At 38.4% G+C, this 144,179-nt stretch overlaps 4 protein-coding genes and 1 long non-coding RNA gene across 25 annotated transcripts in view; 4 read left to right on the top strand and 1 right to left on the bottom strand.

Moving 5' to 3' along the window:
* The first annotated feature begins 10,733 nt into the window (after nt 1-10,733).
* FADD (Fas associated via death domain) lies at nt 10,734-14,039 on the top strand. The gene is made up of 2 exons (XM_035328976.1): nt 10,734-11,377; nt 11,815-14,039. The coding sequence occupies exons 1-2, from the start codon at nt 11,077-11,079 to the stop codon at nt 12,099-12,101; spliced, it is 588 nt and encodes a 195-aa protein (XP_035184867.1). The 5' UTR covers nt 10,734-11,076; the 3' UTR covers nt 12,102-14,039.
* A 7,406-nt stretch (nt 14,040-21,445) lies between these two features.
* Nucleotides 21,446-25,634, top strand: LOC118168509. The gene is made up of 3 exons (XR_004751610.1): nt 21,446-21,501; nt 24,545-24,633; nt 25,041-25,634. It is a non-coding gene; the product is annotated as an uncharacterized LOC118168509 (long non-coding RNA).
* Nucleotides 25,635-32,234: 6,600 nt separating this feature from the next.
* Nucleotides 32,235-91,402, top strand: PPFIA1 (PTPRF interacting protein alpha 1). Of its 12 annotated transcripts, XM_035328953.1 has the most exons (33): nt 32,235-32,892; nt 33,988-34,251; nt 53,174-53,275; nt 53,922-54,086; nt 54,975-55,049; nt 55,471-55,572; nt 55,940-56,161; nt 56,903-57,049; nt 57,763-57,897; nt 58,430-58,504; nt 58,899-58,982; nt 59,467-59,598; nt 62,009-62,071; nt 63,310-63,389; nt 63,635-63,764; nt 64,358-64,364; nt 64,465-64,684; nt 65,056-65,290; nt 67,379-67,408; nt 68,198-68,349; nt 68,943-69,115; nt 72,355-72,448; nt 77,806-77,887; nt 77,996-78,196; nt 78,988-79,050; nt 79,559-79,585; nt 81,261-81,436; nt 81,514-81,611; nt 83,280-83,455; nt 83,837-83,905; nt 86,243-86,408; nt 87,648-87,718; nt 88,742-91,402. In XM_035328953.1, exons 2-32 carry the CDS (start codon nt 33,988-33,990, stop codon nt 87,704-87,706), a joined length of 3,804 nt encoding a protein of 1,267 aa, XP_035184844.1. In that variant the 5' UTR covers nt 32,235-32,892; the 3' UTR covers nt 87,707-87,718; nt 88,742-91,402. The 12 variants fall into 12 exon arrangements, with proteins under 12 accessions (XP_035184844.1, XP_035184849.1, XP_035184845.1 ...); XM_035328958.1 differs by lacking the exon at nt 58,430-58,504; XM_035328954.1 differs by lacking the exon at nt 64,358-64,364 and having other exon boundaries at nt 64,461-64,684.
* A 1,427-nt stretch (nt 91,403-92,829) lies between these two features.
* Nucleotides 92,830-118,839, top strand: CTTN (cortactin). 6 transcript variants are annotated; one of them, XM_035327161.1, is made up of 17 exons: nt 92,830-92,975; nt 95,309-95,392; nt 95,844-95,917; nt 97,305-97,434; nt 100,691-100,801; nt 101,513-101,567; nt 102,136-102,246; nt 103,116-103,226; nt 103,835-103,945; nt 105,192-105,302; nt 107,030-107,085; nt 107,908-107,977; nt 108,251-108,399; nt 115,091-115,180; nt 115,276-115,465; nt 116,377-116,448; nt 117,051-118,839. In XM_035327161.1, exons 2-17 carry the CDS (start codon nt 95,309-95,311, stop codon nt 117,185-117,187), a joined length of 1,662 nt encoding a protein of 553 aa, XP_035183052.1. In that variant the 5' UTR covers nt 92,830-92,975; the 3' UTR covers nt 117,188-118,839. The 6 variants fall into 6 exon arrangements, with proteins under 6 accessions (XP_035183052.1, XP_035183054.1, XP_035183055.1 ...); XM_035327163.1 differs by lacking the exon at nt 100,691-100,801; XM_035327164.1 differs by lacking the exon at nt 103,116-103,226.
* Nucleotides 118,840-130,856: 12,017 nt separating this feature from the next.
* The window catches only part of SHANK2 (SH3 and multiple ankyrin repeat domains 2), a 347,164-nt gene continuing 333,841 nt past the window's right edge, over nt 130,857-144,179 (bottom strand). For all 5 annotated transcript variants that reach the window (XM_035326921.1, XM_035326922.1, XM_035326923.1 and 2 more), the window contains one exon: nt 130,857-135,152. In XM_035326921.1, the coding sequence (XP_035182812.1) occupies nt 134,579-135,152 (574 nt within the window). In that variant the 3' untranslated portion in view covers nt 130,857-134,578. The remainder of the gene's footprint in view (nt 135,153-144,179) is intronic.

Raw genomic sequence — 144,179 nt, 5'->3', positions numbered from 1 at the left:
TTAACTGTTGTTAGAAGGCTAAGAGTGAAGCTTCATGCCAATTTTTCCTTTCTTACCAGAAAATATTAATACCTCTAGCTGTAATTGAATTTAATTTAGAAAGTGGGAATTCTGTTTGGAGATAATGTCTATGTAAATCTATTCCTAGACGACACTAAAGATCTTGCAGCTGTTAAATTGTAGGAGCTGGGTACAACGTATCAGGCAAAATACTTCCTTTGGAGCATGAATAATCTCACTTCAGTCAGTTCATATCATGCTTGGAATTGTTTGATCTCAGACCTCAGTTTTCTACAAAAGATGTGTCATTGAGTTAAGCAATAATCCGTATCAAACATAAAATTCTGTACCAAAATACTTTTTATCATTCTGAGTAACTTTTTATCATTCTGAGTAACTTTTGTAGGAGCAGGTAAATCACTGCCTATTTGGAAACTGGTTTGTTTTTTTTTTTTTTCAGTTCTTAAAGATAAACCTATCGAGTTGAGTTCATGAGATACAAGGCAATATTTTCCATAAAGAGATTTGCACTGCTGTTGTGTTACTTTTCATGAAAGTATTTTTTCATATTTGTGATGCAAGTAGAAACAAGCTTTGTTTTTACCAATAGCATTGTTTTTTACCAATAGCAAATTTGAGTAAGGATTATGCATGGGGGGGCAGACAAGAAAGATAACGCAGAGAAGCAGGGAACGAAAAGTGACCAAAACAGCAGTTTTTATGGTGACTTGCAGCTACTATATGGGACAGGCTTGAAGAATGATAGTGATATTGTATCCATCTTGTCAGCAGAATTTGGTATTGTTGATGACATACCTGTGACTTGTATGCAACCTGTTTTTGACATGCTTCTGCCAAAAAAGTTGTAAGTACAAAACTCCATATCCCAGCTTGCTTGCTTCCTTCATTAAGAAAAAAAAAAAAAAAAAAAAAAAAAAAGTATTAAACATTAAACAGGGAAATAATTATAGTGGTTTACTTAGTTATAGAGTGGAGGTCTTCTTGAGAAGATGCAGATATAGACAACAGTAGGAAATATTACAGTTGGAAGTGACTACATAGAACGTTCTTCTTCAACTATTACTAAAATACAGTGTTTGCTTTTTGCTACCCAAAGTTTGTATAAAAGGCAGAATTTCAGTTGGTACATCTGAGGAGGAAATCACATGCACCCTATTGTGTTGACAGTACAAGTCTGAATCTTCTGAATTTCAATGTCATTGTGTTTCTAAGAGACTGTATTACAAATATTTTGCAGTCTTAAATAGCTTAAGGGTGAATAAGTCTGAAGTCAAGGCACAGATACATTTCTATTTTTAAATCCTCAGTGCTCTCTGGTGCTGAGCTGTTAATGATCTCTTTGGCTGTTCTGATTTCCAATAAGAGATAATGAAACAATTTACTTTTCATCTTGTTACCTCAGGAGTCTGAACTCTCCCAAAGTTTTGTAGATCACTTTAGCACATTTATATTTTCCTATGAAGTTTTCAAGGTAAAGAATTATTTTTCCTTTTGCCACGGAAGAAAACATATCCTAAAATTTATATGGATTCCATTCAAGCTCTGATTCAATTCTTTTCACACACAAGTACAATTTATTCCATGACCAAACACAATATGCCATTTTTAGTACAGCACAGAAAAAATAATGTTCCTTTTTTTTCCCCATCTTTTTTTAGCTGAACAGGCCTTTCTGAAGAAGAAACTATTAAAGTGGCTTTTTAATTTTAAGTTCTTCCTTAATTTTTAATGCCATGCATGCAGCCTTATTCAAGGCCACTTGAAGCCAAGGAAAATGTTTTCTTTGACTCCCTTTGACTTCAGTACGCTCCATGTGAGATTAAGCATGGCTTATTGAATGATTGGTTCCACTTCTAATAAAAATTCTTAGTACTTACTTTATGGTACTATCATAACCCAGAGGGTCAGCTAAAGCCAAATATATTGATGTACATGAGTTGTGGAAGCAGTAGAGTTCTACATACTGTTGTGTTAGTTTCCATGAAGAAAAGGGCTCAGAAAATCTAAGGCATTACATGGTCATGTTAACTTAGCTAGTTACACAAGCATGAAGGTTTTTGAGGCCACAGCCTTCATCTTGCTTAGTACCACATTTATGAGAGAATTTATGCCAAAATGTGAAATGTACCAATCAAGATGCTCATGAGAAGAAAAATCAAAACATAACTCAAAGTATTGTGCAGACAAATTTAAAAGCTTAACAAAACCCATTTTTCAGAGCAAGAGTTAAACTTGTATAGCGAAGCCAACTTTCTTAGAATGGAAGAGAAGGTTATTCCATATTTTTACTTCTAAATGAAAGAAGAATAGCCATCTTTCCTAGTTGAAGTATAGAGGCTAGGGAAAAGTGGCAGATGGAGAAGAGAGGAAGAAAAGACTGTTGACTGATGTTTTTAGATCCAAGCGAGTTGCAGATCAGTCACAGAGGCTGTATTTCTCAAATGAGGATTGCTTCCTCAGGCAAGTCCATCTTGTAGGTAGTTTATCAAGGTATCCTTTGCCAATCTTTTCTGAGCAATGTACAGTCTCATCGTGCCAAGCAGTGCAATACTGTTGATCTTATGTTCAGGTGAAAGTTGGAAAGTGATGAGAAATGGAACACAAACACAGTAAGAACAGGGAGATCTCTCAGGCTTCAGTGAAGTCATGTTGACTGTGTTCTCCAGTGACTGTATTGTATTGCAAGTAATACCGAGAGCCTTGGCAATCAAAAATAAGCAGGTGCAGTGAAACAAGTGCTTTTCACTGAGAGCATGCCAGCCAACTTTTCTGCTCAAAAAAGCATCTCTTTTCAGGAGCCCAGAAAGAGAGACAATCACCCAAATAGCACTATCTTTCATTTTGTTTGCAGAGTAATCCTAGATTTGGCACACCAGTTTTGAGTCTTTAGTGTTAGACCAGAGCAATCTTTGTGTTTCTCATATGTTCCTCTAGGAACACACTTATTTTTAACATTGCTCAGAATGATTTACGAACTCCGATGCCATTTCCAGCACTGAAGTCAGACCCCAGTTACTGCAGCCCCTTCAGCAGGTAAGCCTCTACAGCCTCACGGACAATGTGCAGGTGAGTGGCTTCTGCTTGTGCCGACAGCCTCGAGCCAAGATGGCAGCATTGCATCATTGCTTTGCTGTGCTCACAGGTATGGAACTGCCATCTGTTCTGGTAGGAGTGTGTCATTAGCTGAGCTGCTCACATTTATTAATGAATTAATCTTCCAAACACATCTGTACATAAAGAAATATAATTACTCACAAGTAATTAACCATCAAGTAGAAAAGTAATAAATCTCAGCAGACTAGCCTGCTCCAGGTTTACTGATAAGAAAGGCTTAGTCCAGTGGAGAAATTGAGGTTTCAGGCCTGTCTGAAGCTTAAAGGTTGAGAAAGTTGGTTAGAGGCCAAATTTTCGCTCAAAGTGGAGGGTTCCTAAAGAACAAATTTTATTCTATTTAAAATGGGACACCTGCCTTTTATTGATTAGGTCACATATCAGGGAGTTTGAGACCTGAGGTAGAAAGCCATTTTTACCTTGAAAGAGTTCAAAACCATGTTTCCCTGAAGTGACTTTTACTAAAGTGAAGATCAAATTACAGACTGGTCCTCACCTACTGCTCTCCTTCTGCTGAGTCCCTGTGCCACCAAGAAAGCACAAATCCTCAGGTCATAAAGAGACTATGTGCATAACCAAGTGGCTCTACAAGCCGGTGGGCTCCAGGCTACTCTCCTACAAATGGTCAGGTATTTTACTTTATATAAGCGTTGTTGGGAGAGAGAGGGACTTGTAACAGGGAAAGGAACAATGGAAGTCCTTAGAGTAAACAGATGTGAATTTCAGCTACATCTTCTTCCTGGCTTCAGGGAATAAAAGAAATAAAACTGAGAGCCCCAAAATTTTACTGAATCTCTTCACTTCTGTCTTTTTGAATTCTAGTTTTGAAACCAAATTTCTCCACATCTTTACAATGTATTTCTTTTAGATCTGACCAAAGAGAGTTGGAGAACTGAGCTGGTAGGTATCTCTGGGGCTTCTTGTGGGGCTTAATCGCTTCCAGGATCAGGTACTTGGTAAAGATGTAATAGAGGCTATTTCTGCTTTAAAAAAATCACTCAAACATTGTTTAAAAACAACGAATGTGTATGTGTATATGTGTATTCAAGAGAGAGCGTGAACATGGGTTTGATCTCATGTTGCGGATCACTTTATTATGGTTGTGTCTCTGAACGCGAGCTTCTCAGGAAAATAAGAAAATGTAGTATACATATTTTGAGGGTAGGTAGACAAAGCTGTGGTATGTGCAACTTTTCTTTCTTCTAAGGCATACCGACTGTAGGTGAAGTATATATACATAAGTACACATATCCTACGTATTGTATGATATTAATCCGTTCTCTCAGCATACCATGCTCCTTCATAGACTTTTAATTTCTGGGAACAAACAACAATTTTCCATTGTGTTTGTGTATGAAAATGAATTCCAAATTGTGGCTTAAGCCTAACTTGTATGTGGTTGTGACTACAATGCTAAGGACTACCTCAAATTGAAGAGTTTACTTAGAGAACAGAAAATAATACTTTTTACTCCCCTCTCCTAAGAATCAAGGGAGGGGCATGATGAAACCAGATTTGCTTTCTTACTTGTTATTTCTAAATTCCTGTGAGTAACTAACCTAGTCATATCCTGTGTCACTTAATGGTTGCATAAAAGTATTCACGTTTTAAAAGGAAATGACTGCTCCAGATAATAAATGCACTGTGTTCAAGCAGACAAGGCACTCCCTCTTTAATCGGATTTGAAAAAAATCATGCACCTTCCAACTTCAATGACGGTGAGATAGTGACTCAGACGGAAAACACTGTATTGGCACATTCTTGAAGGGAAGAACCAAAACGCACCAATCTTTCCTTCAATTGGTAGTTCTGTTGCCAGTCACAGTATTTGAGTTAATACTTGTTTTTACGAAGTGTATCCCCCTCTTGGTTTGTTGCAACCTCCAGATCATACCTTAATTTCATTTTCTTCATTCTCAGTCAGTCACAGAGCACACCACTGCGCAATAGAGCAGTCTCCAGTAGGTGCAAGGTAGGTACAAGAGTTGTTGGCTCTGAGTTAGTGTTGGACACACAAATGACTTAAGCAAAGTGGCTTTTCACCACCCTAATGGAGATATTTTGCCTTCAGACCCACACTAATATCTCTGCACTGCACTGCGGAAGACAGGCCTGTGGACAGGCTTTGGCATAGATTAACACAAGCTTTGGCATGTCTGTATCATATTCTACTGTAGGTTCATCTTCATGAGGAAGTTGCTCAAAATACCTACCTTCCATAGCTGTTCTATGCTGCTGAGGTAACCCACCGAGCATGGTCACTTCCAGTGTTGTACAGGTCAGCTTAGTCTTGTTCCCCAAAAGAGATATAATAATAATTCACTACTACTCAGGCAAGTTTTTTTGTTTGTTTGTTTTCCAATTATTATTATTATTTCCTCCCTGGCTTATTTTACAATTACTTTCCTGTGTAGACAACCCTCATTTTCTGTTTTCTCTGTTCTGTTTTTCAAAGTGCTAAATTAATGTTACATAGACTAAATAATAAATACAGTTTAGAGGAAAGAAACATTCTAGTCTAATATATACACATAGTTTTATTGACATGTGAAATGTTTGTCTGAATGATTTCATACTTATACAGTAAGATGAAAAGTCCCTACAAAAATAGGTAAAAAGTCAAGTCAGAGATTTTTAGTTGGAGAAAATAAACAAAAGTCTAGGATTTACCCTTCCCCTAAAGTTAAACTAACGTCTTCTGCCAACAATAACACAAAAGAATTATACCAACAGAATTATATCAACACTTCTTCTATTTCAATATTAAGTTCAAGCATCTGTTAACAACTTATTGCTTGTTGTTGTTGTTACTTGGCCAGATCTTTTATCTGTATACAACCTATTCATGCTGGAGTTCACTTTCTTTTCAATACTTATTTGCTTTTCCCACAGTCTGCTTCTGATTTTCTCTCCTTCAGCCCACAAAAATTTGACATTTCCTATAGTCTCTTTAATCATGGGCAGTTTTCTCCTAGGATCCTAAGTCTCTTCACAAACAGTTTCTGTACTAGAGAGCACTTCCTTCTAAGTGAGTCAGTGTAGCAACAAAGAGGTAATCTCTGACAAGGAAATATGGACAGATCATTCATTCACCATAAATATATATATATATATATATATTTTCTTTCCTGGAAACATGTTTTATGATTTTGCAGACAATAGATGTGAGACATTGAATACTTTGGTTAAAGAAATTTTAGGGAAGTCAGTTTATTTACCACAGAGTAAAAAAAACAAGCAAATATACAAAAGAAAAAAAAAAAAAAAGTAATGTCTAATTAAATTAGTAGGGAGTGCTTTGCATTTTTTTATTACTGATCTTAACCTGAAAACAAGAAAAACTGAGATGCTCTTAAGTCCCTTGACAGAGAATGGAAGTTATAATAAAAGAAGTGTACAAATGACTGAACCTCAAGAGATAGACAATTGCTCAGTACTGAGACAAGATTAAATATATCTAGTCTATGCCAAGAAGTTTGTCCAACCTGTTTTTCTATACTGTCAGGGATGAGAATTTTAAGTTCTTCCTGGGTTGTTACAGAACTGTCTGTTATATTAGGAAAGTTACCAAAGCTGCTTCATTCATAAAAAGGATATCACCTAAGTACTCTGATTTCTATGGATTCAGGCAACTAGGAACTGCATCCCACATTTTTCATTACCTATTCAAAAAAAGCTAGGGTGCTCCCCTCTCTAGAAGCAGGGCTTTTCAAAGCACCATGCAATCCACCTGGAAGGTATCCAGCAGCATATAGATTTATCTTATAATGATGGAATGCTTTGGATTTTGATGCCACTCCCACCATATGGATATTCACCTTTTTGCTTCCATTTGCTAAAAAATGAAACAAATACGCCTTTGGCAATTCTACCTCACCCCTGACAGTCATCCCAGACAATCTAGCAAGTACCTACAAGCAGCTTGTAAAGAAACTACAGTAGAACATCAAGCTCTCCTTGACTTGATTCCAGTTTCCAGTTCTGAAGACACCTGTTGACCAGCTTGTCATCCTGCATATTATTCAAATCAACTACAATATCAGTAACAGTCCTTCACAAGTCTGTAAAGATATAGTCATCATCCATGGAGACTTTCACATCCCTCTGTTCTGAAAAAAACAGATAGGAATTCCTACAGAAGCACATTGTTTGCATCCTATAGGCCCAGGAACTGAGCTTTGCTCTGATGGGACAGGACTGACCTGAGAGCAGTTATATAAAGTCCAAACTTATCAAAGGTAAGCAAAATACATACAAAGCAGCAGGTATGTAGCTCAAAACAAAACAAAAACAAAGGAAAAAAAAAAAAAAAAAAAAAAAAAAAAAAAAACACTGAAACTGTACCTCTCTGTGGAACCCTTGGTATGGGCCTCAAAAAGGAGAGTCATTTCTTTGAACATCTGTGCTACTATCTCTGATTTGACCACACTATTTATTGTGCTGAAATAACTATGTTGCAACCAGCACCCAAAACAGCTGGTTTAAAAGTAGTTCTTCTGTGTCAACAGTACACTACATGCACATCCCTTGTTAGAGAAGAGGGTGAAAAGAGAAGGCAAGCTATTAATATTTACAGAAAGCTATTTGTCATATCAAGAATAAGTTGCTTGACAGTAACAGAGAAAACAGTCATCAAGGCTGGACTCAAACACTCATATACTTGCTAATGAGCACTAATAGCAAATTAGATTACATTGGATCAGATTAGAGCTCCTGAAGAAACTGTCAAACATTTCCACAGCTGTGTAGAAGATTAGACTGATTCTAGAATAAAGAAGGGCAACCAAAAATTTGGCTGGAAAGCACAAAGCATCTTCCAAAAATTCTATGCAAATTGATGTAAATCACCTACAGTCAGGACAGCCACAAACATTTTGTCACAACATTCTTACTCCTCAAGACGTGTAGACTAACATACCGCTTTTTAAAGCAGTTAATAAATCGTGAACACTCACAAGCAACCCTTCAGCTACTCAGCACAACATACCCACTCACTGTGGCTGCGCACAGCCCCTGAGAAAGGCAGCCCCATGCTTTGCTGCTTCACTTCCACATTCCCTAAATGTGTGTTTGTTCCTGTATGTCCTGGTGACCAACACCTTTCTGAAGTATCGGCAGAAATGAATCATTTTGTTCTCGTTGCCCTGCTCTTTCTGTGGAAATCAAGTCAAAAAGCTCAGCACTGAGCACTCCAAAGCCTCGAGCTCCCTCTGCAGCATTTTGGAAGGAATCGTCTTGCCTCAAGGAACCTATAAATTACGTGGTGAGGAACTGGATCGTTCCTAGCACTCAGTTTCTGGGAAAATTGCACTGAAATCTGAGCTGGTCTAGTAAATCATTTGTATTAAATTTTATTCCAATGTGGAACCGTTATGATCTGTTGACCCTGGTAAATATTTTCTTTGCTGACCCTGCTCCAAACCGCTTTCAAGGAAATAACTGGAGGAAAGCACATTCCTTTGGTGTTTTCATCTGTGAATGTGTAGAGTTAACAGGCCAGGTTCAGATATACCAAAAGGGGTTACTAAATCACTATGCCAGACATTAGAAGTGAGTTTTAAAGCATTTAAGTGGTGATTTATATCTTAATTAAATGATGATTTATATCTTTTAGTTCCATGTTTGTTACTAATTTAGACTCCCTGAGAATTACACCAATATATAGAATTGCTTTCACACATACAGCAGTGCTGAATGTGGCCACTAAGTTCATGCAAGCCTCAGCCGATGATGGTTTCAATTGCTTGCCAAGTGACGGAGAAAAAGGCATAAATTACACAGATTTAGACATCCTTCGTGTAGACTTGTCTCTGAATTTGGCCTGCTAATATCACCAGGCACAAGCTAGGTGACATGTAATTTGGTTCCTCCTTACGCATTGTTTTGAAGTCATTTTTCTTGGCTATATTAAAATGAGATTTAAAAAAAAAAACTGGATTTTATACTTTTTACATTGTTATTAGGACTTATATCTGCTTTCTAAGTTAATTCACACACTGCAACTATATTTCTTCTTGGCATCATACTACGCTTTTTTACTCATGCTCATTCCTTCACATTAAAGAATCTTCAAGACTGCAGAGAGAAAATACAACCCTCAACACAGGCACAGCTCATCCTAGTTTATGTGACCCTGCAACAAGTTAATTCCCTCCAATCTGCAGCAATTAGGGACTCAAAAAAAATCTGCTTTAAACTTGTTTAGTCCACAGACGGTTTTCATGCATGTAGCTAGTCCCACTTACTGGCTTTCTTGATCATGTGCAAGACTGGCTCTGTGTAACAGACTGAAACAGGATGCTGAAAATCTAGCAATTTTATCTAAGGAGGACTTGTGCCTGTGGGAGTTTTAGAGACATTTTGGGAGTAGTTGTTACTCAAGTTGGAATGTGAGACTGGAGAAGAAGATGTGGAAAATGATAACTCCCAAGTCTGTATATCTGAGACGGCAATCTCTTTATGGCATGGACCAGAGTTCTATTTGTGTGTTGCAACAATAATAAATTAAAGGATGCACTGGGAACAACTTAGTAATGGGATAGTTTTGGGAATCATCTATGCTGTGCAGTAAACCTCTATGGTTGCTCTGAACTTTGGAGACCTACAAAACAATGTAATGAACTTGAACTTTCTCTTTCAAGAAAAGTTCACAACCTTTCACCTTCTATAAAAATTGGCTTTAAGATATGGAGACTTAAAATTTGCCCTACTTCTGTTGTAAAGGTCAGAAGTTATTTCATGTCACAATTAACCTTTGTGAGCAACAAGGCCCACACGACAAGTCCTGTGTTTCTAGGTTAAGGCTTGGGTCTCTGGGGGTAGCAGAAGCAGTGCGTGGAGGGCAGAGGCTGCTTTCCTGGGTGGCTGCCAGAGATACCATGGCAATAGCAGTGTCTCTTTGGGAAAGGGTCTCTGATACTGCGTTTCTTGCTCTGTCAAGTCCGTTCATTAATAATTGGTCTCATTTCCTCCAAAAAAGAAAACAAAGAAAAAAGCTCACAAAATAACCCTTGTAGTTTTAGGTGCTAAGTAAAGCATTAAATAAGTGATAAGGCTAATAATTCTGTGTTTAATGTGGGAACCTGCGGATCCCCCAACCTGGGCACAAACACATTACAATTACAGCTTAACCGAAACCAGGACGCGGGGAGCTGGCTCTACATGTGCAGCAGGAGATGGGCAGTGTCAAACCTGGCTCCAAGCACACATTTTTAATTAAGTGCCACTTAACACGTCAGTTAATCTCCGAGGTATTTGGAGCACTGTGCGGCTCCTAATAACAGACCAGGTGGCAGTGAGCACGGCAACCAGCATTTTGGTGCTGTCAGCGCCTCAGGCACTGCCGGGTGGCAGGGAGCTCAGCAGGCTGCTGCCTGCCTCTGACATCTCAGCGGGGCGACTCGGCCTCGGGAGCAGGAACCCAAACACCCCTCACGGAGACTGAGAGGCGGCGAGGGTTATTTCTCCACTGAACTAGCGCAGAGCCAGGCAGCCCCGCTGCTGACACCCCTGGGCTGAGGTGTCCGGGCACCCGCAGGCGATGGGGGCGCTTCCTCGTAATGCTTTATTTTGAAACACGCGGGGCCCTTTTGCTGCCAGACGCCGCCAGCAGGGCCCTCCTGCGGGGAGGAACCGCCCCGCACCAAGTCGGCGCCCGCCATCTTCTAGGGGCGACGGGGAGCCCGGTGCTGCCATCGCGTGGCTGCCGGCGGGCGGGAGCAGGGCCGGGGCAGCAGCGCTCCGCCATCGCGGCGGGGCGGGGACCGGGCTTCGCTTCGCTTCGTTTCGTTTCGCTTCGTTTCTCGTCCCTGCAGTGTCCGGCCTCCCCGCGGAGTCGCTCAGCGGAAACAGGAACAAAACCCGCCCGCGGAGGCGGGACTCCGCTAGCTTTCGCTTGCCGCCCGCGTCTCGCCTGGCGCCGGACCCCCGGTAGGCCTCGGCACCATGGACCCGTTTCTGACCCTGCTGCATTCCTTTTCCTCGAGCCTGTCGGCCGGGGAGCTGCGAGACCTGAAATTCCTCTGCCAGGACAAGATTGGGAAGAGGAAACTTGAGTCTGTCCAAAGCGGTGCGGAGCTCTTCAGCTTCCTTCTCGAGCAGCAGGTGATATCAAGCCACAATGTGGACTTTCTCAAAAAGATGCTTATGGTCATTAAAAGAGAAGATTTGATCACACGGCTAGAGCATTTTGTAGAGGAAGGAGAAGCTGATGTACCTGAAAATCAACCAGATGTGAATGAAAAACGTAGGTGGATTTTTTTTATTGTTTTGACTTCTTTTTTTTTTTTTTTTTTTCCAAAATAATCACAATACGTACACATGCATCCTCAAGACATGGGTCTGCTTGGAGCACGGTTGCCTGCTGTGGCCGAGTCCACTGCCAACAGTGTTTCTGCTACGTAACTGCTGCCCAGGACAGTGTTACATCCTGGAAGAGTTCCATGAGGGCAGCATATGCTGCGAACAGCTTGTTGGAGTGGAATTAGTTCTCTGTTATGCCTAATGGTCACTTGGATGTTTGCTATATACTTGGACCTCCTGGTATATGCAGTGGCTTTTCAGACATGATGTGACATACAGCGCGTGTAATACAGCAAAAGTAGTAGCATTTTTCTTAATAAAAATATTTACATAATGTCACTTCTGGAAATCCATCATTAACATATATTTTTGCTATTTCAGGTCTGCAGAAAGTAGCTATTGAAGTCATATGTGAAAATGTTGGGAGAGAATGGAAAATGCTGATACGGAAACTTGGCTTTTCTGAAGTGAAAATAGACAGAATAATAGCAGCCAATCCCCTTAATTTGAAGGAACAATTGGTTCAATCTCTTCGAGAGTGGCAGAAATGGAAGGGGAAAGATGCAAAGGTGACTGATTTAATAAAAGCTCTTCGAGACTGTAACTTGAACTTGGTGGCAGACCTAGTTGAACAGAAGCTCGTGCAACTGAACATTGAAACCAAGTGAAATCAGTGTAAAAACTCATTCACATCTGTGATGTGAAAGTAAAAAAGCAGAAGTGCCTTCTTGTGTTCAAAACCAAAATCACTGTCATTGGTTCTGTTAATTCTGCAATTCATTCATGTGCCTTAAATTAATAGCTTAATTTACGGTCAGATTAAGACTAACATAAAAACAAATTCCTTTCAGGTAATGCTTTGTAGCTGATGCTTCCCTTTAAATGATTTTACCATTCAGAATAACTACACTCACTTGTGTAAGAATTCTTACACTTCAGTTCAGCCTCTCACCTGAAAATAATATTTGCTTTATTGCAATTACTTTTCAGGTAACTTCTCTGTGAATACATCCATGGGACACTTGTGAGGGAGCTGTAATTTAAAACCTGATAGGGAGGGTTTTTTTTTTTTTTTTTAGTGGCCTGTTTGTAACTAGTGTGAAAGGGGTAAGGAGGTAGAGCTCTTTGCTGTTTAGTGGGTCTTCTTTTTGTTTTAGGTGACATAAGATAATGTCTTCCATAATTTGTTGAGTACCTTGGTTATCAGCAGAAGGATACTAAGAAGACTGTAACGTCAGTCTGTAAGATGGCAGTGCAAAAGGGGCTAATACCTATTGTAGTGGTGCTTTTTTTTTTGGCAGAAAATATGCCCAGTTTGAAAATGAACTTGTTGAAATCAACAGTCTGTATCAAGTGCCTTCATACACAGAATCAGAATGGTAGAAGTTGGAAGGGACCTATAGAGATCACCTTATCCAGCCCTTGTGCTCAAGCAGCAGCACCACCCAGAGCAGGTTGCCCAGGACCTTGGGAATCTCCAAGAAGGGGAACTCCTCAACCTCTCTGGGCAACCTGTGCCAGTGCTCTGTCACCTGCAGCAAATTCATAAAGTACTTCCTGATGTTTAGATGGAAAACATCACCCTGAGGGAAACTTTCTCCTGAAAGTACCAAATAAATTTTAAGCATGTCACAAATGTTTACAGCAGACTTTTTTTTTTTTTCATGCCTTGAATGTTTTAAGATTCTTCACATCAAGTCATCTTGAAGTAGGATTGTTAACTGCAATATCTTTCAAACTACATAGATAGATGCCTGAAGGGAGAGGCTTCATTTTTGCTACTCTACCTGTGTGACTTAACCCCTTTCAAGTTCTTGTTACACAATGCCATTACTATGAAGGCTGCGTGTCAGAATGTAATACATCACTACTCTTTCTGACACAGTTTTCAAATTTTTCTTGAATTTGGTGATTGTAGTGTAGAAGGGAAACTGCTGTAATGTGAACTTAACTTTTTATTAGAGTTTTTTCTTGAAAAATACTTGTGAGAATCATGTTAATCCTAGTGTGCTAAATATCAGTGATGATATACAAGCAAAGGAGCAATGGGTAACACAAAAGTTTCCACCTGTTTTTTTTTGGCATGTACAGTTCTTTAAGTACTCCCTTCAATACTTGGTCAGCATCAGTTGTCAATTCCAAAGTTCTGGTAGGAGATGAAATGCTGCACTTCAACCAAATGACTAGTTCAAAAGTTTTAGTGACTACTAATAGACTTGGTCTTCATTCTGCGGTATTTAAATAAAATTTTCAGATTTTTTTCTTCAAGCATTTAGGCTGTCTTTCTGAGCAGAGTGGAAGAGAAGTTAGCAAAATGAGTTATGTTTGTGATGAAGCAGCTCTGCAACAGTCCCAAGTTCAATCTGTCCAGTGTTTTCCTTACCTACTTGTCCTAAGTTTTCTGGTTCACAAAAGATAAACATAGCAGGAATATTAAAAACCATACTGCCTACTGGATATTAACAGGATATTTTAAGAATCAGTAGGAACAGCTGTTGTAGCCAAGTGCTCATCTGCAAGAACTGTTCTGCCTCAAGATGTGAAACTCAAGGATTTGTACATAGTGGATGTTTGAAAGCAAAGACCTAGACTTCAGCAATCTCTTAGTACTTCAGGACCAATTAAAAACTATTTTTATTAAAGATTGAAAAGATGATTGTGAGAAGAACAAAATCAAGTGGAACAAAAACTTTTTATTGGGAGGGAGGGATAAGTGGAAAGAGTGTAATTCATAAGGAAATGTATTGTCATGTGGTCAGCAATCTTTATTTTCAAAATCAACATTTTGGACTCACTTTTATAGCTAGAATTAAAGTTTTATACTGTATAATTTTGTGCATATTTCATTAAAACTATTTCCTTAAATTAAATGGAACTGTTTCTTTGTTTTATAGAATTGCTGTCTATGATGAGATGAGTGGTGCTAAACAGGCCTTATATTACCATGTCACTCTCGGAACATCAAAAAGGAGAAGGGGAGAAAAAGGAGAAAAAAAATAACTGCAGGAGTAGCTTTTGAATGCTGTCGCCTGGGAAATATTCTCTGCCAGCCCTTAGGAGCCTAAAATTGAGTGTGATATATGCATGGGAGACAGGCCTTCAATGAATAACTGTATTAAAATTGTTTTCCTTATTTTTCTCCACTAGTCATGCTCTGGTAAGGGTGTTGTAGTTGTTTTATAATTAATTAAAATTACAGTTTATGCGTCTTTTCTAAACCTGCAGGGTGCTACAGGATGTGTTCAGAAGTTAAATTGATAGACGCTTTGGTGTTCCCTGAAGTCTGTACTAGCACTAGAGAGTTAGAGTGTACTTAAAACTTTGAATGCATAAGGCAAATGACTTTACCCATTTTATCAAATTCTTCCTTCAATACTCTGCAAGGATGTCTGCCTACATATCTGCTTTTTTTTTTCTTTTTTTTAATTTCTCTTGAGAGTCTTTGTTTCCTTACAGCCTTCAAAAGACAGCCCATAAAAACATATGTTGACAGTGAAAACTACTCTCTCAGGAGACTACTCTCTTATTTTGGTGGATTGTTTTTTCAGGTCCCTTTGCAGTCTCTGAGTACTTGCTTGCCATTTCCCATGATGCTTGAAAATAACACTAATTATATACTGCACATTGTGATGGCGTTTTTCATTTTCAGAAGTCGCTTATTTTCATGACAGAAGTAAAAGAATTTTTCTAGACTTTTAATTAAAAGTACTCTTATACAAATTGGTTGTCATGAATATTTCGAATGCAATGTTTTATATTCCTTCTTCTCCATTCCCAAAACACAGGCAGCTGTATTTCCTCCAGCCTTTGTTTCAGTCCTAAAGTAATCGGCTATTTTATGAAATCTAATTGCTTCGTTTAATTGTCTAGCACAAAAAGCTGAGTAATGCATGCTGTATCTGTATCTCAGAGCTCTCTCTAAGCACTCAGCATGTCCTTAATTCAGACTCTTTGGCTGAGTATTTTTCAATTTGTATTTAATTTCTAATCACTGTCTTTGTCTCTTTCATAATTGCTAAAAGGTGGTTTGTGCTATTCTTCCAGTCCCCTCCATAGATCACCTATGTCCTTAAAATATGTTCCAGCATGGAAAACATGTTTCCAAGTTGTTTTCCCTGTTTGATTTATTACTTCTTTCCTCTGCCAATGTTTTTATCAAAAGTTTTAAGGCTGCATTGGTAGAATTGCAAGAACTAGTTCACTGCCTCAACTGTATACCATAAGAATAGGAATTATGGAGGTCAGATGAGAGATGTGGGGTTTTGATGTCTGCAAGCAATGAAAGTTCAAGGACTTTGGAAGAATCTTTGTTTTTATAACAATTTTCATAGCTGAGGATTACTTAACGTTGAGAGGGTATGTTGCAATGGGTTCTGGGAACTGTAGGTTTAGAAGAAAGGAAGCACAGCTTTGCTCAGCTGCCAGGAAAGTTCAGATTAATGCAGAATGAAAAGACGGGCTCATGGGGGAGGTGGATATCTGTGGAATAAGCTCACGGGCACTCTTAATAAGTGCATAGGCATAAGTTTCTTCCGCAGAACTATTTCTCCCACTGTTTCTTCTCAAGAACTTTACTCATGATTTCTTGAAACAGTCAGGTTAAAAATAACAGACATCTGCTCTTGTAAAATTGTATATAATAGACATTAATATGTTAAGTTGGTATTGCTGGCCGAGTTTAAAGTCAGCAATTCCTGTGATTGGATAAGCATTGGAGTTTGAGAATTTTTTCATTGTTATCCAAATAGGCCGTGTGCACGATCCTAATTGTTGATGGTGACACGGCTTTCCTTTCTTTCAGCTTGGAGTTTATCAAAGAAAAGTGTTTCTCTATTTCTGGCAGCTCACAGTATTGAGGACAGCTTTCAGTCTACAGAATAACCAGCTGTTGTTGAAAAGTTAAGGTCTTGGAAAGCATTCTCCAAGACTCTGAAGAGATCAGTATATAAAAATGTATCTATAAAGCCCTTCCTGAGGACTACATTTCTAATACAGCATAGTAAGTACTTTTGCTAAGGAGAGCAGCTTAATTTCAGCTTTGTATGGCTCAGGTCTCAAGAAGTTCTGAAATGGGCATTTTTACTTCATAGCATTCAAGCCTTCAGGACCAGGCTATTCCTCTGTGTCAAACTATAGGAGGATAAATTTGGAGCATTGTCATGGAGATGTATAAAGTCTTAAACAGGACTTTTCTGTTCTTGGCTACACATTTACAGGTGACCACTTGTACAGAACGTATGCAAAGCAATAACCTTGCAATTAAAAACATTCACAATTTTTATAATGTTTGCATTTCTGCTTCTTAATTCCGTTATTGCTAATGATCTCAGCAGGACTATCAGCTTTAGAAAATAGTTTTCAGAATTTAATAAGTCAGTACTTCTTATTATGATCTAACTTCTAATATGGCTTTAAAAGTTTTTCTGTGAGTGTACACACAACCTGTGGCAAAGACTTTCCCAAAGTGGTATATGGGGACCACATTTCAATACACAAGTGGGTAAGTGATTTTTTTTTGCAAACCTGGTACCAGATTTATATACAGTGAACATATAGACAATAAGGAGTGTTTCGAATAAAAATTAAGCTACAAAATTATTACTGTCATTAACCTTTTGAATTTTTGAGTATTAATGGTTTTTCTTATAGTTCTACTCAAGAAGAACCTTATCTTTTTCCCATTCTTTTTCAGAATTTGTATTTTTTTTTTTTTTAAGAAATAGAATCCCACACCTATATCCATCTGTTAAATAAAAAAGAAGTTAGTATCTGAACAATATAGCTAAATGCTTATCATGCCTTTTTTTTTTTTTTTTCCCTCCCAACCAGTAGTCTCCCTGAGATGCACTTCCTGTAGCTTCTAGGCATGTTGCCAAATTTTGAAAAAAATTACAGAGCAAGTGGGAATGAAAAGGGTGCAGCTCCTGGCAGGTCTGGGCCTATGGTTTCTGGGATCTAACTCCTGTATTCTTTCTTGATGCCCTGTTAATGGGGGCAGAATTTAGTCACGACTTCCCAGCTGTAAAGTCCCTAGTGTGTGAAACCCTGGTTAGCTGGAATTGCCCTCAAAGCCATTATTCCCATGGCAACTGCTCTGCGTTGGAGTGTACTGGGCATGTGGTTGTGGCATGCTACTACCTCCTGGCTATCCCAGCTAGCTGAATAATGTTTGGAAGCTGTTACTAATTGGGAGACTTGCTGCTGTCTCCAGTCATTGACCATCTCAAAAATCCCAGCTCCAAGTGCAGGAACATAAAGCAGAATTCCTGACTTCATTTTCTCCCTTCGCTGCCCCACTGGGACAAGACACATGAGAGAGCACGGGCCTAGAATTAAGGAATTGACTTTTGACATTTCTCTAAACATCAGCATTTCTCTAAACATGAGCATATGGTGCTTCCATTTCTGTATCTAACTTGGGCTGTAAAATTCAGACTTGTGTGTCTAACTGCATGTTTGTGCATGAAGTAACTAATATGTATGCAGATGAATTAAAAATAATGAGAGCTAAAAACAACAAAGCATACGTTTCTAGCTAATGGCTACTTGCAGCTCTGTTATATGCTACCTAAATAAGTGGACTTGATTATATGTATTTTTCTTTATAACATTTTCACAAAAAAAAATGTCACTTTGAATGCTAAAGAATGTCATGTCTCCATATGTGATACGTGTGATTCATTACCTCAAAATGGTAAATGTCACACCTGGGCTGTGAATGTCAAGGGATATTAAATGTTATAGTATGTTATAGATAACTGTTTGTATAAGCCCTTTTGTTCTGTACTGTGTTTTTTTTTTCCCTTTCATTTCCTGGAACTTCATTGTTACCAGCACTCCAGCCCTGACTCACTCCGAGCCTTTACTCACATGACTGAATGAGACCACTGAGGTGAGTCAGAATTTGAACCTGGTAGTTCTGTGTTGGCAGTGTGTTTTGCTAGTCTAACATGAGTACCTGACTGTGAATAGGAGGCACCTGCAAACGGTGGACATGGCTGTAAGAGTGATGCTGTAGACAAGGCCCTCCTTTCCATCCTGGTTTTGCATGGCAGGAAGGTGTCCAGCTGCTTCCATGCCTCCCACCTCCTGTGCTAGCCAAGATCCCAAACAGCCCCTGAGCTCCTCATCCATGTAGGTAACTGATGCCATGCTCCCTGCAGCCTCAGTGGGTAACTAGAAGCAGCTGGAGCATGAGAGCATGGCGTAGTACACTCTGGCCATCATTTTCTCCCTAGGAATGCCTCCTCCTGTTGCTTAAAGTGGGAACAGGTGCAGGGATCTCTGTCAGGGTGGGAGATCCTCAGCCCTGGGGATTCCTGATTCTCGAGTAGTCATTCCTTCTGGATAAGTTACTTAGTGTGAAAAGAGCAGGTCATTCCGGAGACTGAAAGCCTGAGACAGATTTCACCTGTCTCTCCTCTGTCATGTGAATTAAGGCTTGCAGAAGCATCTAGGCCAACAGCCTCAAAGTAGATTCCACTGCAAAAACAGCTGGAATGCTCACCTATTTTTAGTGTCAATCAACACCTTTGAAAGCTCTGACTTCTCTTTCACACATAATGTAACACCATTGCTAATGCATTTCCTAGGTTAGTATTCTTACAGCTTTGTAGAGGATTATTGTTATTAGGGATGTATTTAGGTCAGCCTGCATTTTTAAGGGGGACTGTTCTAGTAACCAGAGACTCCAGCACTGCAGAGCTCTGCCTCCTGTGCAGGACTTGCCTGCGAGGTGAGATGTCTGCTGCTTGGGTTTGAGCTGTGGGGAGCTCAATTTGTTTTATGAGGTCTGAGAACTTCCCATGGGCTAATTCAGATGAATTAGAGAAAGAATTATGGAGAAATTAGATCACAGTTTCTTTTGCTTAAACGGCACCTAAAGTGCCTCATGGGCTTGTTCTATTTTCTCCTTTAAAAGGTTACTTTCATCCCTTATCTCCCTCCCGCAAACTCATACCCCCCCCACATCATTAAATGTTGAATAATTATAACACAGAGGCCTGGGGGAGGACAAACACTGGTTTTCTTGGTGGTTTGAAAAGGACTTTGACGTTGCTTGAATCATCCCTAGTTATTCAGACAGCCTGATCCAGTGGTTTTCAATGTTTTCAAATAGGATTACAACAGACTCAGCTAGGGGAAAATGGACACCAGTGGAATTGCCACGGTACCTGTAAGCAAGTCAGGGAATATCCTGTTTTTTTGAAATGTTATCACATCACATGTTACAGCAGCAGTGGCAGCTTCCTGTTTTTCCATGCAAAGAGAATCAATGGGCTGCTGCTGGCTGAAAAATGCTGCCAGCTTCTTTTGGTCATGTGTTTTGGTATTAGAGGTGACGTTCTTGAAGGCAGGCAAGACAGTTTCTAACCATGCAACCAAACTGAGCCATAGGAGCTGAAAAAAAAACCTTTGTGCACTCATAAACCTTGTGAAGAACTACCTGGTGTCTGTGTATGTAGGCTTTTCTGCTGCATTTTGGCTGCAAACTGATATAGGCAAGAGATGCTGTCTCTCTATGAGCACTTAAAATTGGCAGTCCCTTCCCTGTTGCAGCTACCATGCATCTTGACCTTACTGCAGAAGGTATGATAAAATAACCCAGTCTGGAAAAGTATCACTGCATTTGTTACCTGAAACTTCAAAATGGCACTGTAGATTTTGGTTGGTATGAAATTTGACGGATCTTGTTACAGCACAAATTTGGTATTGAAGAACGTTTTTTGGTTGGATAACTTTTACCGAATATTCCCCTTACTAGCTGATGTATAGCAGGAAGGTGCAGTACCTAACTGCCAACTTTTCATGCAGGGAACATAACTCTTTGTACGTGGTTTAAAGATACATTACAATCAAACTTGTGCTGGGCTATCTTGGTGAAAGAAAACTCTATGATTTATTATGAGACAAAGAAAGGGTAAGACATGAAAATGTTGTGCCTCCCCAATCCTGATATGCTTGTGTATGTGTATATACACATCTCCGTGTATATATGTATATATAGCGTGTGTATGCATATGCATACATGCACACACCCTTAAATAAAGTTATTTGATACAATCTGGAAAACAAGACTTTCCTGACAGGGCTATTTCTCAATACTGTTTCTCAGACTTATGTCTATCACTTGTAAGCTGTATACTACTTCTGCTAGAAACGATTGTGTTGTATTTTTGGTGCCAATGCTAAATAAGAAGTACAAATGCAGGGCAAGCTGCTGCATCTTCAAGATTAGGCAGAGCCAAAGTGATTTTAAAACAGTTTCATTCTCACAGATTTAAATGCAAAAGTTGGCTTAATTCCTAGTACACATTAGAGCAGTGATTGCTTACTGTTCTGTTCAGCATTTTCCCTCAGTGTAATACTTTAGGCCAATGACAAATTTGTGATGCTGACATTAACCCTCTGTTCTTTCCCCCAGTACTCCTGCTCTTGCAGGCAGCAGCTGTAGACACTAGAGAAATTCTTCAGTAAGCACTGCACATGTAGAAGCAGCATACATGACCAAAGTGAACAGAAAAATCCCTCCTTCTCCTTCTGTGCACTTTAAATTGGGTTGTCCATGGCACACGTGCTGTTCACCCCTGAGCTGTAAGCAGCGCAGCTCAGCAGCGGTGCCGCTTCCCAGCCTGTCCGTAAATGATTAAGGCAGAAGATAGGTGAGTCTCGGCCGCTTCAGTCTTTGGCTTCACTGATAAGGAGTACAAAGAACAATTTAGCATCAAGTTCCTTGACGGCTTTTGTGATGAGGGCAGCAGTTCACTGAACTGAAACTGCCAAATTAATCTCACCTTGTCTAGACTTAATATTTTGTGTTTGTGTATGAAGAAATGTTAACAATTCCTGGAAGTTTTAGGCATTATCTTCTAAAATTGTTTAAGGGACAAAAAGGAGTTACGTTTGTTTGGATTTGCAAGAGGATCTGACCTGTGTTTGGAGTGCTGGCTGGCTGACCGAGTGCAACACACAAAAGGAAAGAGACCAACGTACTCTACCTCTTTGCACACAAGCTCAGGTGTGCTGTGGCAGCTTAACTTACAGGCTGAAGCTAGAACCTGTTCATAGGTAAATATTTATGTTGACTCTTTTAAACGTGAATTACAATGCAAACACATGGTATGCTCAAAGTGTCTTTAATATGAACTGTGTTCAGGAGAATGAGGAATTTAGCTCTGAAATAAATCATTTGCCCTGCTTCTTACAGCATAGATGAACTATGTCAGGGCTGCTGTTTTTTCTATTATGAGTTATTCCTAATTATATCTTACCCAGGATGGCTTTCAGCCATTTCCTAAACGTTTTTTATTATTCTCCCTTTGTTTAAGGATTAACTAATTGGTGTGGCGTAGAGACAAGACAATGACATGTTTTTTTCAGCTTTTGTCCAGCTTCCTAAAAATAACAATCTTTTAACCAAGAGCTGAGAGAGGATTACATTTCGTATCTTTTTCTCTTATTTATTTTGCAAGCTACACACCATGTAATTTTTCAGCAGCTAGATTGCAAGTGTCTTTTTACCTAATAACTGCCATTAATTAATTATTTGATAAAAGCTGTGTAAATAGCTCTACACAAAGGAACAGTCAGGCAAACAGAAGGCAAAATGAAAACCGGAGTGACTAAGAGTATTATCTGACAAAACACAGGGGCAAATCTTTTGTTGGTAGCTAAGGTGAGTCAAAAGACTACCCATTAAGACCTTGAAGGCAACTGAGTGCACACCGCATCAGACCTCAGGTGCAGATAAATGCACTCTGGTAAGATGCCTATACTGAAGGGAGTGACCCACAGGGACCAACCAGTCAAGGACCACATTCTGCTTCTATAAACTCTGACTCCAGTTAGAGCAGGCATAATTGTTCATATCAGGGTGTGTGCGGCAGGAGCCCATTTTCACTGTTATCCCAGTATCACCGCTGCCAGCTCCACAGGATGCTGCTCAGTGGGGAGTTTTGGTACACATCACTGATGTGTACACCCCTGTACTGTGCATACTGCTGTATGCATACAGCCTTATCTGGGACATAGCACTTTGTCTTTGGGACAGACAGAAAGCTGTATTATACCAATATCAAACCAGAGGTTATTATAGTTAATTATGGCAAAATTAGCTTCAGTTTCCTATGTACGAGTTGCTCACCAGAACAGAGAATGGACTCATGAAATAAAAAGTTACCTATGAAAACCAAGGAGCATGCTACCAGTGGTCCAAAATGTGCAGGTTCCATACTATCTGAAGCTGCATATACTTTGCTCTGTTCTTAACAGCAGGTTATTATTATTATTAATCTATAAGGGGATGCAGAAATTGCCCTGAAACATGTTTTCAGGAAGGAGTAAACTGAAAACTTCAGTATACCAATTATTTTTCAGAAATATTCTTGGCTAATAATGGAAGCTCAATTTACCACCAGAGCTGCCTTTCAGTCATATAATTGAGAAGTTGCCACCTAAGTCAGAGGAACTAGATATTCTGTCTGGAAGAAATAAGTACTGTACATGAAGGTTAATAATTTTGATGGAGGAGGTGCTACTAAATACACAGCCTTTATAGCTGAAAGGAGAACTACTGGTATTTAGACTGACTGTGTGCACAGATTGCACTGGATCCCTTGAACTTCCAGTGGCAGGGGATGCAGAAAGCATTCCTCAGTTTTAAAAATCCTTCACGTGCTCCCTGACTCTAAGGTTTACAGAGGAGTTGCCTGTGCTGAGGAAATTTGGTCAGGCTAGTAACAGACACACTGCTGACAGCAAGCCAAGAAGGGACACAAAGCCTCATTATATTTTTACTTATTGTTAAAATACTTATTTTTACTTATTGTTAAAAAAGATGGTTTGGCAAGTGCCTAGACAACTTTGGTGCATGCATCTCAACAGAAGGAAATCCCAGCAACACTAAAATGGTAATTTCTGACAGGAACCCTGAAAGTGCCTTTCTTTAAAGGAAACAGATAATTGATGCAGCAATGGAGGTGCAGAGGCACCTGCCATTCCTGTTGCTATCGCAGAGGGCTCTGCTGGCCTGCCTTCTCTGTGAGGCCCTGTGGAGTCTCCTCCCCACTGCACACCTCACCCAGGTCGTGTTGTGCTTACTCTGGGTTTATGTTGCTCAAAATCATGGCATTTCTTCAAAAGAAAAGGATGAGAGCCTCTTGCAACTCTCTTAGCTTATATATTGTTGACAGGCACGTGCCATCTTTCATTTATTTGCTAATTAACTTAAACATCAGACATACAGTTTATGGTGCTGGTACACCACCAGACAGAATAGACAGACCAACACAGAAGCAAGCAGGGAAGGAATTTACGTTAAAAACACAATGAAAAAAATTCAGAAGAGAAACACCATTTACTGTATTTCAATTATTTTTCTCTCTATTTATTTCAAATTGACTTGAGCACTGTTCCCAAAGGTCTTGTTTTGTTCCACTGCCAAAAGTAGAGCTGCTTTTTCTAAAATATTGTCTGTTTTCCCTGAAGGTTCTCTTCTGATTCTGATTCCTTTTAAATGTCATCCTGCTGCTTAAGGCTACTAGTAGGTGGTCTGAGCTGAATGTTTACTATTATATGGCTTATACCTATACTTATTTTCCATGTCAGATTCTGACATAGTAACCTTCTTCCCCAAATGCTAAATTTTAAATGACTTGGCTGCCTAGGCAGAATTGCTATTAATCAGAACAGAAAAATAATGTTGGGAAATGAACTTTCTTCAATAGCAGTTTTATACACAATACCATACATCATAATTCCATTTGAGCCTTGGTGCCGTTGTAAATTTCCATAGTTGTTTGTATTTTTGTCTGTTGCAGTTTTCTTTGTGAATTCATTTTGAGGCTGTGCTTTTTTTTACTCCCCATCTCAGCCAATTCATTTTAGCAAATGAATATTTTTAGTAAACATTTTGAAGACTGCAGGGAATTATAAAATAGTGAAAATAAACATTTAACTCCTGTGTATATAAACTGATGATTCACTGAAAACATTGTTTACATTTCCATTTGCCTATAAGCTGAAGCTGGTTGCACAGATAAGTTTTGTCTGGTTTATACACATATGGTTTGGGAATAATACCTTACCGATTTTATTACCTTCACATACACAGGTGAATGTTTCAATTCAGCGTGCATCTGAATAATGAAGATAGTGATTGCTGCGTGCAGTTTCTTGCAGGCAATATGCACATAATGAAAGGTATGTTGGCAACTTGAAATCTAGTCAGTTAAGGATTAGAAAGAGGCTTAAGTACTATACTAGATTTATTTATTTATTTATTTATTTATTTATTTATTTATTTATTTATTTTAAATGCTTTTATCTACTTTACTACAATATGAAGGGCTAATAATAGAGGATGCTGAGTACATAGAAATCATGGTCCAGTTTGTTTAGTGCCCACTCCAAAGCCACTTGAAACACTAGGAGCCTTTGCATAGCAGACAAACTGAAAAGATTTTTTTTCCCCTTCAGACTCAAACTTACAGGAGCAGAAGTGTTAGTTTACATGCAGATCCTTTTTACTCTAGTCAGACTATTTATAAACTCTTTGCATACAATATTAAAATAATATATTATTTTAAATATTCTGCTTCTCCTAAGAGGTCTCAAAAGATTCTAAAAGCTGAAGCCTCAATTTTGAAATTATCTTCGCAGAAATCAACTCCCATTCTTCCCTGGAGTCTTCAGAAATAAACAGCTGAGATGCCATGTGTATAGAGCTCACCCTGAGATCAGTGCATGGGTATACACAGTATTTTGGAATAAAAAATAGCATTATTCATTTTTTTTGGTAATTGAGTTTTTATATATCCTGAGAGATTGCCATGGCTCTGAATTTTTTATGCCCCAGTCTTGCAAATATTATCAATTAATTCCAAACCAGTTAAAATTAGCAAGTCAGGTAGGCAAGCCTTAGGCTGCTAAATACAAAGCAACAAAGCCAAAAGCAGCACTGCTTATTTCGATGGACATTCACATTAATTTTACTTGCTTTTCTATAAACAAGCTGTGCTATTTGTTGCACGTATCCCAACCCAGATTCATGTCTTGGGCTGCTTCAGACACCTAACTGCAGCTCCCACAGCCAGAGTCCAGCTGCCGTAGGCTCCCTCTGCAGTCAATGAGAAGTGACAAGCATCCTGAGAGGGTGATTCATGGACCACACCAAAGATCTGGATCTCTTGCTCCACTGATTACAGAGGCAAGCAAGGGTAAATGGGTTCAGCGTGTAGGTGGTCAGCCAGGTGGAATGTATCCGGACCTGTTCCAGTGAGTCAGGAGCCACCGTATTACAGCTGTTCCTGAATTCTTGACTCCAGACATTTCTGCTTCAACTATGCCACATGAATTTATTCAAAGGTTTTTTTTTTGTTATTATTATTATTTTTATTTTTTAATAAAGTGTAACTAACTAATGTAGAACCATATTGCCCTGAACTTGTAACTGAAAGCAATATTTGGTAGATGTCTTTCATTATATTAAAAAAGAGATTTGAAGATGTGCTGAAATCAGTATATTCACTTAGTGTAGAATACATTTGCATTAGAGTTTAGGGATATGTTTCACTTAAGATTGAAATAATTGGTATTTTGTCTTTCTGCCTCAGGGGGATTTCTGCCACTGTAAATCCATTCAAAAAAGACAACAGCTTCCACAATTCTGTGCTGCAAAGTGAACAACTGAAGCTGAAGGTAATCTGAAAACCTTTTGGAGTTCAGTGGGTTTGTACTTGAGTGGGAATATGCATTTTTGATTGCAGGAATGGCAGCTGAATTTGGAAAATATTTATAGTATTTATATAGGTATGATTCCCATTAAAATAAATACTACACGTTCATCTACTCTCATAAGACTTTTCTATGCATCTTCAGAGTTTTCTGTGTGTCTTGTGGAGACTGTTCTTTCTGTAAGATGAAGTAAATCCATCTGAAAATCTTCTGAGATTTCACAGAAGCTAACTGATCTGATTTACACCTGCATAAATCAGACATAAATCCATTTAAATCTGCATTATATAAATAAAATGTCAATGTAAAGAAGAACAGTGGCAAGCTGTGGTTTCTAGCAATCTTGGCTTCTGTTGCCAAAGGGTTGATACATTTACTAGTGCACATATCTTTACACATGGGCATAACCATTAATTACCTCTATCCTCTTCACTATAGGCCACCGTGCAGATTCTTCCACTCTTGTTCCTTCTCCCCCAGGCTCTTCTGCTCAGCAACCTCTGGATGCATTTGTTATGGTAAAATAATATTGAAGCATCTAATGACAGAAGAATAATCAGTGCTGTTGGCAAAAATCCTGTCCTTTCAGTATGAAATGAGTAAGATGCATTCAAAATGCATTTTTTGTCAGTCAGGCACCTAAGGAGTAAGCAAGGTGCTGCAGGCTCAGCTCAGAAGGGAAAAACCCATGGGCCCTGATCTCCCGCGGGAGATGTGGGGCGGGAAGGGGCTGCTGCACTGCTCAGTTGGGTTAAACATCAGGACATTGTCTCTTTTTTTTCCCCTTGTCTTTTTTTTTTTTTTTTTTTTCTTTTTTCTTTTTCCCTTCTCATCCTCCCTGTTTTGACCATCTTTTGTTGGAATTTCATCATGTGGTTCTGAGGCATGGGGAGTGGATGGCTATCTAACCCGGGTTTCTGAAGCGATGCCTTTGCTGCCGGCTGATTTAGTGCATGGCTCTTTCTGGACGCGTCTCCAAGAGCAGCACCTCGTTAAATGAGGCAGGCGGGGAGCCAGCCTTCCTTCTGAACTATTAAAGGAGTCACCGTGCTCATTCAGTGAAAATATCTGAGTTGCTCATGCTCTTGATATTGTACGGTATGTCTTGGGGCACGTGCCTAGGCGGAAGGAAAAAGGAAACTGTTTTTCTGGTACTACAAATAAATGGGAACTCCAAGAAATATTTTGGTGTTGTACAGGAAATACCTGGGAGTTCTCCTGACTTTATATCCTGGGTATTTCAAGTGTATTATGTGCAATGCACAGGGTTACAAAAGATCTGATGATTCAGTCACACTTGCGGCATTTGAAGCACTGAAACTACACTCATCCACTCTGGGCTTTGGTGGGCTCCATGAGGGATAGCGATATGGCTTTGGAATAAGCCCTTTCAGAGATTTTTGGGGTGTCTTAGAAATTTCTGCAGTATCTAAGGTCTAGGCTTTGAGTGTAGCATTCACAAAGCAGAGTGCCTGGCAAAGATATTCGCAGTATGGTATGTGGGAGGCACATTCCTACAATAGGATAGTCTGGATTCAAGTTCCCTTCTGGACTAAGCCATCCTTTTGGGCATAAACAAATGCCCAGCTCTTTATGCATGAGGAGACAGTGCTTCCCTTTTGTGTAAGACATTTATATGTCATGTGAACTCTGTTCCCACCTGAGGCTCTGAAACCCATTTCCAAGAAAGTGCCTAACCGCTAACATTTCCATCTCTCCTCTGTAAGTTGTATACAGAGTAATCCAAGACTTGGAGGTGACAGAGATCAAGGAGACAACTCCTTTAGGCTGAGGAGGGTCTACAGGCAACACTCTTGCTTGCTAAATGGGAAGTCTGACCACAGATGAGACGAGCTGGGAAAGCTGAATGTGAGAGTGCCTGTGCCTTTTCAACAGACTGGTTGAAGATTAATATATGGATTTCATTCATATTTATTCTCCTGTTCAGAACTGTGTGCTATGTTCTTTCCTTTGCTTTCATCATGAAGCATGATTATAGTTGGTAGTCGGTAGAATGGTTTAGTTTTCGGTTTAACAACTTAAAGACAAACAAAACTTAGTTTCAAAAGCAAAAACAACCACATTCCAGGTCATTCCAAACTGAGAGAAAATGTAATGACATCTTTTAGGATCTCTGTGAACACAGAGGTTCACTTATGAATTCATTCCCTGTAACCTGGGATTTCCTCGACTTGCAACACTGACCAGGCCGAGCCAGGACAAACACCTTCAGTGCATTTGAACTCTGACTCCCCAAGGATGAGGACAAAATAATGAGCACTGTCCTATCAGCAAAGGTATCCCGTGACTCCATCGCCCTCACCATCCCAGCTGACACACCTGAGGAGCAGGTACATTTTCACAGGGTACAAAAATACAGACCTCTGCATAGGAAGGGGCAAACCACAGCCTATAAGGCTGTGAAACAGGGAAGATCTCAGCGCTGGGCAACAATTGGCTATGCTGGATCTCATATTTGGATCTCTGGCAATAAGATAATCTCCTTAAATACTTGGAAATCTTTTGAAATTTGTAGTTGTTGTACTTCTTCGATCTTTTCCAAAAGCAATTGTAGTCCCAATTGTACAAACCGTTCCTTTCTGTATAGTTAAATCTCTGGATTTGTTGAAGCAACTGCAGTGTGGAAGCTTTGGCTAGGATGAAATGTTCCTTGTTGTCAGTGCAAAAATTATGATTACTAGTAATAAAGAAACCTAAGAAAGACTTGATGGCAATCAGTTGATGGTAGCTTAATTTAGCATACAGTAATTGTTTTGCCTGTACATTTTATTTAAAAATTCCACTGTTCACCATGTGATGTTAGTTCAGGCACAATAGTTCAGCTAGAGAGGTCCATATCTAGCAACATTTGGTGAATGACAGAAAAATGAGATTTTTTTCCATATATCTGTTTTGCCACTAGAGGTGAAAAAATTCCCTGTGGAGCATTATTTGAAGAGTTGGTGTCTAGGTTTTTATTTGTAAACGATTTCACAATGAAATCAGTAATTTTCAATATTGAGGGCTTTCTGCTAAAAATCAAGCAGTGTGTTACTTTTATATTAGACTTATGGTAAAAGTGACAGCAGAATAAAGACAGTAGAGAAAATACCCTTAAGTTTCAAAAACTTACCATAAATATTTTTTAATAATGAGCAAGATTCATTTATTTGATTTCAAAATGCTTTTCAGTTTTTGAAGTCTCACTTTACTAGACTGGTATCAATCAGACTTATTTACATTTTTATATTTCCTTCCTAAATATTGCATTACAGAGGAAGGAAAGAGTCAAGGTCTGAGAGGTAAGGAAATCCCATCTCTCCTCTTCCCACAGTACGTTTTCATTCTGTGTTTGTAACCATGCTTAGAAAACTGGGTTAGATTTTCACTTGCATTTGAATAGCTTAAGTATTCTTACTGGTGCTTTGCTTAACTTTTCAAAAAGCAGGTCAATCTGGCAGGGTATTTTTGTTTTCATTAAAGAATCAAAGTAATTTCCTGTAGTGTATAAGTAATATAATCATTGATAAATTGCATGCAATTTATGGGAGACAGTTTTGTTAATGCAGGTAGACAGTTTGGGGCAATGGAATAGAAGCATTTCTCTGTAGAAATGTGCTTAGAACTAAAAAGTTGATTACTTTCAAGGAAATCTTCAGGACCTAGTTTTAAACATTAAGTTTTTGTTTTACCCCTGAAATGTATTGCTGTGCTTCATAACCATGGTTCAGATTCCGTGGTTAGTTTTACAGTAATGTGAATTACATGAAAGAAACCCCCAGTGTGGGCTGAAACTCTTAGTAACAGGTTGAAAGAGAAGGACAAATGAAGAACACCTTCTTTCCTCCCCATGATTATTTTAAGCAAGTTATGTTAGAATCAAAGCTTACAAGCTTCCACGTTATATATTTGATTTATTAAATATTTAATATATATTCACCTATATATTTTGATACAGATATATCAAAGCTTATAAATAGCTTTTTTTTTTTTTTTTTTTTTTTTTTGGTGATACTGAGACTATTTGACAATACAGGTTATTTCATAACATTTGGCAGCATCTGTGCTAACCAGCATTTGGCAGAACTTGTGATTTGAATGTGCCTTGTAATATTTGGCATTTTCCTTAAACTTCGAACTCCCAGAGTTATGTGAGAACATGAGGAAGTTCAAGAGGAAAAAAAAAAAAAAGCTTAAAAATGTGACCTGAATTCACCCTAAAGACTCAAATACCAAAGGGAAATATGAAGAGCACAATGCAGTAAGTTTGTAGTAGGAACGATTTTTGTACTTCGGGGAAGGAATAGGGACTTATTAATGATTCTTTCTTTTCTGTGCTGGGGGTCAATATGTTGTGTTTACAAATTAGGTGCCACATAATCCAGTCACAAAACTGCACAATCTTCAGTGCGGGAACTGTTACTTTTTGGCATGACGTGCCTCTGCCTGTGTAACAGGCCCTTGATGCTTTTCGGAGGTTTGCACTATAAAAGCAGGAACTGGATCCAAAATGCAAATGCTTTATTCAGAGTAGTAACACAACTCTTTCACAGAGTTCAAACAGAAGAGAGAAAAAGGAGTCCTCCAAGCTTTGCCTACAAATTCCAACATTATTCAGGTGCATGGAAAAAGCTTTAAGAACATGATCGTCCAGGAATAGAATAAAAACTTGAGAACACGAGGGGAAAACATTTAGATGCTGTTTTGGAAACAGCTCACACCGGGGAAAAAAAGTGTTATTTTTGTCAGTGTATTTGGAGCCAATTTCCCGTGGGGAATATGCGGTGCTGGTGAAGTGACCTCTTGCTTGTGCAGCCGAAGCCATGCCAAGGCCTTGGCCGGGTCTGTGCCTTCCTCGTGTCCCTGAGGCCTTTGTAGCCCAGCCCAGGCCAGCACATGCACTGCACGAACTCCTCTCTCTGGAAGAAACCTTGTCACCCTGCTTCAGGTGTTGCTCTGCGCGGGCAGGAGGCCTGGCAAGGTGTTGGCTCCTCGGGCTGCCTTACTCACGCCAGGAGCCGTTAAGTTGCCCAATTTCACTGGTTAAGCCATCACCTCACAGCTCGGCGGGCGTAAGACCTGCACACGCAGCCCCACCCTCCCCCCAATTTATTTTAATGGGCGCTGCAGGTGGAAGGAGGCCCCCCGAGGAAGGGAGACCGGAGTAAGGCTGCTCCGGCCGTCACCACACGCGGTGACGGGGCGACTCCGGCGCCGGCAGCGGTCACGACCGCGGTCCTGCCCTGTTGCTCAGCGAGCACGCCTCCTACACCCCAGGGCTCCGCCGCCGAGACGCGGCAGCCCTCCTTTCGGGCGGGGACCCGTGGGCGGCGAGAGTATCGCTTGTAGGGGCAGGGCGCTGCCGGGGAGCGGGGGAGCGGGATTCGAACCCACGGCGCAGCGGCGGGGGCCGGGTGCGGCGAGGAGGGCGGTCCGCGGCGGCCGACCCCCGCGCGGTGCATTGTGGGCCGCGCTCTGCTTCAGGCAGGAGGCGCAGAGGGCGCCGGGAGAGGCGGGAGGCGGCGGCGGAGAGGCGGCGGCGAAGCTCGGGGCTGGCTCGGCTCGGCGCGGTGGGGCGGGGCGGCCGGCGGCGGCGATCCGGGCTCTCGGAGCGCGCGGGGCCTTCGCCGTTTTCCCTCAGGCCGCGCCGCCGGGCCCAGGCCGCCGCGGGAGGCAGCGGCACCGAGCCCGGCCTCAGCCGCGGTACCTCACCGGCCGCCACGGACGCGGAGGCGGCGGCGGGCGGAGCCGGGCCCGGCCCGGAGGGACGCGGCTCCTCCCGGCGCGGCGGAGCCTGCCCCGCGGCTCCCTAGGACCCGCAGCGGGGCCGCGCTCGGCCCTCGCGGCGCCGGGGCCTTGGCGCTGACGGGCTGCGGAAAATCCGCGCTCCTCGCACGGCAGCTTTGTTCGTCGGGCCCTCCGCGGGGGAGGGAAGCGGCGAGAGCCGGGCTTCGAGCGGCCCCTTGCTCCCCGGGGCCTGCTCCCGCGCCTCGGCCCCGTTGGCGGAGGGTGCCCGCTGCCCGTCTCGGCCGGGTGCCGCCGAGGACTGGCTCGGGAGAGCGTGCCCACGGGTCGGATGGATGGCTGGAGCAGAACAACAGGTCCCCCGTACAGCGCCTTCCACACCGGCGTCGGCTCCTCGCTGCTGGGATTATAAATGTTTGAACTAAGACCCAGGAAACTGAAAGGAGAGCCTCCTGTTGGAATTAATAGGAGAGAAAAGAAAGGAGGCTTTCACAAGTCCTTTACGAGAAAACTCGGGCCGTTTTCCCATGCTGTCTGTATTCCGTTTAATAACGCAGTTGTGACCTGAGTGGAATTTCCTGAGCGATGAACTATTGAAGCTTGTTGCACCAGTGCATCGGGCTACGTTTCTTTTCTCTGCACATGATTCCCCCATCCCAGCTGTTGCAGGACCTACGGGCCAGTAATAGAGAAACGGGAAGCTGAGGCAGTTTATTTTCACATTCTTCTGGGGACTTGGCTAGTTAGCTGGAGCTGCTGCTGCTTTTTATTGGATTTGCTTTTTACTTAGCACGTTTATTTGTTTTCACGTGCACGGGGTGTTTCAACTAAATAGACGTTGGACTAGAGCTGAATGGATGCTTTCCAACCTAAAAGGTTTTGGGGGGTAACAAAAAACTACTAAAAAAAAAAAAAAAGAAGAACTGGTACTACAGGAAACCTGGAGCCTGTTTTCCGAGCCTTTTCATTTTATTGAGCAAGGTAAATAATGTAGTGGTGTTGAAAACGCAGGGCTTATGGTAATCACACATGAAAATGTTACAGAGCACTTCAGGCTGTTCAGAGTCTTTCAGCAGATTCAGAGGTGTAGTCCTATTAAAAAGCTATACATCTGCTTAGTTTTTCTTTAAAATGAGTATGAAGCATAGGGGTGAGAACAAACTCTGGGACTTGAGAGGCTGGGAAAACCAATTTTTTGTTGTTCTGTAGACTTGTGATGTTGAGAGAGGCTGTCTAAAGAACTTTAAGTGGTTCAGTGAAAGTGTGGAAAGTGTAATTGTGTTTTTCTCCATGTCTTTTAAAGCCTCGATGTCTTAAACACTTGTGGTGATCTTTTAGGGTCTCCTAAAAGACCTTCCAGTTTAACAGTAGTAAAGTACTTGCATTTGCATAGTTTGTTGTATTCATACTCAGCCATGAATTATTTTCGCTTACCTTTACTGTTGTTATCCACAGTGACAGCTGCTACCACTTTGTAATGAAATTTTTTCTTTTTATCTTCCTTTACATGTTTATCTCTTGAATTGGACTATTTGGATTTGCCACTAATTTATGTGCATCACATTTACCATAGAGTTTCTGCAAGCCAGCAGCATAAGCTCAAAGTACTGTTTTAGATATTATCTTTCTATGTTTCAAGAGTTGGAAGAAGCATATAATGATTCTCCAAATATGCAGTGTAATCAGTAACTGTTTTAAGTATATAATTTTTGGTGGCTTGCTGCATGCCTTATCTTTGTTTTTTTAAAGATCTCAGCAGCAGTTTGCTCTTAACAAAAATATAAATCCATTAAAATGAGATCATAGTTTGAAATGCAGCTGTAAAAATCTGGTTTTGCGAGATGTCACAGGATTCTCATGATGAAGTGATGCCTTGATTGAATTGATTGTATACCTTTTCACCTGCAATCTTAATGAAATAGTGGCAAACACTAAGGTGTTGGCAGCCTTTGCTGATGCTATCACTGGGAGAGCTAAGCTGGTGTTATGGGTAGTATCCAAAGTCCCTTTGCTTATCCTGTTTAGATTTGTTTGACTTAAATTTATGGTCTTTGTTTTTTCTTGTTTTGTTTCAAGATGATGTGTGAGGTGATGCCAACCATCAGTGAGGCAGAGATTCCCTCTGGGGGAAATGGAGGCCGTGGTTCAGGTTCCCCATTACAGTCAGATGCTGATTCCCATTTTGAACAGTTAATGGTATCCATGTTGGAAGAAAGGGATCGCCTTCTGGAAACACTAAGAGAAACTCAGGAGACGCTAACACTGACCCAGGGCAAACTACATGAAGTTGGTCATGAAAGAGATTCCTTGCAGAGACAGCTCAATACTGCACTTCCACAGGTATGGATGTTTTGAAAGGAAGGTATTTTTTAATATTTTTTCTTTGTGCTTTTTAATTGTCTTTTTGTATATTCAATTTACTGAACAGTCAGGTTATATTAGGGAAAGATCAATCTAACCTGACACTTCCCTGAAGTATCTGTTAGTACTTGCTCAGTCTGAGAAAGATAAAAAAGCAGGGCAAGCAGAGAACATTAGCCTTTTCCCTCCAGTGTACGTTCCCTGTTTCTGGCATTTCTTCAGCTTAGGATAGCCTGAGTGCAAAATTGTCTCCACATCATTGTGTTTAATAGAACTTGATGGGCTTTCTTCTGTCACTAGTATTTTTCTGTGTTGGTTCTAACTGCCTGGTTCATTCATGTGCTGAAGTATTAAATACAGACCATTTTGGGAAAGAAAGCAGACCATTTTGATACTGTTATGGACATGAAAATTCTGGTGCCTGGTGAATATGTGCTGAGTTGTTACAGCAATGTAGAAGTCTGAGTGTGTTGCTTAATTCAGTTCCTTTTGGAGAGATTTTTTTTTGTCTTGCTGGGAGTTGGCAATTACTAACTTCTGGAGGATGCAGCATGCCAACATACAGCCTGTAGTACTGAATGTATTCTATATGGCAGTAGTGTGTAGCTAGGAAAGATCAGGTGTCTACAGAAATTCTGTTTTTATCCATTCATCTTAAATGCAAACAAGCTAAAAACCCCAAACAAACAAAAAAACAGCCAACCAAACAACAAAAAAAAAAATGAACTTTGAACACTCTGGAAGATATTTGATTGTAGGCAAAGCAGAGACCGTTTCCAGTTGTCATTGAACTGTTAATAGCCTTACACTTTGTAGCAAGCTTGGTTGATATCCAAAGTGTGCCATGATGATGTTGAACTTTGCTTTAATTGTTCGAAGAATACATAGAATTTTTACGTGTTTACGTATCCTTAAATATCATTGTTACTGTTTATACAGTTTAAAAAGTTTTTAAAGCCCTCTTATTTCCACCATTCTCATCATAATGCAGTCACTGTATGACTTTTGGTATGGTATGGTAAGTGGTGCTGGAAATAACACATCACTTTTTAGTTTCTGTCCCTGAGTAAATGTAGTCGTATTACAACGTTACGATGGAAATCAGAAGTTTCCAACTTTTACTGCTTCCTGTGTTAAATCATGTGCTGCAGGCAAAAATCATTTGTTTTTCTGTTGCTTTTTATTGTAATAACTGTGCCTTCTCTTCAGCAGCTATTTCAGGTCTGCTGCATTAATGGATGCCATTAACCAATTGTATAATCTGTAAACTGGACTTGAATTTGTAGTTGAGTAGAATCACCAAAGCTCTAAACTGTGCTATTCTTCTTTCATTTTTAATTCTCTATTTTCCTTTTTAAATCTTGTAAGCTACTAATATGTAAACATTTCTTTTTAAATGTTTTTGAAAGATTGATGCAGTTAAACAATGGCCAATTTCATTAATGTTGTATGGTTTCTTGTGAAATCAATAGGAAACCAAGTCTCATAGTTCTGTTGAGAAATAAATTTTACTGCAACTTTATATAAAATACATCAAAGAATGGATTTTTGTAGATCGCCATTGGAAAATAATGTTGTGGTGTGAAATTATACCACTTAGAAAGTGACGATTATGCTTTCAAATGTTAGAGTCATAAAATATTTTATTATTCTTGCTACACATCAGAAACGTCTAATGTATTTGACAAATTTTTGTTGTTACTTACGTAATGAGTGGGTTATTTCAGATGTGTAATTTGCTGATAAAATTCTAATTTCAATTCTAGTAAGTGTTCACTAGGAAAACTTTTTGGTGGCTATGGTATTTGGAACTAGTCAAACTTTTTTTAATTATTTCAAGCTGAGCATTCTTTTGAACTACTGTCTCAAAGGACCTATTGTTCAGCTGTGGATTTCAATTGGGGTAGAAGCAGGATAACGTTAAATTTACTGACAACTGTATTACAGATTTTTCGGAAAAAAAAAAAGTATTTAACAGTCCAATCTTGTTCTTTTTTCTTAATCATAGTAGATGTTTTAAATTTAGTAGAAAAATGTGAAGATCAGTTTGGGTAGTGGAACAAATACTAGTTTAGATGCATTAATTACTAAGTCACTATCTAACAAATGTATTATTTCTACCCTGGCCTAGTGTGTACATGCAAATAGTCTTTGAAATTGATTCCAGAGTACTTTATCCTCAGAAGTATTGAACTGACTTGTTAGGAGGTGCATTGTACCTGGTTTACATATTTAGCCGAATCAACCAGTTCGAGAAGTTCTAATGATTAATGGAAAATTCTTGTAGAGAAGGAGGAATGGCAGATTGATTCCTTCTACATCAAAAGTTCTGTTTTTACTATGAAGACATAATCTCGGATGGCATCCCTGTACTTAATTCCTTACCATTCACCAAGTTTCTGTGTGTAGAAAAGAGGCCTGTACCCCTGTGTATATAGTTTAAAAAAAAAAAAAAAAAGGAAAAAGACAAATCAGTACTTGTTTATATGCACATTTCTGTAAGTTATAAATGTAAATGCAATTTATTCTGCAGCAATGATGCCCATTCTTCAAAATAGAAGAGAAATAGACCCCTCTAGTACATTTGTGGTATGGTGGGCAGCTAATAATTTAAAGGCATCTGTTCTAGCTCACAAAACTGAAACAGCTATTCAGAGCAGGAAGATGTTTTTATGGATCTCTAGTTCACAAAAAGAAGAAGATTCTCATAGGTGTACTTTGTTACGTTTACATTGAGTAAAATTGATAAGCTTTTCTTGTATGAACAGGTAGAAAAGAAATTTATCAACGCTGCTTTCATAAAATAACTGTCATCTTGTTTAATTTAGATGTGATTTTTGGTTTCTGGAAGTTACCATCTCTTACCTTGGTAAAGTTTACTCTGACTTTGGAAAGTGAATTTGGTGAAATCAAATTGCCATGTAAGAATTCAAAATGAAATTGATTCTTCGTAGCATTGTTCACAGAAATAATGAAAATTAGCTTTTTACTTTGAGAACTTAAAGAACTTGTCTTTTTAGTGTAAACATGTTCAGTTATGATTTAACTATGGTTAGATGAATAACTGTCTGTTATTTTCCATGTTCTTTATGTGCCATCTAGAGTGTTTTCTACAAAGTTCAGGATTACTGTGCTTTAAGTTTGTAAATCAGTCTGTGAAACATATAGGACACTAGTGCATTTAAAACGTACGTTTTGAACTTAAGGTTGATGAGTTCCAGGTGACTACTAGTTTTTGCTGTTGAGGTGTTACAGAGTTCAATATGCTGGTAGGATTCCATGTAGAAGTTTCTGTAAATGACAAAATGCTTATTTTGGATAGAGAAGGCAGGCATTTAAATTACACAGATTCTGGTATCTAGCAGAAATAAAAGTACGGTTGATGAATTCACAGCAACTTTTATCAGGTTGATAATCACGTATATTACAGGATTTTACAAGCTGATGAGCAAATATGATGCTTTTGTAATATAGCAATATTCTTAAGATCTACCTGAATCCTATATTTATTTCTAATCTTTTAGTCTGAAATTTATCATATTATTTTCTTTGCAGGGTAAATTAAATGAAATTTAGAAGTTTTTTTCTGTTTGTGATCGGTTTCTTCCAGAACTTCTGTATTCAAGGAGGTGTACATTAGGGACAGATGAGAATTTTCTGTTAGAGGCAGTGTGTGTGTGAAAGTAAGAACGCTTATACTGTGATATGGAGTTAAATATGGAAAAAAGCTGCCTATAATTTTGGTTAGGCCGTACATAGTATCTTAATGTAAAGCAAGTTCTCAGTAGGTCATTTTTAGTTACGTTCTATCTATAGTAAACAATCGCTACTATATGCTTCAGTTAAAAATAGCATCTCTGTTTGTATTTGTGTTCAATTAAATTCAGATCTGTGTCTATATAGCAATTTTCCATAGTTTCAGAAATACAACTTGATATCTTGCATATAGGAAATATCTAAACTTTTGGTCTGAAGACTACCCTGGCATTGTTTCATAGTGACGAATTTATAGATTTAGTTGTCATTTTTAATACTGGTGTGATTTGGATTTCTTCCAGACAGGTTTTAAATAATGCAGGATGTCATAGATGAAGAATCAAGGTCTTGAATTGTACGTAGATATGAAGAACACAGTTACGGAAAGTACATTAAGTAAAGGGCTTGCCAAACTTCGCAGTAGCTGAAATTTCCTTAGCATTTTAAGTGCAGCTCCATTTACAGTATTCATAATTATTCAGCCTTGAGGTGACGTAGCCTATACTGCTTACTCTAGGAAGATGCAGTACTGGCTTCTGAGTAAAAGCCATTAGTCTCAGCAGTGAGCTGTCTGTCCAGAAGTGATAGAGATCTAAAAAGGTTTCATTTGTGTGAATATATGTCAGAGCAGACATATCCTCCATTTCTTTCATCCCATTGTGACAGCAAAGATGAACATGACTCTCAGATGCTCTTTCAGGCAAGTGTAATTTTTTGTCTTGTCTGTGTTCAGCTGTAGTTGCTGAATGTTGTCACTTACAGTTAATAAATTACTGGATTGTCTTTACACTAGCTTAAGTCAGGTGAATGTATGAATTAATGTTCAGGATTCATTGACTATGGCCATAAATCCCAGCTTTCCATGTTTTCTTTACAAGGCAGCTTGTGTCCAAAACCTTCAGAAAAGGAAGGGTTATCTAAAAGTATGCTCTATGACTGGTCAAAAAGTGGAGTAACTGCACTTTTAACAATGTTGTGATCTATAGGAGCGTATTCAGAACCAAGCCACTAGCATTTGTTCCAACTTCTCAGTTTTTCATTTAAGTATGTTTGTGTGAGTTTATTAAAACATCCCGCCCCATCCAGTAGTCATTTACTTGGGTGTTGTTAGCAACTAGCTGTTTACACTGTGCTTTTGATTTAGGTTATCTTGATTATAAATTTACTTTTTAGCTGGATTAAATTTAAAATTAATTTTACATTTTCTTGTATGTGAGGGTAAATTTTAGTGCTATTATGATGTTCCATCAGTCTCTTTAACAACAACAACAAAAAGTGAAAGACAATAGCTTTGGACTTATTTTCATTAGCTGAATTCTGGGAAGGATGTTTTGGTGACTACACAGAAATGCTTTGTGTTTGTTTTAATAGTGATTTGTGGATGTGGCCCTGAAAGATGATCTAGTGATTTTTTTTTTCACACTCAGTGTACTCAGTAACTGTACTCAGTTACTGTGTACAAATGTCTGATAATGGGCTTATTAACTTCAGATGTGCTGTAGTCTAACTTGCAGTCTAACAAATGGGCTGTATGTAAACTTGGGTGAAAAGAGCTCTAACCAAAACAAACAGTTTATAAAATACATAGCATATTCAAAATGAGGCGAAATTTGCGTATATACTAATCTGTGCTAACTAGCCTGTAGCCACTTGTACAACAAGTAGTATTTATACAGCAAATAGTATTTATTTTGGTATCCTGAAAACGGAGAATTCTTTATCTGCCAGCCCTTATATTTTTTTCTCTGCTTTTTAGGAGTATACCTCTACACTACCTTTATGATGTCTGCTAGCAAGACTTAAGAGTTTCATTGTGGCTATTTAGCTGCAATTCCTCCCTAGAGTTTTTTTAAAAAGAAAAAAAATCTATCTTTAAAGATAAATAGTTAAATACATTTTTTTTCTCTTAAATGTTCTTAGTGTCTTAACATCCATTACTCCGTGACTTTGGTTTCTTCCATCTGGTATTTATTTAGGAGAGATGGATATTATCTTTATTAACGCTATAGGATTTGAACTTAAAATTAAGATCATACATTTGTGCTTGTATGATAAGTTAACTGACTGTCAAATTTCCACAAGCTTGGTGCTTTTAGAATATTCAATAAAAGGTTGGAGAAAACATTTCCCATGTGATTTTTACGGAATTGCGATTGGAATGTATGGATGCCACATTTAAAATCAGAAAATAGCTCACAGAATGTAGCATAGAAACATAAGTCAAAAAGTAAAAGGATTAAAAAAATATTAAAAATAGTTTTGGAATATGTAGATCATACATAGTTAACAGTATCATCAGAGGACTTGAATTTTTGGAGAGAACTTGTTGGCTGTCCATTAGTAATTTTGGTTTTTATACTTCCTAACTGCATTCTAGTACTCAATTAATATACTGCATTGTTTCACTTAATTTTGCATTTTTAATTTTCCTGCTTTAAAGGAATATGATAGATGTCATGATGTAAGCTGCTTTTTAGCAGTTAAGACAGTTTAATTCACTACAAGTCAGTAATGCTGAATTGTGTCTGTTGACATGTTTTAGAAAATACTTCTCGTAATTCCTTGTGCATATGCATTTCAATCCACAAATGCTGAGAGGGGATAAATTTGTATTGTGTGTTGGGTAATCTGAGTGTTCATAACTTTCCAAGTGCATTTTTCTTGTAAGCTTGTCTATGTAGTCTCCAGATGCAAGTGGGGAAATGTGTGGCAGTTCTTGCCAGGAAAAATGTTTTCACATTCTCCAGGCTGAAAAAAAATATTATTTTGCTGTTGAGTGGAATGAGGTTTTTTTATTCAACTTGACTTTTTTCACAGAAGTGCATGCAAATACTGTTCCTGCGTTTTGTAAGCTACAGATAATTTTGTAGTGAGCTGAATGTGTGTCTGTAGGTCGCTTGAGATTATTCTTCTAGTTCATATATACAGAATTGGAGGAGGGCTGTGCTTACAGTGTTTCTTAAAAGTATTGCTCAGTTTGAGTTTGATGTGTTATTTCCCTCTGTAAATGGATGTGACTTGTTGGTTAAGTTGTCTTTTACTGGTGACCTTCATCTATTTCAGACTTCACCTTGGGTTTCATCTAAGTGCTACTGAAAACCAGCTCCTTCTCTTCTGGCTGGCTGTCATGACAAGGCTCTGGGGCCAGTTCCTACAGTGACTAGAGCTGTAGTCTTTTTACAAAAAGAAGCTTTGTTGCTTAATCTGCTCTTCTGCTATTCCACAGTGGCTGGCCTTGAACTATGCTCATGTGTTTATGTTCATGTCTGTGCAGGAAATGGTTTTCGAGGATGGTAGTGAAAATTTTAACTGGAATATAATTTTGGTTGCATTTGAAATATATTGTGACTTCTTGATGGCTGCAAACAAATAAGAACAGTCAACATATCTTATCCCGTAGTTCTGCTGTTTTACAGTTATGTTTTCAGAAATATGGATGTTTAGAAAAAAAACATCTGGCTTTAGAACTTCTATGAAGTGTTCCAAGATTCCTTGATGAAAAGGTCCTTATGCTCCCAGGACGAGGCATAATCAGATATCTTCAAGACAGATTTGAAACAAGCACCTTCAATGATGTGGCTAAAGGCTTGAAAATTTTGATGTATATGTCTATCTAATTCTGTTAAGAGGAGGAAAAAAAAAAAAAGAATGTGCTCTTGGAGATTAGGCAAGTGTTTTCCATTTGCTTATGCAGTAGTGAAATGGGCAGCCTTTTTTTTTCTGTAGAGCAGTTGTCAGTGTATGCTCTGAGCCATGCTGTGTCATGCCTTACTCCCATATTGCTCATACATGGCATGGTTTGTTACCCAATTCCATTTAGCATCTAATTGTCTAGAAGTTTTCTGTGCTTTCTTTGTTTTAATCCTGCCTCTCATGTATAAATACATACCAAATTTGGTCCTGGTCAGTTAAAATGTTTTGTAGGGAAACATTGGATTTAAAAACACATTCTACCCTACAGTTCTTTTTAAAATATCTGGTGAAAATTAGTAAAGAATGCACACCACAGGTTAACAAACTCTTTACTGTAGAAATTGGATGCAATTATATGAGCTTAGTAGCTGATTCATTTACACAGTGTAAAACAAAACAAAATATATCAGGAGGTGCAGTTTAAACAAAGAATTTTTGTGTCAATCTATACAAAGCTTAGATTGGCCGTCTGTATAATTGAAAGACTTCACTATGAATATTAATGTAAACAAACTGTCTTGCAGCTGGCTGAAGTTTAATAATCATTGTCTTCTCAATGCTGATGATTTCCTGTAATGAGAAATGGTATTTATTTTGAATTACTTGAAAAGGAATTTTGGCTACCCAAATCCTTAGTGTAAACTGTAAAACTTTCTTTAATGTGGAGATGGTTTATTCAGTGAAGAGGATTGTAAATTGCTGTTATTTTAAAGTTACTAGTTATCTTAGCAAATAACCAATTTGATTAGTCTTTTTTAAAATGCTTATCAACTTTTGAGTGTGATCATGAAACAAGCCACTGAAAAGGAGGAGAGATTGGCAAGTGGAATTGCTTGTTTGTTTCATTGTGTGCTGAATACAAATTGATACAAAATTTTTCACACTGTAAATTTAACTTTTCAAAAAGAAAATTGGGTGGAGGAATTCTGTTGGACGTATCTGAACAAACTTCTGACTTAATCACTGGCAAGGTTTAAACGGTGGATTTGTGGGTTTGCATTGTGGATTCTCAAGTATTTCACTTGAGCCTGTCACAAAAAATATGTAGCAATATCTACTTTTGACAATAGAATGTCAGTGAAAACTCATTTTCTCTGCACTTCTATCCATAAATGGGAAATCTCTTAGCTGAAGTGGTGTTTTGGACTTAAATTCTGTTCTTAGCTGTGCTTTTCACTGTAGTTTGTGCATAAATAAGCTTTGTGGTTTTACTGTTCCCAATGGGAACCTGAGCTTTGTGTAATACAGTATTTTTAAGGTTCAGCTCACACTTGAGTCTCTTGCTTTTGTTAGGATTTAAGGTGGGCCACATCTTGTATCTTAATTCAGTAACACAGATGAAAAACTTTTGACCCCAATCAGATATCCTTTAAAGGTTTGAAGGGGATTATGTGGTATGAAAGTTACCTGTAGCACTAGCACTTCTTCAGATAATCTAAACTTTATGGGTATGAAAGATGACTATACCTTAGAGACCATGGTTGGAAGAACAGAGCTTGCGTGGAGAACAGTTTTTCAGACCTTGGGTATATGGTGAATTTGTTTGGGGTCTTCACATGCTTATGCACGTTTTAGGGAAACATCTAAAATTAGAGTATCTCTTTGAAGCTCTTTCTATTTGCCATATTAATTTTGTGTGAATGACTACAGCTTAGCTTAAATAATTTCAGGGATGCATTGGAATACTACTGTGAATCTTTCTAGAGTAATGCGTTTTTCACGTGGTATTATCATTTTGATGTATTTCATGGTGAAACGTCTCTGAAGGGTCATTACATTCTTTGTTAGCTTTATGCTGAAGAACATGGGGCAGGTGCATCTGGTAATTTCTTTCTTTTAGAACACACAGCTTGTGCTTTCAGAATGTCTTTTGAGGGTGTGGTTTGACTATATCTTCTAAAACTTGCGTCTGTTTCAAGAAATGTGGAATTAGCTTTGGCAAAGGGAAAAATCAAAAAGCTTTTTAGGATTTTAGCTTTCAGTGCTTGTCCATGCAGGAAAGAAGCTGCCCTTTTCCCCTCTTGTAATCTCTTTATGTTCATACGTTAATGCAGTTCTGATTCCTTGTTGTAACTGTAGTCTTTAGAGATTGCTTAACTCTCTTCTGTATTCTGTGTAATGGTTATAGAAGATTGTCCAGGGAGGTAGTAGAGGAGAAATGGGCCAAGCTAATCTTTTCTCTCAACTGTGTGTAAGGCCTCAGGGTCTCCTGGTTGCATCATCTTTCCTTCATTTGTAGCCTAGCGTGGAACAGGAGGTACTTGCTCTTTGGACCAGGTTCCTCACTAATCTGTCTTTTCCTCCAGTAGCTGTTACTGGTTACAGCGTGTTAACAGACTGTCCTCTTCTCTCTTTTTTTTCACTTCTTGCAATTTAATGTTAGTCATATCTCTGGCTTTGTTCTGTGATGTAACACGTTGGACTCCATGATCCTTGTGAGTCCCTTTGAGCTGAGGATATACTGTGATGCTGGTTTTTGGGTTCAGGCAGTTGTTAGAAAGTGTGATCAACTGTTTGTTATAAATATCCTTAGTGCATTCAAAAAACACCAAACAACAAAACATTAAAAAAGCACAAAAATAAATTGTTTTGACAATTTGTGTTACTGGGTTAAGCTCTTGTGTTTAAATATTGAATGTGTCTATGTCAAGACATGAAAAAACTCTTTTTGAATAGGCTTTAGATTAGCTATTATTGCAAAAATCAAGTAACTTTTCCATGGAATGGTCCAATTGCATTCAGTCCAAATATTGCAGACTTGTATATTTAGCTTTAGTTAGTAAATCCATTTAGCATAGAAACGGGACGATATAGTACAAAGAAACAGAAAAATAGAATGTCAAGGGCCTTTGTGTTCAATTAGCTGCTGAAGATGTCTATCTCTCCTCATTGAGTATTACTTGCTTAAACAAGTTTGAAATCATAAAACTGAACTGTTCATCAGTTGGCAAAAAAGTGTGTGTGTATACAAATAATAGCTTAGCACTGAGGGGGAATGCATGTTGATGCTTGTTTAATGAGGGTGGCTTGGCCAGCCTTATTCAGATATTCCCAAGCACTCCCTTTTAACACAGTGTGAAAAATGTACTGTACAACTACTGGCCACAGAACTAAGCCTGACAACTTGAGGCCAAGATTAATGGCTGGAATAGGGCAGGGCAGTGCTGTGCCTCAGCTGCTGCTTACGATTTTTGCAAGCCAGAGGTGTCTTGTCACCAAAATAATTGTGCATGAAGGTTCTTGTTCTGGGTCTGCTTCTGGAGGAAAAGTGAAGTATTATTCATGTGAGGATTCAGATGCTGAAATTCAGTATTCAGGATTAAATGACTTTTTAATTCTGAAGTCATAGGTATTTAATTTTAAATGTCAGCTGAGCAAGAATTGTGCTGTTCCTTGTGAATGCAGTATGTTTGGAGTTGATGAACAGGAGGAAAAAAAAAAACAAAACATTTTTTTTTCTTGCCCAAGGAAACTGACAGTTCAGTATTGTTTACAACTTAAAAGATCTTGTTACAGCTTTTGTGGCAGCTGTTCAGACTCTATAACTACGGGGGTCCACTAGAAATATTGGACTTGTGTAATATTTTCTCAGATACCTTGCAGTTACTTTACAGTTTGACATTTTTAGGATCATTTTATGTTGTGAAATCCTGTACAGGATCCTAGGAGATCTTGACCAACTTTGATGTGGAGAGGAGAAATTTAAATGAAATCTCTGTAGTGTCATATTAAAGATGGAGACTGGTTTTGCCCCATATCTTGTCAAACTGGTAAAGCAAGATTCTTCCTCTTTAATTAAGTACAACTGTATTCTCCTTTTGCCATAGTGGATATGGGTGTGGGTAAGTTTTTTACTGACATATTCTCCAAAAATGGAGATGCCTACAGCTACAACTAAGAAGTTGTCCTGCTACTTACTGTATTAGTTACTAATCGAAATAGACTAGGCTAGGGGTGCAGGAATGAGGTTATTCACAGTGAAACCCTTCAAATTCATTAATTTAGGGTTTAATTGAGGCATTTGTTTTCCCAACACCTCCCCCCCCCCGCCACCCCCCCCCCAGTTATTTCTCAAATTTTCTGTGTTAGGTAAACTACTCTTCTGGAAAATGAGTGGTTGGATTGATACAGTATTGAAGAGGATTGCTGTATTAGTGACCAGTCTGCACCAAGTATAACCAAACCCTCCATGAATAACAGCCTGCTCTTCCATGATGACCACTGCTTTCCTGATGGATATTGGGGGCGGGAGGGGGGGGATTTAGTATAGCTGTTTTCCGATTCAGTATATAGTCTCTGTAACCCATCTGTAGATTAAGTAGTTTAAAAGTCTCTGTTAAAGGTGATGTCTACTCTGGGTTAGCTGAAAATAGACTCTGTGATCCACTGTACTTTGAACCAGACACAGATGCTGGCAATGATTTGTTGAGGCTGATGAAGTGATTAACCTGTTACCTGGAGAAAACTTGAATTCTTAATCTTTCAGTGATATCGAGGCTGTTTGCCTTATGGGAAGATGCTTAGCAAACTGCAAATTTAGACCTATACCTAAACCAAGAGTAACTGGGAGATATTTTCTGACTTGTTTAAACAATCTTGTGTTCTGTTTTCTGAATTCTACAGACTTACAACGAGGTTGGTTTAGCACCAAAGATAATTGGATGCTGCTGTGGCTTAGTTCTGAATATTACCAGCAAATAGTATTGTAGAAATTGACTACTGTATTCGCAGTGTTGTATGTAGCTCTAATTAGTGGTGGAGCTTGTAAGGCTCTCAGGTTAGCATGTGTACCTTGTGCTGTAAGAAACCATATATAATCAGTGGTAAACAGATAGTTTGCACTAGGCTTTGCCTCAACCGTGATGGTTTGCAGAATTTAGATAAAATTAAATGCAAGAATATAGGTGGTAATGACTTTGCAAGTTTATGCAGGCTGTAGTTAATGATTTGAGTGTAGGTGGCTCCTGTTTGCTTTTCTTCAACCTGTGTTTCAGTCTTTGTACTAGGTTTTACAGACTCGATTTCCAAACTGTTCTGCAGCACGTATGAAGTTTGGGTGTTGATTAGCGTGGTGAAAGGAGAATGTCTGATTTCTCAAGGGGTTAAAGATTCAGCCATGCTTTGGGTTGCAGTACTTCTACACTCACATGCACCGGTAGAAAACGTCAGTCAGAAATGTGTTAGATCAGTGAAAGGGGACATATAGATGGGAAAACACGGAAACTGATGTGTTTTTACCTCCCCTTTTCTGTTAATTCAGTGTTCCCTTTGCAAAGCTGCCAAATGCCATCCATCTTCATTTATGTTTTCTTACACTTTGACATGCAGCACTTCCCCAGAGTTCCTAGCAATGAAGTCCAGATTTAATGCCTTGTAGTTAAGGCTCAGTGAATACCGCACATAAAAGTGAGCAACTCAGTCAAGATGGTAACTGGAAACCTATTACCATGGAGGTTGTTTTACTATGGACTTTTCCATTTTGCTCTTGGGCATGTGTTTGGTACCTACTGGCTGTGAGTTAGAGTTCTTTTGCACCTTGCTTTCTGTCAGATGCTAGACAGTTGGTTCTGCTTTCATCTCTAAAGTGGACTGGAAGCAGTGTTAAATTCCAGAGCAGTAACATTATGCAACTGCAGACATGTTTTAAAACTTAATTGCATATTTAGGATTGAGCATCATTAGTGACAAAGCCCAGATAGGTCAATCCAAGAAGTAAGGTTGAAGAATACCATACCAAAAAAGAGGGTTGGAATGATAGAAGTTACTCAGCTTTAATTTAATATTTGTTTAATATTAATAATTACCCATTAGCTAGGTGCAATGCTTGTTTTAGTGTTTTCATGCAGCATTACAGCTTTTGTTAGAGCAGAAAAAATGAACAGGCTTTTGAGTCAAGGAAAATGTAAACTAATGAGAGGTGAAAAAAGGTGATACTAAGCATTTTAAACTTTCTCCGTGCTGCTACTGAGAACGGGAGAAAGTTGTTAATAGCAAAGAAATCTGCACCTGTTTTAGTAGTGTTTTGAGTTATAAAACCTCTTATGCATAAGGAGAAATAAACAGGAGGCTGATATGTTAAAGTGTACTGTATACTACACTATTCTCACTGATCAGTAGGTAGCTCTGTCAAAATCAGCCACTTTAAACATGAAAATTGCTCTGAAACTTGTTTGATATAACCATATCTTAGTATCCCTTTAAGTAATTTCATACATTCCCTTTATATTTTTTTGTTGCTTTAGAGCAAAAGAAACATTTTTTCATAGACCTGATTCTCTTAATGTTTGAAACAACTTTTTCATTTCCAGGGTAGAAAATCCAGGTTGCTTGCTTACTGGAAAGTAACTTCATTATGTGAACAGCAAAATATTTTTCTTCACAATCTAGTCTTAATTTTTGTCTTTCCTATCAGCATATGCTGTTGACATGGAGAGGTTGAAAGCTATCTTATTTATTATGCTGAATAGGTGAGGCGTTGTTTATTCTGGATTTCTGCTGTCAGTGTATAACTGCATTTTCTTGAAAGGCAAGGTTTAATGATTAAAACACATGAATGTTGTAGATAAAACTCTAAGTAATCTTGAATTAAGTAATTGTGACAGCTGAAAACCGTAACCTGTTGTGAGTCAACTTGCTTTTACTAGGCACTTCCAAATTTTATTAAACACTTAAGTATCTTAAAATCCTATACATGAAGACATGGGCCCCAGTTAAAGCTATTGGATTTAAAATAAGGGGACCATTAAATATTCTGTTAAGCTTAGATATTTTGGTTTGTTTTGATTGCTTTATGACATCTCTCATTTTCATTTACACATCGTTTGGAATAAGTGTGGATGGTATGTAACAACATGATGAAAGTTTATCTCAGGTTACCTTGGTTTCTCATCCCTGATGTCCTGTGTTTTTCCCCAGTTCTTCTCATCATCCTTTCAGCTTCTTGGATTTTTGAGTGGATTGTTTTGTTATGCAGACCACAGAACAGAATGTTAACAGTAAAATAAAATGCGATGTAAAGATTAAACAGATAAATTCCTCTCACATATTTCTGGAAGATATGTTCCCAAAGATGCAACAGTTGCATCTTGATCCTTCTTGATTGCAAGAAGGTAATATTTTCTGGATGAATTAATAGTAGTATGTATTCAAAGGATGATTGTTTTTATATCTTCTTATTCTTTAAGTTTTCTAGTCATCTTGTTGCTGTTAATCCTTAAGTGCTTTATGCATTGTGTTTTACTCTGGAAAAAGTTGTGTATGTGTAAACAAATCACAAGCAACTTTATTGTTGTCTGCAGTTACAGTAGCAAAGAGCATCCCTAGTATGCAGCTCATGCTCGACTCTTCAGAGAAGTAGAATTAATCCCCAATTTTCTCCAACTGAAATAGTGTTTTTCCTGTCATGTGGCGTTTAGGGGCTTGCAATGCACTATCCGTGAAACCTATAAACTGTGCTTGTAATAAACACAAAGAAAACTTGTTCCCGGAAAGGTGTAATGTTCCTGGACCATCATCTCATAATCAGTGAAGTGTCAGGTCAGACAGCAGAATTCTACAGACTTGACAGCTAGACATCAGCTGGTAAAATCTTGGGAAGGATGTTTTGTGGCCTCTAAAATACTAACAGTTGAAGGTCAGTTCTGAAGGTTGATGCGGAAGAAATGCTATTGTTTTAAAAACTTGTGGAGTTTGTGGATAAAACCCAGAAAACATTACTGAACATTAACACAGTTACTTTCACTAATTCTCTTTTTTTGTTGTTACCATCTCTTGCAGTAGGAGTGTCATGTTTGCAATGATAAAATTCAGAAAGTTACTTTCTTGAATAAGCATTTTGATTTAGTATAATACTTGAATTTTTGCATCTATGTTCTAGTCAACAAGGGCTATTTAGCATAGTTAGCACTCTGCTTCTTGTAGTAAATGCTCTGAAGTGCTTATTCTGATTCCCATCCTTATCAGTCTTCAGAGTAGGGTATTTATTATCTTGATTGCAGCTGGAAGCAGAGTACAACTTCATTCTGAAGCTCTGTCTTCTCCCTAGGTATGGAGTACTTACTCCATACAGCTCTGCGGATAAGTGGAAAAGTTTTTCAGGCTTTTTCTTGTTTCCTTTAATTTCTTCTGTAGATCCATTTAATGCCAAGGAGGAAACAGAGACAACTTAAACTCTTTTTGAGATGACAAAGTTGCAGATAGTTTCATTTTGAACTGCTCGAGGAAATCGGATTGTCTTCTGTTGAAGATAGGTATTAAAACTAGAAAAGACATGTCTTTTGGCAGTGTCAACTGAAACTAAGGACATTCAAGTGTTCTTTATAAGGCAGGTTATGGGACTCACAGTAAATACGTTTTGTAAAAACAAACAGCAGTGGATGTATTATGCAATGCTAGAAATACGTGTCAGTCTGTTTATACAGCAGCAATATAAATTCCTGTGTGTATTGTTCCTTCTGGGTCATCTGACAGTGTGGTGGTTCATGTCATAATTATGATATATTTGTGCTATAACTTATGTTTGCACAGGAATATGCAGTGGAATAGAACTGTCTGTATTATAACCATTTGAAGGGTGAATAGACTTTCTCTGAAATATACAGCTGTTTTTGTGAAGATGGAGCTTGTACGTGTCTTAGGTAACACTTATTAATGCTACACAGTGATCCTAAGTCGAGGAGGGGTGACAAAACGGTGTCTGGTAGGCCTTGCTGCTTTTTTTATCGTGTACTCAAGACCTGAGATAGAGTCTGGAAGAACGTAGAAATTAGCATTGTCAGTCTGATGTCCTTCCGAGAATTCTATAATGTCTGCAATTGTGACTTTGGATGTTGACACTTGGAGGCTTTTTGCTTTTTCAAAGGGGGAGAAAAAAAAAACAACCCCACAACTGGAAAATAAGTTCATATCAAGCTCTTTTGTAAATAATTTGAATCTGTTAATAGTTTTAGTAGTACTTGAAAACTGTTAATTATGTAATATGTAAAGATATGTAAGGTAGGTTTTTGAATAACTACAACTTCAGAACCTCAATTGGGTTTACCTGCACTTATGCTGGAGCGGAAGAGACGTGTGCTATCAGTTGCATGGGAGCTGTGAAAACTCCCACAGAGGGGGTTATTGAAGGTACAGTAAAAACTCTGATGTTATGGTGAGTTCTGTAGGCAAGCTCATGGAGTGGATTTTCCCTTCAGTTCCTGTGAAGTGTGAGGTGGACTGTTTCCTTTCTTTGTCTACCTTGCACTCAAGAATCTTCTTAAATTTTATTTTGAATGCTAAAAATTTACATTAACTATAAAGTTGCTGACCAAGATCTTCTAAGAAGTATATTTCCAGCAGTTTTTACTTGAAAATAATAGACCATTTTTTTAAAGATGCAAATGAGTCAATGTATGAAGTTGAAATATTCTGATAAAAATTTATATGAATATTAAATAGTAAGTATGGTAAAGAAATAGGCTTTTTAGCAGTTGAAAAAATGAAGGAAAATTAGTTTTTTTTTTCTTTTTTTTTTCCTGCAATTATTTCCTAATTAACTAGGTGGACTTTACAGAATCTCTTTGAATTAACATTTTTTTTTTAGGAAGAGGGATTATAGTGATGGATTTTGCATCTGTGCTGGTGATATTACCGTTTCTTTCATAGCAACTTTTAAAAGCCTAATGCGCTAGTAATCCCAAAGGAGTTCATTGTAGGTATATGTTGTGCAACAGTATTTTTGTGTCTTTTGTCATGTGCATGTTTTAGAATAAAGCTTACTAAATTAATCTTTTGATTAATTAGATTAAGACGTCTTCTGACTGCTTATTTTAGTTGCATGTTAGAATGTGCTGATGTTGCTGGTATAGTTAGTTGAGTTCTTTTGTTTTTAGGCATGTGTTTTCTGTCACTTTTAATTTTACTGCAAAAGGGCTCCATCTTAAATTTTTACTTGCTATGCAGCTGCTGTCTGTTAGGCAGTGTATCTTGCAGAGCTTGGAAGACTTAGAGAAGCATCTTTTGTGCACACAGTGTATTTACATAAGATATTCTTCATAGTATGCTGTACCTTTATCGACTTACCAGTGCAGCAGTACCAATTTACTGTTTATTAGACATGACTTGTTTTTCTCTTTTCTAGACAGTAGAGAAGACAAATTTGTGTATTTGTGTTTCCATCTTTTCTTATACAAGTGCTTCTGTTGTGTTTGCTAGCTATTGAAGTGATCAGCGTGTATTTAATTTCTCATCCTAAGTTGCACTGATGAAAAAAGTGTGTTTTTCCCAGTTTCGTACAAAGCTGTCTCCTAAAGTATGGGCTTGTTCACATTTAGGCTTCCGGCTAGTTGTTTCTGATGTGATTCAGAGTACAACTTTAATTTTGCTAGAGTAAGTATGTAGGTAAGATAATTCTCAGTAGTTACTTATAAGTGTCTTGTATAGTTTCACGTTCCATTATATCCAGAGTATGCTGAGTTGATCCAAATCTTAAATGCCATTTATAGCGAGTGTTTCTAGGGAGGCTGTTGCTAGAGTATGGAAATAGCTTAGGATGTAGTAGCTCTTCCAGGTACTCAAGACAATCATATCTTTCTAACAATCCCCCAAATTTAGAAATATATTCTTTACTGTTGACTTGTCTCAGTGTTCAAAATAGTGGAACAAGCAAAAAAGCAAGCCATGCAGTAACTGCTGTGAGTTAACTGCTGTTTACGGATGTCTTTCCACTCTGTGATGCTTATTTTGGTTTAATTTTGTTTGGTGAAAGCTTTGTTGAAATGGAAGGGAAAGTCTTTTGAAAACTCAAGGGCTCCTCATTTAGAAAAATCCTGATTCTAGTCTTCCTGGATTTCTTGCAGAACTGTAGGGAAAAGGTCTGTTCCACTTTTGTTTTGTGAGATTTGGAAGTAGGTATAAACAAAATCCCTGTGTACTGCTAAAGTAGACAAATACAGGTAAAGGTCTGAGTCCTCCAGTGGTGAGGCTTCAAGAATGCTTTGTTACTACACAAAGAAGTAACCTGTGTATTTTGGTAAATGGCAGGGTTATGTATTGTCTCTCACAATTGAATAAAAACATCATGTGTTGCTGACTTCTATTTTTAACTGTGCTTATTAGTGCTCTGTTTCTGCATTCCTTATAGTGGTCATTTAAAAAAAATATATATTTGAAACAATGTACAAGTGCATTAGGAACAGTTTTTTCCCTTTGTTTAACAGGGATACCCTTACTCAGATAATTGCCAGAGGAGACACAAGTTTTTGAAGTACTGGTCAAATGTCTTTTATCTTTACAGTTGACATTGTAAAGGTTTTAAGTGTTTGAATTTAAGTCTGCTTAGCGTGACTGTACAATTGTATTGGCTTTAGACATCTGAAACGAATACTTTGAGAAATTGTGTCAAGTGTTTCTATTAATCCACTGTCACTGTGTCCCAATATTTGGTGTACTTATATTTCTGTCTGGTTTATTTCAGGAATTTGCAGCACTTACAAAAGAACTAAATGTATGCAGGGAACAGCTGCTTGAAAGGGAGGAAGAAATTGCTGAACTGAAAGCAGAAAGAAATAATACCAGGGTAAGTTCCTTGTCTTCTCTCCAGAATTACCCTTTTTGAAGTATCCAACTATGTGGAGAAAAATACTGAATGTTGAATTTGAAAAGCTGTAAGTTTTTTCCTTGATATTTGTACATGAATCCTCCTGGAGGTATAAATGTGTGATTAAGAAAGTTTACAAACTTTTGTATAGCTCCGAATACTGCTGTGCAGAATCTGGAAAGGCTTGCACTGCTATCTGTCACTCAGCTCTCTTCTTGATACAATTTTGAAATCATACCTTACTCAGGAGCAGAGGAGTAGAACAGGCAAGCTGTCTCATCTAGCAGCTTACATAGCTACCAGCAGAGCAGTTGCTCTCCAGTTTAGAGTATTTCCTGTGTGTATCCTTTCTACAAGCATGCTGTTCCTCAGATTGGTGGAGGAACTGGAAAGATGCAGTTAAGTAGAAGCCTCATTTAAAAGCTAGACCAAAAGGGAATGCACATTGTTTGCTCTGATACCACTTTTAATATGGGCAAAATGTTAAAAACAAGTATTTATACTTGATGTAATAGTTGTTGGTTCTCAGATTTGAAGTTTAGAATACAAAATGTATTTTTTTTAGGAGGCAAAGCTTTCTGCAGCTGTTCGGAACAGGAATAAACATTGTTGTTTTTTGTTTTAGCTATTACTGGAACATTTGGAATGTCTTGTCTCCAGGCATGAGCGATCTCTCAGAATGACTGTTGTGAAGAGACAAGCTCAGTCTCCAGCAGGAGTTTCTAGTGAAGTAGAAGTTCTCAAAGCACTAAAATCTTTATTTGAACACCATAAAGCCCTTGATGAAAAGGTAATAAAATATGCTAGCTAATGTAATCTCATCCTATCCACCCTTTCTTTTCTGTGGACCATAGGTGTTTGTACTGAAGTTGTAGAAGACAGGTTCTCTGAACTTTTCTCTATATTAAGATGGTGGCTGTGTTATAAATGCATTTGTAACTGCTCTCCTAAATTAATATTGCGCTGCAGCAAGGTGCTGGAACTTATTCCTGTATTCAATTAACTGTTCTAATGTAAGACAGGCATGGTTCAGGTGCATTGTATTTGTTGTACAAATGCATACGTTTACTTATCTGTATGATATCAGGATTTAGCCTTTTGGTTATGTAATATAGGAAGTGGACTAGGGAGAACAGGAAGGAAGGAATCTGCTTATGCTGTCTTATAAAATAAGGGTGAATTAAAGGAGCTTTGCCCTTGCATTGTGCCTGATGTTGGCAGCAGGCTATGCAAGTGGTAATATAACATCTACTGTGAATTTTGCTACAAATTCATAGTTTACCAAACAACTTTTGTGAACTTTATATAAAGCCTTGCAAACTGTGTTAAGGAAAATTCTGTCCCTTCCTTGTTGTGAATAAGCAAAAGTATACACGCTTTGTGGCTTTCAAAAGGATAGGCAAATTCTGGATATGTTAAGTGAATGTACAGGTCATGTTGAGATATAATTTGCTTACAACAGCAACAACAAAAAAGCTAGATTTTAAGATATGCATTGTTTATCTAGAAAGTCTTTTGGAGTGTCTTGTATTTCCCATTGACTAAAGATTAAGCTAGTCTCTAAGTTAAATGGTAATAAAGCATTTATTATCTAAAAGGGAAAGGTGGTATGGTGATGCATGAAATTTATTTCTTCCTAATATCAGAGAGATCAAATTATTTCAAATGATTCTTTCAGGTAAGGGAGAGGTTACGAGTAGCACTTGAACGATGTAGCTTATTGGAAGAAGAACTAGGTACTACGCATAAAGAGGTAGGCTTCTTTTTAAAAGAAATCCTCAGGTGTGCATTGTAGGTGTTTAATTAATATTTGTACACAGTAATTTGAGTTGTTAAAATTTGTTTTCTTTCACTTCTTGCATTTTTATTTTTTTTTACCAAATGAGGATAACTACAGTTTTCAACTGTGTCACTTTGAAAGAGCAAGAAAGGAGGATGGGGGTGGAGGGCGGAGGGAAAGGCAAACAACCAAAACAACAAAAAGATCCTTTGGCTTTAAAATAAGAACTTTTTAGGATGTAATGGCATAAGTTTTTGGGTGCCTGTGTCACATTAATACATACATTATGGTAGAATCGGTAATTGTTTTTGCTCCCTTACTTTTGCAGCTGTTCCTTGTATAATTGAGATATAAATTGACTGGAAACATACACAAGCTTTTCTTTTCTTTTTAGTTAATGATTTTGAAAGAGCAAAATAATCAGAAAAAAACACTTCCAGATGGCATGCTGGATATAAATCATGAACAAGAAAATACACCAACTACAAATGGGAAGGTAGAGCCATTTACTTTTTCAGCTGATATATAATTTTTTTTAGTGATTAACTAGAATATTTTAATTTTAAACCATAATAAAAGACTTTGACTGAAGATTTAATTGAAAAGTCTGTTACCACAATTTCACTTGTTTGCAGTAATATGTAATAGTTCTATGTAATAGAAGTAAAATAGAAGTAAAAGTTCTATGAAGAACATAGTTCTATTACATAGAACTATGAAGTTCTATGTAATAGAAGTAAAATAGAAGTAAAAGTTCTATGTAATAGAAGAACTATCTTGGGGGAGCGATGTTTACTGCTAAGTAACAGTTGTTTTTTCAAATTTCTGTGTCATATGTAAATACGTTTTTTCCTGTTTAATAGAGATCCTCTGATGGTTCTTTGTGCCATGATGAAAACCTTGCTAAAGTAATTGAACTTCAAGACATCATAGATAAGCAAAACAAAGAGCAGACGCAAATGAAAGAACGTCTTACTTCTTTGTCTAGTAGAGTAGCAGAGCTGGAAGAAGATCTTGACACAGCTAGAAAAGACTTAATAAAATCTGAAGAAATGAATACAAAATTACAGAGAGATGTACGAGAGGTGAGTAATAAACTGTCAAATTTGTGTAGTCACAAGTGCATATGCTTTATAAAATTTGTCACTACACAATTACATCTTGATGTTCTCTGCTTCTTTCAACTTACTTGATTTGAAAAGTGAGGAATGGTGGCGAGGTTGGAACTACATGATCTTTAAGGTCCCTTCTATCCCATGCCATTCTATGATATGATTTCAGGTATTTCACTCATTCATTAAATGAGAGATTTAACTTTGAGGACTTTAACTATGAAAGGTGCTTGAAAAGATACTTGATCTTATAAATGTTGACATCGTTCATGAAGTTGTTTTTTTTATTTTTAAAGATATACTTTAAGGAGTCACTTAATTTCTGTGGTGTGATTAGCAGTTCCTGTTACCAATCACTGATCTCTAAGGTTACTGTAGTCTTACTGTGTACTCCAGAAGAAAAGTATCCTTATTAAATTGGAAGGGACCTTAGTTAATTCCAAGGATGCTATCTGACCACAGCCAGGAAGTAAAGATTTGTTTGTGCCTCTGAAAAGATAAGTAGCAGATCTGTAGTGTAATAAAATAAAGATCAGTCATCTTAACTTTTTTAAAATGGTATGTTTACTAAACTTCTGAGCATAAGTTACAGACTACTTTCCAGTTCTTTTTGGTTTGTGTTGCACCACCTCCATTCCTTCCGCCTGCCCAGTTTGATCACTAGATAATTATCCCCTGTATTAATAACTAGATCCTGTGTTGTGTTTTGTGTAGACTATGGCCCAAAAGGAAGACATGGAAGAGAGAATCACAACTCTTGAGAAACGCTACCTCGCCGCACAACGTGAAGCTACATCTGTGCACGACCTCAATGATAAACTTGAAAATGAAATAGCCACTAAAGACTCCATGCATCGACAGGTTGTAATTTGAAATAAGCTCAAATATTTGAATTACAATACAAAAGTACGTTTTGCTCAGCATAATACTGATGGAAATGTAGATACTATACTAAGGCACTTAACTTTGCTTTTAGGAAGATGAATATATTTGTAAGGCACTATTGTTGGTGATTGTTTTTCAGCAGGGAGTGTGTTGTGCAGAATTTTACCCTGGAAATCAAGATGACTTTACTGGGGAAGGGAAGTGGGTTTTAAACATTTTAATGCAATTGATCATGTGGGAGCAGGGCTTCTGTCCACTTTAATTGTGCTTTTTTATGTTGTTACATGTGTCTTTAGTTTCAAGTGAGAGAATTACTCATTCTAAACTAGAAGTTTTAACATTTGTGTAGTGTATAGTTACTTTTATAGCCTGTAGTGCATGTAAATGTTTCCTTACTGCAGGAGAAATTTGACATATTTCATATGAGAACTTGTTCAGCTTCATAAATCAGAAATAGTTATTGAGCCAATCACTTTCTAATCAACTGTATACTTTAAAATATATATAAAATTTCGGTAAGTCCTCTCATGTAATGAAGAGGAGGATGCCACATCTATGTTTGAAACCAATTTTGGGTAGATTTTTGTCCTTAAATCTAGTAAAGGCAGTAATCCACATTTTTACCTTCCTCTTTGATCAAAATTATTACTATTTTAACACTAAGCATTGCTGATCATAATCCTGTGTAGAGTGAAGACAAGAACAGGCAATTGCAAGAGCGACTGGAGCTAGCTGAGCAAAAGCTGCAGCAGACTTTGAGAAAAGCTGAAACTTTACCAGAAGTGGAAGCCGAGCTGGCACAGAGAGTTGCAGCACTTTCAAAGGTGAGACAACTGGACAGTGTCCTCAAGACTTGTTTTCTCAGTGTCCTACTACCAGAAGTCGTCTTAGTGTTGTTTTTAAGTTGTTTTAGTTTTTCCCCAACTAGTTCAGAGAATGTATCTTTCTGTTTTCTGTTCATCTCTTTGAATGCACTCTGATTTGTCCTGTATTTTAATTTCTACTATTTGGAATTTGAATGTCTGTTCTGATAACTCCTTTATGAAGGTGCCTCTATGAATTGCTATGTTGCTGCTTTTTATTAAAATTCTTTCAGTAATAGGCATTAAAGTATTTTAAAACAACAGTTTCTGAAGGGGAAAACCAAATTTCTTCCACTGTTAATGAAGTGTTAACACACTTGGGGATTGAGAAGTAATGGTAGTCACTAATACATATATTTTTAAATGACTGCAGATGGTATGCTGAATTCTGAAAAAGTGTAATGACAACAAATGAACCTTTTTGTGTGTGTGTGTCTTTATAAAGTTTCATTTCTTTCCGTGTTATCTTTCCCATCCCTTACTGGCTCTGTAGTCTGACCTTTTGTCTCCTGGGAACTCTGCTGCTAAAGATGCTAAAGTATTGGAACTTACCACCAAGCTTAGGAAGGTAGAATTTGTATATTAGTCCTTGTTTCTGCTTGCTGCTTTCTGCTTTGTCATGATTAATAATAAAGGGTTATAGTGTCTAGGTTAGTGAGGAGAAGCTGGAAATGCATTTAGTTTTAATTTTTGTTTTTGGGGGATTTGAATGAACTTCTGCTGTTGCAAACTCATTTTCAAGTAAGTGTTGATTCACAGTATTTAGTGGTGAGAGGCTTCGTTTTGTTTTTTAACATACAAACTTTCACTAGGTACTTTTAGTGACAAAGCCATCTGTTTTGCATTTTATGTTACCATAAATGGCAGTTGCACAAAGCATGTTAGATATATTATTGTGCATCAATGTTTTTATGCTTTTGAAATTTTTTATACAAGTTCTAATTTTGTTTTTAAATTGACAGGCTGAAGAGAGGCATGGCAATATAGAAGAAAGACTGAGACAGATGGAAGCACAGTTAGAAGAAAAGAATCAAGAACTGCAAAGGGTAAAGTACATATTTTTGGCACAGAAACAAAGCTGAAAGAGTCCTTTTATGGTTTTCTTTCATTGAGCAAAGCTGTTTTTATGTCTCATCTGTAAAATAATCCAACGTTCAGGTTGGCTTATAGATGGGATATTTGAGCCCCTTTGCTGTGACTAACTTTAAATATTGAGAAAAAGCTGAAAAGTCCCTAGTCAGTTTGAAATAAGTTTGGAAATACCTAATTGCTAGTCATATCTATGATATGTTCAGACTTTCAAGCTGATCTTGGAACAGTTACTACAATCTTATACTACTCCTTTACAAAGTCATGGAGGTACATGCAGTATTCACTATTGCTTTGGAAAAAAATATTTATATTAAAGAAAAAAACAATTTGATTAAAAATACACTGTTTTCACAACCTGGAAATTATTATAGACATCGTAAGTCTTAACGATTTCAGTAACTTTGTCATAAGAATTTAAATTTTTGTTATATATCTTAGGCTAGGCAGAGAGAGAAGATGAATGAAGAGCATAATAAACGTTTGTCAGAAACTGTGGATAAGCTTCTCTCTGAATCCAATGAAAGGCTTCAGCTTCATCTCAAGGAAAGGATGGCTGCCTTGGAAGATAAGGTAACATTAAGTTACATTCCAGCATATTTATTAATTAGATCTTCAGTGTTCTGTAGTGATTTGTGTATTTTGTAATGTGTGTATAACTTCAGTAAATAAAACAAATTATTAATAAAATAGTTTCTGTTACGAGATATTTTAATATGGATTTTGAAAATATATTCTTAAAATTCTTTTTCTGGGGGGGAAGGGAGGTCTGTATTACACTAGCATTGGGAAGACCTCTTTTAGGAAGCTTTATCCCTGTCTGACTGATGTGGACTGCATAAATAGGCTTGTCCATTGTAATACAGGAAATCTGAAGAACTAGGACTTGAACTTCGAATTTTAAAGTTCAGTTTCTTTTATTTCCCACTGCTATTTGTCTGTGTTAGTTACTCTGAATCATTGTGGAATCCTTGCAAGTTGAAACAATCTTGTATTTTTTTTTCCTAAATTGGCAGGTTAAAGGGACTGCTCCCTATGCTGTCAATGTACATCTCAGAGTCTTCTCCTGTATTCAATTCAGCTTTTAAATTATGATGTATTTACCCTTTTCCCCCGCTTTTGCTTTTCAAGCTAGGTCCTTTCTGTGGACTTTTCTTTCATTCCTGTCTTTAAGGTTTCCCTTATTCTGTGAAAACAAACAAAAAACACAAAAACAACCAAAAACCAACCAAACAAAACCAAACAACAACAAAGAAACAAGAAACACCATGGCCTTTTAAAGTGCTACTTTTACATTAGCACATTAATGCTGAGTTTGAGTAGTTTTGTCTTGGATTAAAAAAACAATTTTTGTATTTGAGGCTGAAATGACCATCTGGAGAAATGCCTCAGTTAAAAGCTGAGTGACTTTTGTTTTAAAGTCATGGCAACAGAATGTTTTAATTGCAATATGTAACGATGTATTCAGACTTCAATAGATACTTCATGGATTCAAGTCTACACAGTTCTCAACCCTAAACCAACAGTCAGGTATTAAACATGTCTTTTGAGAATTCTAGGATTGCTCTCACCTCAGATCATTAAAGACTGAGGTTTTTTGCTGTGCTATAGTACTCTGGGAGGTAAGAAAAATCTGGTAGTATAGAACAAATATAGGGCCTACTGGTACTTGGTTTGAGTTGGAAAGTACCTTAAAGGCTGTCTAGTTCCAAGCCCCCAGCCGTAGGTAGGGATGCCAGTTATCTGGCATATAAACTTTTGCCTTGTGGGTTTTAATAAACATCACTATTTTCAAGATCACCAGCTGCTCCCAGTATTTCTGAATTTCTTGTTACAGGCTTTATCAATAAGTTTTGCTCTACTAGTCTTTATAAGTTCAATTCTGTGAGGTAGTTGACTGCATTATTTTATGATTGCATTTTGGGATGGATATTTTAGGGTTAATCCTAGCCTCTCTTTAACCCTCAAACTCTCTATGGTTATGAATGAAAAATTTTTGTCCTTCCCTGTAAGAGACAGCTTATTCAGAAGTATTCTCTGTATGGCTTCCATTCAATTCTCTTATGATAATTTGGAGAGAAACATGCACGTAAAATTTAAAGACTTCCTTCTGATCATTGGGGCTCTTTTCCCAGAATGATTTGTTCACTTATGAAACTTTATTACAGGTTTAAGATGCTTATTCATGGGTTTATGGCTTATTTATGGGTTTAAGATTTCCTTACCTCAAGGAAAAGTGTTTAGCAGAACTTTTTGGCAACACTGGAAAGCGAAAAGAAAGTGAGCTGGTTATAAATTTACTATTAGAAGGGGGAACCTCTGATTTTTGTTTGGTATCATTTACCATGGTCAAATATGATAGTTGACAATCTTTTTGATTATTGTAGCTCTCAGATGTTTAACTCTCAGATGATTCTTGGTCTGAATTTGGGAACTGCTTTGAGTAAACAGATTGTAGTCATCTTATCTTTACTGGACTTGTTTATAAGTCATGACACAATTACAAAGAAAACAGCTCTGTTAATGAAGGCCTGTTAGTCAGTGAGCGATGCAGTTCTGGAGCTACCATGCATCCAAGAAATTGCTGTGTAATAACTTCATAGATGAAGCAAGTGAAAACAATGAAAATCCAATGATAATAGCCAGTAATGTCTAAGTAACCAATCAGTGAAATAATTTAAAGTATTTTAGCTGCATAATTAGTCCTTCTTGTACTGATTTTGTCAACTGGAGCAGAACAGGCTAGTATTGGTATTGATTTTTTTATGGCACTTGTACTATTAATAAATCCATTATTTAGAGGGCCGTAGACCTGAAAGGATAAACTTTCACCCGTGATCAAAGTGAAATGGTATAAGCAATAAACTGTAACTTAAGATGCATCTGTGTGGTGTGACTGAAAGTTATTGGCGCTCATCTTGGTTATAGTTTAAGAGTTGTAAGCTTTTATAAGTAACATAATTTGTGATACATTTTGTTTTAGAATTCACTTATTCGAGAAATTGAAAACGCAAAAAAACAAATAGAGGAACTTCAGCATGAAAAGGTATATATTATGCATTTCAGATGTTATATTGAAAAATAATTGCTGTATTGCTACGTAGCAGAAGCATATTTGATTTGCCCTGTAAAGCTTAACATTACTAATTCTGTTTAAGAATAGTAATTTTATGGGCTGATTGTTTATTTTATGGTATTGTGTACCTTAGTTTTGCAATGCTTTCATAGTTTATATACAGCTTTTTACTCGAAGACCTAACACAGTTCTTAATGTGCAGAGTGGCTGGATATATTGGCAATTTGCCAAAGTTTTGAAGATTGCATAGAATTTCTGTACTGTTGTACATATCTCTTTGAACAGTAAATAGAAAAATACTTTTAATGGTGAGAGTTTTCCCATAAGTATGTTCTTAAAGCAATGGATGTCATAAAATACTTGTTTGATTAAAATTTTCTTAAAATTTTAAGAAATGGGGGCAAGGAGAGAGAGATTTATTAGGCTTGGCTGCTCCTTGCAATAGTGACTGTAACTGAGTTCACTTGAATAATAATGGTGGGGCCTTTCATTTCTTTGCTTCCTTAAGCAGTGGTGATTCATTTTGTGGTCACACTGTTCTGAAATAATACTTGTTATTGCTTATTAAATCACAGGTGTACTTCATCTCCCCAAATCATTCTAGTAAGTAGCTAGGCCAAACTGTAGAGGCTGTGCTTCTGTAATAAAATGAAGAACACATTGAGAATATTTTGCAGGATGTGCTTTGAATTTTTGTTTATGTAGGCCAGCGGTTTTCACACAAGGCACAGATGTTCATTGTCAGCCACTTTTCTTAGTCTTTCATTGTTTTCTCATTCATTAAATTGCTTTGTTAAATTCCAAGTTTCTAGAGCATGTATGAATGTTGGAGTTAAAAGTGGATGCTTTTAGGACCTGTTGTGTACAGAGCTTGAGAAATCTTGTTTCTTATTAAATATTGTCATTTAATTTTAGTAAAGTTAGTAACATGTGAATTTTGTTCAGTAGCTGTTTTTAAAATTATGTATGTCATTACCTAGAGTCACAGTGTAGAGAGGCAACAGAATTATTCTTGGATGCCCTTTTTGTGATGGTGCTGCATTGTGTGTAGCAAAAATCATTTTTATGTTGCTCAAGGTTATGTTTCAAAATCAGTTACTCCTGAGTTTTGTAGAAAAGAGATCAAAGGACTAAATGTTAGTTTATAAATCAAGATTTGATGCTGTTTTTTTAAAGCATATTGTTACATGTTTTGTTTATTTTTACAGGATCAACTTGTATTAAATGTTGAAGCATTAAGGGCTGAAAATGACCAAGTGCGACTCAGAGCCACATCACTTCATCACAGGTAACAGCACTTAACTGTAGTTCATTTTTTCCCAATTTTTTAAAGTCACTTTGCTAAACATAACTTCGTTATTGCTGAAAATACTTTAATTAGTTGTAGCTATAAAATGTTCTTTATAGAGCAGCTTTTATTCTGCTTAAAAAAAAAGTTACTGGTAGGACAGCAGGAATAATTTGGGTGGATTTCTTGGTTTTGTTCCCCTCCTCCCTCCACCTTCCTAAGGATAAAGTGTTTCTTTGTTTTAGCCGACCAGATTTCAGATACCCTATGACATCATCTGTGGCTGACAGTCATACAGACTCCTATGGCACCTCCTCAGTGTTGAGGCGTCCCCAGAAAGGGCGTTTGGCAGCTCTCAGAGATGAACCTTCAAAGGTAGTAGAACTCTTAAAAACAAAATAACGGCATCTAAGTAGATTAGATATGGCTAACGTGTTGCAAGCAGTTGATGGAATAGAGCTGATTATACAGCAATAAAACTGCTGAAATCTTGTATATAAAAATATGTTTTTAAAATGTGCTAGTGTTTAGGTATGGTTTCGCTAACTAATTCACAGCTACTAGTTTTTTGCCCAATGACTGCAATCTGGGGATTTTGAAGTCCAGTTTGTTTCAAGTATATGCCTGTAGAATATAATCTGAAAGAGTCCTACTTTTGTGTCTGTACACTTCTGGATTTCAACTTTCGTTCACTACTTTAACATGTTATTGTCCTGCAAGCAATTTGAGTCCCTTTCCAGACATATGTAATGAGAATTTATAAAGCTCTTTGGAAAATTTTTATTAGATTTGTTAGCAAATCCATGTTGTAATTTAGAGTGTCTATAACCAAAATAGTGATGTTTTAACTTATCTATTGGGGCTATCTTTTTAAATGGTGCTTACCCGTAAGATGCAAAACTTTCTACATTGTGGCTTTTTTTTTTTTACATTTATCTAAACATTGCTGTCTTGATGGATGCATTCAGCATGTAAGTGAGCTTTTTTAAAAAAAGTGTTTAAAACCTCTTGAAAAACAGTAGAAATATCATGTCATTCCTATTTGGGTTTTGATTTTAATTCTCTTAATAGGTTCAAACTCTGAATGAGCAGGAATGGGAGCGAGCCCAGCAAGCAAGCGTATTGGCAAATGTGGCACAAGCATTTGAAAGTGATGTTGATGTGTCTGATGGTGAGGATGACAGGGAGACTATTTTCAGTTCAGTAGATCTGCTGTCACCAAGTGGTCAGGCTGATGCTCAGACTTTGGCCATGATGCTTCAAGAACAGTTGGATGCAATCAACAAAGAGATTAGGTATGGTCTATCCACTGTTAGAATTCTTTTCTAGAAAGAGTTTCTTTGACATGAGAAGTCCTTTTTATGTGGTCATTCACAGAATTGTGGTTGCTCATTTGCTTTCCTTAGGGTGTTGGGAGGGTGGGAAGTGACAGTTTGCTTATGCCTAAGTACTTATTTCAGGCTTTCTGTCTTCAATGTTGTGAGGGATTGTATTACTAGTTTGACAGAAAAAGCCGTTACCACCTTTTTCAAATTGGATTGCAAGGTTTTCAGTGTGGCTGTTCTGTCTGCCAAGTGCTGCTGCTTTCTAAAATTCTTGAATCAGACATTCAGTTTATATGGTACTTGTTTGAAGGTAACGTTCCTTTGGAACCTTTTTCTTCTAGGCTTATACAAGAAGAAAAGGAAAACACAGAGCAGCGTGCAGAGGAAATTGAAAGCAGAGTGGGTAGTGGAAGCTTGGATGCCCATGGCAGATTCCGGTCCATGAGCTCCATTCCTCCCCCCTATGCAAGCGGTTCACTTGCTGGTTCTTCCCCACCTGGTAGTGGCCGATCCACGCCAAGGCGTATTCCGCATAGTCCAGCTCGGGAAGTGGACAGACTAGGTATCATGACGCTGGTAAGTATCCATTACCTTTAATTTTCTAGAAGAATATGCTTATTCTCTAGGAAATACGTTGTTTGATTTTTCCACTTTCTCTGCTTCTTAGCTGTATTTGTCCATTTTCTAGGTTTTCCTACTCTTCCCTTTCAGCTTCTGTAAAAAGTGTAAGATACAATCATAATGGTTAGAAAAAAAGCTTAAAAACATTCAGAAGTCAGGTCTGTTGTATGGTCAACATCTTATACCTATGTATCCCTTCTTCGTTTTGGTCTTTCTTCAGAGTCTTCTTTCCAGAAGAAATGATGTTTTCTTTTCAACCCCTGGTGCTGCAACCCGTTACTCCCTCTGTTTTAAACTTCAGTTTTAGCAGTCCACCCTTCTGCTAAATACCCAGTTAAAAGGTGTTTTGCTTATCTGGCATTTAGTCTTGAAGTTTGTGAAGACATCACAGCTGTGGTGATACTGAGTGCTAGTGTCTTATTCTAGCCTATTAAGACATATAGATAAAAGAAATATGTTAGACCTAGTAGCTGACTTAGGGGCAGCTTGGGCTTAAGAGCTCAGTGAGTAGAAAGACGGATTCATTCTTTTGACTCTCCTACAACTGCTTAGGAAGATAGATCCTTCAAGCAGATCCTTTGTGCGTGTAAATCTACCTGTAAAAACAAGATACAAGTTTTCCACGCTTTTGTTTAAATAATGTTAGGCAAATCTCAATTCTTTTAACATATCGAATATGCTTCACTAAGAAGTGTCTTGGATACAAGTATTTTTTATTTATGTAACCTTGTGTCCAGATTTGCATATGTATTTCAAGACTGTACTTAAGAATTGTGCAGACACCGCCATACTATGTGATTGACTTGGATTACTGCACTTGCATCATGCCTATACTGTAACAGTCAGTAGGCGAGGAATGCTATCCAACTCTGTAGCAGAAGACAGACTGCAAGAGACTGATAGACATAATTTAGGTCTCTAATAGGCGTGTTTAAAGACAAACATTTCTGCCACCTGCTTTTTTGCCAGCTTTTTAAAATCCAGCTTTTTAAAAAGAATGCATACGAATACTGGAAGTTCTAGTAGTCATATATCCAGAGCCAAGCACACCTTCCTTTTATAGAGAAACTAATAAACTTCAAGAGGTTGAGTGCTTTACACTCTAACCTTTCACAGTAAAAAGTAGTTGAGGTAACTAACTCCTAAGTACTTCTCTTACAGAAAAATCATGTAAGGAAAAAAAATAAGTTAAATTTCTCATTTTCATTTCATTTTCATGAAAACTAGATCAGAACAATGTTTTATCTTAAAATATATTATTTTGAAGTAATTCGTAGCCAAGTACAACTGTTAAACAATCTAAATTTTTTGTCTGTACCAGCCTGAATAGCTTTAACTTGTTTACATAACTCAAGGTAGTTATCTTGGTCTGTGCGCCTGGAGAGGTGAGAAGTACCCCAAAAGTGAGATACGGTGCTCCGGAGTGGGTGGAGGACTAACTAAAACTTGTGGTAGACTCTGGGTCAAACTTTCCACATCAAACTTTTTTTAAGATAATTATTACTGTATAGAAATGAGCTATTGTTGGCACTCTCTTTCGCAGTTACTGAATTATGTCTACTGCTTATGCTATGTAGCATAACTGCAGAAGTGGCTAAGGTGTTGCATGTAACTAACGCAGGCAAGGTATTACACTCAGTCTGCTTTGCTACTGTGTAGTTTGTTTTTCAAGGGGAGTCCTTGACAAATGACTGGAAATCCTTTCCTGTTTTAAAAGCAATGCCTCATGCTCCCATTTGCTTTATTGTTTTTTTCTCGATAAAGATAACATGTTTTGTGTTAATTTGCTTGTTGTACCACTTTATTGAAATGTCAGTGATACTTCTGTAGATAATAGAGTATAAATCTTGATTTTTTTTCTTCCTTTGTCATCTTCAGGCATATGTTTAAGTACTCTGACTTGAAGAGTACTTCATACTCTTTCTCTGTGCCCTTGCTGTAATTTTCTTTAAATTCTCACTAATGTGGTAGTTTTTCAGTTTGTGCTACAGTTCACAATAAACATGGCTTTTCCAAATTTTTTTTTTTGCACGCGTCTATCAGCCTAGTGATTTAAGGAAGCACCGTAGAAAGGTAAAATCTTTAGTTTATTTATTGATGTGCCCTTTCATCTCCATCCCTGTTCCCCAGCTCATGAATGGGTAATGGGAACATGAGTAAGCATTTGCAGGTTAACCAAATAATAGATTATATACATTTTAATATTAAACATGAAACAGGTTTACCTTAATGGAAGTGTGGATTTGTTCTCTTTTTTTTTTTTTGTGATGATGTGTGGGGTACTTCTTTGTTGTGTTCTGTCTGTAATTGATATCCTGTATCTTCACGAAACAGTATTTAATTTCAAAGATCTGTTAGTGCATGCAGGAATAAATCTTTAATTTTTGTTATTCAGACTTTGAGATAAGCCATGGCCAGAAATGCGTAGAAACTGACTTCATAGAAGTGGTAATTTTGTTGATTGTCTAAATAAGTAACAATGTGAAATGAGATGTCATCTTTTCCCAGGACTTTTTGATTTTCTGTATTTGCACTTTCTTAAATAATGGAAGTAAGATATGTTAGTCGCATGGAGCTGATGACATTTCTCAGATCTAACAACTAAAGCATCAATACAAGATAGCTACTGCTTGCTCATTTCACTAGTTAAGACTGAAATTTAGTGGTTTGTCAGTGAAGGTAACAAAGTTCAGGAGAAAGTCAAACAAAATCCAGGCAGCTGCAGGATGGTAAGGCCAAGAGTAATCTCTTAAGATGACAATCATTGATTTCCTTCTAATGTTTTTTTTCTGTGGCGTAGATAGTACTTTTATGTTTTAGCATATTCCAACTAACACCAAGTTTTCATTTGTTTTCTGTTAGTCTCCAGCTTCTAGAGAAGAGGTACGAGATGATAAAACCACAATAAAATGTGAAACATCCCCACCTTCTTCACCTCGATCTTTGCGTTTGGACAGAGTCCAAAAAGGAGCTTTGCATACAGTGAGCCATGAAGATATCAGGGACGTAAGAAAGTAAGTGGCTATGAATAAGAGTCAAACCTAGTAGTAACATAATTGGTATTTCACATTATCAAAATAAAATTCTAAAACTGCAAAGCTGTTCAGCCTATAGGGTTTTAATTTCAGAAGGGAAGGATACAGAATTCTTTAAGTTGCATCTTAGCTATGAATAAAGCTGAAAAATAATTTTAATTAGAACCCTGTAATTTTGGTTGGGGTCTGTTTTCTTCAAAGTGCGTAAGTATTTGGGATGGATTCTACTCAAGTAATATAAAACTTCTGTCTGACTCAATTGGTAAGGAACTTGTTGTCATCTTTGGCTTCTCTAAATTGCACTTTAAACACTTAAGTCATTCTTATTTCTTGAAATAAGAATTAATATTGCTTGCTGTAATATATAAATACTCTATCCTTTCCTTTCTTCCCTGTTTTTTTCTATTTAGTGACATGCACTTTTTTCTCATGAGACTCATTAAAAGCTGAAATCAGATGATATTAGTGAATTATGGAGCTTCTGACAACTCGCATGGGAACAAGTTGTCTTTCACTGTTTTGACAGTGAGCTTGTTGTACACAAACTAATCTGACTTTTTTTAATTGTGAAGTTCAACAGGCTCGCAAGACGGGCAAGCAAGTAATCCTAGTAGCAGCAATAGTAGCCAAGATTCCCTTCATAAAGCCCCCAAGAAGAAGGGGATCAAATCCTCTATTGGACGCTTGTTTGGTAAGAAAGAAAAGGGACGACCTGGACAAACAAGCAAGGAAACATTAGGACAAGGTTGGTTTGCCTTTTTTTTTTAGCATAATAAATATAGTGAAAAACTGAACTTTAGGATTTATGTATCATATGCATGTTTATGCTTGATTATTTGATGCTGATGCACAGAATGTTTTTTCAAACCAGACATACCAAATCTTCTCATAGGTACTTTCATGAAAGCTGTATTCAAGTTCAGCAAGTCGGGTATTATTTTCATTGTGTTTTTTTCTCTATGAAAGCATATTTACTCCTATATGATTTTTATGTACTACATGTTGCTCTTTGAACATTTGACTACAATTGACATTTATGTAGCCTTCATAGTAACATATCTTTACATTGTAATCAATACAGGAAATGCTATCTTGTTCTGCATTTCCAGGTTTGATTTCCAGGACTACTGTTGTTTCAAAACCTTCTTGCAAAAAAAACCTTCTTGCAAATTTCTTTCCTATTCATATAATTATAGGAAACTAAGCTTTTAGAGCTTAAAATTAATCTCCAGGATTTTGGCTTATTTATGTTAAGAAGGTTTGGTATTGACTTGGAGAGGATCATTATTACCATCATTCGCCTCATTTTTTTTTTAATGTTATGTTCTGGAGGATCTTTTCATATGTTGTTGGCATCTTGTAGTTGCTACTTTCTGCTGTGTGCTGACCTGTAACAGCTTCCAGCCATTGTATACTCCTTATAGCTGAGCTAAGAAGAACAAGCTAACTCTTACCTTTTGCTTTTATTGCTAGTCTGGTTCTCCAGCAGATAGTACTTAGTCCACCTGATGACCATGAGTGAGTGATGTGGGGCTTTTCAACAAATTCCTAGTTGTAACCAGTCTTGCTTAATGACTGTGACTCATTGCCAACAATCAGCAGCTGAGCTGAGGAAAACCAGTGTCAAGCTATAGTCATAAGATTTTGATAATGTGGAAATAATAAATGGAATAAATCAGAATTGGAGGGACAAATAAGATGTATAATGTTAGCAACAGCACAATAGTGTATAAATCTAGAAAAAGAATATATACTATATTATATATAGTACATAAAATAGAAAACTGTTCTGTTTAACAAGGTAACTAAAGATTCTGGGCATTTTTGATAGTAATTCACATTCTCAGATGTGAATCAGATAAAGTCAGATGGTTTTCAAGTTCATTTGCAGCTGTTTGGCAGCGGATGACTCAGTTTATTTCTCAGCAGTCAGGTGACTGCAGTTATGAAGACCACTAGTGTCTTTATGTTGTATGCTAGCAGGACATATTTTTCAAGTATTGGTATAAATTAGCACAGAAATAGCAGGATGAAATTGCTGTTGCATCCATCTTGATTTTAGTGCCTTTTGGTCAGTGGTGATAGTTATCACCACTAACGAGCACATTTCATAAACAAGGAATAACATTTCCATAACATAAACGAGGTAGGTGAATGAATTACTTGATAGATAAAAATCCTTCTGAAGTAGTGTTAAATGCTCTTTCAGACATGCACTTGAAAAATTATGGCCAGAACATGTTTACCATTGCAGATAATGGAAATTAGTTTGTGCAGTTCCTGTATGTGAACTATCCCAGTATGTGAACTATCCCATCTTCTAAATGCTTCATCATATACTATTTAGAAAATACATTAAGTGTGCCAGGATAGTCTTTAACAAAACAAAACACTTCTGCATTGGAATTGCACAACAAATGTTGTTGAAATACAGGCAATACTAGATGGTTCTCCATCCCTATGTATAAGTGACCAACAAGATGAATTGTAATATTTGGCAAATCATCTCTTTTGCATTTGTTTTGTAAAAGCTCTTTCTTTGTGAAAGAAGCTGTTTTGACATGGTTTATTACAGTTTTTGGATCTGATTTCACCAAAGATGATCTGAAGACCACTTCAACATCTATCATCGTGAAAGTGTGCATAAAGCTACCACTATAGTCATGTGTGATGAAAAGCTGATTGCAGGCTTCAGCAGTGCCATGTAATCAGTGGATAACTGCAGCTGATGAAGTTGGGGTAGATTAATTTCCAGGCAGTGCAGTGAAAACCAGTGCAACCAACGGTGCAGTGGCTTTGACTTACTACCAAGAAACAGACATTTTAGAAAGCAGTATTATTTGTAGTTTGCAAACTACATATATTGGTTACTTCCATTTTATGTCATCTATGCTAATGAAATAATCCATTCCTTAAGAATGACAGCATGGCCATTGGTGTTTTTATCAATGTCCTGCTTATTTACAAGTAAATACTGCAACCCAGGAGCATGTCTGTTTAAAATGACAAGTCTTTGTCAAGCCAAAAGTGAGAAATACCACAGTTCACCAGTGAGGTGAAATAATTCCCAAGAGGTGCTTTGGAATACTGTTATATACCCTTAGAAGTCTTAGAGTTAACGTTACTCATACATTTCATAACTTTATTGCTGGTAAACTGCCTAAAGTTAGTACAAAACAAATGAAATGAAGTTAAATGAAGCTATACAGCTGAAATAGAGACAGAGAACTGGTAACTTTGATGTAACTGCATTATCCAAATCACCAGTTATACCGTAGCCTACTAGAGATGAATTATGTCTTTTTAATCAGTGTGAAAATACTTGCCAGGTCTAGTAAGCATTGCGTGATTTCCCTTACAAATATTCCAACCAGTTTGGTACAGTCACTACTTGGAATTTCCAGCAAAGCATTCACATCACATCACTTCCTGGTTCAAATGCTTAGATATGATCTGAGTGTTCTGAGATCAATTTCCAGTAAAACTTTCTCTGAAGGTTTTACCATCAAGACTGAAGTACGAGCAGGAAAATATTAAAAGAGTATTTGCACAATGCTTTTATTTCTCTTCCTGCCCTCACTCCACCATTCACCGCAATCACTGTTATTTCTGTATCTGATCTTTTAGTTGGAATCTTCATTTATACGTTTTTGGGGTTTGGTATACTGTCTGAATAATCATATGTTGCCTTACCACTTGGATATGATAACCAAAGGAGCATTAGACCTATGAAGTATGATTACGATAAATACTTGGACAACACTCTCAGCCTGTTTTGGCTTTTATGGACCAGACAGGAAAAAAAAAACTTTCTGCCACTTATATGAAATGAAATTTCCTGATAAAAATCAGAGTGTATGTTTCTGATCAGTAATATTACAAAGGTTTAAATATTTTTGCTCAGGAAAGCAGTAGTGATGTTTGATCTGTAAGTATGTGGCCAAAATTGAGATGTTAGTAAGCGTTATGTCTTTTTTTTTGCAGTTGGCATGGCAGAAGCAGATAGTTCCTCTCAGGATGCATTAGGTCTCAGTAAGCTTGGAGGGCAGGCAGAAAAAAACAGGAAAATGCAAAAAAAGTAAGTTATCAAATATTTTTAATTCTCTGTTAAGGTATTGCTTTGTTTAAAATTGCTTTGTTTTCAGTTTTTTGTTCCCAGGCATTTTTCCCTAGTATGGTGCTGTGGCTATTAAGCTTCTGCAGATTTTTTTTTTTTTGCTAACTTTCAAGAACATTAATGGTGGTGTAGTCTTGGTAAGTTTGGAATTAAGTTCAATGATGAACTGGTTCTTATTTAAATGCTGTAATAAACTTGGAGATAAGAAGCAGAGTCTTATCAAACCCTCCCACAATATGTTATATTTAATACCTGCCTTGGGTTCAACTCATTTGAAAAATTTCCAGTGTTGCCTTTGGTTACTACTTGCTCCACAGAGTGCAGTGTGAAAGCATGAAATGTTCTCTACAGGCATCCTTCTGAATGTACTTGCTTCTGTATTAGAGCTGCTAATTGTTTGCTCTCTGCCCACCCCCCACTTCTGTTTAAGGTTATCTTGATGTTTTTGCTCATTGTAACAGCTGAATTTTTCTACCATATACCCATTTCTTATTTTTAAATAAACTGTGACTCTTTCCTTCCTTTAGGGAAGATCCTTCCTTTTAGCTATGCATTTACCTTTTCTACCTAGTAATGAATTTTTTCAGAATGTGTTCAAGCAAATTTTTGGTTTAAAGTTCACCTTTGAGTATCTACTGTATGTTTTGTTATTCCTAGACTTAGAAGAAGCAAAGACTCATAAGTGTAGGTGAGAAATAGATACTGCTAGTAGTAGAAGTCTTGACTTGATACTTATATGGTAATACAGGAAGCACTTGAATTTATGCAAGTAGGATCAGGCATTCTTTGCATTTTTCCACCCAAAGCTGAGCCATATACTTTGTACTTCCGTTGCTTTTATTCTGTCCAGCTGTTACTACTTTTAGTTTAAAAAAAAGCTGAGATCAGAAATGTCTTGCTTTTTCACTTTCCTTCTGAAGATTAAAGAATGAATGTCAAAAAGACAGTGTGCTAATAACATCTTTGCAAGAGAGATTTCTCACAGTACCTAAGTTCTATTAGCAAATAAAAACAATGCCTGTTGACTTCACTAATGAAAACCAGCAGTGTGTCAGTTTGAAAAGTCAGAATGGAATGTGGTTTTGTTTGTATAACAAAGCTCAGCTGTTTCTCTTCACTGTTACAGTGAAGGCAATAATACATTATTATGGTCTGATATTTTCCTTTTTCTACAGAGCTTTAAAGTTGTATCATGTCTCGCTCGAATTAAATTGTTTTAATCTGGTCACGTCTAAGTAGCAGTAAGCCTGTTCTTTGAACAAAATAGGTATTTCTCAATACCAGCAACAAATTCTATTCTAGAGCAGAGCGATCTATACTGTCTTTAATAAATGCAAAAAGAGCAGTTGCAGATAAACCATAAATTTTCTTTGAAGACATATTTTGTCTTTCAAAAATTCACTACCGGTACCTAAAGTATACCTCACAGCTGCCTTGTTTGTTGCTTGAAGTGCAACAGTCTGTATTTGACAAGTGAAAACCTTCCAGTTTGACTTGCTTAGCTGTTAAATATGGATACATATGTATTCACAGGAAAGTATCTACAATTTAGATATTTCAGTGAAAGTGGGTTTGAAACAACTGTATTGATGAAAATTCTTATAATGTATAGTACTTATTGCTGAGAGCATCAACAAAGCTCTTTGAACTTCATGGAGATGCAAATCTACCATTTAAATTAAAAATCCTAGGAATAAACTTTGATTTGGTTGTTTCAGAATCCTGATAGAATTCTGAACCTAGGAAGTGATATTGACAAGCATCAAAAATCGCTTGCTGTGTCCTTGGGATGTTTGCTACTTCTATTTAAAAAAAAAAATAAAGTTGCTCTGAATTATTGTACCCTTTGATATTACAGAAGGGAAGGGCTTGAACACGTTCTCAAGACTGAGTGTTAGTTTATGAAATCCTGTCTTCAGTGAAAAAAAAAATAGGATTAGGCTGACAGAGTTCCATTTACCTGAATGCTTGAAACAATGACAACTAGTTCTATTTATAGTTCTCTCTTTCTAATCCCTATTTGCCTGCTTATCTTTTTGATTTCTGCATACGCACACAAGCAGGCTGATGGCAGTATTCAGTGTCTTTACTGACAAAAGAACTATCTAGCTACAGAACTAAATTAATATATATTATTTGTCTTTTTGTATGCCTTTGGGTTCAGTTTAATCTTAGTTTATACTTTATTTTATTTTCCTTTTGTTTGCCATTTGATGTAGTAGTGCAAAATCAGGGTAAGTTTATATTTAATTTGTTAGGATTATTGTGAGATGATAAATCTTGTTTGGATTTTATAGTAATATATGAGAAGTGCTAACTTCTTTCAAAAAAGTCTTAGAAGAGAGACTAGATATATAATTTGTTGTGAAAGTGTGTTGCTGAAATATATCCAATGTCTTAATGCTAGTATAATGTCTTAATTTGCATGGTGTGAATTTTTTGTAACGGACATATTAAATCTTAGTTGGAATTAGTTTTAGAATTTGGGGTTTAAAAGTTGTTTAGGAATTGTTAATAGTCATGGCAAATCGATTTAAAGGTAGATATATTCCTATAAAACTTGCTCTTTGCTTACTAGATGTTGGCTTCAGTGTTTTGTCCATGCTGTTCATCTTTGGGAGCTGTACTATTAACAGTGTTTGCAACTGTATTTGTGCTTTTCTGTGTACAACACAACAAACTTAATGCTGTGTTTATCAGAAAGGAAGACTATCCTAAGTTTAAGGTAATACGTTAATGGAAGCTATACAGTGGAAAACGTGAAATTAGATGGCATATGAAACTAAACCAGCATGTCGGTTGCAATCTGTTCATAGTCTGATGTGTTGCTCAAACACAGTGAGTTTCTGGTGAAATCAGAAGGTAATTATTGGAAAAGTGATGATCTTTGCTGTTGGGGGGAAAAAAAAGCAAACTGATGCATCACTTGTAAATACCAACAGCCTGTACTTTTGAATCCTTCTCATGAAATGTCTTTGGCTGTCTTGAGTTCTCAGTTTAATGATTTCCCATCAAAGTGAGTTTTTCTTCTTGTATATGAAGAAATTCAGCAGGTAAAATTCTACATCATGGAAGCATTGCTTTTTGTATCTATTGAATGATTTCTGCTTAAAGTTATTTTACAACCATAGTTTTATTTGTCATTTTTATACATTTGCCTCCATCATGTAACATTGCCTTCCAGCAACACAACTGTTTTCTGCATATAGTGATACCACCAAATTTAAAGATTGCATTGTAACCTCATCTACTTTTGATACATTCTCTCTGCTGTTCATCCCCAAATCACTTACTGTTTCATGGTTAGCCAAAAGCATACAGGGAGGCCAATGAAACTACAGTTCTCTGAACTACAATGCCCCCAAACAGCTTTCTAAGCCAGGAGAAGGAGAGAGGCAGCACTCACATGCCCTCCTGAGGTTATCTTCAGGCTGCTTCAATATATCTGCACTCCTTTGTCAGTAGTGCACCTTCCTCGCTGCATGGGCGTGTTACCGTACCAACCCAAAAGGAAGACAAACACCAGATTTGAAGTTTAACTATACTGAAAAATCATTGTATTCCTTTCTGGCAAATACAGTATTAAGCATTTTATTGTGTTCTTACCAAGCAGTATTTTATAGCATCTTTCTTATTTGAAGATACAAAACAGAACAATAAATTACTTAGTAATAAAGTAGTAAAGCAATATATTTAGGGCTAGTAATTTATAAGATTAATTTTTGTGCTAGCAGGAATTAGCTGATCCTTTATTCTCACTTTAGAAATACGCATATTTTTGAAATACACAAATAATAGATATTAGCTTTTAGTCTTTTTTTTTTTGTCAGTGAAATCTAGCTGTTGAGCTGCTAATTATTTCAATATTATTGGATCTTAAAATGGATCCATTTGGTTATTTATAACCAGCTATATGACAGCTCCTCCTTCCTTCTTTTTCATTCCCGGGTAGCACATCTAATTGGGATGAAGTATTGGAATGTTCTTCTAGAGTATTAGGAATTGATTAATATGCAGGTGAAGTGCTGTGTATTGATGAAACAGGTACTAGTGTATTTATTACTTTATTGATTATTTGTGATATTTAACTGTCAATGTAACGTGAGGATCCTAGGTATGCTCACATGTCTAAAAGACTTGAATTTGGTTTTGCATTAACAAAAGGTACTAGTCTGTGATAACCTCATTTCAAGGTGCCTTGTGTCATGGTTATAAAATATGTAATTTTAAATGGTTTAAAATCTTAAATCTCCACTGTGATAGTTTGGGAATCAGAGAGATTTTGTTTGGTTTAAAGTGAGAAAATTATAAATACACAAAGAAAGATCCTGAATCTATAGTTTTGCTCCTTGTCTTTTCAATTCTATACTGGCAAGCATGAATTTTTTAAAAAAAGAAAAGAAAAAGCACAGTAAAAACACTGTCTAGTTACATGAAGTTGTTTCTGAGTGGAAACTAAACCAAATACAACTGGCTTTCAAAGCCAGCTTAAGTACGCTTTTTTCCAGACTTCATTCTTTTTTAAGACAGATGTCTCCCAGCAGCATTGCATGCTATACACGCAACACTAGTTTTTGTCTGTTGGCTTATGAAACATATTTGGAAGCTATTTATAGGGATCTTGTGAGCTTCCATTGTTTCTGTAAGCTGAATTGTCAATATTAAACTTCAGTCTGTTCTGTGTCAGAATAGCAAAGGAAATGGTGTAATCTTAAGGAGATCAAAGCTGAGTTTCAGTACATAGCCTTTCAGAATTTAATTGCTGAAGTGTGGCTGTCTGAATACAATAGTTATCTGAATCTGTGCCTGAAATTGACAGGCTTGCTATTGCAGAGTGAAGTTTAGCAATTAAATAGTTTCTGTCTTGGTTTCTAGCCTCAACATCTTGATGGATAGTACTTTTTTGGTGGCACAGATATCTGATCTATTTGTACATTTTCACAGGTTTTGAATCTGCATGTTGAAGAAAAATGGCTACTTTGGTTCAGTCTAACTTGCTGAGCAGAAAATGACAGCAATTGAGAATCCTACTGACAAATAAGTTAGACACTTCCACTTTGTAGTGGCAGCCTTGGCCTGAGTGTCAGTAGTGGCTTCAGACATGGATCATTCTTTTGTTTCGTAGAGGCAAGATCTGGCATCTCTGCCACACAGACACTTCCCGTCTGGTTCAGCTTACGTCACTATGTAGTCCTTGTCTATTTTCTGTGCCTGTCTTAGCAGTTAGATTGTTGTACCTGTATGGCTTTTGATTATAGTGTTTAAATTGGCATCTACACTAGTTTCTTTGCTGTTAATAAATATTTCTTTTATTGTAGACATGAGCTGCTTGAGGAAGCCAGAAGACAAGGCTTACCTTTTGCACAGTGGGATGGACCTACAGTGGTTGTGTGGTTGGAGGTAAGTGGTCCCTCCAGAATAAATGATAATGAATGTACATATGTATAATTTAAGATTTTGGGGTTGGAATGTTTTCCAAATCTGATTACTTCCTTTTTTGTGTTTCAGCTGTGGGTAGGGATGCCAGCCTGGTATGTGGCTGCTTGCCGAGCAAATGTGAAAAGCGGTGCTATCATGTCAGCCTTGTCTGATACGGAAATACAGCGTGAAATTGGAATTAGTAATCCTCTGCACAGACTGAAGCTGAGGCTGGCCATTCAAGAGATCATGTCACTAACAAGTCCGTCTGCCCCTCCCACCTCAAGGACGGTAAGGAAAATGATCCAGCATTTGACATCTTTTAGGACCATTAGAATGCCAAAAAGTTCTGCCATAAGTATGTAACTGAAAGGATTTGAATTGTAGTATTTAAGAATGCTTCTAACTTTTCTGGAAATTAAATGAAGTAACAAGTGCATTTTCCTTAAGAGCAGTTTATATCAGTGTAAGTACGTAATCCAAAATACCTGAACTATGTGCTGTTTCTTTCTGTTTTTGGCTTCAGAAAGATTTATAATACAGATGAGGTATACGTGTATGTAGAGAAACTTGTAAAATAGTTGGAGGCCTTTTTAATTCATATATGCAAGACCATTAATTCCAAACAGTGATTCAAACTACATAAAGTAGGAGTCCAGCTGTTTCTATGTACTATAGTACATTTAGACACTTCAAGCTAGTATGAATTCCGTCTTATGGGTCGGTCTGTTCTACAATCTAAAGTTATTTTTGGGATTCCTGGGGTTATGTTCTAGACTACAGATGTGGTTTTTGGGTTAGAGCACAGTCAAGTGTTTGTCCACTAATTACATCAGTGGAAGTTATTTATCACATTCAATTTTGTTAATATTTTTGAAGAACAGTGATCCATGTTAATAGGCTTATTATTCTATGCCATCATGTTAGATAGATTTACCTATACTTAAAGACTTCAGAAACCATTGCTTTTGCCCATGCCTGCTCCTTATGTGTACCAATTGCTTATATGTTCTGCAACCTTTCCTCTTTGTTACTGCTTTCCTTTCATTGGATGTGATTGGTTCACTGTGGGGTCATGTTAGACCACGGGAAATGTCTGGGTAACACATGAAGAAATGGAAAATCTTACAGCCACACAACAAACGGTTAGTTTACGGTGTTGCCACTTCTGTTCCTTAGAGTGCTTTTCTCACTTTTTGAACTACCGAATCAAGGATCATTTGGTCTTTTTTCTATCTTTTCTAAAAATTAATGCATTAAAGTTCTGTGTTATGGCTTCTTCTAATCACTAACCTTGTAACCTGCATCTTGACATTTTTTTCAGACGGGGGAAAAAACAACTTTAAGACTAAAAAAAAATAATCAATTCCCTAATCTGAAAAAGGGAACTCTGTTTTCCTTTAACTAATGGGCAAATTGATTTATTTATGCAGAAATTTCTAATCTCTGGAAAAGTTAATCAGTAGATGGGTTTTCCAAATTCTTATGGAAGAATTGGTGTCTTGTATATTTTTCACAATGCATGATGCTTGCACTATGTAGATTTTCTATATGCAGTAGACTTAGAGTTTGCAGTGCATCTTTAACTTTGATCTCCTTACTAAACTTAAATACTAATACATGTGTTCTTTTGCTTTTCTAACCACGTAACAGGAAGATGAGGAGGGAAGCTGGGCTCAGGTTGGAAACTTTAATATTATAGATCATATGTAAACTGTCATAATAATTACAGCATGAAAAAATCTTTCATAGTTGTTTGTTTTAGTGACTCTTGGTGTGGCTTGCACTCAGAGATAGGGAACTACATGTTAATATAGCACATACTTAGAAGACACTTTTAGGTTACTTAGAAGCTTTAATGTTTTCTAGTGCTTCTAAGACTTGCTGATTCATTGTGGAAAATTTGTGAAATGCTTTGTTACATTGTGTATCCCAAAAGTTACACATAAGGTTTTTTTGATAGGTCTGTTAGGGGAAGAATATTCGGAAGGCTTCATTATCATTAGCTCTCCAAAATATTTTTTCTCAAGCTTATGAATGTCCAAAATGAAGTTGCTCATTCTTAATGAGCATTGTAGTATTCTATGTATTTAACATACTAGATCAAAATAAAATAATTTAATGATGTAAAGACTGGAATGTTTCAGTGGGGGATGGCTCTTTGGGAAGCCAGAAGTCCTACAAGAGTATCAGTCGTGCAGAAAGTCTCTACTCAGCCTGGCCACCATCACAGGTGTACTGCATACTGAGCCTAGATAGATAAGTAGATTTCTGTGCACTAATTCGTTAATCCTCTTTGATTGTTTTCCCTTAGAGTGGTAACAAATCCTAATTGTATTTTCAGGATTGAGATAGTTCAGTATTTTATACAGAGATGTAAACAAAACTTGGGATTTCCCTGTGACCCTTATCTTTGGATGGTATACTTTGGATGGTCTCTTCTCACTTGGCTGCTCTCCAGCTTAAACCTGTTTAAGTCCAATTAACTACTTCTCAAATACTCATTTGCAGATTGTCAATGATAACCCATAGGTTGCCTCCCTATTACAAGAATAGCAAGCTCTTTCAGTCAGCTACCTGGCTTGAAGAAATGCATTTCTATGTGGCCTTGCTTCTTTTTAGAAGATGCTGTCTCTAGAGAAGAAATACAACTTTAGACTTGCACAGTGAAAATGAATTATTACCCTCGACTTTTGAAAAAAGAGAGCTGCTATTTTTTTATTGCTTAGCAAGTGATTGGATGCATAGTTATAAATTCTCTTTTTAGAAATTTTCTACAAAAACTATTTGGTGATTTACAGGTCAAACTGCATGCAGGGAGAGGGAAGGAAGCCTTTTTTGGGTAAGGGCTAGCAGTTAGAATTCTTGGTTCTATAATAGTGAGCTTTTGTCAGTTTTACTTATACGATTGGGATTCGTTTCTGAAAACAATTAAGAGTATTAACCCCCTGCAGTTATTTTTTAGGTATCTTGTACTTTTGTGCTTAAAAAAAACTCCTAAATTTTCAAGAGATACAGTATTTTCAGCATCTTAACAAAATGAAGTTATGTGGCTCTTGCTACCTAAAACAATATAGCTTAGTCTTTTATGATTTTATTAGTTTATTTTTTTCATACTCTTTAACATGAAATATATTAGGGCAGTTTTTTACTGATCTGATATGAACTTGTTTATCTTGACGAGGGTGACTTCTTCAAAGACATACACTACTTGATATTTTTGATTTGCTCATCTTTACAGGCTGAAAGTTCCATAGACAATGTTTTATCTTTTCCTTTAAAATACATTATCTAAAAAACCCTTTTCTCTTTATTTCTCATTTTAATAAGCTTATTACTTAATTTTTAAAAACAGACGTTAGCATATGGTGATATGAACCATGAGTGGATTGGCAATGAATGGCTCCCAAGTCTGGGGCTCCCTCAGTATCGCAGCTATTTCATGGAATGTCTTGTTGATGCTCGAATGCTGGATCATTTAACTAAAAAAGATCTACGTGGACAACTTAAAATGGTGGACAGCTTTCACAGGTAAATCGGTTTAATATGGAGACTAAACTTACAGCAAATATTTGTTACTTCTAAATGTCTTTTTCTTCTCTAAACAGAAACAGTTTTCAGTGTGGAATTATGTGCCTACGAAGACTGAACTATGATCGAAAAGAACTTGAAAGAAAAAGAGAAGAAAGTCAAGCTGAAATAAAAGGTTAATAATTTTGCCTTAACCTCAGTCTGAATCCTACCTGTTTTCACTGATCTACCTCAAAAATGTGTTTAAAATAAAAAGAGCATTGGAGGGAGAAATCATAAAATACCTGTATTAAACAGGAGATACCTGGATGCAGGCCCTGAATGGTGAATCATTAATTCATTTACTCATGCAGGGAGATGCTACAAATTTAGGCATTTTTTAAACTTAATACTCTGAACCACAACTAACATTTTAGGACAATGAGAATTTTGAATATTTTTTCTGTGTTGACTTAACTTTTCACCTACATAACTTCATTGTTGCTTGTGGTTGGTAATTTTTATTAAAAACAATTTATCAAAAAAAATAATCCAGGTGACTTAAGTGTTTATATTTTGACATTCATGGTGAGTGTTAAACAAGAGAGGAGGCACTGAAAAAAAAAAGTGGGAATTCAAAACATTTTCCAAAACTTCACGTATAAATTTTCTTCCCTGCCCAATATCAGAAGTGTTTTCTGACATCTTAGACTGAAACTTTAGGGTTATCACACATGAGATTTTGCTTGGAAGACTCTATGCCCTTTCGTCTTCTTTCCTCTTAAAGTGTTCATACCTTTTGGTTGTTGCCTTAATGAACTGATCGCACCTGGAAATGTTCCCAGGAATTGCAACCAACTGCCATGAAACAAGCCTGTGTGGAGGCTGATAAGCTTTTTTAGCCTCCTTAAATGGTATAGTTGCATCCATTTCCTATAGGGAGCTGCTCCTGTAACACTTAACGCTTGAATTGCTCCTCAGAGTTGTTTGGGAAGAATGCTTGCTAACAGATCAGAAACAGCATGTTTCAGGATTATAACTGTTCAGTTGGTATAGGTGTTCCTGTGTACTGTAAAAAAGAAAAAATAATAAAAAAAACACCTACTAATAAAAACATAATTTTTGTTTGAATATTTGTATTGAAAAAGTGTTTGCTACTTCATAGATGAGCTTACGTTGATCTTTGAACTATTACTGTATGAAATGCCTTCAAGCAGACTTCAAATGTTTACTTTCCACTTTAAAATTATGATTGCCCAAAATTGTAGTAGTGTACGTACATAAGCCTATATTACTAAATGGAATGTTGTCAGAACTAAAAGGTAGATAAAAATTATAAAACACTATAATAAAGCTTTCTGTTCAAATTCAGTAGGAATTGTATCAAACTGTTAACAGGATTTTTCTCTTGAGTAGGAAAAAAACAAAACATTTAGTCCCTCATGGGTGAGGTAGCAAGCTTAAGAATGACGGTATACAATAAAAGATCTTGGACAATTTCCACCTGCATGAACAGTACTCCCTGCTTCACTTGCCTCAAAACTAACATGACAGGAAAACTCCCTCTGTAGGCAGAGAGGAGATTGAGCAAGAACCAGTACTTAAGGCTGCAACAAAAACTGCTGTATGGAAAGGATCCAACACAGAGTGTTTGGGGTGTAAATGTGGAGTTTTGTTTCCAATTCAGACTATCTCATGCACTCCAAAAATGCAGGGGCAGATTAGTTCACAATGCTAAATGTTAAATTACTGAATTCTTTGAGGGCTACTGCATAGCAGCATACAGATCAAGAAAGGACTGTTTTTTGTTCAGAAAAGTTACATTATATAAAACAGGAAAGTTTTTTTTTTTTTTACTTCCTAGATGTCCTTGTCTGGAGCAACGAGAGAATGATTCGTTGGGTATTGTCCATTGGTCTTAAGGAATATGCAAATAATCTTGTAGAGAGTGGAGTTCATGGTGCACTTGTGGCCTTAGATGAAACATTTGATTACAATGCATTAGCTCTCTTGTTACAAATACCCACTCAGAACACACAGGTAAGGAAGAATCATTTTTGTGGTTGATGGTTAAGACTGGAAGTGTGCTTTACTTAGAATTTTCTGCTTAGTAACTTCTAGTTAGTAAATCTGCTTGAAGAATATTGTTTGTATCTCTTCCTCATAGCCCATCTTCATGTTAGTGTAAAACTTACCTTTTTGTTTGCGAGTTTTTATTCTGAAATAACTCAGTTTGAGCAAGAAATAAACTTCCATGTCATAAGAGAAAGTTAAAATGTTGTAACTTCCCAAATACTAAGAATGTTCATTAATCTGATTGGAAGGTATTAAATGATTTGGGTTATATTACATATAAAATTTAATACAGATTCACTAACTTTTTACCATTAATTTCTATTTCTTTTGTACTATAAAATTTAGGCTCGTGCTGTTCTGGAGAGGGAATTTAATAACCTTCTTGTTATGGGCACTGACAGAAGACTTGACGAAGTAAGTTACATGAGCTGTTGATCTGTCTTGTGGTCCTAGGAACTTTATCAGAACTGTGAAGTGAAAGAATTTAGCTTGACCCTTGTTAAGCTACTGACAGAATTGTGACAAAAATCTTAACTTGAAACTCTTTATGAATTTCTGAATATGGCAGTGTTGTGTATTTAGGTAAAATAACTCAATGTGAAAGTGTGAGGTGACATGCAAGTTCTGTAGCTCATATGGTTAACGTCTACTAGCAGCACACTTCTGGCTGAATCACTTTTCCTTCTAAAACATGCAAAAATCAGTGACTAGTGTTGCATATGAATGAAGTGTACTTGATAAAGCCACTGTATAGTTTATTTCAATCTGTTGTTATAACAAACAGTATTTCAAATAATTTTGAGCGTATTTCATGAAAGCTTGCCTTATTATTTAATACTTGTACAGAATGACTACCAGAAATATATGTTCATCAAAGTATTTTTTTAATCAAGTAATCTGTGATTTTTTTGGGTGTATAAACTTCATACAAACATGCAAATAGAAAGCTGTAACAAACTAGGTGTGAGACTCTACACTAGCATGGCCTGACAAGTACTATGTGCAGTTTTGAACACCACAATATAAAGACGTAAAACTATTAGAGTATCTGTAGGAAAGCAACAAAGATGAAGGGTCTAGAGGGCAAGATGCATGAGAAGCAGCTGAGGTCCCTTGGTTTGTTGAGCCTGGGAGAGAGGAGACTGAGGGGAGGCCTCATGGTAGCCTGCAGCTCCCTCATGAGGGCAGTGGAGGGGCAGGTGCTGAACTGTGCCTTGGGGGTGGGGTGGGGGGTGGGGAGGTGGTCCTTTACGTTGGACTCTATGATCCTTGTGGGTCTCTTCTAACTCATGGTTCTGTGACTTTTGTAGTCCTACTGTGGTTCTACTATGGTTCTGTGACTTTTGTAGTCCCTGTGAACTTGGAGCATAAAGGAGTGCATTGAATCTTTAACCTTTTAAGTTGCTCTGTGATGTAATTCAGTGAGCAGTTGCAAGCCAGTAGTACTTTGACAAGTGTCTGAACTCTGTACTACCTCTTCTTTTGTGCTAATGGGAATTTTTGTGGTAGTACATATAGGAGGAACTGATACAGATTATGACTAAGGTAGCAGAATAGCTAACATGGTTAACCAGATTAGGAAACAACTCCATGATAAATGAGAAACATTTATGCTAGTATTAGGAAGAGGATAGAGGATGTGTGAGAGTGCTGGCTTAAACTGCTTTTGGATCCACTAAGTGAAGTTTACACCAGTACGTTGATAAAGGAGGTTGCTGTGACGGGTCTTGATTTGTCTTGCCTTGTTCTTTTGCCTAATAGACTTTTTGCAGCCCTTTTGTGGTGCATCCTGACAGCTGTTCTTAGTATGTATCCGTACTAAGGTTTTAATAATATCAAGAGAAAGCAGCTTGATAGTTTTCTGAGTTACTTTTCTGTAGTGATGCAAGAGAAGCAGCTTTGAGGGAACAGTTGTTCTGCTCTGTTCTGGCTCTGAGCATCATGAGGATCTCTACAAATAACGCAGATGCTTGTCTCCTAATTTAATTCTAAAAGGGGACAAATTTTATGTAAAATGACATTAAAAGGATAGAATCATTTCTAAAAGTGAAACTGGCAAATGTAGGTGCACAGTGGATATTGTGTATTAACATTAATTGCAAAAGATGTATTTGAAAGCAGGTTTAAAACTGTTGTATTTAAAGTGTAGTGTTATATTTCTGAAAGACACAGATATGTATGATTGGAAGAGAATGCAGTTGGGCAATTACAAGATAAGTACTCCCAAGTGCTTAAGCAAAACACTGAACAGCAATCAAGTATTTACTACATTTGTTTTTTTCTCCTCACTCTCGTTCTATCATTTCTTGTAATTTGTAATGTGAGATGTATCATCATTCCCGTAAGACAGAATTTAAAGTTAAAAACAATTGTTTGGCTTAAGCCTGTATGTGTCAGTGTTCCCAAAGCAGCTTCTATGATCTGCTTCCTTCCTCATATCACTCACTTATTCTTAGATGATATGACACTTACAGATTACCTCAAATCATGAAGTAAAAACATCTGAAGTACCAAAGGTTTTCCTAGATATGCCAAGCACATAAATTTCCATAGTTACTGAGGTAACATGCCTACACTCCAGCAAATGAGCACATATTGTTGAAAACAGAGACCTCTGCAGCTACTAGAGCTGAACTGTTCTGAAACTAAGTCTTTCAGTCATGGCATATTTACTTACATTGTCAGTAATCCTTTTAATGTCAGTAAAATCCTAATGTTTTGAATTGCTAATGATGTTTATCAATTTAACAGGATGATGATAAGAGCTTTAGGCGAGCACCTTCATGGAGAAAGAAGTTTAGACCAAAGGACATAAGAGGTTTAGCGGCTGGATCAGCAGAGACTCTTCCTGCAAATTTCAGAGTTACAACCTCAATGTCTTCACCCTCTATGCAGCCAAAGAAGATGCAGATTGATGGTATTGACTTTGTATTATTTTAAGCATGATGCAGTTTTTTTGCTTGAAATTACAGAGAAATTAAGTTCCTCTTGCTCTATAAAAGCATCTGCCTTGTGCATGATTTTATATGTAACACTGTTTAACCGTTGGGTGCTTTATAATTCCAGGGAACTGTACTAGATAGGGAGTTATTTTTGCTTCATTGGAATAACAAAATTAGAATTAAATTTAAAATTTTTTATTAAGCCAGGGAAACAAAATGACATTTTAATAGAAGTCTTGTAGTATCATTGTGCACAATTTCCAATTAGTAGCAATTAGACCGATGTAAGTCCCACTTCTGAAATGCAGTAAAATACATTCAGCAAATGGTATAAATAAACACATTCAGATAATTTTGTGAATATTACAACTAGAGTAAAATGTGCATTTTTCTTACAGTGGTCATTTAACTATTGAGTGTGTTTGAAACCACTGTTTCATTCAGTTCTTAGAATGATGTATATGGGTGCATATACATGGGTATAAATATGGGTACCCCCATATTTAAAAGGAAAAAAAAAACACCTTAATCTCCATTCAAAAAAAGGAAAGAAAAAACACCACAAAAACCCTTGGAAATGAAAGTTGATCAAGTGCTGCATGAATTATCTTGTCAGTTTTAAAGCAGTCTCCTGGGTACCAGGAGAATAAACTTCCACTCAATTTTTTTTTTTTTTACAAACTACGAGTAAAAATGAATAGACAACGCATTTAATTAGAATAGGCAGGATGAAAATTTGTTCATAATCTCAGTTGTCTCAAGTTCTGAAAAGTATATTTGAGTAAAGCTCAAAGAAGCAACCTTTGCACCTTATATGACTGTCTAAAATGTGAGTTGATATATATATTTTAAATATTGTCAATAGCACACAATATATTCCAGACTTCATGTGAAAAAATATGTAAAATAAGTTAAATCTTTTGTGTGTAAAAGCCCTTCCTTTTTTACTGTATTAAAATATGTATATAGAATAGAAAATAAATCACTTTTGACAGTTTGTGCGCTAGTTCACGTGCAGGTTTTTTTAGGAAACTCTTTGTTAGCCACTGAAACCAGAAGTGGTTAATGTATAAACTGTACAATGAACTCAGCTTTTCTAACTTGTAACCTTAGACTTGAGTGAGCATAATAGCTGTAGTCACACTGCTGTGATGTTTTTTGAAAACTAACATGCATGCTGTGTTCTGCATGTCTTCCCATGCTTCTTGGAATAGGCAGTGTATCAGGAACACAAAGATTGGATTCTGCTACAGTAAGGACCTACTCCTGTTAAAGCCTTCTCCTGGTGAGTAAAGTGGATAGGTATAATAGTAAAGCAGCTACTTATGTAGTAAAATGTCAGGTGTCTTAACAGAATGAATTTACATGCTTACAAAATCCTTTTGAGTTTGCAGGGTAGATTGTTATATTCAAAATCCACAGCTTTTCTTACAAAGAAGACTGAGTTGGGGTATTTACTTCTCTAAGTTATTGTATTTTAGGAGTGTTTTTTTTTTTTTAACAACCTCAAAAAGGACACATGCTAAATACCTATGTAGAAAGTGTTAAAATCAAAAGTTGGATGAAACAACTAGTGAAAGTGGGGAGAAGGGGAAAAGAACTAAACTAGGGATATAAAGGAAAGAAAACAGTGTGTGACATTGCAGTTCAGATTTTTACAGTCTTTAATTATTTTTATTATCTTTTTTAAGGGTTAACTGCATAGCTTTCCAGTTCTTGGATTTTTCTATACCATTTTGATCACTTCGTTTTGTTGGATTTAGCTACTTGAAGTCTAAAATTTGGGTAGCTGTGGATCAGTGCCGACAATAAAAGACAGCTTGATAACACAAGGGTATTTAACATAATATGTTAATATACTTTTCTTCAAATCCTGAACACTTTCCCATACACAAGTTTTAGTTCTAAAGAATTCTCATGTATAAAACATTGATGAGGGAAACTTATCACAACTCAGAACGTGTGGATTTGTCAGTGTAAGGGGCCATCTTGAAATCTTTTTAGTTTAAAACATGGGAATTTTGAGTATTTGCTGCTCCCCCCACCACCACTACTTATCCTCACTGTTTCAGAATTTTCAGTAGTCAGATGACCTAGGATGAAAGTCTTGGAAGTGAAAAAATGTGACTTCGTGTGCTTTACTTTATAACTGAAAATTGACGAAGGCAATAGTACTGTATACGTTATGGCATGGCAGTAATTTGATGCATGACTGCTACATAACTGAATTGTTTGTAAGGAACTTGGAAGGAAATCTCTTTTAAGAAACTGCTAATGGATATCTTTGGTTTTGTTCTTTTTTTTACAGTTTACCCACACTATTTCTACCGGTGATATGCAGCATTTTGAACATTTGGAAACCATAACCTGTTAATACTTGTTAAATGGACACTTTGAGATATTTTATTACAGAGTTTTTAATTAGCAGATAAATTCATGAGTACTATAGAGAAAATATTTTAGAATCTAAATGTTTCTTATATTTATGTGACTTCTCATTTATATAGTTAATTACTTTTTTCTGTTTCTATTCAGTCTACAAATCAAATCATTGCTGATTTTTATTCTAATTTTAGTCTTTCCAACTGAATGTACTGTAATGCTTGTATGTATATGTCCCTATAAATAATATAGGGTTTTTGTAAATTATGCGGTTACTGTAATTATCATTGTTTTTTAATAATGAAACTGAAGGTGAAAAGGATTTTAATACCTTTGTACAAGGATCATGACACCAAGCAGTATATATTTCGTCTTTTGGAAATGTTAGCTAGACCTGAAAACAAGTCCAGCTTTTTTTCAGACAAGTATATGTTGTCGTAGAAGGTATGGTACATATTTGTTCTTCTTTTTGGAACTGTACCTTTCCACAAAGAGGAATTGTCAAGCAGTGGAAATTTGTCTTTAATTAAAATATAACTTGTTTTAAAAGCTGGGAAGAACTAGAACATTATGGAACACATTTTAGAAGTGATTGACTCGGTCATAACTCTGTCTCTGCTGTATTTGTATAGCATATCTTCACAGTGACTGAAAACAAGCCATAAGCCAAGAACGGTTTTTCCTTAACTGAGGAGGATAGACTTCGTAATAATTCCTGGTCTTAATCCACAGGCCACAGAGAGAGTTTTTGTCCTAGGTCTTTTTGACTGAAAACATTTGTGGAAATATGCTGGTAAAAGTAGTTTTAACGGACCAATCGTGAAGCACTGCAGTCTCATGTCAGATGACTAGTGAAAGATGAAGGTACAATGTGCTGAAAACTAAAGCAGTGCAGCTCCTAATAAAGGCCTTACTTTTCTTATGTTTTGTGTTTTGTAAACTTGTTCTAAAGAGTTGTCTGGACTTCAGTTTGGATGGTTGTAGCCACTTTGGACTGTATGAGTAGAAAAATGTATCTGACACTTGTAAATGGCACATTAAAAAGCCAGCAAGAATCCGTTCAGATGGTGCATTATTTATTATGCAACAATATATATAGCATGTCTTTTTTCTTATTGTTTTCCACTTCTAACTTGCTTGTAAAACAATTTCATTGTTACTGTTCTGTTTTTCTATTAATCTTTTGTGTATTTTCAGATTATGTAACGATATGTACAGTCTACTTTTGAACTATTTTTATCACAGTATTATTTATTGCTTTCTTTCAATAAAGTACTGATGCATTTTCCACTGCCAATAAAACACTATTGAAAAGCTAAAATCAAATTGTATGCAGGCAGATACTTTTGTGGTGAGTGGATATTTGTCAATAAAGCATCTTAATGATTCTTTGCTGCCCTGTAGGTCTTGTTTCAAATGATAATTTCACTCTTTGCAAGTGGAAAGACGTTACATTAGAAGTGACATTTTCTTCAGAGTTGTTCAAGTTCATGTCGTCAGTTTTTGAAAAACAATTTTCAGAAGAAAAATGCTTTATTGCCTTCTTCTAGTAGTTTGAGCTATGATTTACTCCTCCCCCCCCCCCCCCAACAGAAACTATCATACAGCAGTAGTGTATTTTGATCCATGTGAAGAACATTGCAGTGCTGTTCTGTATAGTAGCTTTGTTATTAAAATGATATTGACAGTAGTGGTATTTGGGGAGAAATATAGGAATCTAGGGAACCAGTGAGAAATTGGGTTATAATAGGACTGCTTATTTCAATTCAAATATATTGTAAAGTATATCTTGTGTAGATGAGAAGACAGAAGAGTAAACTTGCTGAGTCATTGAAGCATATTTCATCATGTCCTCTAGATCCACAGCAGGATGTGGAATGCACGGAATGGAGAGAGTGTGATCAATGCTTTAAACGTTCAATAATGCATCTTTGTCTAGCTTTTCTATATATGTCACTGTCTGATAATTTGCAGTCTCTTTTGTATTCACAGAAAAAAATCTATCGTAGAAAAAGCTAAAATGAAACTGCAGAAGGAAATGTTGACTCACTGTTAGCTGAACTTCATCATTTAGGAAAAAAATCACATCTCTGGTAGCTGATGTGATGTTAGGTGTTCAAAGTCATGTATTGTTGCTTCTCAAAAGTGAGAATAATGTGGTTTAGACTTGTAAAACGTGAGAAGAAAATAAGGTTATTACTGTAAGGCTGTAAAACCCTGACTTATAGATTAATAGAATCAACGTGAGAGCCAGAATAAATGAGTGAAGTAGAAAAAAAATTCACAAAATAGTAAAACTGTTGGCTTCTTCCTGAGTTACACAGCAAAGCTATCACCATCCCCGAGAAACTTCTGTTTTCAATAACTCCTCCACTCCCCTCACCCCCAAGAAAAAACGTTGCAAGTGTATGTGTAAAAGGCACATGGATAAGTTACAGTCATCTTTATTTAAAGCTTGGTTGAATGCAATTTTCTGTAAAATGACAAATGTCTTTAAAGGCTTCAGTTGTAAAGTGCTGTGAAAATGTTAGTATGTGTTTTGAAATGTGAGAACTCTTTTACCTGCAATAAAGAGATGATAGAATTATTTGAGAACTTTACACTTCCAATTTTTGCATGTTCAGAGGGCAGGTAATCTAAGAACAGATGTTAGGAGAAAAGTGATGCTCTAAGCCATGCAGCATTAAGAGACAAGAAGTTGCTTTTGATGTCTTACAGATAGTTGTGATTTATCATGCCAGAACTTGAAGTGGGGTGTGTGTGAAGTGATTCAAAACAGCATTTGTGCTTGGCCTGTACCTACTTGGGCTTGAGAGAAATTTGTCCTGCTGTTGTCTTCTCTTTAAAAGAGCATGACTGTTGCTATGAAACTTGCTGGAGCTACATATGCTGAGGAGTTGGGGGGGAAACAGAAGTCATTTTCAGTTACCTAAACACAGATATAGCATCGAAGTATTATCACACTCATTTTTCAGTGTTTAAAGAGTTAAAGGATGATATTTTGGTTGAAATTCAGCAACTGCATTGCCTTCAGCTGGGAAGTTTTTTTTTCTTTTTTTTTTTTTTTTTTGTGGGGGGGGGACATAGTTTATTGCTCTAGTCATTTTTGGACAAATGGCAATTAGTCTAATTAAGGTAGCAGCACCATGTAGTTCTATGGCATATAGGAATGGATAGATGAAAATTTATATATATATATATATATATATATATATATATATAAAGGTTGACATCTGTAATCAGGTTGGATGAGTACTCTGAAAAGGCTTAGGAACAGTAATAGAAACAATACGGAGAGGATCCAGGTTCTCCGAGCCTGCTTTCTGCTCTAGCAGACATCTGTTTTAGAGTAAGCCTAGCCTAATTTTTAATATGCCCTATATTTGAAGTCTAGAGAAACTTGTCTTTCATACTGGAAAAATTAAGCCCTTTTATGCAGTGAACGGGCTCCACGTGACTGCATGTGATGAGGTAGCTCTCTTGCTCCAGCTGGCAACTGGTAAGTCATGTGTTTGCTTCTGAAACTTTTGGAAACTACCCTGGATTTTTTTCATAGTATCATGCTTTGTTACAATTGCAGCTTATGTAGGTATATTTTTCCCCTAGAGATATCCTTCCTGCAACAGTTTCCAACCTCCCAAAGGTTATGAACAGTGACAGATGTTACGGACAGGGTAATATCACCTATGACTTGACCTTTTAAAACCCGAGGTGTGGGTTGGTTTGGTCGTTTTCCGTCTTAATTCAGCATTTTCATCTACCTTGTCAGCAGTCGCATGCTACCTGCTAAGGCGAGGGGAAACCCCTCAGGACCTTCCCGCAGCATTTGCAAGCCATGGCGCAAAAGCGAGTACAGTAAATAAGTAAAAGGCGTGTCCAGAGTGACACAAAACGCGGCGTACAGCCTCTTCAAAGGCCTGGCGGGGCATCGCAGCGGCCCTTTCGCCCTCGCTGCCGTTTCCGAGGCCGGGCCGGGAGCCTCCGCGGCGGTGCCAGGCGGGCTGAGGGGAGGGCGCGGGGCGGGGCGGGGCGGGCAGGGGCGGCCATCTCCCACCTGGAGCCGCCCCGCCGTGCGGGAAGAGGAAGTGGGAGCTCGGGAGAAGCGGAAATCGCCGCCGCCGTCCGCCCGGGAAGCAGCCGCGGAGCCGGCGGCCACCAGCGTAAGCGCCGGGCAGGGCCGTGCCGGGAGGGTCGCGTCTTGCCGGGGGGAGCGGGGGGCGTCGCGGCGGGGCTGCGGGACCCCCCCCCCTCCCCTCCCCGAGGCCCCGCGGGGCCGCGCTCCTCTGGGGTCCCCGGGGCCTCGGGGTGGGAGGCGGCGGCGGCGGCTCGCCCGGCAGCGCGGAGCTGCTGGAGCTCACGGCGTGCGGTTAGCCTCGGTCCGCCGGGGCTGCGGCGTCCTGTTGGTTTTATTCCTTCAGGGATTTGCCCGTGTGAGCCGGTGACTCATTAACAGCTCCTAGTGCTGCTCCCAGCTGCTCCCGGCCGCGGCTCGCTGCTGCCAGCGCCCAGGCGGCCCTCGGGGTCTGTGCTGGCTGCCCGGCCCCTGCTGGCCGGGGCCGAGCTGGGGAGAGGCGTGCGTACGGGCAGAACGGTGCTGGAGTCGGGATTTTGTAAGGATGTGCGTGTGAAGCCTTCCTTTCTCGGGTATTGTTTGTAAGAGGCCGGGGAGGAAGCAGAGAAATCCAGGCTTAAGGATCTAGCCTTTGTGCTCCTACATACCTGAGCACAGCTGGGTGCACAAAAGGGAAAAACAAAATCGAGTGGTTTAACGGTGTACTTGGGGAAAAGCATTGCCCTCCCGTCCAGCTGGACAGGTAGAGTAACCGTGTGCGTGTATACACGCAATTTACCCCCTGACGTTCGGAACTGAACACAGGTAACTCGCTGTGTACGGCATGGACTGAGGGTAAAAGCTGTCCCCTGAAGCAGTGACCGTAAGTTTGCCTTTGGTTGTGAGTGAGAACTCGGACCTCACGCCCGGTTTCATTATTGAGCTGCTTTGGTTCTCCTCTCCAATGCTTTTTGGTAAGAGATTTGTTTTTAGTGATGGCTGCATGGCAAACTACAGAGTAGGAGAACCGGAGGCACGATAGCACAAGAAAAGGCTTTAGGCAGAGAATATCCTAAGAGGAAGCGAAACCTGCCCCTGTTTTGTCGTCTACTCTGCTCTTACACCCTCCTTCCAGACCAGCCTGTAGTTTGCTACCTTGGGTTTGCTTATTTTTCAGTTGCCATTGTTCTGGGATTTCTGAAGTGCTCCATACAACTGGTTGTTGGTTTATTGTGCTAGGCTGTAGAGGAAGCGGTGTTTTTTTGCTCTATAACCTTTATTGTGGGTTATTAATTACGTATTTAAAAGGGAGTTTCCATTCCACCTTCTGGATTATGCTTATGTGCCATACTAACAATCCTCATAAACTATTCTTAATCAAAAACAAAAAGGTAAGTAGACAGAATGAGAGAACGTTAAAAATCTGTACTCTAATGGTGTAATACCTGAAAAAGCTGGAAAAAATGAAGCTTTTTGTTGTTTTTGTTTTGCTTTTTAGAAGTATATCCATGTTTAATTTTTCTAGAACGAGGGCTGTGAAATACAGGCGCTAGCACCAGGCAGGTCAGATGTTCTGTTCACTGGTCGTGTTCAGAAATGTTAATTAAAGTGTCCAACTCAGTACTCTGCAGGGTATAAGGTTTCCAGAAAATGAGATACCCCAAATCATTAGCCACTGAATTGCTGATTGTTGTTTCTGGATGTTGCTGCCTGCCTTTTTACCAGTTTTGCTTCCGGCTGTCAGTACGCCAGCTCTCACCCTCTATTTCTGCTGAAAGTCAGACGGGCCACTGAGTACGTGTACGTTTCACAAGGGATTACCCACAAAATGCAATAACACATATATAGGAATATATAACAACATATACCGTGTTGTTGCAGGCAAGCAGGCTAGTGTCTAGACTGCGCACAATTTCTTAAATTGGTTTGGATGTCTTTCTTAATGCTGAAACTCATTACACATCAGAGGAAGAACATGGAGGTTATACTGCCTAGTGAGCAGTATTGTGCTCATCATTACTAACAGCTGGGGAAAAAAAAGCTATTGCTATGCCTTGAATGTACACACGGGTTCTAGAATTACAGCATTCCTCAGGAGTGGACATTGACAAGGAGACCTGCTTAAGCAGAAGTCTTTCAATGCAGAGGTTTAAAATGTGACACTAACAAATGTAGAAAAGGCACACATTGATCTGACCAGGGAAAAACTTCCTTGGTCTCTTTAAAATCACATCAGCAATTACTCCTAACCTTTTTGCAGTGCCAATAGCAAAATTAAGGGTGGTGGTTGTTCAAACCTGCTTGAGAAGACAGCCTGAGAGCCAATGACAGTTCTTGTGCTTTGATGGAGACATAATCCAAAGTTCCCAATAACTTGTACAGAACATAAAGTGAGTTTCCATGTAACTGGAGCATGACAGTGCTTCTTCTGTGGTGTTGCAGATGTGGAAGGCTACTGCAGGGCACACCATTTCTGTCAGTCAGGATGATGGAGCTGATGACTGGGAGACGGATCCTGATTTTGTGGTATGGCTTCCACATTTCATCCATTCACTGGAACTGTGTAACATGATGTGTTAAAGAGTAATTCTTCAGGAGGGGGATTATGTCTAAGCAATATAAACTGATGGGAGCATGCTCCTGGAGGGAGGGAGAACTAGGATTTTCTGTGTGGGGTGAACAAAGCTATCTTGTCTGGCCTGGGTGCTGCAGGGAAGTCTGTATGGAAGTGATTTGAACCAATCGCTTCTGTATGGAAGCGATTTGGAGCAGCGGCTTCTTGGTACAGGAAGTGCTCCGTGCGTGTCAGCAGTGGGAAGTGCACAGGGCTCGCAGCAGAAAAGAAGTGGAGGCGGAAATAGTTGGTTTTCTAACTCTTCAATCTTGCCAACTTCTGACGGGTTTTGCTGTGAACTCTGAAGTGCAGATAATTAGTGGTGTCTTTGGGTTTTTAACTCTTTTTATGTGTCCTTCGCAGAATGATGTGAGTGAGAAAGAACAGCGCTGGGGGGCTAAAACTGTGAAAGGATCCGGCCATCAAGAGCACATCAAGTAAAGCAGCTCTCTTTTAAATTTATTAGTAGTCACAGTCCCAGGCAACTTTTAATCAATTCATGTTCTCAGTTACTTGTATCTTCATAATTAAAACAAGACTGACTGTAGAAGACTGATTATTTGCAAGATTGCTAATCTTTCATATATGTCAGTATCTTCTGATCTGAAATTAAAATCAGAATTATGACGTAGGGACTCTTAAGTCTTGATTTTTAACTGGCAGTGTTGTTCTTCCTGCCTCTTTGCATCTGTAAAGTTTCTTTGTTATTTTTGGGTGCGAGAGCCAATACTGCCGGGAAGAAGTTCGCATTGGGTGTTCTGAGGAGCTGCATTTGACCCTTTAGGGCAGGTTTCAGTCTCTTAGTTCTCAGGCTTTGTTTAGAAAACTGCTACCAAGCTCATAAAAAATCTGGTAAATTAACAAATGAACCCCTTTGACAGATAAAAATAATAAATGAACTTATTATAAAGGCTACATGAGACAAGTAGTCTTATCATCTGAATCTCATACTCCTTACAAAAAGTGTCTAAGACTTTTCTTAACTTCCTAAATCACAGATTTCCTAAAACTGTTTTAAAGTCCAAGATTGTGGTTTGTGGTCGTTTGGTTTTGCTTGTGTATTTCTGGGGCATCAAGCCTCCTGATGTAATGCTAAGAACAAATACCATCAGTGTTGCAAATGGAGAGAGACTGAGCTGTGTGGCTTGCTTCTGGGATCAGTTATGCTCTGCCTTCTGTGGAGAGCAGTGATGACACCTACTGGCTGAGTTGTGCCTGAGGAACCTTTAAATTCAAGTGGGAAGCATTTTAAGGTATGGAAAACTATCTGGGCTTGTCCTTGTGTATAGCCTGCACTACTGCAACTTCAGCTCCTGCATATTGCAGGAGAACTTGGGGAAGAAGCAAATGTCTCTTTGCATCCTTATTTTGTGTTACAGTTATGTCCAAAATGCTCATTTGGAATCAGAGTCTTGTTACCATAGGGACTGTATGATAAGAGATGATCCCTATTCTAAAAAGTTGCCATCTAAATAAAAAAGTGTTGGGAAGAACTTAAATTAGGATATGAGAAGAAAATATATTTGAGGCACATATAAGTTCAAGGTAATTCATTGTAAGATTTTTCATATAGCAAAATCTTCTATGTTAAAGTCTTAAAATCAATGCTTTCATTTTTTTTTCAGAGAATGTTCTGCAGTGGAATAAATTCTGATTCTCAGGATGTGAGGAAGTGCTCTGTGCACTGGAAAAATGGGAAGGGCTTCAAAAATACAAGTTGTCCAACTTTTAAAATACCATCTTACTTTTTATTTTGCATCTTTTTGAAGTTATCTTCTGAAACTTTCTTAGCAAAACTTGCTGTTTAATTATCTGTCTTTAAAGTATTCATCAGCTGAGAGAGAATGTATTCCAAGAACACCAGAACCTCAAAGAAAAGGAGCTTGAAACAGGACCAAAAGCTTCCCATGGCTATGGAGGGAAATTCGGTGTTGAACAAGATCGCATGGATAAAGTAAGTATGCATGCATGAGATGATATTGTAAGCTTTGTCTTGCCATGCCTGTGATCAGCATGACTACACACGTGAATTAAGCTTGTTGAAGGCAAAGTCTTTTGTTGTTCCAACTTTGCCAAAATCACAGACGTAGAAGCTCAGATCACGGCATAAGTTACATAGAGCCATGGCTCATCTGCCTTGTAATGCTGTAACAAGGCCACTTATGACCACTACCACCCAAATCTGTCAGAACATCACGTTCTCTTCCTTATTTAAGTGAAAATTCTACAGGAAGAACTGAACTAAAGCATATAAAGTACTAGGGACAAGTGTTTCAGGAGGCAGATAAGGAATATGAATGATGAGAGGAAGTTCTGGGATGTGCCATGGCTCCACATGTGTGTGTTTGACGCTTGCACTGTCTTTAGAGCAAGTCTGCTTTCTTACATCATGGGTGGATTCCCTTGCAGTCAAGATTCAAGTTTCTAAATGTATATTTCTAAATTAAGAAAGTACTTCATGCATGAATAAACCTAGCTTTTTTTTTTTTTCTTAATTTCAATACTGTGCCAGCTCTTCTATGCATATTGAGGTTGCCAAAGAGTGACGAAAAGGGTGTGCTGCTTCTTTTAAATTAGAGGGTAGCTCTCTTAAGCAGTGATAAAGTGTGAACAGTGACAAGTAATCCAAGTATTTAAAAAAAGTCATTGTACTTCAGTCAGATGATAATGCTTTACATAAGGACCTGATGGCTATGATACACTCTGTTAACAAAGGTAATGGTAATTCTTAAGGTAATTCCATTAGCCATTTGGTAATTATCAAATTCTGGCTAGTTTCTCTCACGTATTTTGTTAAAACGAGATCTACTCTGTCTCCTGAATAAGAATGATTTTGTTTTCCTATTTAATTTACTTTCTGTGTTTCTAGTAATGTGACAACCTTAAATTCCTACTGGACTGCCATATTCCAGGGTAAATTGCAGCATAATTCTAAGTGGGCCTTTGAAATAGACTAACCTAACTGTGAGCCTGGGAAAGGAATTGCTGACCAGATTCAATAATTAGGCCTGTTCTGCAGCTTCGTAGTTCTCTGGTGTTAGTGGTTTATCCCTCACCTCTGTTCATGGGAAAAATAAAAAGAAAGAAACAAAAGTGATGTTTCCTTTAGGCCAAAATTAATTGTCTGGAAAAAAATGATGGTTGTGTCCTCCCACTACCAATATCACTCAGATATTGGTAGTAGGAAGCATTCATAATTTATCTTTATTAAATGAAGCTTTCTTGTAAGCATAGTTCTAAAAACTCATAAGAATGTTCCCTTTAAGGGAAGGCCTTATACTAGTGTTAAGGCTTGACCCAGCTGAAATAAATGAGAGTTACTGGGGCATTGGTCATGGTGTTTTTAGGACAAAACCCTGACCCTGTCCTAAAATGAACAACTATATAATTCCATATTCCAGGCCCCCATAACTGATTTAAAATCAGTTATGCAGAGTATTGTACTGAGGAATTAACAGGGCCATTTACTCTGAAATACAGTTTATGAAGAAAAAATCTTTATTTTTTGAAATATTTTTTGTAAAAAAGGGATATATTGAAATATATTTTTGAAATACTTTTTCTAAAAGGGATGCTTGGTATTTAATGAAATGGAGGAAGGAATTCTCCTTTTTCAGGTGTCATGTGAAGAGAGCATTCTTAACCTTACCTACCTCAGTTTGGTAAAATGAGAGACCACATAAAACGTAGGATTTTCAGAGCTTCATGTCTTCCATAGATTTAATGGGTAAAGGGAAGAAGAAAGGGAGATGGGAGCATTTTCTGTCACATTTAACAGTTACTCTACCACAGAACAACTGCAAAATAAACACGAGTATGACTGCATCAGTCAGGAAAAGAAAGGGGCTTTTATATGGCTCATAAGTTAAGATAATGTACTGTTAGTGACATCCTTGTTACGTGGCAGCCACTCAGCTGTTACGCACAGTAATATTTTGCTTAAAAAAAAAGAACAAGGCAAATAGTGTAAAATCATCTCCTCCTCAAGTTACGTATGGTTTTTAGACACCTTGCATCATCAGATTAATTCGCCCTGCTCCATCTGTCTAGTGCTGCCACAAGACAAGCAGTTTCTCATTGCTCACAGGTCTGAGCATGGGACAGCATTTGCAGGGCGCTGCCGCAGCGGTGCATGCCAGTATCATGAAAGGCAGGGGCTGGGTGCTGGAAGCTGCCGTGCCGTGCTGTGCCAGCACAGTGTTGGGCCGGGCCTGGCATTCATCCAGCAGCAGTCCATGTGTGGTGGGGTGTGAGGTCTTCTCTTCTCAGCCTGCGATGTCAGATTCAAGTGGCAAATCGCAAGCTGCTCTGGCTGGTGCTCTGTTTTGGCACTGGACAGGAGGGAACATCTTGGCACACTATGCAGCTCCCCGCAAGGTGCTCGGCTTTAGTGCCAGCGCCAGCACCTCAGAGGGTGCCCTAGCACTAGGTTAACGTAACACTGTAAAGTGTTACCCGTGAGCATGGAAGGATGTACTTTCAGGTGTGTAATTACGTCTCCCCTTGTCCTACCTGAAGCCAGTGACAGCATGGGTTCTGCTCCTCGGATTGCTGTGTTCAGCTCATGTTCCAGCCACGAACAGGAGGCTGCGGGGCTGGGATGCCTGTGGCAGGACTAGCTCTGTCCTGCCATGGATGTGCTGCTTCACTCTGTGATGCCTTTTTGCGAGTGAAGAGAAAGTACAGAGAGTAGATGTGTAATTTTGATGTAGGCGGAAGATCAAAGTGCCTTCCTAAAGCAATGTCAGCAGAAAACCTAGTGTGGCTGTGCTTGGCTCCAATCTGTTATCAGCTAAAACAGACCCGTAGCTATGTGCCTAAGTACAAGGCTGCATATTTAATCCAGAACTGATCCTTGTTTTAAATTTGGCATGGCACCATCAAGATTTTTGCCTGTATCTTTCTGGTTTTCATGCCTGTGGTTTGAAGTTAAAAAAAAAATGAGGGTGTAAAACAGTCTTCGTGAAATACAGTCATTTCTGCCCGACTCTTTCTTGGCAATTCTCGTGCTCGGGCTGTACGGGTGGCACGGTGACAGCCTCGTAAAGCCTGCTCAAGTGAGTCGCGATTCACAAGGAAGGCAGTTTCAGCAGGAAGTGGCTCAGGTTTGTAAAGAAGCTTATCCTCAGATCACCCGGTGCGATGTTTTCTCTTACATACAGAACTGGACAGAACTGCTGCCTGTTTCTGAACTTTCCGATTTCTTTTAGTCAGCTGTTGGGCATGAATATCAATCGAAGCTTTCTAAGCATTGCTCCCAAGTGGATTCTGTGAAAGGGTTTGGAGGCAAGTTTGGAGTACAAACTGATAGAGTTGACCAGGTAAGCAATTTCTACTGGTACTGCAGCTACTCGAAGTCATTGAGTTTATCAGCTTGTACACACAGCTGAAAAATTCCACTACCTTAAAATGCTGGTGTGGTCTGTTCTTCCTGATGTATTTGAAGTTTAGCAGTAAGCTATCATGGACTGTTAGAGAGAAATTTCTGTTTAAAGCAAAACAAAAGCTCTCATGGGAAATTGAGTAGAGTTGAAAAGAAAACTGAAAAGAGATATTAAAATCTGTGGTTTAGCTACACTGTGCTCTTTTGGAGAGGAAAAAAAATCAATGCAACTGTTATAGAAGGAAGGACTTGGGGATGGTTTGTCTTGTACTGCAACGTGAACTACTGCGCAGGATAACTGGCTTGCTGTTCCAAGACTGTGTAACAACCCTTGTGCGGAAATGCTGAATTTCTGTTTTGCTGAATTTCTGTTGCGCTAAATTGCTGAACCTGGCAAGACAAGAGTATCTTGCTAGGACAGTTTGTTTGACAAAACAAACAAACAAACAAAAAACAAACAAAAATGCACTTGACTATCATGTGAATGAATACGGCCTGTAAGTTTTAAGTAGGCATTTATGCTCCGATCAAAAGGGTCAGAACAGTTTGGAAAGATGCAAGAACTATCTGTGCTGTTTGTCCACTGACATGAAAGCAGTTTTTCTACTAATATCTGACTTTGTCACATGCATTTTTATTTCTCTTCCAGTCAGCTGTTGGGTTTGAATACCAGGGGAAAACTGAGAAGCATGCCTCCCAAAAAGGTAAAGTGGTTAACTTTGCACACCAAACACCCTTTGTAATACGTGTTTTTAAAAAATATTAAAATAGATCTTCATTCTCTTACTGCTTGTGAAGGACCTTGTTTAGTAAAACCTCAATATGTCATTACTAGTGAATCAGGTGTTGAGGGGGGGTGAAAGAGGAGTTGAAAGAATGAATTTCAAAGCAATTTCATAAATTTCATAAGTTGGTAGAGTTTTAATATGATGAAATAGTGTGTCATCGTGAGTCTTGTTTTTCTTGTAGATGCGGTGTTCAGGGATGTTTTAATGTTTTAGAGAGACTGGGAATTGTTCTTTGCTGTATCGCACCCCATTTTGAAATAGGATTAGATTTTAGAGGAAGCATTATAAACTGTAGGACCATTGCACAGTTTACTTTCTGTGTTTAAAATTAAACTTAATTGTGTGTGCTAAAGGATAACATTTCAGTTCTGAAGTAACTGTTTTTTTTTTTGTTTTTGTTTTTTTCCCCACTAATGGCTAGGATATGATTCTACTATTCTACTGAAAGCTGCTTCATTTCATTTTTGTTTTTTACTCCATACAGACTACTCAAGTGGTTTTGGTGGAAAGTATGGAGTACAAGCCGACAGGGTGGACAAGAGTGCAGTGGGATTTGATTACCAGGGTAAAACTGAGAAACATGAATCACAGAAGGGTGAGTAGACACGTATGTTGATAGATTCATACTCTGACGTGGCAGGCATTCGTGACAGGCAGAGTTGTAAAGTGCTTTTATTTTTTAATTTCATCTGTTGCGCTCCTAGCCTGTTGAAAATTAACACTATAAAATTTATGTTGCTAAAAACTTTGACTTCTGAAAAAGAAACCTAAAATCTAGTTTCTAACTGGTATTAAGTGATGATCCAAATGCCATTATTTCAGAGGCAGGGCATGTATAGGTCTAGTGTTTTTTGTAACTTCTTTTGAAAAGCTGTATATCAAAATACCTGAGACAGTAAGCAGTTTAACCACAACAGAGGAGTGTTTCTAAAAGAACAAGTGTTGGTAGAATAAAGCATTTATCATAATTGGTAGTGTTTGGAGTTAATATTGGGTTGCTAATCAGGTTTCCAGGCATATCTGATCAAAAAATCAAGTATTTTATTGAAAAATTTTGACATTTTTGCCATCTGTTTTCTGTTTATCTCAAAGAAATATTTGTACTCTAAAAATGCTAAAGAGAAGAAGGGGTTGTTTATTTAAAAGCATACAGGCTGTTGCTGACATGGTTCTTGAAGTTCACTTTGCTATAAGGGTCTTAAAAAGTTTATCAAGGCGTCAATAGCCAGAATTGCCAATATCACCCTGTAGCTGAACTACATATGATGCCGTTTTATTTTCCATCCTGAGAGAATGTATTCTGAAGAATTTATGACTTTGGTGTCCTGAATCGAAATTAACCAGGGATGTCAGTGCTTCTTTTAATATGTAATTTAATGTTAGCAGATCTGATTATCACAGTTTGTCAAGGTAACATTTTGTTGTTGAACACTTACAAACAAAACTCTTCGCTCTTATCTCTAGATTATTCCAAGGGCTTTGGTGGTAAATATGGTGTTGACAAGGACAAAGTGGACAAAAGTGCTGTTGGCTTTGAATATCAAGGCAAAACGGAAAAACATGAATCACAGAAAGGTTTTTATTATCTTATTTAAGAATACCGGTTCAAAACAATCAGACTTTCCAACATAGGAAAACGTAATTTTGTTGTTGGTGGTGGTGGTAAATGTGTGTTTGCATTTTGTGTATGTAGATATCTACTTCCCTTAGACGTAAAGGAAGGCATTGGAAACTGTCCCTGAGTTTCACATTGTGATTTCCAAGGGACTTTATGTCCATATGGATGTTACTGAAGTAATTGTGTAACTGCACACATCTATGGTCTTCGGAGACAGTATCAAATCCTTCATTATTTATATATCTGTATTGTGCATATATATGTGTGAGGTATCTGGCTCTAGATGGAAAGCACATCAGATTCTTCAAGTCTCTGAACACTGAGTCTGAGTGCTGTAATCAACACTCATTTTGTGGTGCTTCTTTGCATTGTGGTCCTAGAGTTACTGAATGGATAATCTCCTTCCCATTGGCTGAGGTAGTGCAGCAGGGGAAAAAGAGTGAAACTATTAATGAAGGGGCAGCTTATCCAATAACATATCTGCCACATTACTTTTTTTTTTTTCCCTAAATACTCTTTACAATCATAAACTGCAATAATGTTTTCTGAAACTTCATGCATACAGATTATGTGAAGGGATTTGGAGGCAAGTTTGGTGTGCAGACTGACAGACAAGACAAATGTGCACTTGGCTGGGATCACCAGGAGAAAGTACAACTGCATGAATCCCAGAAAGGTATATCAGTTCAAGATTCTTAGCCATTCTTTCTAACTTCTCTGATTACCCACTTTTCTCATCCCTGTGTGAACCCTCCTTCCCTTGGTATCTTTAGCACAGTTTTACAGTGCTAACATGAATCTCCTTTTTCTGTGTTTGAACTGTTGCTGTGTATTAGTTGAAATGGTGTCTGCAAAGCAGGTTAAACACATCTGATAACAAGTCCTGAAAGTTCAGACTTAGTGCTAAAGTTCTCACAGGAGAAGCCTTACAAGTCTGCAGGTAGCCTGGATTATTTTTTCCTTTTTCTGTTCATTCATACAAAGTTAGCAATTTCTTTGTACTTCCATTGAGGATCTTCACAAATAATCTTCCTTTTTGTGGCTTTGGTTGTGTATACCCCTGTTTCCCTTCAGGGAAGATCTAGATTTTAATGCTGTCCTTTCTCATTGCCTGCAAGATATCTATTCCCATGGAAGATGGGTACCCAGAAGAAAAGTTCCAAAACAGCTATTTGCTTGCTGCCTACCACCACTCTTAACTTAATTACATTAATTAAGCCAAAATGTCTTACATTAGAAGTGATCCTCAGAATATTGTTTTGCTGGATGTTCCCACAGATTTGTTGTGAGAAGATTACCTGAAGCCCTGTTTCTTGAGCCCTCATTTTATGTCATTTATTAAAATGCCTGTTGTAAGGCAGCAGTGATCATAGCTCTTAGCTGAGAGCTTTTTCTTTTCCTCAAGCTGTGTAGCAGCAGGGATATTACTTCTTCCATTAAACAGTGCTGTTTAGGAATATCTGAAGGGTAGTCTTTGTGGGCTCTATCTAAACACCTCTTTAAAAAGTCAGATCTGTAGCATACAAATGTTAACCATGCTGATGAAAAGAAGCTTGTTTCATCCTTAACTGTTGATCCTCTTGTATCTTGTTTTGTTTTGGTACATATACTATGTGTGTGTTTGTGTTCAGAATGTTGATCAGATGCAAGTGCATTATGCTGTTTGTATGAGAAATGTTGAGAAGCAATGTTTTTTGGTGACTTCAGAATGGTGTTCCTACGTCTGATAAATCATGTTGACTTCTTCCTAGTCTCAAGTGGAAACTTCTGACTTTACTTGTACAAAAGACTATTGAGAATTTTTTCACCATTCAAAATTATTGCTAATTGAGAAATATTGCAAAAATTATTTTGAGTGTCTCTGACTAAACTTTTTTATTTTCCTCCTTTTGTTTTTAATGTATTACATGTGGCTTTTTCAGACTATAAGAGTGGTTTCGGAGGGAAATTTGGTGTACAGACAGAAAGGCAGGACCCATCTGCTGTGGGGTTTGAATACAAGGAGAAACTAGCCAAGCATGAATCTCAACAAGGCACCGTTTTCACTTGTTACTTTCTTAACAGTGCAGCCACTTCTCACACAGTCTTAAATAGTTGTCTAAGTAGATCAATGCTAGTAATGTGCAGACACTTTCTTGCGCTTCTGTTCCTACATGATCTAGCAATGTTCTTCCATTTTATTCTTAAAATGTTACATGAAAAAAGCCTGTATTCAGGAAATGATATCCAATGTTTAGTTAACAGCTCTAAAACATTACGCATTTAGTGATAATAACGACATATTTATTAGTATGATGTTAATGACATTCTTACCAGTTCTAGAGTCTAAATGTGAAACTTTGCCTGGATAAATTGGTGGAAAAATATTCAGATCAGGACCATGCATGTAACCCTTAACAAGCAATGGATTATGGCAAGATCATTTAAAAACGATTGTAGTCTTTAAAACAAGAAGTAGGGAATGTTTGTGGTTCTTGGGTGAGCAAATACTGTTATAATGCTCTCTTTATTCATTGTGAAATAGTTGGGGTACAAACCATGAATTCCTGGTTTTCCGTTATCTTAAAGTGAGAAGTCTGGATCAGGAAAATGTAAGTGTAGTATATTTATTCTGGCTGAAAATACATACAAAGCTGAAGAGAATGAGGTTGTTCATTCTGATAGTCAGTATTTTCCTGTGCTATAGTGACACAAATTCAAACTTTGAGTGTCAGATGTGCCTTAGCAGACCCCAGGTAAAAACACTAAAATAGCTTGGTAGGGGACCCAAGTGGTTTTCGGACGGTGAGGAGAAGTAGTAATTGTAATTGTGTTTTAGGGAAAATACAACAGAAAAGTCTAAGGGCATGTTCCTACAGACAGTTCAGCAGCTCAGTGCCACCAGAAAGTGCTGTTTTTCCAGCTACACACTCTTGCTTCTTCTGTTGCACTGACTCTGATGCTAGTCACACATTTCTTTGAGTAGAAGCAAAATTTTCTTTGAGTTTCTTTCACTAGAAACATCAGAAAATCACTCTTGTCAGTTTTTTTTTTTCTTTTTATGCCACTAGTGAATTAAATTGCTTCTGGAGCATAACAAGTACTAGAGTCAGAATTGGGTGAGAGCAGGAGTGTGCAGCTCACAGGTGGTACAGAGCAGTAGGGCCACTCCATTTCCATGGTGGTGAGCTGTCGCAGACTCGTGCTGTCTTGTGGAACTGCCCCTTTCCATATGTGTAGCAGTAGTTATTACTAATGACATTAGTATTCATCAGTTGGGTATCATGACCAAATCCACCGGAACAAGAAATTTGTTACATTTTTCTGCCATTCGTAGAATTTACCAGGTTAAGGAGAAAAAATAATAAAACCTCTGTGGTCACTGAAGACTGGATGTCACTCCTTAAGGAAAGAAAAGTGGCTTTAGGTTATATGATTTCTGCAGAGGGCTAAGAATTGCTGCTGTGAAAGGCTGTGTTACAGAAGTGATGCATTAGAAGGGCTCATCCCTTATTCCTTGCTTGATACCTTATCAGTCCTCAGCTTAATGTTTTCTCAAAGAATGCATGTGGCCCCCAGTCTCTCATCTGCTGGTGTACCTGAAGGCTCTTGCGGTTATGTATCCTTCCTGCATCAAAAAACAAGTTGCATTTTCTTTGGCGGCTGTCACTGTATCTTTGCATGCAGCTGAGATGGCTATTTGCACTTGAAATGGCTATTTGCGTTTGGCAGAAAGATGGACAGAAAACTCCCCACTCTGACCTTTTTATCCTGCTTTTAGATTATTCAAAAGGATTTGGTGGGAAGTATGGCGTACAGAAAGATCGGATGGATAAGGTAAGTTGCTTAAAACAGCTGTGACTTAAATAGCCCGTAGGGATAAAAAATAGTATAGTTAGATCTGTAGTGTTCAGCTTTTTTTTTTTCTGGATGCTTCTTCCGTATATCATTAGGATTCGTCTGTGATTTTCCAAGTCTTTATAAAGCAAATGAGCATGATGCTAGTTTATACAGACATGTATGTGTTTACATATGTGTAGCATGTATATATATGTATATCTGAAGTATGGAAAGCTGATTTGCCTAATGAACATGTACTCTCAGCTTCATATAAGACATTTTAAAGTGAGACAGTAGAAGAATATGAAAGTCAATAGGATTCTTTTTTACTTGCGGCTGCAGGACTCGAGACCATTCATTTAAAAAAAACAACCAAACAAAAACCTTATTTTGCATGCTGTTTTCAAAATGTTCCTTCTGATTTAACAGTATCTTCTTACATAAGAGAACTGGATGCTTTTACCTTGGTAGAAATCTTTAATTGTATGTATTAGAACAGCGACATATACACAATAGCTGTTTAAGAAGTTGTCTCTCTTTCAGTTCTGATGAGTCATCTGTTCATAAACTACATTTTCTTTTTAATTAGTAGGATTTTAATGTAGTTAAGTCTGTCCCTGAAGATTAACTCAAAGTAGTTTGATTTACAGAAATAATTATTCCATTTGTCGAGTTTTGATTCTTCCTGATTTTACTTTGGTGTTGTGAAAAAAAGCTGTAGGGGCGATATGAAAAGAAAATACATCACACACTGAAGCTGTCTGAATGTCTTCATGAATTTGTGTTTTGTTAATGTACTTTTTTCTTCCTTACGGATAGAATGCAGCAACTTTTGAAGATATTGAGAAACCATCATCAACATATCAGAAAACCAAGCCAATAGAAGCTGGTAAGGCACTGTCTCCGCATCTGTTCTCTGGAGTTGATAATGTTCAAAAGTCCAGATTGCTACTGTTGATGCAGCTGTGATGTGTAAGATCACCTAGAGGGAACTGTTGTATTTGCAGGTCTCTAGCAACCTCAGCTACTGTCTCCCTCTTCCTGTTAGTTTTTTTTTTTTTCCTTGCTAAAATTTGTACCATAAACTCATTCCAGGCTACCATTATTCGGAACCTTAAACAACATTTGACTTACTTGTGTTTTTTTTCTTTTAATGTCACAGTTGCTAATAAAACAAGCAGCATCCGAGCTAACTTTGAAAACCTAGCCAAGGAAAAAGAACAAGAAGACCGAAGGAAGGCAGAAGCTGAGAGAGCACAAAGAATGGCCAGGGAGAAGCAAGAACAGGAGGAGGCTCGTAGGAAACTGGAGGTCAGTAGGATTCAAATCTCTTTTGGAAAGCATTTCAAGTGTGTTTCATTGTGAAGTCGGGTGAAAAGAGACTCTCTGAAGAAAAGACATTTTCTTTCTTTCCAGCTAGGCTATAAAGCTCTCTTTTGCATGTGTGTGTTTGGGTGTGTTTCTGCCTGTGCTTCACCTGTTTACAATACCAACCATCTATCAACATGCACCATATCTATATCAGACATCAGATATGGCAATGGAATAACACTGAAGTGTATATAATTTTGGCTTTTAGCCTACTCAAAAATAAGTAAGCTAGTCTTGGGTGCTAATCTCTGTAGTCTGCTCTTGCTCTAATTTAGCTGTGCTGTACTTCTGCCTTTTGGTAATTCCAGATTCCCATGGGCATCAAGGGGAGAGACAGTGGTCCCCTGCAGGCCTCATGAGTGCTCATTCAAGAAGTTTGATAGTAGTTTGATAGTTAGTGATGCTGTTTTTTTTGGAATCGATATTGTTGAAAATTGAGGTGGTACCATCCATTGGTATGCCACACCCATGAGGTGAGGGAAAATAATCTTCCAAAGGTTAATTAAATCCTAGTTCGGGCATTAAGAAAATGACATTTTAGCATTGACATGCTTATAGTGATTTGTGTCTTACTCATATGCAAAATAATTCCAGGAGATGTTTAGTAAGAAAATACATCTCACCTGCTTCATAGAATTTGCATGTTTGGTGAAATTCTACTGCTAGGTGGAAGGACTGGTCTTTCGTGTCTAGTTTGTTTGCTTTCTTACACAATGCCTGAGGTGTCTTAGCATCAGGAATACCGAGGGCCTGCTATTTGCAGCTCTAAGCTTTCATGCAAGCTGCTGTCGCAGTCTGTCCAGACCCTCTGCGGCAGTTTCCCCTGTGGACCTACTCTGTTATTCTGATTTCATAGCCTCATACCAGCAAGCCCTGTTACTCTTGTGGTAGGGACTGGGAAGCAACTGCTACTGGCATAAGAATAGTCTCTTTTGTTCTTCTGCTTCACTTTTTGTTTCACAGATACCAGTTTATAGTAGGGAAGACTAAAGAGTGCACAAAAATAGTAGTCTTAAAAGCCAGGTAAATGCTACGTAGCCGTCCATGCACACTGAGACTTAACAGCCAACCTGTAAGCAGCACTGCTCAATTAGCCTGCTCCAACTCGTGCTCATAGTGTCACAAGCAAGAATAACCACCTGGGAGATGGAACAGATCCTGATGAAAAGCATATAGGGTTCAGGGAGTTGCAGAGCAAAAGCTGTTATCTTCAGTTAGTCTGTTTATCAGCAGCTTTGAGCCATGTTACTCCCTATGCCAGCAAAGCAGCTGTATAGTCACGCAAAAGCAGGAAATTAACTGTACCAAACAAAACGTCTAGTTAACCTTGGTTGTTTATTGGTTGGCTTCTCAGCTGTGCTGTTCACAGGTGTGCAGACCAGTGCTGCTTCTGAAACAGCTCTGTAGTTTTGCCGTGCTGAAAGAGCATGGCTTCTGTATCGTGTGTATAGTCTGACCTTTGAAAGCTGCTAACGCCCTTTTGACTTCTGTTTGAAAATGGGCAAATTCTAGCTTTATAGGATGAATCACATCTCTCCGACCAAAGTGATGGCTGCTTTTTTTCTTTCTTCTTTCAGTTTATGACCTCTTTTGCCTTATGGCTTCAAGATGCACAGTGCAAGCATATGTTCATTGCATACATTTATCACAAGATGAATGGGAGTTCATCTTTTTGTATCAGTAATTTTTTTTCTAATGCTGCCTTTCATCCTTGTGTACTTTGTAGACTTTTAATAACTTCCCCCAGCTACTGTTTGGGTTTCTATACTGTCTTGGAGAAAAACCTGTTCCACCAATAACACACCACCTGCCACTTTCTTAAAGCTGAGAGAAGAGGAGAGAAAGAGCTGAAGTTGAGAAGTCAGTCTTTTCTTTTGATAAGGTCAGCAAGCCTGTTCTGGGGCACCACTTTGAGCATTAGTCAGCTTGGAGTGCTCTGTGTCATTCTCATCATTGGCACCAGTTTCTGGCATCGAGACAAGTTGAACATTCGCCTTGAGGAGAGTCCTTTGGTTGCCCTCTCCCCAGAGCAGTGAACCTGAGATGAGTCCAGTCTTGGACAGTTTTTGTGGAAGCTCTTTAGATGAGAAAAGTTGTATGCCTCAGCATTTTGCTCACTGAAAGCTATAGCAAAATGCCATCAGCATTTGTCACCACTATCTTCTGGTACAGCTGTTGAGCTGGTAGCCCTACAGCTCCTCTATTGCCAGGCTGTCAGTGCTCCTGAACTACTGTTCACTGTTCCCAGTGTGCTTCAGTGTGTTTATGCATACATATCATCAATATCTAGGTCTAGCATCTGGTTGTTTCCCTAACAATGTGGTTTCACTCCTCACCCTCCCCGGCCCTTGTCCTTGCCACCAACACTGCAGCTCTAGTCAGAGAGCTGTAGTCTGTTAGCTCTGGGGTCCGTTCCATGGTGTGTGAATGCTCTTTTTGGACACAACATGGAGACATCCATGAAGTTTCAACTTTGATCTTGAAAGTGCAGTTTCACTCTTCCTTCAAGAGATCATAGAATCACAGAATGGTTTGCGTTGGTGACCCTTAAGGATCACCTAGTTCCAACCCCTCTGCCATGGGGAGGGACACTTTTCCACTAGACCAGGTTGCCCAAAACCCCATCCAACATGGCCTTGAACACCTCCAGGGGTAGGGCAACTACAGCTTCTCTGGGAAACTTCCTCCAGTGCCTCACCATGCTCATAATAAAGAATTTCTTCCTAATATCTAATTTAAATCTCCCATCTTCTAGTTTAGAGTCATTATTCTTTGCCCTGTCATTATACTCCCTGATCTCGCTTTTCTTTTCACTTGTTGTCTTCTGCCAGCACACTGGATCTGGATGTTATGGTTTGTGACTTGCAGCAGCATTGTTAGCCTTGCAGGATTTAATTTAGTAGGTACTTACACAGTTATCCAGGTAAGGAAGAACCATGAAGCAGGTTGATGGACGTCACAAGTGTTGTGTTGTTAATAAGGTTATTCTGCATCCATGAGATAGCTTTGGAAAGCCCTTGCTTCCAGCTGAGAATTAAGTATCAGCCCCTAAGAAAAAAGGACTTTCTCAGCATTCATCCTAATCTTTCATTTTTCTCTCTAAGGTGTGTGCTTTCATCTGGCAATAACCACATTCCATCATCGCTACTTTTGCTTAGTTCTCAGACAAGGTGGCTGGTGGTTTTAGGTCTTTTCAGTTAGCCTGTCTGAATCTTCATAGGTTGTCTCCAAGATACTAAAGCTAGTGGCTAGATAACACTTATAACTGGGGACTGTTATTTCATTACTTTTTGTACATTATATTCAATTTTGCTCTGCACCTTTGCAATAAGCAGGTTGCTGTCCCTAAAGATGCAGGGAGGTCTTCCATATGATGGCAGTCGTGTCTTCAGAGGAATGCCCTTCACGTTCCCTCTGGCTTGACAAGTAGGGAAATCAGTGTATTCCTTCCTCTAGGTTTAGAAAATGCTGTGTAATTCCGTTGCACCAAGCCTCTGTTTTCATGATGAGGAGCAGCAGCTACATACCAGTGTTCTGGAGATCAGGGCTTAGTTCGAGGACAGAGCTTTCCTGCTTTGCTTATGAGGTGATGACTGCATAATATGGTTTAGATGATGTTCTCTTTTCCCTAAGGTGGCAGTTGCCTGAAGTGTTGGATGTGAGGAGAACAGGACTCTGATGTTCACATGTCAGCCCTTTAGCTCTGTTACATGGGCTGTGTTGCAGTCTTCAACAAGAAGTTGGAAATCTGTTCTGGTGGCCATGAGAGTCTTCTTTAAATTTGCATAGCTGCTGTAGAAAGTATTGATGTTTCTTTTTGAGGGAAGCTTTGTGTCCAGGCTCGCTCTCAGGCACAGTCCTGAGACTGGCCAAATGGACTGGTTCATGCACTTCTCAAGGTACCTCTGTTGCAAAGTGTTTTGCTTAGGGTAAGGCAGGACAACATGCTGCTGGCTTCCATAGTACTGGTGTTACCTGTGCATTTTGGTATTGGGCTGTCTTTGCCTTTCAGGGACGACTTCAGTTCTCTCGGGCTTACCTGTGTAACAATTTATGTCTCACTTATCTTGAACCTGACATAATCCTCATTGCGCTATGGATGCTGAATCGCAGATTACTCCTATTACTCAGAGACTACTCCTATTCCAACCTAGTTAAAGTCATTCTTTTAATCAGTAAGGAGGAGATGTGCATGCCAGAAAGCCAGGCTTTCTGCTTAGTATTCTCTCTCATTGGTCCATCTCCCCTTTCATTTTATCAGATTTGTAGTCTGGAAAGAGTGTGGGAAGTTCAGCCTCTCCATTAGCTCTCTTGCTGTTCATTTTGCGTGATCAATGTGCTTATAAGTAAGATCTGTGGATTGAGTGTGGTGAATTTGGGCTCTTGCTTCCCATTTCAGCTTTTTCATTGAGATTTTCTCCTGCTGAGGAAACAGTTCTCCAGAAGGGTTTAAATGTAGTAGCACAGGTTCTCATGAGTCAGTGAACTGTTGTCTTTTTTTCCTTTTCCTTTCTCTCTCAAAATGGCTTTCTGCCTCTACTGTTTTTTTTTTGCTGCAAGTGTGGGTTAAATTCAAGCCGTTTATGCTTGATTTTTCTTGTGCTACATCAAAGATTCTGTTGCCTGGACACATTTGAAGTTTTTTCCAAGGCTGGTATTTAAATTTCACCATAACCAGATGATTAATGTTCTTCCAGGCTGAATATCTCCCTGGTTAATTGTGTGGTTCTCTAGGCACTGAGGGAGGGAGGATGAGGTCAAGGGGAAGCTGAAACGATGCTGGCTGTGCTGCCCCACACTCACAAGCTGAGCATGAAAAGGAGGGATACAAGTGCACTAGCCACAGCTGCTGTGAAGGGGTGGGGAGCTTTGACTTAAGCAAGCTATTTCTTTAAGAGAACTTCCTTGCACAGACAGAAAGTTCTCTCACTTTAAGAAAGTATGTGGGCACACGCCCTCCCACAATGGGAACGTACATATGGGCTGCATTCCTTCAAGAATCCTGTTTACTGGTAATCTTTTTTCTTTTTTGCTCTTCACATATGCTGCATAGGCAAGTGGTGTTCAGGGAGCTCTTCTTCAACTGCTGTTACCAATCGACGAGTGCCTCATGATTTAGCTAGAGAACAATGCAAGATGCTGTTGCACTTGGAGCATTTCCTGTAGAAGAAAGCCAGCTCTGAGGCAGCCTGAGGTGGACCATGCAATTTAAATGCCTTATGGCAATTATGCTTTGCCCGTCTTAAACAGCAGTCTGGGTTGCAGAAGCCCATTTCATGGGACAAATTACTCAATAATTATTCATTATACAGTGCTTCACTTTCTTAATGGATTGATGCTAGTTAGTTTGTCCCCACAGTTAGGTTTGAGTTAAATAGATGGTTTGCTAGCATTTTTTTCATCTGTAGCACAGTGGTTGAAGTGAGAAAGGGCATCCGGAAGACTTTTTTCAGAAAGCACAGCATAAGCTTTGAATTGGTCTTCAAAGCTGTCTCTGTTCTCAGGACACATTTTGCTTTCTTTCTTTGATGTATTTTTTCTAAGCTGTGGAAAAAAAAAAAAAAAAAAAAAAAAGGAATATTTCTATTTATTTATTTATTTTTTGGTGATAGAGTCCTCCCACTTCATCTCTGGTCTGTGGTTTCTCCTTAGAATCCTCTGGACAGTTGTGGCTTGATGAAACTAAACAAATAGAGAGCACAGTCCCCATAACTTGTATTTTCAGTTTTTTTTCCTACAAAAAAAGAATAAAGTTTTGGCTCTAGGTACACTGATTACTTTTCCTCTGTGGTAAAGAGAAGCAAAATGAAATAGCTGACAGTCTTGAAATATAAACTTTTCATAAAATTATGTAACCAATGTTGTGTTTTTTGGGTACGGTATGCCAGCTTCCTAATGAATGGCTTCCTAATGATAATTGTGGTTCTGCCCTCCGATTCGCAGGTGGGATGGCACAGTGTGAAGTGCTGGAGTGCCAGAATGGTTGATTCAGATTCATGCTCTTTGTGTTGCAGAATACAATAGCAATACTGCTTTTATTTCTACCACATGGAACTCTTCTGAACGTTTGAACCCCTCATTGTCAGCATATAGGATTTAATTTTGTACGAGCTGTTCAGTCTTTTGCTTTGGCAGGCTTTTGGCAGACCTGCAAGAGCTTACAGGATCATTTCTCATCAAGGACAATATATCAGTTGTATAATTAGAATATGGGGGCTTCAGGTTCTCTAAACTTATGCTAAAATGGTACATGAGGCCCAATCAGCTAATGAACAGAATGAATATATTGAACACAGAAACCCTGCAGCTCCTGTGGAAGTGTGCCAAAGAACATTGGGTACTCTGTTTTTAAACTCATGTATCCATACGTACTTTGCAGTTTTTGTTTCTTCATTTTTTTTTTCCTCCTCTGCTTTGCAGTATTGCTGAGGCTTTCCTGTTACAGCAGGTCTAAACCCCCAGGCAGGTCTAAATGATGGAGTCAGTCCAGGCCTGTTCTGCTCCCTGCTCACTTCAGTTTATTTCAAAATGTGTTTATTTCAAAATGTGTTTATCTCTGTTATTGGAGGGATTTTTCTTTCATCAAACAGTGATTAAACTGCACTGAAGCTTTTCTTTCTCTTCAATTAAGGAGCAAGCTAAAGCCAAAAAACAGACTCCACCACCATCTCCTACCGCACAGCCAGCTGAACAGAAGGCACCCTCAAGCCCAGTCTATGAGGTTTGTTAACATCTCCATCAGTGCCTCATTTTTGATCCTAAGTGTAGGAACCTCTTTACAAAATCTGGACAACTGTCTCCTGATTGTTTCTGCAGGATGCAGTTTCCTATGATGCAGAATCTGCCTACAAGAACTCCAGCACAAAGTACTCAGCTGCGCAGGAGCCAGAGCCCGGCTACAAAGCTGCAGAGTCAGACTACCAAGAAGCAGTGAGTCAGCGAGAGGCAGAATATGAACCTGAGACAGTCTATGAAGTGGCAGGGGCAGGAGACCACTACCAAGCAGGTAGAGTGTTCATTTCTCATGTGAAAGAAACCCTTTAAGATGAATACTGATTTCCTTGGGCAACAACTTAATAAATAGTTGTGCTGATATCACACTGCCCTCGTTTTCTAAAGTTGTTGTCTGATGAAACTTTGTAGATACCCCGCCACCAAACTTTAATTAGGGGATGAAGATATGGCTAGAGCAGGGTTGAAATTACTTAACTTTTGTGAGATGATGTAGGAATAATTACAGTGCTTTCTACCTTATCGGTTCTAAAAGAGTAACCATTTCCACCCTGTGTAATGCAATTCAACTTCAGAAAAAAAGCATAGCGATTGAGTTTAGATGTGTGGAACCAATGCTGGCCTAGCAAGCAAAAAATTCTGTCAGTGATTCTTGGACTTTGGAATTGATATTGTGCGTTCCATGCTTATGAAGGAGTGCAGTAAAGATGTCCAAAACTAATGGCACTGAAAGAATATAGTTCTTCTGAACTCCTGTTTTTTCTCAGTTCTTCTGGTTACTAAAATCCTGCTTGCTGATACAAGAATGTGGAAATTCTGAACAGACCACTTAACACACATCCCCAAACATGCACACCTAGCAAGTTGTGTTAAATAGTCTCTTACATGCTCATCTTGGGCTCAGTTGTTGTTCTGCCACTTTTTTAAGTGCTATAAAGATAATTTTTATTTTATACTGTATTAATGTCTAGTTGTGAACACTTCCTGTCAGGCTTTAATTGTGTGTGATTAGGGAAAAAAAATCAATTTCAGAAGGTACGTCAGCACTGCTCAAAATCTGCATGATTTCCTGCTTCCTGTGTGGATTAGCAGTAGAACGAAAGGAGAAATGCCACAGAAAATAACTTGGGGTGATAGGTAGAATACTTTATGCTTTTAATTTATTTTCTTTCTCTCTCCCCTTAGAAGAAAATGCTTATGATGAATATGAAAATGAACTTGGAATCACAGCCATAGCCCTTTATGACTATCAGGCTGGTAAGTTTAAGAACAAGAGCTTTGCTTGTCTTTTGAATACTCTTTTTTGAAAGATAAACCAAGATTTTTTTCTTCCTTTTCCTTCCATCTTGTAATTTCTTGTAGTGGTGTATGAAATGAAAATATGAAGAATTAGGATTGTTTAACAAGAGGATAGTTAGCAGTACAGATATTTAGCAGTAGCATGGATACACTTCTGAAAGTTACCACCGACTGGTTTTAGAAATTATGGGTGCTTAAAAAATCTTTTTTAACCAATTGCTAACACCCTTATTAAACCCTTGGTGTGAGTAATTGTTTAAGATTGCTCTGGTTAACTCTGGGGAGAGCTCAAGAAAGTGAAGTGGTTTCTCAGTGGTTCCTCCAGGTAACAATTGCTGCTCTTAGAAATGCAGTGGATAAGAACCAAGCACGGTGTCAGTGCTGAGGATGAGGAAGCAGTGTCTTTAAAGGCTGATATTGCCTCGTGCAATTTCAAACACCCTGCCAGGAGGGAGGAAGGTGATGGGTGTTTGTGTTATTTTTGGTGATGGTGGGCTGATAGATGAGACAGTTGTGTGGACCGCTCTGCAAATGCTGAATTTCTTCTGCTCTCTCTCCAGCGGGTGATGACGAGATCTCCTTTGATCCAGATGACATCATCACAAACATAGAAATGATCGATGACGGCTGGTGGAGGGGTGTCTGCAAAGGCAGATACGGGTTGTTTCCAGCGAATTACGTGGAGCTGAGACAATAGAGACTATTGTCTACTGGTTATGCCTTAATTCCCCAGTCAATAAATCTGACTTAATACACTACAAATCATGATGCTTTTCTGAGGATGGAGGGGTATATACATATTGCTTTTATATTTAATACTTTGCTGATGCTTTTTAAAATGTTTATGCCACAGAAGTTGCTAATATATTGTAACTACAATGTTCTTCACTAAGGCTCTTAAAATGATTTTCATGCATTTGGAAACATTTCTTCTCTGCCAAATTAGCAATTGTCATAAAAGGCCTTTCCGAGGACGATTAGCTGTCTGTCATAATATTGCATGTTTTACTCATAAGTGAGCAGATTTACCTAGTGTTTAAGTCTAGTTAGTCTTCCACTAAATGTTTTCAGCTAAGAAAATCATGGCTATGCAGGTTATTTGCATTTCCACTAAGCAATGGGGTGGGGAGGACTGGGGAGGGGCATAACTTTTTACTTTTCCAGGTAGTGTGTGAAAAAGCAAAGAGAATGCTTGAAAGTTGCAGCTAATGGCAGTTAATCAAGTACTGTCCAATATTTACGGAATATTAGTGTTATGAAGGAAACAGTCTGGTTACTTTTTCCTTCTCTCTTAAAGTGAAGTTTCTTGGCTATTGCATTGGTTTATTTTTTTTTCCTCCTGATCTTGCTACTCCTCTTCATGTAATACCAGAGGAGGGCTGCAAGCACTCTAGCACTGATTATCCTGAATTTCTTCACATCTTTGTTTTGTTCCACCCTCCCCTCTCTCACAGGAAAACTTGAAAAAATTACAAGTGTTGAGTCACTCAGTGAAATTCCTACTTGTTCAAAGGGAAACTGGCATCCAAATCTGTGCAACTATCTACAGGAGTAGTCTCATTGCTTTAAACAGGAGGAAAAAAGGCAAGATGAATTGCAGTTGCATTCTGTGTACAATGCATCCTTTGTTCATACAATAAAACAGGCAGGCCTGCTGTGCAGTAGTAACATTTTATACAACCATATTTGAGTTGAGGAATATTAATACAAATAATTTGATTTAAAACCCATAGAGATATTCTCCATTTTTAAACCATACAAGAGAAAACTGTATTTTTTTGTATGTTCTACAAAAACTGCCAGTAACATTCTGCTAAACAATGGAGTTAAACCTGTTCTTTGCCAAATCTAAAACTGAAGTTTTTGTCATTCTAGAAAGCTGACTTCACTGCAGATTTAGAGTCCCTACCAAAGATAGTAAGTTGCATCTAATAGTGCACATGTTAAATGTATGTACTGTCTGTTTCCACCTTCTGATCAAAACAGGAATGGCAGAACTGGTATGGTAGCTAAGAAAGAATGCAGAGAATTTTTATAAACTGTAAATTTGGACCAATGGAATATAGAAGATCTGTACAAAACGGTAAAATATATAATGTATCTTGGAAGGCATCGTGTTGAACCAATTCTTTGATGGTTGGGACAATCCTTAATGAATGTCATATGTATGTCATGATTATATATATTTTTTTCCTTTCCATGGTCTCATTTCTGTGTTGTATTTGCATTACTAGGGTTGGGTTTTATATGCAGTTTATTTTATCCAATTTTGCATAGAACACCTCATAGAGGGGATATGATTTTTGTAAATTAAATATTCAATAAACTTTTTGAACCATTTGCATGGAATATTTTTCTATTTTTTAATTGCTTTGTTAGTCTGTTTCGGATGGTTCAGCTCGTCTCAAGCTGCATCTGGGAGCAGCCTGCATACAGTGAATGGTATTTCTTCTGAGAGCTGCTGCGTGGTGCTTGGTACCAGGGGACAGCAAGGCTGGGGCAGGTGGCTGATGCGTGGAGCCCTTCTGGGGTACTTTTGTGTGAATCACGGGTACGAGGCTCAGTCTGGGCTTTGGTATGAATTTTGTAGCCTGAAAGTCAGTAGGCAAACCAGGTTTTGCATGCTTGGCTGCTCTTCCACCATGCTTCCTTCTTCAGTCCCATTTTGTGTTTCCCTCAAGGTGCCTGAACAACCGCAGTAAATTTGGGGAAGCAAGAGATTAGCCTTGGGCACAGGGGGAAAGCCTCAAAGGGAAAGAAGGACTTGCATGGACGTGGGCTCATGTGCATGCTGTGTGTCATCAGGTGACACTATCATCAGCATTATGGGGGGTAAGTTTGGGGATTGTATTTTTGTGTTGCCTCACCTAATGGAGAAGATTTTGATCTCTAATTCAAGCTACTGATCTCACTGTCACCATGTGGCGAGAAGTTCTCTGCTAGATTGATTTAATACTTTGTCAAGCATATGTAGGTAGCAGTGTTATGACTGTACTATTGCTACTATGAGATTAGATGCATTAAATTCTTGAAGTTTTAAGATCACTCTTATTCATCAGTAGTAATTGCTCAAGATAGCTGAAACCCTTGCTTCTGGAGAAAAACACCCTAAACTCTCTGAATTCATCATCAGAGTGGCTGGCACAGCCCTCCTTGTGGGTAACTAATGCGAGAAGATAGTGAGCCCCATTAATTTGTGTTAATGGATGCCTTCCTGAGTCACCCAAAGTCACCTTCCTGAGTCACTCAGACTTCCTGAGTCTGACTTTGGGTGAGCCATTTGCTTTCCTGACACCTTGAATCCATCACACCTCAGCACAATGCAGTTGTCGCTCCTCAGCATGCCTGGTCTTAAGCTGATGAAAGGCAGCAGTGGCACTGATTTTATTCATTGCCTGATCAATCAATGTTTTTACACTTCTGAATGTCATTCTTCTAAATTAATTACGGTTAAGCGCGTAGTAAGAACACTCAATGAATTGTTTCTATATATTAATGTTTTATATTATTTTATAGTATTTTCTTTGTCTATTTCCACAATAATTACTAGTGACAACAAGGAGAGAAGACCATGGCTTGAAAGGTGGTTATGTAGGAGGTGGGGAAGCTCCCATAGAAGCGAGATACCTTTTATTATACCCTGTGTGCTGTGCTTCCTCCATTCCTTATAAGTGCTTCCCTCATCACGCTGCCTTCAGACCCAGGCAGCATGCACGGTTAGCCCAGCACAGGCATGCCAAGAGCCTGCACAGCTATGCCAGAGCATTTCTCGGATGCATTTTATCAACCTTCTTAAGCTGCTGCTTTATTTTTAGTCTGCACAGATGGCAGGCTTAAGAGGATGGTGAAGAATGCTCCTGCATCCCATTTATTTTCTGTAAAGCCTTCGAGCTATGGAATGCTTTGTTGTTTTGCAGGGTTTTTTGTTTGTTTGTTTGTTTGTTTTATGTGCAGTGGGCCATTTCTAACACATTAATTCTGACTAGCTTGTGGATAGCAAGAATCAGCCTAACCAGGTTTTGTCTTTTACCAAGGATGGGAAGTGGGAAACAAGGGCATCACAAAGCAAAGCGGAAGGAAGTTCCTTAGAAGAGCAGCTTTGGCTTGGACAAGTGAGTAGCAGAAGTGTCACTGTGCATACCAGTAACACTTTATATTGCATAAGGGCTGTGTGTCCTCTGCAGCCTTTCCCAAACCCAGAAGGATGACAGTCACGGTAATCTCAGCACAAGTTTTCAAGACCCTTGACTTGAAAGCTAAGAGCCACACAACTGCCTGCAAAAACACACAGTGAATAATGGCAGCAACTTCATCAACTAGAGGAGGAATTTCCTGAAATGTACCATCCCTAAGCATGCGCGCATGAAAGTAGCACACTGTGAGGGGCAAGAGCAGCTGCCATCTCATGTAGGTAGTGCACACCTTGCTGTGGGTTTTCTGTGTTGCACAAGGGTGGAGCCTTCATGGCTGGAGGCATGTTGCTTGGTTTTTCCTAAATTTGGAGACGCTTCCTCAAATTCTATTCACATTGAGTACACTGCTTCTACAGTGATCTACAGACACAGCTGTTAAGTCAGTTGGTGAGAGGGAAATTAATATACGAATCCATGGAAAGAGGAAAAGAACAAAAATTGATCTCAAGTACGTAATGCTGAGTGTGCGGAGTAGTGGCCTGGACATCATCCAGAAAGGGAATTGGAATTGATTAAAATAGCTTTCCTTGACGCATTTGTCTGGAAAGCTCTGGCAGAAAAGGGGCACTGCATCTCCCACTGCCCGGCCAGCCAGGGAGCCTCGAAGGCTCATGAGGTGGCACAGGACAGCTTTCCCCGAAAGCCAGCTTGTACCGTGTAAAATCAGCAGCTTGCCTGCCCTCGGGTGGGGCACGGTGAGAACCTGCTTCATGGTGGATCTTCTGTGTGGATTAATGGTCTACCAAGGTGGCTGTGCTGCCAGAGGAAAGAAAGCATAAACCTGGGGTAAATGGTGGGGCTAAAGACACGTCGGGAGCAGGGGAATCACTGACTGACTTACTGACTTGATGCTTTTAAACACATCATGAGGCCTATGACTGAAAAATCCTTAGACAAATTATACTGTTTGCTTTCTGGCCCATTTTGGTGATGAGGTCAAAGAGGCTAAATAATATTACATTTGCCAACACTAGTTATAAAGATGTCAGGTAAAAAGCTTTATAGTTTTTATTAAGAGCAATTTCCCTCACCATTTGGAGCATAGTAAAGCTGCCAGTGAATGATTATTAAAACCTTTTAACTGGATAAAGAAATATTTTGCTTCTGTGATTAGAGATGAAGCTAGGGAACTGCTGAATGTGTGACCTTGTGCTGGAGGAACAGAGGTAGGGGCTCCAGCATGCCGCTGGCCTGCGACCCACTGCTGTGGTGTTCCTGTGGGGCACAGGCCTCTTTTCCTCTCCTGTCTGGCCTCCCTGCTTGTGTTTAGAAGGAAATGGTCCATTTCAAAGGTTTCAGACACATATTTTTCCATTTCAAGCGTATTTTACCTCTGTGAATCTGAACAATCTCTATAATGTAGGTACACGTGTGTGTGTGTATATATGAGTGTGCCTGCGCCTGGTGTAGATGTGACACAAGGAGCCATGACGCGCAGGCCTTTGCTGCCGCCTTGCCAGCCGTGTCCCATTGCTTGTGGTGACCCTGCCTCACCCTGCGGGACACGGGCAGTGGGTAGGACTGGCTACAGCCACAGACAGGTTTCTCTTGTGAACAGCCTTCAGGTGGTCAGATGTGGAGGCCAGCACAGCTCGTGGGCTGTGTGGAAAGCTTGGCCTGGGTGCACCAATGTGTGGTGGGACCATGAACTGCATGGACACCCTCTCTTACTATCAGGGCATTGCCATCACAGCTCCTGTGTTGCTGGTTCAGCACTTAACTCAAAGAGAGGCGTTTATCAATGTGCTTGACCTGTTTCCTTCTTTGAAGGGTTGGGCCCATTGCTTCTCCAGATGCTTACTTACATCTGCCCACTTCTGAGTTGAAAGCACTCCTGGTATACGTAGATGTTGTTACAGCTATTTGGGTGAGTGTTTGAGCTGCATATCTTTTTCTAGTTGTCCTCCCCATTTCCCTGTTGTGATCTAGATATTTTAGGATGGCCAGATCATTGCTGGGTAATACTGTTGTGAGGGAAAACTTAGGCGAGACAGCCCTACTCATGACTCTTCAAACGCATTTCATCTTTTCTAAGCACTGTTGGCCACCCTTGTAGTTGATAACTCCATAAGAAAGTATTTTGGATCAGATTTAGGTCTTTCTATAGTGCTCTATGACAAGTAGTTGCTGTAAGTGAAAGTGCTGTCATGGTATTTTGTAAGGAGGGTCCGGAGCCTTGCAATTAATGTAAAAGGTCTAAATTTAAAGGCCTGGGTTTTCTAAAATAAAACCTGTGGTGCAGTTGCCTAATACCAGCAGTTAATGGCCATTTTTTTTGAAAGTAAAACATATGATAAACTAAAATTCAGGCAGGTCATTAGAAGTGCAAATACATTCCTAAACTTTTGTTTGGTGTTTTGTTCAATCTTGAACAGGAACTACGATTTGCTGAAACTCTGGAAAAGGACAAGGAGTTGCTGAATATCAGATCCAGGCGAAGGAGCAGGAGTTCATGGGTAGGTTCATTCCCTCAGCAAGCAATGCTGGAGCTCTCTTATTTCCTACTAGAAACCCAGAAAAGCCAAGCTACCATCTCTTGCTGAATGAAGCTGAGCTCTCTTACATGCCAAATCTGCTAATATTCCCTTGCCATGCTGGGAAATACCAAGAGAGCACAGTTCTTTCCCCAGGACATGTTTTTCAGGTCTGTTGGCCCCCCTCGCCTTAAGTGTGTTGTTCCATGCCCTAGCTCATCTGCTTACTAATTTTCTTCAATGATATATGTTTATTTAACCCACATGGTACTGGGTAGATACGTGCTCATTACCATGTGTACTACTTCTACTCTAGCATTGTTATTAATGTTGCTATTAGTCAAGCTTACGTGTTCCTCTGTGTCAAACAGCCCTGGACATTGGCCTGCACACGTTCCAGCCTAATAAGCATTAGTAGCTTTATGCTCAAATTCAAGATCAATTTCTATTCCCAGGAACACAGAGTGCTATTACCATTTCTGGTAAAATGTAAACTACTGCATGTATCATCTTACCCTGAATTCAACTATTTATGCCAGCAAGAAATCCTGATTAACTAAACCTCTTAGGGCTCTGGCACCCTTACATTTGCACAACAGTGCAGGAAACCTTAATGTGGTCAACAAAGCCCTCATAAAAATAAAGGCAACCAAAATCTTCTTTAATGTAGTAATATAAGAACTCAAATACAGGCTGGTAGTATTCCAAGTTTATAATAGCATTTCTCTGCTAAATATTGGGTGTTATTTCCTTTGCAATATGGAAACAAATTCTCCAGTGAGCTTATTCTACCTGACTCTCTTTCTTTTAAAATTGCATTATTGCTAATTTGCGCTTGAATAACCTTTTCCTTCTGTAAACCTTAGATGTTAGTTTTGGCCTTCGGCTTTTCAAGCTGAAAACTATGCATAGACACGAACTCAAATGTTCTTAAAATGAAGTTGTAAATATCCATATTATAAAGGAAAATGTTCATTATATCAAAGGACTCTAAACATATTAGAAATGGTTGATTAAGTCCTGCCCTTTATTAGCCCTGATGCGTAAACACTGCTGTTCTAACATCTGCTTCTGATTTTAATAGTTAGGCATATATGACTAGAAATAGCCGCCCTTACCAAATTAAGATCAGGACTCGTGGGCAGTAGCAGTACCTGCTAGCTGAGGTAGTAAGCAAAAATGACAAATGACTATTCAAGTCAGGAACTGAGCACTCTATGTGCACTCACAAAGAAAGCAGAAGCAAGGGGTTATGCCCAGCAGATCTTGGCTGCAGACCCAACATTCCCAGTCTGGACAACTCTGTCCCTTGCTCTGTATCATCACATGCACTCCATGAGTAGCATCTCCCTGCACACACGGGCTGTGCTTGTCCCCCGTCCTGCTGTCTGGGGCAGTCCCCAGGTTCCCCATCACTCCTGGGCAGGCAGCAGGAGGGGTGGCTGTGCCCAGGCTTCGTGCTGTGCCTATGCCCTGGTGCACTCAGGAGAGTTCCCCCATCACTTATATATATCTATTGCTAAAATTAGCTAACTTTTAGAATGAATATATATATATATATTAATGATGATATATGATAATAATACCTTGCCACCACACCTTACCACATAGAATGTACATACTTTCCCTGAATATAAATGTCTTAGCTGTGCCTGGAAGAATTCACTCATGCATGCCATTTTTGCCAGATCCTCAGTTAGCCAATGGTTTTGTTTGTTTGTTGTTTAGCCAGTGGTTTTGTTTGTTGTTTAAAAAGTTTTGTTTGGAAGCAATCATGAAAGTGTACATAATGTGAAGTAGAGGGTGGTAGATGAAAAATGAGGAATACCCAGGAAGCGCAAGAGCTCAGTCAGGAAAAAGAATCTGTCCTGAGTAAAAAAGGGCTGGTGACCACTGACCAGCTGGTGAAAGGCTTGTTGTCCTCTTTGAGTGTTTCCACCTTCCTCTTCATCAGCACAAGCAGGCATCAGCCACCTGCCTGTACCTGTAATTGCCTGCATCCCCCTGCAACCCTGTCCTGGGTGAAAAAGTTCAAATGTCCCCAGAAACATTACAGAGATCTCTGGGCAGCTGTGACGCACAGTTGCTCTTGGTGTGCTGCAGGAAAATGTGACCCAGCAAGCCCACGCTTGTCCATCCCAGCTACAGGAGAGGCCACGGTGCCTTCAGGAGGCTCGGCGTTACAGTGCCGCTCTTCCCACCTGGCTTTAACCAGCGCGGCCTTTCTGGGAAGCGCTGGGCCTGCACAGGGAGCTCCTTCTCTGCTCTGCCCAAGGCAGGTCACCAGCCCAGCCCTCCAGCAGGCGTTAGACTCACAAACAGACCAGAAGGAGCTCATTTTATTCTGTGGGAGAAATTCTTCAAGCTTCCGTTTAATGTTCAGGGAGAAAACTCACTCTCAAAAGAAAACCAAGAATCTCAGATACTTAAAGCACTGAAAGCACAAGTTTTACCTATATGAGCAAATAACATGAGATATTGTTATTATCCAGCTGGATGGCCACCCTGATAAGCATTAAGGGGACATGAATCATCTACAATCACATCTTGGTTTCTGCTCATTTCTTAATACTGTTTTTGTCTCACCAATCTCCAAAAGAACATTCTTCATAGTATGTTATAACAGTTAAATAGGTAGAGTCTCCTTCCCTATCTGATGGAGCACCCTTTGGTTAGAAAGTTTCCTTCATCTGTTATTTAATGGTGCAAAATAATATGAAAATCTACATTTTTTTTTTTTGCTAAAAATTGTTTTAGGCTTCACAGAAATTGCTACAAATTGCCTGTTATCCTTGCATATGAGCCTAGCACTTTCCCTAACAAGGTTTATTCTAATGTGAAGGAGGGGGGAGGAATGAGCTAGCACCAGACAGCTTGGGGAAAAATAAATAAATAAATAAAGTTTGGAAGCAAGGTAGATAGACAGGCCATAAGTGCGAATCCTTTCTCTTAAATGCTGCAAGGAAAGGAGAAAGGGCATTTCTAGTGCCAGAGCTCCGAGCCCAGCTCTTCGAGAGGGAGAGGTGAGAAATGTCCCAGGCCATCGTCCTCCTCTTCTGCAAGCACAAATGAGCCCCACAGCTAAAACACGGCCAGGCAATGAAAATGGAGGAGGGTGGGGGATGGCAGGATGAAAATAACTCTGGATGGGGTCCAGGCTCCTCTGTCTGGGCACCCTCTGTCTGGATAGCATGGGGGTGCTGTGCTGCTGGGGAACGTGTGAGGACTCATGGCCATAGAGATGTCTAACAGGCCTGGGGAAGGCAAAGCTGTCAAACATAGCTTATGTTTGTTTCTCTCTAATTCAGGTGACACAAATCTGGGTGTTTGCTTCCTTTTTTTTTTTTTTTTTTTTTAATAATAATAATTTTTATCTTTCTTTCCTGAGCCGGTTCATTGCCAGTACATGGCCGTCCTCCTTGAAATTTATGAACACTGCAGCCTGGTGTTAAGTTTTACATCTTCCAGGTGTGTATCCTGGGCTTTGTTTCTTCACTCCTGTGTTTCATCCAGTACTCCGGTGTTAATCCAATTATTATTATTTCTAATGTAAAATATGTGATAGGCTCCTGTAGCACAGGCCAGAACTGTGATCTTCCCAGCTGCAAATCCCTCATGTCCCACCCGTCTCTTGATGCCTGAAACTCATCTTGTGTCACCAGCCCCACCATGCTGCTCCAGGTCATTTGAAACCCTACGAACCACGGGCTTCCCGCAGAAAGCAGCGTCCCTCGTCGCACACTGCCAGCACCTGAGTCCCAGGGGGAACCCAGGCAAACCTCGTGCCCCAAGAAATAGCACAGGATGTCTGCTGACTTCACAACCTCTGGTGAACGCACATGATCTCCCCTGTAGGAGGTGTCTTGTCATTGTCGCGACGTTCTCCCAGTTTCCAACCTGAATTTGTTCTTCGCCAATCGGTAACATCTCCTAGCACTGACATTCCTTGTAGTTACAATCCCTCTCCTGGCTGTTCACCCACTCATGTGAGTGGGAAAAGCAGACATCTCATTTCAGCCTTCTATTTGCTTGGTTAAATAGACCAAGTCATAAAAATCTGCTGTAAGCGCCCACTGCCAGCACCTCGCCAGCAGCTGTGTCCCACACCTATCCTGGCAGCACCAGCTGCAGACTGAGCTCTCCTGAGCGCCCCCAGCTCCCTCACACAATAGATCTTCAGTCCTCCTTGAAAATGCCTTCCTTTCTTCAGGGCCTTGCATTACGTACGCCTTCATCGAGGCAAAGCTTTCTGTTCCTTTCTGCCGCCTCCAAGAGGAGTCCCATGTACTCAAGGCAAGGATTACGTACGCTGCGCTTTGTTCAAGCACATCTTCCCTGTTGCCGTTGCGCTGATCTTTCAAGTGTGTAAGATGCTATTTGATATAGAGATCTTCCCTGTGAATAAACCAGCCGTCTCATCAGCACAAGCAGTTAATACACAATTTTAGCTCACTGACTTTTCTTTAAAGGGTTGAAGTCTGCCTGATGGTGTTAAGGCATTATAAAAACACCCTCTTGAGTGAGGAAATGTCCAGAAATGTTGTCTAAAAGGCTCTGCTCTGAATATACACTGCCTGTGCAGAATTCTTCTCTGCAAGAAAACACCTTTTCTAAAAATTGTGAAGTATCTTCTGGAAATCACCTACCCTTGTTTTGGGTGCTCTCTATATTGCAGAAAATGACCACTATTAGAGATTTCATATATCTTATGCACAATTGGACATAGAACTCATATTCAACAATGTTCAGATGAAAAATAAATTATTTTTGTTTATTTTTCAGCACTGCATGTGGAATAGTAAGTAAACAACACTTCTAATTCTGTTTTGGTCACCTTTCTATTTGTTCTCCACTAAAAGAGGTTTCGACTTCTCACTTTGACTTTGTCCCTGCACAGCTTGAAAGAACTGATATTAGGTTCAAAGCAGACCTCAAAACATACCAACAAGGTCAAACCAAAACGAAAAATGAAAGACATCATTGCAATAGCTCCTCACTGAATATATATATATATATATATTGAGTGCCAAACTTGGCAGTTCTCAAAATCCATTATGGACAAATGAGCGCTCATTTAGGGAGCCATGAATTTTTTACACCCTTGTAACAACGCTAGGTTTCCCTCAGGGTTTGTTTTGAAGAAGAACATCCTTAAGAAAATGAATCAAAGGCTTCAGAAGGCTGTGCAGCAGAGAGGTTAACTATTATCTTCCCCAAACCTCCTTTTCAGCTATTTCAAGACTTTCATAAGTTTTAAGAAATTGCTTTAAAATGTTTTTAAGTATGTAAGGAAAATAGGAGATTAGAGACATTAAATAATGCATAAATATCAGTGGAAAATAACCCATTAAAACATGAATTACATTTTGAGTTTTCCGTATATTGTATTCTCTTCAGATTTTTCAAAGCAAAAAGGTACACTGCAACATTTATTCCAATACATTTTTAAGCACATGCAACACTGGTGTCCTATTTGTACAATGATTTCTAATGCTGTCCAAGAACCTTTACATTAAAAGCATACAAGAACTCACACACACGTGCATGTATTCCTTCGAGCATCAGTTGTGAGGAAAATGATTTTTTCCTTGAGAAACCAAATGTCAGTTCTGCAAGTACATTTGATAAATAATCCACCAGCTATTCTGAACTAATTCCTAATCTAGAAGCCTTGCAGTCATTTGCAGTTTGGATCTGAAATAGCTGTTGTTCATCAGATTGCAATGTTTGATTGAAATTATTCAAAACAGTCCAAGTTTGCAGCACTGGAGACAAAAAATACATTCTTATTTAAGAACATGCTCAATGCAGATGAAGGATCATATGGAGATGCTAACATTTAAAACATAAAATTGCTAAAACACAACCACATATAGACTAGAAAACATTGCACTTCTTTAAAGGTTTCTCATTCATTGAATACTTGGTAAAATTATACAGTCAGCCTTTTTTTCCGACTTAAATATTCAGGCCAACTTACAATAATAATAATAATAAAAAGCTAAAATGACTTATTGTAAAAGAATAACAATTGTTTAAAATACGTATTTTAAGATATTGCTCTGAGACTATGTCCATCACATTCCACTAGATGTCAGCGTTATAGAACCAGCTTCTTCAGACTACAGAATGAGTCCACTGCATTTATTTTTGTTACCTTGTCTTTGATACATAGTACATGTCAACTACATTAAAAACTAAGCGTATATTTATGGTAGTAAATTGAACCAAAAATAACAGTCTCATTTCATTGACCCTCCACTCACCCCTACCATTTACTGGATTTGAACAAAGGTCTTCAAATCAGTTTCGTGACAACGTTTTGAAGTGAGATGTAAATCATTTCAGTTTTTCTAACTACTTTTCCTAATGCAGAGATACGGACTTCTCCCTTTAGAAGACAGCACGATGAGCTCTTTGTGTCAGATACTGTAATTCCTGGAAGATAAAGCTCTTTGTGTTAAATACAGTGTAGTTGATCTATGCTGAAAATTATAAGGCACGCTATTTATTTTTTTAATCCCACATTCTGAAGTACTGTTACTATCTTGCTATTCTGGATGTCCCATCATAGCTACTGGTTTTTTCATGGTTTTGGACACAAGGAATGAAAGACCATGAAATGCATGAAAATACAAAAAAAAAAACAACAAAAACAAGAACAAGACAAAACACAACAATGTACACTACAACAGCAATGAGAAAATCTTCTAATTTCTTTGACCAACACAGCTTTAACAACTGCAAAGCACTCTTGGTGTTGCTCTGTAAATACCTGACTTTATTTAGATATGCAGGTGTTTATCACTGGATTGCCACAGTACCTGAAATAAAACAAAGGCTGTTTCCTTTTCTTTTTTCTTTTTTCTTTTTTTCTTTTTTTTTTTTTTCTGCTCTGTTTCTTAACAAAACAAAGCTGCCAAGTAATTTTGTTGGAAAAATATGAGTGAAATATTAGGTAACTACAAAAAAAAAGATGAACTAGAACAACATCTGAGGAAGAGAATAATAGTTAAGGAACATATGAAACCACATGGCAACAGTTCTAGGCATTTATTCCAATATCTTAGAAAAAAAAAAAAATCTTAATTGCAACACCATTTAAAGATAGAAAAAACAATTAAAGCAAAAGAATTTTTTTTTTTTTTTTTTTTTTTTTTTTTTTTTTTCCCACTTCAAACATGATTTATTCACAGTACAGATATGTCCTGCCGGTACATTTTTTAGGCACCAGAAGCACAAGTTCTGCTAAGGAGCACTGGTTCATCTCCTGCCCATAAAGCTTCTCTTGCCTACAAAAGTTCCAGCCCCCCAACTTTTCAGTGCCTTATTAAACTGCAGAACAGATCCACAGCTGCGTGCCTCATATGACCAGTAATACTAAGTTGAGAGCATGCATTCCCACACACATGCTCAGCAAAGAAAAAAAATTCAATGATTATTTGAAACCCACCTTAAGGCAAATAGATAAGTATTTTCTACCACCTGCTGAAATATTTTTACTTGTTAAATTTCAAACATGGATCTCAAACTCAGTAAATGAACTAGTGTGAAGCATAAAGAATGCTTTAACCAGAAATAAAAAGGAAGTGTTTTTTTCCTGGCAATAAATCAATGGTTTTGCTTTATTTCTATCTACATTTTGTTAAAGCATTCTATGCTCTTTCAATATACAACATCAGATTGCAAGTTCGGCAACTTTTTTTTTTTTTTTTTTTTTTTTTTTTTTTTTTTTAATAAAAATCCAGACCGTGTTCTCTGTTTGCAATCAGAACCACAACCTTAGTGCAATATTATATTTATTTCTTACAGTAATTTTGGTTGCCATACAAGAGTATTAAGGATTGGGGAAAAGTGCAAGTTACAGGAGCTTGATTTTTTAATCAGTCAAAATAAGAGGAATTAAAGCACAAAAATTACAGCAACATAGATAACGTGAACACAAGTTGTTACACAAACTATAGCGAGAAACATATTAATATCTAGAAAAGAAAAGAAAAAATGTAATGGAAAAATTATCAATATTTGTGGCTCATACACATAATCATCGCCAGATCAACTGGGTAATGCTTTTTAAGAACTGAGAAAAAAAAATCACTATTTTTATTAACTTAAGTACCACAAATAATTAACTTTTGTGATATGTAAATTCTGTAAATCAACAGTCACATCTAGTCATTTTATAATATATGAATTCAACTTAAAATGTTCTCAGACACCTAGGGAAAGGAGTCTGTGCAGTTATACACAATTTACATCTTGTAAGATTTTGGTATTGTATACACAAATATTACAGAAACTAGGCATGTAAATGCAATTTATTTAAATTACAGTATATAAACAAAAGTTGATCCTAAAACCCAGAATATCATAACGTATTTCATAGATCTCTAACAACTTGTTTTTCACTATCATAGTAGCATGAAATAAATGGGTCTTCTTTCCTCCCCCCAACATTTCCAGACTGACGAAAATACTCGGAGGCAACGTCGTATCTGTTACTATTGCTTTCTGTAGCAAAATCATCAAACAGAGCTAGAGACCGATTCATCTTGGCAGAGGTGCATTTTATTGGTGAAAGTAGGTCCTCTCAGGTCTCATTACGTTTACTTTGAAAGACACAATGTAAAAATAAACTATTTCATTAGCTCTTTAATGTTTCAAACCTCTTCTCTGCTAATGGTATTGTACCTATGCTTTCAGTACCTGAAAAGATACACGAGCAAGAAACACACCTGTGTAAGAAAGGGATTATCATCAACTGTAATTTGCTGTGTATGTCAGCACTTGTTAAACTTAAATCCAACAACAAGATTGTGAGTAAAAAGCAGCTTAAAAGTCAACTTCTACATTGTCTTTTACTACCGTAGTTTCTAATGTATTTTCTGGCACATATTATAGAGGTAATATCAACTGTACCCAAAGAAACAAAAAAAGAGCATGGCATTAGTGGTTTATTTACTGAATTCTGTCATATCACCAAATGGAAGACAATGATGGCTAAATTACCATTTTTACACTTCTTAAAGTATCTGATGGCCTCAAGTTGCCTGTATTGACTATCTGAATGAGACTGTCATTTTCTACACCACCTATGGAAAAATGCAGTACTATTGAGAGTAAAATGCCTTAGTACTTGATTTTTATTACAAGGTTACTTGGAACTTTCAAATACAAATATAGTGTAGTAACAGATGTTAAGTCAAAAGATTTGTTGTTCCGTAAAGGGGGCAGGAGGCTAAATAAGTTGTTTTTTATGAGTATCCAATGCATTGGTAACTATAACCACTTTTGAAGAAATATTCATCCTCCTTTGTAGAAGTTCTAGCAAAGATAGAAAATATAACACAGCTCTGCTGGTTCAGATGCATCCAAATGAGGTTGATTTTAAAAAGGTCAAGACTTTATAATTATTCCACAGAAATAGTATTAAACCACAAAAGTTTTTTTTTTGTTGTTTTTCACTTTCTAGCACTGAAGTGGCACAAAGGCTGCCCAGTAGACCAGCCACTTATTTTCTTAAAATATTGTGCTTATAAACTATCTGTACAACTATTTAAACTTGCAGTAAAGAAAGATATTTAAAATGCTAAACTTTATGTACTCATACTAGGGCTGTTGCAGACCTAATTAGACACTTGTTCGTGAGCAAAAATAATCACAATAAAAAAATTAGAGATAGGCTGGACCATATGAAGGACCATATCAAGGAAAGAAAGTTCAGGTACCTTGCAAAATGTAAGAGAACCTGAAAGTATGGTAGGTAGGCAGTCTAGCCATCCACACACAATTTACCCACCTTGAACAGCTTGAGTATTATGTTAATAAAGACCTACAAAACTCACAGATATTAAGAGGTGTTAATTACAAGGGGAGGTCAAACATGCAGAGAGAGACTTGTTAACTTAAAAAAATAAAAAAATAAAAAAAAAAAATAAAAAAAAAAGTCAGATTGACCAAAACTATGTGTTCCCCCCTGTGCACTGAAGTCTCCTGGAAAGCTCTTGGGCTCACCACCCAGCCAATGCTCAGCCACAGCGCCAGGTTTGGAGCGGGGCACACTCTCTGCTGCCACCCCGCTGGCAGCCATGCAAGGAGATCACGGGAGGCTGACGGGAAGTGTTCAGCTCCCTGTGAAGTGCTCTGTCTGCTGTCCTTGTCAAGAAGCCAATACTTGTTAACAGTGATAAAAATGAGAAACTGGATACCTACCAGTTCCCCTGGCCCCTTAACATGCACACGCTGGGACAATATAGACCTCATTCCATCTTGGCATTAGCTTTTTTTTTTTTTTTTTTTTTTTTTTAAACTTGTTCATTTTTTTAGCAGGCTGAACTATTTCCATTTCTGCTAACAGGCTGAAATCCCTCTCTTAAAACACTGGCAACCTTCCCATTGACTTCAATGGGAACATTCATCTATCTTTTTATTCTTTCTCCAAAAATTTCTTCAAAATAGCTAAACACTTACCACTCACTGAATTAAACGGTATCACTCAGGGTTCAGCATATTTGTGTATCTGACTCTGAAGTCCAAAAGGTGCCTCTGTACACTTTTTTTTTTTTTTTTCTTTCTGGCTTGTAGAGTTCATATTGCAACTTAGCAGTAGTTTAGCTGGTTGAAAACTGGGGTCTCAGGTTCAAACTAGCTTCATTTTATTGTACCTCTAAGTGAGCATTACTTCTCAGTTTTTATGAAACTTCTGCATCGTCTTACAGGTCACATCAATGGAGCATGTGTTGAACTTGTTCTGCCACCTTGGAAGAGTGCTAAGTATAACTGCAGAAATAAAGAAATACCAGGTAAAACAGAGCAAGGTTACCTTTGAACTAATTCCAGCAGAACAACCAGCTTCTCTGCCAACAAATCAGAGAGCTAAACTAGTAAAAAACAGTAATATGAACTCCTGTACCTGTCACAATAGTGTGCCTCTGCTAACAAAACCAGATTTGAGTGGTAATGAAGCAATCTGTCCTCTTAAAATAAACTAAGGGTTGGGGAAGGAAGCCTGCTGGGAGACTGAATGAATGTCAAGAAGAGAATACAGTGCCTTTCAATTTTAAAAAAAAAGAAAGAAAAAAAAAAAAAAGCTTGCAATTTTAAGATGAAAGAAAACTGGTATGTAATGGTTCCAGCAGAAGGGTATTATCAATAGATGGTAATATTTTTAAAGTTAACAATTTTCTCTCTCTCTCTCATATCTCCCCACAACTTTGAAATAAAATGGCCCCACTCGTGTACATATTTAGACTTATGTTTGGGCATGTAGCATACAGTCTGCATTACCTGAGTACCAGGAATTAAACTGTTTCCCCCCCCCTAATTTTGCTGGCACTCGCAGACAGACAAGGCATTTGGGGTATTTCAGTACCAGCCCATCTCTAGTTATCAACAGAAGTTTGTGAGGCAAAATAGCTATTCTTATCTGTCCAGCAGCTGTTTCAAAGCTCTTTCTATGTTCATTCTGTGCCCAACTCTAGTCACTCCAAGGTCTATCAGATCTTCCTTTTGTAGATTTGGTAAATGAGTGCCATCTATTTCATTGTCCATGAATGTTTCTTTATGTTCACCTAAGTTTAGACTTTCCAACCAATCTGCCACATCTGGTTTAGTCCACAGGTGGACAGGCTTAGTTGTAAAAGGCTTATTTGAGATTGGCTGTTGTAATATTGAGGGAGAAGGAGACCTGCTGCGCCCTGTGGTCAAGCCAAATAAGTCCCCAGAAGGGGGCTGGCTGGGTAGGCTAAATACATCGGACAGAGTTGGAGAAGGAGATGAAGCTGAAGCAGAAGCAGTCAGAGGAGCAGGCATGATGTCTTTATTAATCTCTGTTGGTGAAACCACAGGGCTTGGAGCATGTCTTGCTCCTGAGGTCCTACTGTCATAGTCTGGGGACCTGCTCTGCAGTGTGATCGGCTGGCTGGTTCCAGGTCGGACAGTAAAAGTGATTGTTGTACTTCGTGTACCTGAGACAGTACTCATGACTTCTGTGCTCCTGAAATTGTAAACAGACACAGAAAGTTAGACACAGCAGCTACAAGCTGAACGTTTGTCCATATCAACACGAGGCAAACATGGCTTTGGAATGTTAGAATACATACATATATATATATATATATTAAAGGAGCAATATCAGGTTAAAAGTACTAAGACAGCATCATTGAATCTTTCCCATAAAACAATAATAAATGGTAAGCCATAGATTACCTTTGATTACCATAGATTACAAAACCTTTGCTTATGAGCAGTTCAGAAAAAGACCTTTCAGAGCACATTCTTCCTTTTTCAAGCTACAACAAATTGACTCATGGCTAAATGAGAAACACCATCTGTAATAAGCACACGGGCACTTTGTGTCACCTGTGCAGCGCAATCAGGAGTGATCTTCCTTGGATTGCATGGAGAGGTGAGTCCTTCATTTCTGTTTTAGCCTGTCAGTCCAACACACCGCAAGGTAACATAGCTAATAATAGTAGCTATGGAAAGTATTGGAAGCATATTATTAGCTCAGGTTTTGGGTCTTTGTGCATCTATCTACTCAGTAAATTTTTGTGTGTGTGTTTGTAATCCTATTCACTCACACAACATGCTCCCCAAACTCCTCCTATTTCCCCTTCTGCTCAGCTGATCTTTTCATGCTTTAAAAATAAAACTCTCTTCTAAGGTTCCTAATAGGACTTTTGTGTCTTTTTTTTTTTTTTTTTTTTTTTCTGAACAGAAATTATACTTTGGCACTTTCATTAAAAAACTAACGGAGACAAAATTCTTATTCTGTGTGCCCAGGGGTGATGTGGTTGTAATCAAGTCACTGGCACCTATCTCCTGCCTAAAGGAAATTGCAGATTACAGACTAAACGGACATGAAACTGGCTAACTGTTGCTGAGGCTGCCAGGGTGGGTGAAGGAGAAGACAAGCCTACTTTTGTCTGGTGGCCACAGAACAAATTTAGAAGCAGAAGATCCAGGTTCAGGTCTACTCACTTTATACAATGCTTAATCCCACAGCCCTTACTTTTCATGGGAGAATTCTGCCGGGCAGTCTGCGCACTACAGGATCATCCACTGAACTTCTTCCACTCTGGTGCCTTAGGCTCCAGAGTTTTTCAGTTTTAAAATACCAATGAGGGACACCTTCAGCCAACTAATTTCATGCATTTCCTGACCAAAGGATTTATTTATCCTTGAAGTGATGCCACAGACTCCAGAAGATGACCTGGAGGATGCTGTGGGTAGATTTCTCACAAAGACACTGACTGAAGACCTCTTTATCTCAGTGCCAGACTGTCCCCAGGCCTGACCGGCCTAGAGCAGAGCGGAGGATGACTTTGGTGCACAATGGCAGATACAAATGATTTTATTAATAATGCAAACTCACCACTGTGCAGAAATGATCTCACAGAGCCAAAGAAAGAGTGTGGTTCTGGAGCCCCCATCTTTAAAGTGCTGTTATGGAAGAAGCTGGGGTCTTCATTCAGCAGTCATTCAGCTCTTCCTGAATGACTGCTTAAAGATTTTGTGTTAACGGCCAGGAAATGAAGTACCAAAAATTATGCAGCAGGGGTCAAAACTCTCTCTGGGACATGTCCCTCACCACTAGATCAGCTGTGAGCTCCTGTTATAACTGTGAGCCGCTCTCATGGTCCTCTGTCCTAGAGAATCATGAAGGCTTTGCCCCTGCCTGCAAGAGCACTGGGACTGCTGGGAAGGAGGAGATGGTGCGTAGGGTTAGCCTGTCTCACTGGGTTTGGTTCTCAGTGCAGTGTAATTTTGAATGTCCATAGAAAGGGAGTGACTGGACTTTGGTTGCCCACATCCTGACTAAAATAGTGGTTAAAATGTTAATTAAAAAGATGGGGTGCCAGCACTTCCTCAAAATCTATCCTAACCTGCTATCCCTGTGAGCTACTCATCCATTACCCAAAAGAAGAAATGTAGGCAGCTCACCTGGGGCCGTGATAATCGGCTCTTAATCCCTTTCTCTTATTTGAGCCTTACTGCAGTCACAGTTACTCTTGTAAGACCTGGTAGCCTTGAACTGGAGACTTTCTTCAGCATTTCCTTGGTTTGCTGCGGCCTGTTGTGAGCCCTCTCCCTACATACTCCCTGCATCACATCTGGGGTTGCAGTGCATAATTAACAAACCTAGACGTCAGGTAACCTACAGCACTGCCACACTGAGCTTCAGAGCACGCTCATATCACAGCAAGTCTCATTCAAATCAGGCTCCAACACTGTGTTATTAGAAAAGCACTAAGAATAACTTTCTGGAGAACGTACATGTTATTCGCATGAGCAATCCCACTGATTTCCCACAAGTTGTTCCATATATTTCAATGGGAACAGGGGGATCTTTTTGAGAGTTGAAAGATCAGTACTTCACTGAAAACACAGTAGGAACAATACTTTCAGCACTTACGTCTTTGTAATTTAAAAAAGAAAGGAAACACTTGGCAAGGTTTTGAGTGCTTCCCGTGATTTGTTTGGAGCTTAATGGCTTTCATTGTCTTCCAGGGCTAGAGCTAAGCCTTCTTACACATAAAACTCTATGGCAAGAAACTATTAAATTCTACTAACCAAGGGGAACAAATTATTTCTACCTACTTAGTATTAGGAGTCTCACACACAAAGGCATGATATAATTTTAAATCCAAAAAACCCTTGCTTTGAAAAAGGTTGGGATAATATTGCCCTAGTGATTGAAAGAAGGACAGGATGAGTTTTGCATAAATGTGGAAATTTCTCCCTATCTCTTTATTTCCAGTGACCCTTTTACTTAAACTTATTGCAATTATGATAAATTATAGTTTTGTATTCATACCTTTCATGGCAATATCAAACAGATGATGCAAATTTCTCTTCTATAATGGTAGACACTGGCAGATCATTTCTGTTACCTGACTAACAGCTCCAGGTTCGGTCAGGTACATCTGCTTTGTAACTCATTTCTGCCGCTGCTTCCCTGTATGGTTCATTTCACAGACTCCCTGTACATCCTTGTTCAGGAGATCATTTTCACTATTCCCTTAAATAAACTACATTAAGCCTCTAAAACAAAATCCCCCAAAGTAAACCGTGTGCTCTTATTTTAAGCATTCTTTAGACTAGTGTTACCTAACCTCAGATGCACAGGCAGTAACACTGGGTGAGCAAAGGCTTTGCTCTTTGTGTCAGCCTGGATCAGAGCAATGCTTCTCATGGCTACAAACAGTATTAAAAGGTCTGCGGGCACCTTCCTCTCCTCGGACCATGGGTTCAGGACTACTGACTATTAAAATGTGACTCTGGAACTATGATAAGAAAAATATTTTAGCTGATTAATGAGGTTTCAACACCAGCTCAGTTTATAGCCACACCAGTACTCAATCTAATAGAAATGTTAACCCTTTTATCAGAAAGCTTGGGGCACTTCATTAACAGACTTATTCCTACGGCAACACACCTCCTCTGAGGAGGTTATTAGCTGTTCTGCACACTTGGGAATACAGACGAGTTTGTGAGTCAGTACACGTCCCCACTGCTGCCACAGCAGTCCTATTTAGGACTAGTTTTACAGTAACCAGCTGAAGATCAGAGGAAATGTAACCACAGCAACTTGAGGTCACTGCTGCCTGCAAAATTACTCAGCAACCTGCAAAACCAAGTTTGTGCTCTGTTCCCGGCTGCAGTGCTCCAGCTGGCTCTGCGGCTGGCTCTGCAGCCTTCACAAGGCAGACAGCCTCATGAAGGTCATGCGAGCCTGCTGAAGCCCACAGTTACATCTCCAGCCTTCCTGTCCTAACTCTTTTATTCCAAGATTCTTTTTCCCCTTTTCCCCCTTGTTTCACTTGCCATATCAAATCCAACATGCTACAGAGACTGCTGTACTGTGACTGTAATCCAAGGACAAAATACGTGCCTTTGTGCAACTCCTATCCATCCCAAATTACATTTTTTGACATCTACAGTCCAGTCTGTGATGCAGATGCAGCCTTGAAACTATCAGCTGTCCTGCATTTTATGGATGGCTGGTATCCTGGTCAGTAAGGGGGCAAGTACATTCCAGCTGGAGAGCAGGCATGTTTGTGTTGTGCTGTGGGTTTTCCAGATTTTTAATAAGAGCAATTTTGGTATGCTTTATTTGATCATCTGTTATATTAAACATATTAAATCCATATTAAAGCTGCCTAAACCCAAATTTCATTTTAAAAAGGTGAAAAGTCTGATAATTATTTTAAATAAAATTTGCCCTATTAGAATCAGCATATGGTACTAATTTGTAAACATTTGCTGCTGTAAGACTGCACTGATGGCAATGCCTATTATGCTGTCTCATATTAAAACCACAATATATAATTCTTATGTCTCCAAGTAGAAAAGCCATCAACACAGCTTGTAGGCAAGAAATTCTTTTAAATTTTAAATTGGATTTGCAGGATTCAAATTTACTGTTAACTTAATATCAAATGCAAATCAGTGAAAGATGGCATGCTGCAATAGGTCCTAGGAGCCTCTCATCTAAGAAAACAACCAACCAACCAACCACCACCACCACCACCAAAAACAACAACAACAAAAAACCACCACCAATAAAATCCCCAAATAATTACACGCTCATGAGAGCTGTTTTATTCTGTAACTTGCCAAAAAACTTGCTCTCTCTGACAAAGCTTTTCCACTGTTTTGGAGAAAAAAGCTTAAGAGAACCAGTGAGAGAAAAGAGACGCTATACAGAGGTACTGTGGGAAAATAACTTTTCACAGATTTCTGAGAACATGCAAAACTGAAACTCTGCCTTCATCTCTTGTAATATTTTTACTGTATTTTTGGATTGTCAAAGGAAAATTGCCTGGTAGGAAAGAAAGACAATAATCGTCTGTTTTGGGGAAAGATTAAGAACAAGCATTGATGTGATGACTGGCAGGATACAGAGCTTCTTATAATAGCATTATTTAGTGAGAAGAATTGAGAAATGGTTAGTGTCTGTTGCAGGTAACGCTGTTCATTTGAAGCGAGGAATAATCACTAAAGGTCTCTGGGAGGCTGTTCAAGACCAACAGTTTTGATGCGAATGGCACAACTATCTGGAAGCAGGCAGCAAGGGCAAGGTGCTGATGAGGGGCAGAGGACCAGGAGGTGGCCTCAGCCCTCTCTAATTGGAGAGCTGGAAAAGAAAGGTCAAGGCAAGCTGGACAGAAAAGGGAAAATCTCACAGCTTCCAATGAGGAAAGATTATCAGTTACCACTGCTGCACAGCTTGATTAATTCAAGGATTAGTTTGTCTTTATTTTAAACCTCACATAAGCATGTAAAACTGCACTCCCTTTCCCCCAGAAAATACCCTAAAAAAATCCAGCAGAATTTTGGCACATTTGAGAAACAATGTCCCCTATTTAGGCGTCTAGGCATAAGTTCAGGAATCTACTCTTAGGTGCTCATGTTATAAAAACCTTTGTCCATATTCGTCCAATGTGTCATATTTGTCCAATGAAAAGTGGCTTTTATTTCAGCTTGAGGTTACATCCCTTACATTGTTCTGGAATGGCTACCATTTCTGGATTAGGATGATCTAATCCACATTTGTATCAGAGTCAACATCAGAATTACTAAATTGCAGTAATGAGTGAGCATTAAAAAGAAGCAGAATGCACAACATACTCTATGCTTTATTGTCGTCACTTACTTCATGGCACTTCAGCATGACCCTCTTCTGACAACAGCAGTCATGAGAGCAAATAAAAATGACAAAATGGAATGACTGAAACTGCAAAAATTACTGACAAAGTAAGCAATCCTGTGAAATTGGCTGACAAATGGTTAACAACATGAAGCAAAGCTAATGGGACAATATTAAACTGAAAAATCAAGGCTTGAGAATTATTCCACAAAATACACGTTTCATAATCTGTGAAATCTGGAGACATTTTAGAAGAAACCAAACGTACGATCAGTCCCCATGCAGGCCTCACTGCTAAGTTCAGTTCTGCCTTACCTGTTTGTGAAAAAATGTGAACTTTTCCAGATAAGAAACCCCTTAGAGATGCACAAAAGCCCTGACCATAGACAGTTTCACCTTTAAAAAGGTTGGCTATGCCAACACAGTACAGGTTATTTTTCCTAGAGGACTTGATCCTGCGTGGTTAAGCATACTTCACAACTCCCATGTTTGCAGTGAGTGCTTCTCACTACCAGGAGTGACGCTCAACCTGCCACAGAGGCCATGGGATGTTCTGCAAACACAGGTGGAGAAACATGAGCACCATTTAAAATATAAATAGCTCCTCCCTACAGCAAAGTTATCGATCATTTTGGTATGGTGGTGGCAGAGAGCAGGAGCAGCGGCTGTTCATTATTCCTTATTAGTACACGGGAGCGGTGGCAGAAGGATGATGTTTGCACTGGGGGTTGTGTTTCTTCTCCTTCGCAGCCATGGGGTCTATTTTGCGTTAATCACGCTGGTGTTATTCAGTCCATCTTGCAGGCTTCCACTTGATCATTATGTCGCTAAGCAACTGCTGGGTTCACAGACAGAACGAGCACTCATCTCTTAACCTGATAAAAACCCTGCAGTAGCCTTGTCCCCCTGTCTTTTATCAGCTCCATATGCAAGTCTGTAGCCTCTCGAGTGCCTTTATAGCACTGCTGCATTTATAGCTTACCTGTCATTGATGCTGTTATGCTTCCCCTCCTCTCCACCTGGCTCGCAGAGTGCAGGCACCTCTCTGGGCTGCACTTTTAAACCTCTGCACCCCTGCGTGTCCAAGCCCAGGGGCAAGAACTGCAACCAGAGGTCACCACTGGAGCCTGAGCTCTGGATATTTGGCTCAGGTAGAGACCCGTATCCAAATGTCCCGAACCTTTCCAGGAAGGAAGGCTGGGCAGAAATGGAGGAAGCGATGGTCAGATGTTGTGGTCTCTGATTTGAGAGCCTGACTATGTGGACAGAGCAAATAAAGAATTGTATCACCAGGAATAATCTCCAAAATTTCTTAAAGCAGATCATGGCCAAAATCAGGAGTGGGATTAGCAAGCACTCATTCAAAAGCTCTGGTTCAGAACCTTCTGATCAAGTCCCTCAGTTATACTTGTATTAGCACAAACTAAGCAAATACATCCTTCCACTTTTTCCTCTTTTTCCTTCCCTACCAGTCTCCTCTTGCCATCCCACGGCTGGTCACTGCCACTGAGAGGCAGATGGTTTCCAGCCAGGCATTTCCATGCTCTATTTAAAAATCTTGAAGCTCGGTGTCTCCATAAGAACCATGGCAAACTATAAATACACAGTGTAGAATTACTGCTAAACCAATGTACAGTGAAAAGAAGCTAGATAGGGTCCTTTCTTAATGTAATAATTGAGAGAGAAATTCTGCTCAGCACTGTAAAACAGTCTCTTCATAATCCTCATTTATCAAAAACATATAAAGATCTATTTCATGGGTATCTCTAACAAGCCATTACCAAACTGTCTACAATTTAATTCACCTCTATGCTACCCTGACGGTGCACTTGCCGTGACTGAACCACATTTGTATGTCTACTGGCTGTAGAATAATAGCTTCTAGAGATACTTAGAACGGGTACCTGGGTGAAGCTTCATATATTTCACAATGAAAAAATACATATTTCATTTTTGTCAGGCTCCTAGTGCTATGAACAGAACCCAAGCGAGCATGTGAACAACGTTACTATTTATAACACTTCCCATGGCTTCTATTTGGTCGAAGGATATGAACAGATATATGCATTTTTTTATCACTTTTCTTTAATTCAGAGGAATCTTTGTGTTTTGAGAGCTAAAATTCCTTACTCCCCTTATAATGCTACCTCACAGAAAAGGGCAACAAGCTCTACAATTGGCTGGCCTAGGTTTTACGGTACTAGAAAAAAGTCATGAAACTGTAAGAATTTTAGCTTTACAATTTAAATATTAACTTTAATACTTTGGCAAGATGGTATTTCCTGATCATAATATATTACGACTTTGTAAAAAATTGTGCCAGTCATGCGATTGGGCTAGAAAGGCTATAATTTATTTATCTTTTTTAAAGGTAAAGTAGGAGTAAAAGCAGTAAAAATAAGCCTTTGTCTGGGAAGCATTTACCACACATCCATCACTTTTGTGTGGGTACCTTCAAGAACAGAACTGAAACTTAATGCAGGCAGTCCAGGGCATAAACTTATGCAATGCAACACAGACAGAAGTCGGAGCAATTTCTCCCCGGTGCTAATGTTGCCATGACCCCTTGAGGGCAGGTCCCAGCCTTGCTGCAGTGCAGGCAGGAGCTGGGCACCAGCACTCAGGTAGACACCAAGTAGCCAGCCACGGCTGCTGGACAAATCACAGCTCTGATTCTGCAAGTCAGCATCTCACCTGACATCCCTCTACCTCACTCCTGGTAAGACAAAAAGGAATTTCCTGCAGCATGTTTGAAAAGAGATCTCAAATATCTGTAGATAGTTGGATCTCTTCTGCTGCTGCTGACTTCTTATGCCGTTTAAATAAAACCCCAAGTAGCCTTTTCTGATCCTTTTTAGTATCTTCAATCCACCTAGTTAGCTGGAGCTGAATTAAAAAATAATGTAATCGCATTAGTTTTGAAAACAGAGAACAAAATACAGCTGTCTTACCTTCCATCTACACATCTACATTCATATACCTCTGAAAGCATTTCATCTATGACCAGATAGCAGCCAGCAGATCTACTGCTCTATTTCACTGTCAACTTTTCTTATTTATTACCTCGTAGGTCTTTCAGGATTGTTGTATCTCAAGATCCTCTCCCGAGTTTGCAAATACGCACATTTGGGCAAGCTTTTCAGGAAAGAAGTAGGATTTCAGCTAGATTTAAATAATTCTTTGCATTTTTTGCTTCCAAATGGAGTCTCTATTTCCATAACGAAGACTATGCAATTTGCCAAAGTTGAGTTACAAGAATTAATAAGATTAAAGGACAGAGAAGCAAAATGATTTCCTATAGCTGTCCAAGTCAGATTTTTCTCTAAAATGTAATATATATGTGATGACTTGCTTACATGACAGTTTGTT

This window comes from Oxyura jamaicensis, chromosome 5 (genome assembly GCF_011077185.1).
Source record: "Oxyura jamaicensis isolate SHBP4307 breed ruddy duck chromosome 5, BPBGC_Ojam_1.0, whole genome shotgun sequence".
In the NCBI taxonomy this organism is placed as follows: Eukaryota; Metazoa; Chordata; class Aves; order Anseriformes; family Anatidae; genus Oxyura; species Oxyura jamaicensis.
This window is presented reverse-complemented; position numbering and strand designations above follow the sequence as displayed.

Coding starts and splice junctions, on each gene's coding strand:
- PPFIA1 (XM_035328953.1), top strand. CDS start 33,988: ATGATGTGTGAGGTGATGCCAACCATCAGTGAGGCAGAGATTCCCTCT. Junction 57,898..58,429: donor GAGTTGCAGCACTTTCAAAG/GTGAGACAACTG, acceptor CTGGCTCTGTAG/TCTGACCTTTTGTCTCCTGG. Junction 65,291..67,378: donor GACTAGGTATCATGACGCTG/GTAAGTATCCAT, acceptor CGCGTCTATCAG/CCTAGTGATTTAAGGAAGCA.
- FADD (XM_035328976.1), top strand. CDS start 11,077: ATGGACCCGTTTCTGACCCTGCTGCATTCCTTTTCCTCGAGCCTGTCG. Junction 11,378..11,814: donor ACCAGATGTGAATGAAAAAC/GTAGGTGGATTT, acceptor TTGCTATTTCAG/GTCTGCAGAAAGTAGCTATT.
- CTTN (XM_035327161.1), top strand. CDS start 95,309: ATGTGGAAGGCTACTGCAGGGCACACCATTTCTGTCAGTCAGGATGAT. Junction 95,393..95,843: donor AGACGGATCCTGATTTTGTG/GTATGGCTTCCA, acceptor TGTCCTTCGCAG/AATGATGTGAGTGAGAAAGA. Junction 100,802..101,512: donor AAACTGATAGAGTTGACCAG/GTAAGCAATTTC, acceptor TTTCTCTTCCAG/TCAGCTGTTGGGTTTGAATA.